Below are 144,179 nucleotides of genomic sequence, written 5' to 3' on the forward strand. Positions count from 1 at the left end.
AAGTACTCATGGAAATGAAACTCCCATGAAATTTAAAAAACACATTACAGGCATACAACAGCAGACTAAAATGATATAAGAAAGAATAAGTGATACTGAAGACAAAACAGATGAAATTGAAGAGAGAAAAGAAGAGACAGAAAATTGGGAATATTTACCAGGAGTTCAGGGAATTGAATGACAACATGAAATGTATCACAGGAGTTCCAGAAGGAGAAGAAAAGGGAAAAGGGTCAGAAAGAGTTTTTGAGGAAATAATAGCTAAAAATGTCCCAACTCTTATGAAAAAAATGAACTTACATGTCCAAGAACACAGATGCCCCAGTCAGAATAAGTCCAAATAGATCTACTGCAAAACAGATACTACTCAGAATGTCAAACGTCAAAGATAAAGAGAAAATTCTGAGAGCAGCAAGGGAGAAGCAAACCATCACAGCCAAGGGTTGCCCAGTAAGACATACTTCAGATTTCTTATCAGAAACCATGGAGGTGAGGACAGAGTATTTGATACAATTAGGATACTATATTAGTCAATTAGGGGTACTGATGCACAATACTAAAAATTGGTTGGTTTTTATAAAGGTTATTTATTCAGGGTAGGAGACTAAAGATAACAGGCCATAAAGCTTAAGTTCCTTCTCTCAGAAAAGTCTATTTTCACTTGGTGGAGCAAGATGACTGCCAAAAGCTGTGAGGGTTCAGGCTTCCTGGATTCCTCCTTCCAGGGTCTTGCTTCTCTTTGTGTTCAAGTTTCCTTTCTTCCTGGAATTTGCTTCTCTTTCCTCTGTGAGCTTACTTCCCAGGGCTCCAGCTTAAGACTTCAGCATCAAAATCCAACATCAAAACTCCAACATCAGAAAATCCTCAACTCTGTTCTTTGCCATGCCTTTTATCTGTGAGTCCCCCAACCACCAAGGGATGGGATTCAACTCCACAATCATAACTAAATCATGTCCAGGTACAAATCAGATTATAAACATAATCCAGTATCGGTTTTTGGAATTCATAACTATGTCAAACTGCTACAGATACTGCAAGAGAAAAACTTCCAGTGAAGAATTCTTTATCCAGCAAACTAATCCTTCAAATATGAAGGTGAGTATAAAATATTCACAAAAAGACAGAAACTAAGAGAGTTTGTAAAAAAGAATCCACCTTTGCAGGAAATATTAAAGAAAGCCTTAGAGTTTGAAAGAAAAAGACAGGAGAGACTTGGAGGAGAGTATAGGAGAAAGAATAGCCAAAAGAGTAAAAAGACAGATGAAAATAAGATATGACATATGAAAATCAAAGAATAAAATGGTAGAAGTAAATAATGCATTTATAGTAATGTCATTGAATGTATATGGAAACTCCCCAATCAAAACATAACAGGCTGATAGAATGGATAAAAAAAAATATGAGCCATCCATATGCCATTTACAAGAGACTCAGCTTAGACCCAGGAATACAAACCACCTGAAAGTGAAAGCCTGGAAAAAGAAACTCCACTCAAATAGTAGCCAAAAAGAGCAGGGGTAGCTATACTAATATTGGACAAAACAGACTTTAAATGCAAAATAGTTATAAGAGGTACTGAAGGCCTTTATGTATTAATAAAAGGGACAAACTCCAGGAAAATGTAACAATAGTAAATTTCTAGGAACCTAACCAGGGTGCTCCAAAGTACAAGACAAGAAAGAGGTAAATTCACAAATGTATACAGGCTGTACAATACAGTCCTAAATAAACATTGGGTCAAAGAAGAAATTGCTAGTGAAATCAGTAAATATATTGAGATAAAGGAAAATGAGAACATAACATACTAAAGCATATGGGATACAGTGAAGGCAGTCTTGAGAGAAAAATTTATGACCCTAAACACCTATATTTAAAAATAAGAAAGAGCTAAAATCAAAGATCTAAATGAATCAAAGATCTAACTGGAAGAAACAATAATAAGAACAGCAAACTACTCCCAAAGCAAGCAGAAGGAAAGAAATAATAAAGATGAGAGCAAAAAGAAATGAAATTGAGAACAACAATAACAGAGAAAATCAACAAAACCAAAAGCTTCCTTTTTGAGGTTAATATAAAATTGATAAACTCATAGCTAGTCTAATAAAAGAAAAAAAGACAGAAGAAGCAAATAAATACAAATCAGATGAAAGGGGGGAGTGAAGTCTGAACCACAGAAGTTAAAAGGATCATAAGAGGATATTATGAGAAACTATATGCTAACTAACAGTCGACCTAGATGAAATGGACAAATTCCTAGAAATACACAATCAACCTATACTGTTGCTATGGAAATACAAGAACTTAAGAAACCAATCACATTTAAAGAGATTGAATACATCATCAAAAATCTCCCAACAAAGAAAAGTCCAGAATCAGATGGTTTCACAAGTGAATTCTACCAGGCATTTCAAAAAGAACTAATGCCATTCCTGTTTAAACTCTTCCAAAAAATTGAAGAGGAGAGAAAATTATCCAACAAATTTTATGAAGCCAATATCACCCTAATAACAAAGCCAGATAAAGTACAAGAAAAGAAAACTACAGAACAATCTCTCTAGTGAACATGAAGCAAAAATTCTCAACAAAATACCTTTATTTTGAATCCAACAGCATATCAAAAGACTTATACATCATTACCAAGTGGGATTTATTCCAGATATGCAAGGCTGGTACAACATAAAAAAATCAATCAATGTAATTGCCACATTAACAAATTGAAGGGGGAAAAAATCACATGATCCCCTAATCCACGCAGAAAAAGCATTTGACAAATTCAGCATCCTTTCTTGATAAAAACACTTTGAAAGATAGGAATAGAAGGACAATTCCTCAATATGATAAAAGGATTTTATGGAAAACCACAGCCAACATCATACTTAATGGGGAAAGTTTGAAAATTTTCCCTCTAAGATTGGAAACAAGACAAGGATGCCCGTTGTCACCATTGGTATTCAACATTGTACTAGAGGTCTAGCTGGAATAATTATACAAGAAAAAAATTAAAGGCATCCAAATAGGAAAAGAGAAAGTAAGACTCTCACTATTTGGAGATAACATGATCCTTTATTTAGAAAATCCTAAAGTGTCTTCAACAAATCTCTTGAGCAAATAAATGAATTCCACAATGTGGCAGAATCCAAGCTCAACATGCAAAAATTAGTAATGTTTTGTAAACTAGTATTGAACAATATATGGAGGAAATTGGGGGGAAATTCCATTTATAATAGCAACAAAAAGACTCAAATACCTAGAATTCAATTTAACCTAATAACTACAGGACCTATAGGCAGAAAACTACAAAACAATGCTAAAAGAAATCAATGAAGATCTATACAAATGGAAAGACATTCTGTGTTCATGGATTGGAAGACTAAATATCATGAAGATGTCAATCCTGCCTGTAGCAGTTTGATATTATTGACGAATTCCAAAATGAAACATTGGATGATATTTATAAAGTGATTTTATCCTCTGGGCATATTAGATTATATTGGATTCATAGGTTTACTTGATTAAGTAATTATGTAAACCTCTTATGCAGTACTGCATTGAGTCCCCACTCTTTGGTGGGTGGGGGCTCACAGATAAAAGGCATGGCAAAGGACAGAGTTGAGGGTTTTTGATGTTGGAGTTTTGATGTTGGAGTTTAATGCTGAAGCCTTAAGCTGGACCCCTGGGATATAAGCTCACAGAAGAAAGAGAAGTAAAACCCAGGAAAGAGGAACACTGAGCCCAGGAAGAAGCAAGCCCTGGGAAGAGAGGAACCCTCAACCCAGATAGAAGCAAGACACTGGAAGGGAAGAATCATGAACCCAGAGAGAAGCAAAACCCTGGAAGGGAGGAATCCAGGAAGTCTGAATCCTCTCAGACGTCAGCAGCCATCTTGCTCCAACACATGAAAGTAGACTCTGGTGAGGGAAGTAACTTATGCTTTATGGCTTGGTATCTGTAAGTTTGTACCCCAAATAAATACACTTTATAAAAACCAACCAATTTCTGGTATTTTGCAGCAGCACCCTTTTGGCTGACTAATACACTACCCAAACTGATCTACAGTTTCAATGCAATACCAATCAAAATTCCAAAAGCCTATTGTACAGAAATAGAATAGGCAATTATCAGATTCATTTAGAATGAATTGCCAAAAGCATTCTAAAAAAGAACAACAATATTGGAGGAATCAGGGCCTGACCTTGAAACATAATACAAAGCTACAGTAGTCAAAACAGCATGGTACTGGTATAAAGATAGATGCATTGATCACTAGGATAGAATTGAGAGTCCAGAAATAAACCCTTACCTCTATAGCTAACTGGTTTTTGACAAACCTATGAAGTCCATGTTAATGGAACAAAACAGTTTTTTCAACAAGTTATGCTGGGAGAGCTGGATATCTATAACCAAAAGAATGAAAGAGGATCCCTATCTTGTATCCCTATACAAGAATCAACTCAAAATGTATCAAAGACCTAAATATAAAATCCAGGATCATAAAACTACTAGAAGAAAATGTAGGGAAACATCTTAAAGACCTTGTGGTAGGTGGTAGTTTATTAGACCTTACACCCAAAGCAGAGCAAAAAAGAAAAAATAGATAAATGGGACTCCTCAAAATTAAACCCCTTTGCAACTCACAGGTGTTTGTCAAAAGGATGAAAAGTCAGCCAACTCAACAGGAGAAAATATTTGGAAATCACTATCTGATAAGATTTTAATACCCATGATACATAAAGAGATGTTACAACTCAACCATAAAAAGACAAATGACCCAATTAAAAATGGGCAAAAGACTTCAATACGCATTTGTCTAATAAGAAATACAAATGGCAAAACAACATATGAAAAAATGTTCAATATCACTAATGGCTAGGGAAGTGCAAATCAAAACTATGATGAGATATTATTTCACACCTATCAGAATGGCCACTATTAAAAAGACAGAGAACTACAAGTACTTGAGAGGATGTGGAGAGATAGGAACACTTATTCACTGTTGGTGAGAATGCAGAATGGTACAGCCACTGTGAAGGCTGGTATGGCAGTTCCTAAAGAAGTTGAATGTAGATTTGCCATGTGAACCTGCAATACCACTATTGGGTATAAACCCAGAAGAACTTGAGAGCTGTGACACAAACAGACATTTGCACACTGATGTTCATAGTGGCATTACTCTCAATTGCCAAAAGTTGGAAACCACACAGGGGCCATCAACCAATGAATAGATAACCACCTGTGGTGTATTCACACAATGAATTATTATTCAGCTGTTTAAGAAAATGAAGTCATAAAGCATATGACAACCTGGATGAACCTGCAGGACAGTATGATGAATGAAGTAAGCCAGACACAAAAGAACAAATACTGTATAATTGTACTACTATGAACGAAAAATATTGAGTAACATGTTGTATGATTCCATTTATATAAAATGCAAATTAAATCAATTTAAAAAGTGTAATTAGATTAGTAGTTATGTAGGGCTGGGGAAGCATCCTAAGGAGTGTCAAGTTTTATTTTTGGAGTAATGAAATGGTTCTAAAATCTTTTGTGGTGATGAATGCACAATATTTTGATTATACACATTTCCATATATTATACATTTTGGATATATTGTATGGTATGTTAATACATCTCAATAAAACTGTTTAGTAAGTAATTAATTGTGAAAGAATAGCCAGAAGTAGCCGCTATGTACAGCAGGGGAAAAATAGAAAGATTGAGGGGTGAAGAAGTTTCTTGTTTTTTTTTTAATTATTATGAAATAATGATAATACTGTAATAATGATTGAAGTGATGAATGCAGATCTATGTGATAATGTAAGATACGCTTGATGGTTCACTTTGGATGAATTGTATGCTTTATTAATATGTACCAATAAAATGGATTTGTTTAAAAAAAAAAAAGAAGCTCAGAACTCAGAGAAGCTAGAAAAAGTGTGATAACCACCAAGAGCCCTTCATGCAGCAGGAAGGGCTTTTTAACCTGCTCTCTTGTTGACTGAAAGCTGCAACTTTTAACACTATATCCCATATCCCATACTCTCCCCTGCCAAAGCTTCTCGAGGGGAGGGTGAGTTTGTATTGAGGGGGTTTGGCCATGGGAGAGAGTAGAGACTTGGGTGGTGCTGGAGTTACCCAAGAAGATGGCTTTACCTTGTAAAGGTCAAATAAAGTCACCACCTCACTTGCTTGCTCTTAAAGTTCATTGATGAGACAGAATACAGCATATTGTGGGGGTGAAGATCAAGGGCTCTGGATCAAACTACATCAGTAATCTAGGTACTATCTTTATTAGATGAGTAGCCTTGTGCTATTTACTTAACCATCCATTGAGTTTGTTACTTCATTTTAAAAATGGTGATGATAATGAGAGGACATTGAATGTAATCATGTTGGGGAGAAGTGCATATGAAGTTGGTACAGGTTACACAACTAGACAAAACCACAGTCATAATTTCAGTACTCGATAGAACAAGTAGTTGAAAAATTCACAAAGATATACAAGACCTGAATAACACTATCAACCAAAATGACCTGACGGCTTTCATACACACTGCCCTACAGCAGCCACTACACAACTAGACTCTCCACCAGCTGATTCGAAGGCGAAGTTATCAGAAGTGTATTTTGTTTCTAATCTCTAATTTGATAAAAAGTAAAATTTATAAACTTGCAGATAACAAGAGTGACTGGTTTCCTGATATATATATCACTCATCTCACATTTTCCCCCTTTTGATTGATCCATCCTACTTACATCAAAGACAGGTGAATTTTCAAAAGTATTTCTATTTGTGTTCTTCTTTGATGGTAATTTTGTGGTGATGAAGGTGGGACTTCTTGCCTGGCATTTTACTTAACTCTCACTCAACTGCTTTGTCCTCAGGAACCATCCATCCCCTGTTTCTTATATCAGTGTAGCGTTGTTGGATGTGACAACAGTAAAGGACATAGAGGATTGTTTCCCCTATATACACCAATAGGCCTTTTAGCATGAAATGAGAATAATGGGACAAAGCAGATCCTGTTCACATGGATATTCCAAATAAAAAGTCAGGGAGGGTAGCTTGAGTCAGTGCAACAAAATGAAGAAATTATAGTGGGATGGGTGAATCATTTCCTGACTCACCTGGGTTTATACTTGCTAATGCCCTCCTCCTGAGAGATGTGTATGTGCAAGGCAAATAGGAGGTAAGTTGGTGTTTTTTTTTTTTTATCATCAAAGCACTCCCCATGTCAGTTCAAGAAATTGTAAATGAAGAAATGTCCTGGGAGTTTTTGGAATTAGGGTCCTATTATTTTCGATTTAAAAGAATCAGAGCACGGACAGCACTAATTACTTCTCAGGTGAAACAGAGAGGGCCTGAAAGAGATCATTTCGCACATTAGGAAAAGAAGCCCAGGACCCTGGCTGTCAGGACACTTTTCCCAAGTATTATTAATTATAATGCATTATTAGGTAACTGAGGCAGCAGACATCCTCTGCATGTTAACTAAAGTGCAATACCAGTAGAGTTTTGACAAGATGGCATTGGCTTAGGTGGTCACTCCCAAGCTCTTTCACAAAAAACTGCTGAGAAGGGGCAAAATCCTACCCCAGTGAGCTGTTTTGTGAACCCACAGTGCAGGAGGCTTCAGGGCATCATCTGGAGGGAACTGGACAAAGAGCCCAAGGGAAAACTGTGAGTTTCTCACCCCTGTGGTGACAGGTGGCTAAGCCCCACCCTCAAGGCAAAAAGCCTCCAAGAACGCCTGACTCCCACTAGCCACTGAGTGGGAAAGAGTGGTCTCTGGGAGAAATAGGGTTCTGGTGGTGGGTGGTGAAGGGTTTTCTTTCTGTGGGTTTGGATACCTGGTACCCCTCAGAATTTCAGGGACCAGACCAGTTGATACCAAGTTGGCCCAGGAAGTGGAGAGAGGGGAATCTGCTCAGGCAGTCTGATGCACCCAACCACCCTCAGGGAGAGGAACTTGGGCAGGGAGAGGGCAAAGATAGACAACAGAAGAGTCTAGTGCTGAAAATGGTCAAAATTCCAATTCCCCTAAAGGAGGCAGGTGGTAGGAAGCCTCAATAAGCTTTCAAGGGTCTATTTAGTATCCCCTTGGAGAAGGAGGGGTCTGGAAGATGGTCAAGAGTGGTTGCTTTATGGTGTGTTCAGTCACCAGGGTCCCCTTTTAATCCGAGAAGGGATCTCACCCTGACCAGGGAGGGGAGGCGGGATCTGTTCACACAGGCTGTCAAGCCCAGCTGCCCTGGGAGAGAGAAAGCAATTCGAATAAAAAGGGGGCAGGGACAGAAAGGCACCTAATCAGCAGGACTTTGGCCAACTGCAAAGATTCTATCCTGCCCAAGGGAAAGTGGGCAGATAGCTTTCTTAAAGGCTAACTGACCCAAGAAGAAAGTTTAGCTCAGTGGAGGAATTCCTGCCATGAATATATGAGGTCCCTGGTTCAGTTGCCAATTCCTCTTAGAGAAGTGATCCACCGGGGTATGAGCCATCCAGCTGATACTTCAGGATAAGAAACATATAGACATTCTTTTTGTATTAGCCTTTCTTGGATCTCTTACTTTTCTTTAAAAAACTCCCTTTTTTCAATTTAACTTCGTTTGCTTGCTAAAACTTGGTGAATGGTGAATACCGGCAACAGGAGAAACTCCTTAGGGACCCAAGAAGAAAGGCTGGTTTTTTGTTTATTTTTTTCTTGTTTGTTTGCTTGATTTTTTCATTCTTTTTTTACTCTTTTTGTCCCATTTCTCCTCCTCCCTTTTGTTGTTATTTGCTGCTCTCTTGTTTTTCCTTTGTTGTGCTTCCCCTTCCTTTGTTTCCCTTTTTCTTTGTTTACCAGTTTTGTCTAACTATGCTATTTCTTTTCCTTCCATCATCTTTTTATCTTCTGCTTTCTATTGTTGTTCTTTCATTCCACCTTTTTTTTGTTTGGTCTTCAATTTTTCTTGTTCTTATTTCTCTTTACTTTTTTCTGTTTACTTTCCTTTTTTTAACTTTTTTTTTCTTTGTCATTTCTTTTCTACTTTCCTCTTTCCTCACCATTCTGGCCTTTTAATTCATTCTGTATACTTTTCTCTGTTTGGTTTCTCATTTCATTGTTTGTACTCCGTCATTTTATTCTTATTTCTCTGTATTTCTTACTCAGTTAATTACTCATTTTCTTAGGTCTCTTCTACATTTTACTATTATTATTACTATTACCCTTTCTCTCTTCATAGTTCTTTCCATTTCTCTGGCTGAAAAAAATTTTAAGAGCACATAGACAACAGCAAGGAAATAGAATAAGAGGAACAAAGTGTCAAAGTGAAAATTGGCCACACACACAAAAGCAAAAACAAAACATCAGATTAGACAGAGAAGCTAATCAAGTGAACAAACCCATCCAAATAACTGGATGCCTAGACACCAACAAAAAATTACAACCCATAGTAAGAAACTATGAGCCCAGTCCAATGAATCAATTAAAAAACAGGAAAATATGAAGAACATGAAACAACTAATCAAAGATGTCCACATAAATATCATGAATCAATGTAATGAAATGAAGGAAGCAATTAAAGATATTAAGAAGATACTGGGAGAACAAACTGAAGAAATTATAAACATACATAAAAAAAAAATGGATATGTGAAGCGGCTGTGGCTCAATCAGTTGGGCTCCCATCTACAATATGGGAGGCCCTGGGTTCATGTCCTAGGACAGGCTTGCCTACATGCTGCAGAGAGCTGCCGGCCAGGGCACCACGGAGTGCCGCTGGTCCACAAGCACCACAGAGAGCCAACTCAGCAAGGTGACACAACAAAAATGGGAGACAAGAAAAACAAAACAAGACAAAATACAGAAGAGCGTGCAGCAAATGGACACAGAAAAGAGCAGACAGCAAGCAAGCCGCAAGCGGGGGAGGGGGGGACAAATAAAAAAAATACACAGAAGAATGCACACCTTATGGACACAAAGAGCAGACAGCACACAAAAAGTCACAAGGGTTGGGGGGATAAAAAAAGATAATGGATATAATGGTAATTAATGATGCAATACAAGAAATCAAAAATAAAATGGAAGCATATAACAATAGATTTGAATGTGCAGAAGGAAGAATCAGTGATGTGTAGGACAGTACAGCTAAAGTCAAAGAGATAGTAGAACAGATAGATAAGATAGAAAAAAATCTAGCAGGGATTTGAATGACAATATGAAATGCACAAAAATGTGCATTATATGCATCCCAGAGGGAGAAGAGAAGGGAAAGAGGACAGTAGGTATGTTAGAGGAAATATTGGCTGAAAACTTCCCAACCCTATTCAAGGACATGGGTATACATGTTCATGAAGTACAGCACACCCCAAACTGTATAAAAGCTAACAGGCCTACTTGAAGACATATACTTGTCAAATTGACCAATGCTCAAGACAAAGACAGAATACTAAAAGCAGCAAGAAATAAAAACCATCACACACAAGGGACGCTCAATAAGATCTAGTGCTAATTTCTCATCTGAAACCATGGAGGCAAGAAGGCAGTGGTATGACAGTTAAGATGCTAAAAGAAAAACTTCCAGCCAAGAATTCTCTATCCAGCAAACCTGGCATTCAAAAATGAGAGAGTTCAAAATATTCACAGATAAACAGATATTAAGAAAATTTGTCAGGGGTAGGGAGTGGGAGGAAGAGATGTGAAGTGGGGGCATTTTCAGGGGTTGGAGTTGCCCTGGGTGGTACTGCAGGGACAGTTACTGGACATTGCATGTCCTCCCATGGCCCACTGGGTGAACGGTGGGAGAGTGTGGGCTATGGTGCGGACCATTGACCATGAGGTGCGGCAGTGCTCAGAGATGTATTCACCGAGTGCAATGAATGTCTCATGATGATGGAAGAGGTTGTTGTTATGGGGGGAGGAGTGGGGTGAGGGGTGGGGGGTATATGGGGACCTCATATTTTTTTAATGCAACATTAAAAAAATAAAGACAAAAAAAGAAAGTTTGTCAGTAAGAAACCTGCATTTCAAGAAATATTGAAGGGAGTTCTGCAGGTTGAAAGGAAAACACAGGAAAGAGTTGTAGGAGAGTGGTAAGAAAAATTTAAAAGATAAGAGAAATTTTTAAAATAATATAGCATATATAAACCAAAAAAAAAAGGCTAATGTAAGTAAATCCTTGACAGCAATAACATTGAATGTTAGTAGATTGAAACACCAGTCAAGAGACACAGATTGGCAAAATAGATAAGGAAATATGAACCATCTATATGCTGTATATAAGAAACCCTCCTTACCCAGGGGTACAAGGAGGCTGAAAGGAAATGGTTGGAAAACAATTTTAAAAGCAATCAATAACTAAAAAGGCACAGGAGTAGCTATACTAATATCAGAAAAAATAGACTTTAATGAAAAACTACTGTGAGAGACAAAGATGGACACTATACAGTAATAAAAGGGGTAATCTATCAAAAAGAAAGAACAATCATAAGCATTTATGCACCTAACCAGGGCACCTCAAAATACATGAGGCAGACACTGGATAAACTAAATGGAGAAATAGACGCATCTACAATTATAGTGGGGGACTTCAATACACAATTACACAAATATCACCGTTAGAACATTTTGAAAGAGAATCAAAAATGAAACAAGACTTTAAATAATACATTAGAGGATCTGGGTCTAATAGACATATACAGAACATTATACCCAAATGCAGCGGGACACACATTCTTCTTGAGCACACATGGATCATTCTCTAAAATAGACGACATACTAGGCCACAGAACAACTCTCAATGCATTCAGAAAGATTGAAATTATACAAAGTAATTTCTCTGACCCCAATGCAATGAAGCTGGAAATCAGTAAGGAGCAGAGAAGCAGATTAGGCATAAAGATATGGAAGCTGAACAACACACTCTTAGACAGTGGGTCAAAGAGGAAATCTCAGAAGAAATTAGTAACTTCCTTGAAACAAATAAAAATGACAATACAACATATCATAACCTATGGGATACAGCAAAAGTTGTACTGAGAGGGAAATCCAAAGCCATAAATGCCTATATTATAAAAGAAGAAAGAGCTAAAATCAAAGGAGGAATTAGAAAAAAGAAAAACAAACTTACCCAAAAGCAAGTAGAAAGAAGGAAACAAAGATTGGGGCAGAACTAAGTGAAATGGAAAAGAAGAAAACACTAGAAAATATTTTAAAAAACCAAAAGCTTGTTCTTTGAGAAGATCAATAAAATTGACATACTCTTAGCTAGAGTAACAAAGAAAAAAAGAGAGAAGATGCATATACATAAAATAAGAAACATGGAAGAAGATATCACCACTGACCCCACAGAAATAAAGAGTAGCATGAGAGGATACTTTGAAAAAGTATATGCCAACAAGATGAATAGTTTAGATGAAATGGATAATTTCATAGAAACACACAAGTAGCCTACATTGACAAGAGAAGAAATTGATGAACTCAACAAATCAATCACAAGTAACGAGAATAAACTAGTCATCAAAAACCTCCTAAGAAGATCCCAATACCAGCTGTCTACAAGGTGAATTCTACCAAACATTCCAGAAAGTACTAACCTCTATCCTGCTTAAAGTCTTCCAAAAAAAATAGAAGTGGAGGGAACATTGCCTACCTCATTCCATGATGCCAACATCACCCTAATACAAAAGTCAAACAAAGATGTTACAAGAAAATAAAATTATGGACCCATCTCTCCAGTGAACTTAGATGCTAAAATCCCCCCCAAAATACTTGCTAATCATATTAAACATCACGTCAAATTAATTGTACACCATTACCAAGTGGGTTTCATTCCTGGTGTGCAAGGATGGTTCAAAATAAGAAAATCAATCATTGTAATACACTACATATACAGAATGAAAGAAAAAATATCAAATGAACATCTTTATAGATGTAGAGAAAGCATAAAACAAAATACAACACCCTATCCTGATAAAAAACACTACAAAAGATGGGAATAGAAGGAAACTTCCTCAACATGATCAAGGATATATATGAAAAACCCACAGCTAACTTCATAATCAATGGAGAAATCCTAATTAACATTGTGTTAGAAGTACTTGCTCATGCACAAGAGAAGAAAAGATATAAAAGGCATCCAAATTGGAAAGGAAGAACTAAAAATTTCACTATTTGCAGATGACATACTCCTATACATAGAAAGTCCTGAGAAATCTACAACAAAGCTTCTAGAGCTTATAAATGAGTTCAGTGAAGTCTCAAGTTACAAGATCAGTGAACAAAAAGCAATAGCATTCCTGTAAACCAATAATAAGCAATCTGAGGAGGAAAAAATAAAGGAAATAAAAAATAAAGTAAATAATAAAAAAGGAAAAAATCACATTTACAATAGCAATGAAAAGAATCAAATACATAGGAATAAATTTAACGAAATACGTAAATGACTAATACAAAAAAAAGCTACACAACACTATTAAATCAAAGAAGGCTTAAAGAATGGAAGATTATTCCCTATTCATGGATAGGAAGACTAAACATCATTAAGATGTTTATCTTATCCAAACTGATCTACAGATTTAATGCAATTCCAATAAAAAAATCACTACAGCATTTTTTTAAACTGAATTGGAAAACTACCTATGAAATTCATCTGGAAAGGAAAGAGGCCCCAAATAGGCAAAGACATATTGAAAAAGGAAAACAAAATTGGAGGAATCACACTACCTGGTTTTTAAACATTACAAAGCTACAGTGGTCTAAACTGCATGGTATTGGCACAAGGATAGCTATATTGACATTTAGAACCGAATTGAAAGTTCTGATATACACCCAACATACACAGTCAACTGATCTTTGACAAGGCCACAAAGCCCATTCAACTGGGAGAGAAAGGCCTCTTCAATAAACGGTGCTTGAAGAACCAGATATCCATATCCAAAAGAAGGAGAGAGGAACACCATCTCACACCTTATACAAAAATTGACTCAAGATGTATCAAAGATCTAAATATAACAGCCAAGACCATAAAGACCATGAAAGATAATGTAGGGAAGTATCTACAGGAGCTTTTAATGGTAATGGTTTCATGAACTTCACACCCAAAGCACAGGCAATGAAAGGAAAAATAGATAAATGGGATCCCTGCAAAATTAAAAACTTTTGCAACTAAAAGGAGTTTGTCAAGAAAGTGAAAGGCAGCCTACCCAATGGGAAAAAAATATTTGGCAACCATATATCTGATAGAGGCCTAATATCCTGCATTTATAAAGTAATCCTGCACCTCCAAATTAAAAAGACAAACAACCCATTTAAAAAATGGTCAAGAGATTTGAACAGCTGCTTCTCAAAAGGGAAATATAAATGACTAAAAAACACATGGAAAGATGCTCAAAATCACTAGTTATTAGGGAAATGCAAATCAAAACCCCAATGAGATATCATCTTACACCCATTAGACTGGTGGCTATTACAAAAACAGAGGACTACATAGTTGGAAAGGCTGTGGAGGAATGGGAACCCTCATCCACTGCTGGTGGGAATGTAGAATGGTGCAGCCATTGTGAAGGACAGTTTGGTGGTTCCTCAGAAAATTAATGATAGAACTGCCTATGACCCAGCAATTCCACTGCTGGTTATATATCCAAAAGAACTGAGAGCAAGGACATGTACAATATATGCACACCAATGTCCATAGCAGCATTATTCACTATTGCCAAAAGTTGGAATCAATCCAAATGCCCTTCAACACATGAATGGATAAACAAATTGTGGTATATACATACAATGGAATATTATCAGCTGTAAGAAGGAATACAGTACTAACACACAGGATAACATGGATGAATCTTGAGGACCTTCTGTTGAGTGAAGCAAGCCATGCACTGAAGGACAACTATTACATTACCTCACTGATATGAATTAAGCAAATTGAGCAGACTCACAGAGCTAGTCTGAAAGATAGGCTTACAGGAAATAGTAAGAGAGAAGATTATGACTCAATGCCCATATGGGCAAAATCTATGATAAGGTGGAAGTGTGTAGTTGTACGGTGGAGGGGCATAACAATGGTATAATGATACTCTTGGGTTGGGATGTGCTGATTTATCAGGGGGTGGGGTGTAGAGTGTGGGTTGGACTGCCCATGGAACTGGGTGGAAGGTTGACGGAGAGAGCAGGTGAACACTGGGAATTGGTAGTTACATGGCTGAAAGTACATTGTTGGGAATGCTCTTGGCAATATGGCAAGTGAAGGTTGCTGGTTTGGGGTGATAGATATCAGGGGCATTTGGGACATGGCGCTCCTAGGATAGGGCACACCTGGGACTGGCTTCTAGGGAATGTGTGAGTGTTCCTCTTGCCATAGTATATTATAGCAGTGAGTGGAGACCCACATAATGAGGAACAAGGTGGTGGACTCCACCTGGGGAGGCCCACTAGGTTCTCAAATAGAGGGGCAAGAGTCTTGAGAGCATGAGCAGTGCCTAATAGGGGAGGACAGACCAGTGTGTCAAGCCCTCAGTGTTGTTGCAAGTAACTGAATCTTGCCTTTCAAGGAGTGAAGCCTAGTGGTTGCCATGGGTCCCAAGGGGAGGGGAGGGGAGGAATAGAATAGATGGAACAGGGGGCATTTTGGGTGTGATGGAAGTGTTCTACATGGTCTTGCTATGATGAATACAGTACATGTTAAATTACATCAAAATTTATAAAGGTGTATGGTCCAAAATTTACCCATAATGGAAACCATTGACCAAGGCTAGTAGCTATGTTTCAATAATTGTACATCAGTTGTAACAAACGTACCATCCACATATAAAATGTTAATAGGGGAAGGGGAAAAGGGGGAAGGTTTGGGGTATACTGAAGTCCCCTGTATTTGGTACATGACTTTTTTGTAACCTAAAACTTCTTTGAATAAAAATGAGAAAAGTAAGACATTGGAGGAATAACTGGAAGAAAATGTCACTGTGCATATAGGAAAACAGAACTTACAGTGATGAACGGCAGAATGTCAAAATTTTTAAAAAATATTTTTTCAGTAGTTTCTATTATCCCAAGTTATTTTTATTTAAAAATGCTTTTTGTGTTTTATTTATTTTTAAAACTATCATTATTTCATTTTCTTATTGTGTTTGGCTATTTTATTGGCTTCATTTTTTAAGAAGTTTTGGACCACAGAGGATTACAACAGTGGCAGGGGATGATCACTGGTGTGGAGCATCAGTGATGGGGGATACATGAGAGGAAACTCACCTGGGCATACATATAAGGCATACAAGTGTGTTCAAATGTTCATGGAACATTGTCACAGTGGGTGTAGATTCACACAATAACTGAAGGAATATCAAATTCCCATCCTGGGGAGCTCTGCCACATTCTGTAAAGAATCAGCAAGAATTCCCCGAGTACAGGGGCAATAACTAGTGAAGGAGGATGGTCCATTGAAGAGTGCTTGATATTGATGACTGTACTTATGAACCTTACTCTTGAAATGGAAACTTAGCCTAGCATTATAGGGTGCCTAAAAGTTACCTCCTGAGAGCCTCCTTGTTGCTCAAATGTGGCCTCTCTTTAAGCCAAACTCAGCATATAAATACATTGTGAAAGGTAATGTATTATACCTGGGATGAGGCTCCCTGGCACCGAGGGATTATTACCAAGCACCAGCTAGCAGTGCAACTAGAAAAAGACCTTGATCAAAAGGGGGAAAAGGTAAAGACAAATGAGTTTATCTGGCCAAGAGACTTCAAAGTGACTCAGGAGTTCATTCCAGAGTTCACACTTATGCACATCTCAGCAGGATCTCAAAGACTGTTGAAGTAGGGACTACCCCAAATATAGAGGCTCCTGAGGGTTGTGGAGACATCCAGACATTAGTCAGGACAGATAGCTCAGGAGTTTGGTGCCTTTCCAGTGGGTCCTTTTGGAATTTATGCTTCCTGGGGTGACAGAGTTGGTCTCAGTTGTGGTTTCCCTACAAGTGGCTGTTCTATTCTTCTATTTGAACCTTAATCAATACTAGAGTTGGTAGGTGTACATGAAGAGACTTAAATGTTTGGACTGTCCATGTGCCAGCTGGGCCCCTAATCTCAATGGAGTTGCAAAACCTACTCTTCAGTTCATTGGTTTCACCCAGGACAACAAACAAGGAGGTGACGATGGACAACTACCATACCAAGGAACTGAGAGTTAATAACTGTCAGCAAGAGAGTCCCATCCATTGGCCCTAACGGATCACAGCCCCCTCTCAACTAGAGTTGGAGTGGACATCAGTATCTCAGAATCCTCAGGATTGGGGAATGAACTGTGGACTAAAGTAGATTGACTCATATTCTACTATAGACTTCTTGTGATTTTAACAATGGAAGAAATCACATCATTGATGTGGGGGCAGTGGCCACTAGAGTTTCTGAGGGCAGAGAGAGGGAAAAACAGGTGTAACACCAGGACATTTTCAGGACTTTGGAACTGCCCTGAATGACACTGCAATGACAGATACAGACCATTATATGTCTTGTCATAACCTACAGAATTGGCTGTGAGAGAGTGTAAACTACAATGTAAATTTTAATCCATGCTTAGTGGCAATGCTCCAAAATGTTTTCATCAAATGCAATGAATGTACCACACTAATGAAGAATGTTGTTAATGTGGGAAAGTGTGGGAGGGGTAGGGAGTGGGGTATATGGGAATCCCTTCCATTTTTTATGTAACAGTTATGAAATCTAAGTATCTTTAAAATGAATAAATTAAACATTGTAAAATATAGTGCAACACCCACTTAGCTATTGGGACTTGCTTAATCTTTAAAATTGCCTTAGTCATTAGTGAATTAGTTAAACAATAACATTAGGAGTTAAAAAAACAAAAACAACCTGTGTCCTTGGAAAATGATTCAAAACCAGAATTGGTTGTCAGAGGCTCTGAGTACAGAAGGTCCTGACATTAATTACACTGATGGATGACAATCAATAGAGCTCCAGCTTGTCAGCCTTACCCCAACCCCTTAGAGTTACACGATGTCCTGAACTTGTTATTATGGGTTTGCTTTCTGCTTCAGAGCTGTGGGTAGGTATGTGAGACAGGGAAGGTGGTGACCATGGGGATTAAGTTTAGCTGGCAATAATTCAGAAATTTATGATTCAGTAGCACATTTTTGAGACTTGCGTCCCTTCTAGTGATCTTTTTTTGGGCCTTTCCACTGATTAAAGGTTCTACTAGAGAAGGTTAGAATTAATGCTGAAACTCAATCAAATGTCCTTGGAAGTTCTGGGAAGGTTTTGAGTGTCAGTTCAGAGGCTGGGTGGAGAAACTTTTAGGATTGTGCTTTAAGATTATGTCTGAATTTAATAATTGGCATATTCCTTTTCTGTCCCAAATAACCTAGAGTTAATGGTATATACAATACTTAATTGGTTGTGTTTATTTAAGATTTATTTATTTATTTTTAATAATCTTCACTCTGCCCCTCACCCCCCCCCCCCCATGGTTCTCTTGTCTGTCTGCTCATTGTTTGCTCACCTTCCCCAGGAGGCACCAGGAACCGAACCCAGGACCTCCCACATGGGAGGCAAGTGCCCAAAGCCCTTAGCCACATCCGCTCCCCGCAGCTATGGTGTCTGCTGGCTTGTGGCATCTGCTTGTTTAGGCATCTGTTCCTTGAAGCTGTGGGATCTCGCTCACTGCAGTGGTGCGACTTGAAGCTCATTGCAGTTGGTGAGTCATCTAGGTCGTTGTGGTGCAGTGGTGCAGCATCTGCTTGTCTTCTTAAAGAGGCACTAGGACGCAAACCTGAAACCTCTTACATGGTAGGAGGGTGCTCAATTGGTTGAGCTTTATCTGTTTTCTGTGGTTTGGTGTTGATTCATATATTGGTGACTGATCATAGACATAAAATGTGGAAAAAGTCGCTTCTCAAGTGACCTGAGAAAGGAAGTTCATTGCCTTTCATTTCATCTGAATTCCTAAAAGCTTTTTCATTTAATTTTTAATATTTACATAAAGTCAATTTCACTTTTTTGTGTTTAATTCTGAGTTTAGACAAATATATAATCCAGTAAATCACTCTTACTGTCAACATAAAGAACAGTTCTATTAATCCCAATAATTCCCTAGTGCTACTCCTATATAAACCTAACCCTAAACTCCTTGCAACCACTGGTCTGTTTTCCAGTCCTATAATTTTACCTTTTCCAAATGTCATATCAAAGGATCATAGTTTATGTAATATGGCTTTGTTCACTTCACTTAATATATTTGAGATGCATCCATGATGTTGCATATATCAACATTTTTGCTATTTTTCATTGTGGTGTGCTAGTCTAAGGTTTGCTTATCCATTCCTGAGTATAAGAACATTTGGGTGTTTATAATATTGTTACTGCTTTCTTTTTTTTTCTTCTTCAATCTACTTCTTCTATTGATTAGAGAGAGAGGGATGTTTATGTCTCCAATTATGGTTATAGCTTTATCTATTTTTTCCCTTTAATTTCTTTCATTTGCATCAGTTTTTCTTAATGGAAAAGGATTTTATGACTCTATAGGATTTTAATATTTCATCATATTTTATTTTCAGTCTTTTTTTGCTATTTTACATAACAATGTTACCAACATCCTTACAAATAACTCTATATACTTATTCAGCAGTTTCATAAACCATCCTTCCATAAATAGAATTACTGGGTCGCTAGAAATAGAATGCAGTGAGTTCCTTTTATTGCTCCTATCAGCAGTGTATGAAGACCTTGTTTCCCAGCACTCTTGTCAGCTTTGGTTGTACCATTTATAACAGCTTTACCAATTGGAAAGGAAAAGAAAATGACATCTCATTTTGACACATTAAGATAATGTGCACTTCATATATGTTGTGATTTTTTCCACTTTATTTACTTTTTAATTTTAAAATATACAGAGATGTTTAATGTTTAGATAGTAAAACTATCAGATTTTTTCCTTTGCTGTGTTTTCCTTTGGTCTTATTTAGAAAGATCTTTCATACTCCAAGGGTAGAAAAATATTCATCTAAATTTTCTTTTGACTCTTTGTGTTTAGTTTTTTATTTTTTTAATTTAGCACTTTTCTCTATTTACGGCTAATTTTAGTAAATATATGTTTAGTAACATTTTTTAAGCTGTGTATTTTCCCCTTGTTTGAAATTCCTACTTTGTCAAGTTTCAAATACTTTTACATAGTTGTGTCCTTATCTTCGTTTTTAATTCTGTTATGTCAATTTATCAATATTGTAACATATGACACTTTTTAAATCATAGTTTTACTGAGTCTGCCATATTTAGCAAATGAAAATACCAGATGTCTGGTTAAATTTGAGTTTCATAATCTCATGAGATATTTGGAACACATACTAAAAAAGTTACATTTGTTCATATGAAATTCAAATTTAACTGGGCACTTGTATTTTATCTGACAACCCTCTATTAAAATCTGGCCATATAATTTGCACTTAATCTTCTTTTTATTTAGAAAAGGTCTCACTGAGGTTCCAGGATGTTGGCATCAGACTAGGTCAGGCAAGGCGAAGGGCAGAAGTTGTGCAAGAGACCTGCTTTGGGGATATGCAGACCAGGAGAGTGCCTCATGAATTGTTCAACAGGAATTGGGGAGAGACCAAAGAATTAGTGAATTGGAGGATAGAGCTTTTGAACTTGAAAAGACAGAAGAACAGAAAGAGAAAAGAATGGAAAAATTTTTGAACAGGGTCTCAGGGAATTGAATGACAACGTGAAATGCAGAAACATACATGTTATAAGTGTCCCAGAAAGAGAAGAAAATGGAAAGGGGCAGAAAGAATAATTGAGGAAATGATGACAGAAATTTTCCTAACCCTTATGAAGTACTTGAATATCAATATTCAAGGAGGATAACACATCCCAAACAGAATAAGTATAATAGACCCACTCCAAGATGCCTACTATTTTGAATAACAAATTTCAGAGATAAAGAACTGATTATAAAAGCAACAAGAGAATTGCAATGTGTCTGTAACAATTGCTGACCTCTCTTCAGAAGCCGTGGAGGCGAGAAGACAGTGGTGTGATATATTTGAGGTACTGAAAGAGAAAAACTGCCAGCCAAGAATTCTTTATCTTGCAAAACTGTCTTTCAGAAATGAAGGTGAATTTTGTCTTCACAGACAAAGAAAAATTGAGTTTGTCACCAGAAGACCAGATTTACAAGAGATACTAAAGGTAACGCATGCTTAGTGGCAATGCTCCAAAATGTGTTTATCAATTGCAATGTATGTACTTCACTAATAAAGGATGTTATTAATGTGGGATCATTTGAGAAGTATGGGGGGATGGGGCACAGGGAGTCCCCTATATTTTTTATGTGACATTTGTATAATCTAAGTATCTTTAAAAAAATTTTTTTAATTAAAAAAAAGTTTTTAAGGAGATATTAAATGGTTTGCTGCAGCATGAAAGGAAAAGACAATGGCAAGAAGTTTGGAGAGGAGTGTAGAAATTAAGATTATATGTAATGGTAACTAAAAGGGTTACAAAATAGACAATGGTAAGATATGACAACAGAAAGCCAAGGGATAAATTGATGAACAAAGTAATGTCTCTCAGTAAGAAAATTCAATGTTAACAGGCTGAGCTTCTCAATCAAAAGATGCAGACTGAGAGAATGGATTAAAAAATTATGAGGGATCTATCTGCTGTCTACAAGAGACCCAGCTAAGACACAAGGACACAATCAGGCTGATATTTAAAGGTTGAAAAAAAACATATTCCATACAAACAGTAACCAAAAAAGATCTGGAGTAGTGATACTAATATCAGAGAAAATAGTTTTGGTGTTTTTAGAAAGTACCAGGGCTTGAACCTGAGACCTTGTACATGGGCAGCAGGCACTCAACCACTGAACCATATCCACTCCCGGACAAAATAGATTTTAATACAAAACTGTTATAAGAGATGAAGAAGGTCACTATACATTAATAAAAGTGACAATTCACCAAGAAGAAAAAACAATAATAAATATTTACACACCTAATATAGGTGCCCCAAAATACATGAGGCACACAAAAGTAAAATTGCAGGCAGAAAGAGATGTCTCTTCTATAATAGCTAGAGACTTCAACACACCACCCTCAGCTCTGGATAGAACATTTGGATAGAGAATACATAAGGAAACTGAGGGCTTGAACAATATGACAAATGAACTAGACCTAACAGACATTTATAGAATGTTATATCCAAAACAGCAGGATATACATTCGTTTAAAGTGATCATGGATATTTCTCCAGGATAGACCGTATGGTGGTTTATAAGTCAGATCTCAAAGAATTTAAAAAGACTTCCATTGCTAGAGTCACAATAATTCTATAGTAGAATACCAGTAAGTCCACACTAGTCCATATTTTATTCTACAATCCTGAGGACCCTGAGTGGCCTCTGGAGTTGCTGAAGGCAGAGAGAGGGAAAAGGAGGTGTGTTAAGGGGCCACTTTCAGGACTTGGTGCTGTTCTGAATGATATTGCAGGAACAGATGCAGGACATTATATATCCTGCCATAACCCAGTGAATGGACTGGCGGAGAGTGTAAACTCTCAACCCCCCGCCCCCTGTTGTCTGCTCCCTGTGTCCATTCGCTGCGTGCTCTTCTTTGTCTGCTTCTGTTGTTGTCAGCAGCACAGGAATCTGTATTTCTTTTTGTTGCGTCATCTTGTTGTGTCAGCTCTCCATGTGTGCAGCGCCATTCCTCGGCAGGCTGCACTTTCTTTCCCGCTGGGCGCCTCTCCTTACGGGACGCACTCCTTGTGCATGGGGCTCCCCTACACGGCAGACACGCCTGCATGGCAGGGCACTCCTTGGACGTATCAGCACTGTGCATGGGCCACCTCCACACAGGTCAAGGAGGCCTGGGGTTTGAACCGTGGACCTCCCATGTGGTAGACAGATGCTCTATCCATTGGGCCAAGTCTGCTTCCCCTCCTATATTTTTTAATGTAACATTTTGTGTGCTCTATGTATCTTTTAAAAATAAATAAAAATACATTCAAAATATATAAAGATAATGAGTTTTCAATACAATAAAATAAAAAGACTGAAATTTTATTAAGCACTTTTTCTGATCATAATGGGATGAACTGAAAATCAATAACAGGTGGAAAAAGAGAAAATTCTAAACTATATGGAAGTTATTTAATACATTCTAAATAATCAGTGGGTCAAAGAAGAAATTGCAAGAAAATCAGTAAATATCTTGAGACAAATGAAAATGAGAACACAACATATCAAATCTTATGGTTTACAGTAAAGGGAGTGCTGAAAGGGAAATTTATAGCCCTCAATGCTTACATTAAAGAAGAAAAAAGAGCTAAAATCAAAGACCTTAATGCACAACTGAAGGAATTAGAAAAACAACAGCAAACTAATCCCAAAGCAAGCAGAAGGATTGAAATAAAGATTAGAGTATAATTATATGAAATTGAGAACAACAAAAAAAAGAATCAACAAAACAAAATTTGGTTCTTTGAGAAGCTAAACAAAAGTGACAAATCCTTAGCTAGACTAACAAAAGAAGAGAGAAGATGCAAATAAATAAAATCAGAAATGAGAGAGGGCCAACTGAACCCATAAAAATAAGAAAGATCATAAGAGGATCCTATGAACAACTCTACACCAACAAATTGGACAACACAGATAAATGGAAAAATTCCTAGAACCACATGAACACTCCATACTGACCCTGATAGAAATAGAAGACCTTAGCAAACTGGCTAAAACGAAAGAGATTGAAATGTGCTGTGGGGGCACTTTGGGGATTTTGAGTTGTCCTAAATGATATTGCAGGGACAGATGCTGGACTTTATATATCCTGCCGTAACCCACTGAATGTACTGGGGGAGCATGCAAACTACAGGGTAAATTAAACTATTATCTATGTAGTGTAGCAGTACTCCAAAATGTATTCACCGAGTGTGATGAGTGTGCCACAATGATGGGGGAGGTTGTTGGTGTGGGAGGAGTGGGGTGGGGGCTGGGGGGTATACAGGAACCTTGTATATATATATTTTTAAACTTTATTTTATCGAAGTATATCACTCATACATAAACATACATAAACAATAAATGTATAATAGTTGTGAACTTACAAAACAAATATATAACATCAAACAAAGATATGTAACATCTCACCCTACCACCAATAATTTGCATTGTTTTTAAACCTTTTTAACTGATTAAAGAGTATTGTCAAAATATTACTACTAAACAAAGTGGTTTTCCCCTAACCAATACGATTATTATTATTTTTATATCATTTATAAATGATACATATATGTATGTATATATACATACATAAACAAGTGTATAGTAAAAGTTGTGAACTCACAAAGCAAACATGCATAACATCACATAGGGGTTCCCTACATCAACCCTCCACCAACACCTAGCATTGTCATGAGATGTTCGTTAACAAACTATGAAAGAACACTGTCAAAATCTTACTACTAATTATAGTTCTTATCTTATATTTGGTGTGTTTTCCCCCAATCCACCCTATTATTATTTTTTAAATATATTTTTTTATGACAGAAGTCATAAACTTATAAAACAATCATGCGCATGTGCAGAATTCCCAAACAACACCTCTCCATCAACACACCACAATGTGGTGTGTCATTTGCTACACAGAAAATAATATCAAAATCTGATTATTGCCATGTCCATAGCGTAGACTTGCCTCACTTTTTCCATATTGCCTCAGTATCAACACAGTACATCTTTTGCACAGATGCAAGAATATTATATTATTACCACTAACCACAGTCCATGGGTCACTCCAGCTGTATTTTTCCCATGCTTCTTCACATTCCCAACACCTTGCAGTAGTGATATACATTTGTTCTAGCTCACAAAGGACACACTTGCATCTGTTCCATCAACCACAATTCTCACCCACCTCTTGGTTTACTGTCAATTCACATTTACAAAACTAGACTACCATTTTCAGCCACATCCCCATTTATAAACTAGCTGTTATTCACTATATGTTACCATCCACTCTACACATTTCCACAATTTTACAGTAAAGCTAATTAAAACTTCTACATACATTAAACATTAGTAGTCCACTCTGTCCTTCTCTTATCTCCATTAAGAATCCACCACCTACCACCAGGTCTTGAAGATATTTTCCAAAAATTTCATCTAGAAGTTTTATGGTTCTTGCTTTTAGTTTTAGTTTTTTAATCCATTATGAGTTAATTTTTGGATAAGGTGTGAGATAGGGGTCCTCTTTCCTTCTTTCAGCTATAGATGTCCAATTTTTTCAGCATCATTTGTTGAATGGATTGTTCTGCCTGAGCTGTGTGAGTTTGTAGGCTAGTCAAAACTCACTTGACCATACCTGTGAGGGTCTGTTTCTGAACCATAAATTTGGTTCCACTGGTCTATTGTGTCTGTCTTTAGGCCAGTACCATGTTCTTTTTACCACTATAGGTAGGTATTATGATTTAAAGTTTGGAGATGAGGGTTCACTTTTCCTTTTTATGATGTTTCTGGCTATTCAGTTCTCCTTACCCTTCCAAATAAATTTAATGATCATGTTTTCATTTTTTTCTTTAATGCTGGTGGAATTTTTATCGAGATTACATTAAATCTGTATATCAATTTGAGTAGAACTGACATCTTAATGATATTTAGTCTTCCAATCCATGAGCATGGAATGTTCCTCCAGTTATTTAGGGCTTTTTTGATTTGCTTTAACATTGAGTTGCGGTTTCCTGAATATAAGTGCTTTACATCATTGGTTAAGTTTATTTCTATTTAAGTTTCATCTGTCATATTTTATTTTCACCACTCTTTTGACACTTTTAGTTACTTTTATTGATATAATCTTCATTTCTAGATTCTCTTCCAGGCCTCTCTCTCCTGTCTATTATTTTCAGGCTCTAGCATACCCTTTAGTATTTCCTGAAATTCTGGTCTCTTGCTTGGAAATTCTCTCAGTTTCCGTTTATCTGTGAATATTGTAGTTTCACACTCGTTTTTGAAAGACAGTCTTGCTGGATATAAGATTCTTGGCTGGAAGTTTTTCTCTTGTAGTATCTTAAATATATCAGACCACTGTCTTCTTGCTTCCATGGTTTCTGGTGAGAAATCAGCACTTAATCTTATTGGGTATCCCTTTTATGTTATGCATTGCTTTTCTCTTGCTGCTCTCAGAATTCTCTCTTTGTCTTTGGCCTTTGACATTCCGATGAGTATGTCTATCATCATAGAGTTGGTCTACTTGGATTTTTTTGGATGGGAGTATGTTGTGCTTCTTGGACAGGGATATCTATGTCCTTAAATAGTGTTAGGAAATTCTCTACCATTATTTCTTTAAATATTCCTTCTGCCCCTTCTCCCTTCTTTTCTCCTTCTGGGACACCCATGATACATATGTTTGCATGCTTTTGCTGTCGTGTAGTTCCCTGTTACCTTGTTCAATTTTTTCCATTCTTTTCTTCATCTCTTCTTTTGTATGTTCACTTTCAGAGGCCATTTCTTCAAGCTCAGCAATTCTTTCTTCTGCCTCCTCAAATCTGCTCTTATATGATTCCAATGTTTTTTAATTTCATTTATTGCACCTTTCATTCCCATAAGATCTGCTACTTTTCTATGTATGCTTTCAAATTCTTCTTTGTGCTCATCTAATGTCTTCTTAATATCCTTAATCTCCTTAGCCATCTCATTGAATTTATTAAGGAGATTTGTTTGAACAGCTATATTTAGTTGTCTCAACTCCTTTATGTCATCTGGAGGCTGTTCTTTTAACTGGGTCATAGCTTCCTGCTTCTTGGTGTGGATTGTAATCTTTGGTTGGTGCCTTGGCATCTGGCTTACTAGAGTATTTTTTCTAGGTGCAGTTTTTTTCTTTATTTTATGGCTTCTTATCATTTCTCCCTTGCTGGTTATGTAGTAGGAGCTAAGCATGTAGTTGTTGCTGCAAGCTGTGGAGACTCAAGCTGCCCTCATTGCACCAGGGACCAATGAAGCCTCTTCCAATGTTCTCCTTTGCCAGGGGTAGAGACAGAGTCACAGCTGTGTGGAATAATCCACGTGCCGGCCTAGACTGTAGTTGCTTAGAAAGACTGAAGAACCTTCACATCCCTTTCTCCCCTGCCTGAGGCAGAGATGGAGCTGCAGTGTGGGTCCAAGATGATTGCAATTGCCTTGGTAGACTTCTGATTTTCAGTCTATGCCAACCAAAGTTACCTGCAGTTACTGGTGCAGGCTCCTCTGCATTCTCCCTGCCAGAGGTGGGGCTGAAGCCTAGGCTAGGGCCACAGGCAGATATATGTGAAAGAAACTGGTTTCTGCTAACACTGAGAGTTTCAGTTGGTCGACTTCCCCTCAGGCTGGGGGCAGAGTCAGAATGGTGGCCACTGGCCTCTTTTTGACTTGGGCTGGTTCACACCCCAGCTGTTCCCAGGGTTATCTCAGTCAACCAAGTCTTCCAATCGGTAGCTGAAATTGGCAGCCAACCGTCTCCTCCTCCCCTGTTTCTGGGAAATGGAGCTTCCAATTCCTGTCACAGAACAGCTCCTGGGCTGGCTCGTGCCACCAGAGTAGGATAATCACTGACCTCCGCGGCTTGACCAGTAATTTCCTGGAGAGGCCGGCACACGTCTCTGCAGCTACCTCCCTGCTAGAGGTGGCACTGGGGCCTAGGCTTGATTTGCAATATGATCTGGATGGGAAGAAGTTGGTCCCCACCATCATTGGGATTTTCAGTCCACTCCACTTCCCCTTGTGCCAGGTGTGGAATTAAGATGGTGGCTACTGGCCTCTCTCTGACTTGGGCAGGCTCAAACTTTAGCTGTTCTCAGGATTATACTGTAGCCCACTGAATTTACTCATCAGTAGCTGCAATTGGTGCCCAACCATCTCTTCCTTCCCTATTTTGGGGAAGTGGAGCTTTCAATTCAAGCCACAGAACAGTACCTGAGGAGGCTTGTGCCTCCAGTGGAGGACCAGCACAGGCCTCCAGGGCATGGAGCACTCTACTTACAAGTTTTCTCTGTAGATGGGCAGTCCCCTTCTTCCACTCCAAGGATGCTGCAGGATGCTCTTCTGGTCTCCTGGAGCCCCCAAACTGGTGCTTCAGCTAGCTCCAGAGAGCTCTGGGTGTTCGCTAACTGCTCTGTAGGAGGAGCTGATTCTAGTAGCTCCTTACTCTGCCACCATCTTGCTCAATCTGCTATATTTTTTAATGTAACATTTTGTGTACTCTATGTATCTTTTAAAAATAAATTAAAAATATAAAAAATATATTTTTCAAAAAGAATAAAATATAAAATAAAATAAAGAATAAAATAAAATGAAAAGACTGAGATTTTACTAAGCACTTTCTCTGATCATAATGGGATGAATTGAAAATCAATAATAGGTGGAAAAGAGAAAATTCACAACTATATTGAGGTTATTTAATACATGCTAAATAAGCGGTGTGTCCAAGAAGAAACTGCAAGAAAATCGGTAAATATCTTGAGACAAATGAAAATTAGAATACAACATTGCAAAACTTATGGGGTACCTTAAAGGCAGGACTGAAAGGGAAATTTATAGCCCTCTATGCTTACATTAAAAAAAGAGAGAGAGAGAAAATCAAAGACCTAACTGCACAACTGAAGGGATTAGAAAAAGAACAGCAAACTAATCCCAAAGCAAGCAGAAGGATTGAAATACAGATTAGAGCATAAATAAATGTAACTGAGAACAAAAAGCAAAGAGAGAATCAACAAATCAAAATTTTTGTTCTTTGAGAAGATAAACAAAAATGACAAATCCTTAACTAGACAAAGATAAGAAGAGAGAAGATGCAAATAAATAAAATCAGAAATGAAAGAAGGTCAACTGAACCCATACCAATAAGAGAGATCATAGGAGGATACTGTGAACTGTATGCCAACAAGCTAGACAACATAGATGAAATGGAAAAATTCCTAGAAGCACATGAACACTCCATACTGATCCTAGAAGAAATAGAAGACCATAGCAAACCAGTCACAAGGAAAGAGACTGAAACAGTCATCAAAAACCTCCTAAAAATGAGAAGCCTGGGACCAGATGGCTTCACAGGTGAATTCTATTGGTCATTTAAAGAAGATACAATTCGAATCTTGCTCAAACTCTTCCAAAAAATTGAACAGGAAGGAACACTATCAAACTTATTTTATGAAGCCAGTGTTACCCTAAATACCAAGCCAAATATATATATTATGAAAAAAAATTACAGACCACTTTCTCAATTCTATTTCCCAAAATAATCTAGGGAATGTATAGCATAGTGAACGCAGTGGTGGATGAGGATTGTGGTTAACAGTACAATACAAGAATGTTCTTCTGTGAACTAGAACAAATGTACATCACTATTGCAAGATGCTAAGAATATAGAGAAGCATAGAGAAAATTCAATTAATGTAACTTTTACACTATAATTATCAGCAATACTGTAATATTCTTACATCAATGCTAAAAATGTACTATGTTAATAATAGGGAGGTATGGAAAAGTATACCAAATGTATGCTATAGACCATGGTTAGAATTAATAGTTTGATGATATTATGTCATAATCTGTAACAAAGTTTCCACAACAATCTAGTGTATTGGTGAAGGGATGTTGTTGGGAATTTCATACATGTACATAACTGTTTTGTAAGTTGTCAACTTCTCCAATAAAAAATATATATTTTTAAAAAGATCTAAATAAATGGAAGAGCATTCCGTTCTCATGGATTAGAATATTAAATATTATTAACATGTCAATTCTACCCAAATTGATTCAATGCAATCCCAATAAAAATTCCACTAGCATTTTTCAAAGAAATGGAAAACACAATTATCAAATTTATTTGAAAGGGTGAGAGGTCCTGAATAGCCAGAAACATCTTAAAAATGAAGAGCGAAGATGGACAACTTTCACTTCTGGACTTTAAATCATATTGCCTAACTACAGTGGTAAAAATGGCATGATACTAGCATAAAGACAGACACATAGACTAATGGAACCAAACTGGTTGTTCAGAAACAAACCCTCACATATGACTTATGACAAAGCTGTCAAACTATCTAGCGGGGGAAGAACAGCTTATTCAACAAACGGTGCTGGGAGAACCAGATAGCTATATCTAAACGAAAGAAAGAGAACCGCTATCTTACACACTTGATACAAAATTTAAATTTAGGTAAGCGGACTTGGCCCAGTGGATCAAGCATCTGCCTACCACATGAGAGGTTTGCGGTTCATACCCCGGGCCTCCTTGACCCGTGTGCAGCTGGCCCATGCGCAATGCTGTTGTGCAAGGAGTGCCCTGCCACCCAGGGGTGTCCCCTGCGTAGGGGAGCCCCAAACGCAAGGAATGCGCCCTGTAAGGAGAGCCACCCAGCGCGAAAGAAAGCGCAGCCTGCCCATGAATGGTGCCACACACACGGAGAGCTGACACAACAAGATGACAAAACAAAAAGCAACACAGATTCCCGTGCCGCTGACAACAACAGAAGCGGACAAAGAAGAACATGCAGCAAATAGACACAGAGAACAGACAACTGGGGTGGGAGGGGGAAAGGGGAGAGAAATAAATAAAATAAATCTTAAAAAAATAAAATAAAATAAATTGATTCTAAGCTAGTGATAGTTGAAAAAAAAATTTAACTCTAAAACGGATCAAGGACCTAAATATAAACCCAACAGCATAAAACTCCTAGAAGAAAATGTAGAGAAACATCTTCAATATCTTGTGCTTAGTGGTGGTTTATTGGACCTTACACACAAAACACAAGCACCAAGAAAAAAAATAGATATATTGGACCTCCTCAAAACATGAAACACTTTCATGTTTTAAATGACTTGTTAAGGTGAACAGAGAGCCTATTCAATGGGAGAAATTTTTCAGAAGCCATATATCTGATAAGAGTTGATCTTCATGTTATATAAAAGAAACCACAGGACTCAACCATAAAAAGGCAAACAACCCAATTTAAGAATGGGCAAATGGGCAAAAGACTTGAATAGAAGTTTTTCCAAAGAAGAAATACAATTGACTAAAAAAACACATGAATAATAGATACTAAACATCACTAGTACTTAGGGAATTGCAGGCCAAAACTACAATGAGATATCCCATAACACTTTACAGAATGGTTATTATTTAAAAAATAGAAAACTACAAGTGCTGGAGAGGATGCAGAGAAATATGGAACACTCCTTCACTGTTGACGGGATAATAAAATGGTGCAGCTTCTGTGGAAGACAGTTTGGTGGTGCCTCAGGAAGTTGAATATAGAACTGCTGTGTGATCCATCAATCCCATTACTAGGAATATATCCAGTGGAACTGAAAGCAAGGATGGGAACAGGAATCTGTACGCTTATGTTCATAGCAGTATTATTCACAATTGCTAAAAGATGGAAACAACTTAAATGCCCGTCAACCAATGAATGGATAAACAAAACATGGTATATACATATGATGGAATACTATTCAGCTGGAAGAAGAAATAAACTTGGGACGCATATGACTACATGGATGAACCTTGAAGGTATTAGGTCAAGTGAAATAAGCCAGACCCAAAGGGACAAATATTGTATGGTCTCAAGATATAAACTAAATATGAATAATAAATACACAGAATTAAAATCTTGAATATAGGTTACTAGGAGATAGGATGTGGGCTGAGAAGTAGTACTGGTGTTTAATTTATGTAGAACTTTTAATTGGCTTGACTGTAAAAGTATGGAAATCAATAGAGGTAATGTTACTACATTATAGTGAGTATAACTGAAAGGGCTTGTTTATAAATGTGATTGTGGCTGAAAGGGATAGTTTAGGGATGTAAATGTCAAGTGAAAGAAATCTAGAGAATAATCTAGGGACTAAATAACAGTGAATCTGGTGGTGGATGAGGATTGTGATGAAGAGTACAAACACTAGAATGTTCTATGAAGCAGAACAAATGTATGTCACTATTACAAGGTGGTAAGAAGATGCTGATGTACAGGAAAATACCATTAATATAACTTATGGACTACAGTTAAGAGCACTCTTGTAATATTCTTGCATCCATGTGAGAAGGTACTATATCAGTGTTAAGGGTCATTAATAGCAGGTATGGGATTTTTTCTTTTGGAATAAGAAAAACATTCAAAAATTTAATGAGGCAGTGACTGCACAACTCTGTGATGAAAGTAAGAGCCACTGAGTGTACACTTTGGATGGATTGTACAATGTATGAGACTGTACAACATAGTGAACCATGTAGTAGAAGTTGGACTGTGGATAGCAGCATAAATATGAGAGTGTTCTCTCATGACTATAACAAATATACAAAACTAATACATGGTGTTAAAGATAGGGGTGTATGAAAATGTATACCAAATGTAAGCTATAGACCATAGTTAGTAATCTTTTATATTTTTATTTTTATTTTTTTAAGATATATTTTTAATTTTTATTTATTTATTCCCTCCCCCTTCCCCCAGTTGTCTGCTCTCTGTGTCCATTCGCTGTGTGTTCTTCTGTGACTGCTTCTATCCTTATCAGCGGCACCAGGAATCTGTGTTTCTTTTTGTTGCATCATCTGGTTGTGTCAGCTCTCCGTGTGTGTGGCACCATTCTCTGGCAGTCTGCACTTTCTTTCTCACTGGGCGGCTCTCCTTATGGGGAGTACTCCTTGTGCATGGGGCTCCCCTATGTGGGGGACACCCCTGCGTGGCAAGGCACTCCTTGTGCGCATCAGCACTGTGCATGGGTCAGCTCCACACGGTGCAAGGAGGCCCGGGGTTTGAACTGCGGACATCCCGTGTGATAGACAGATGCCCTATCCATTGGGCCAAGTCCATTTCCCAGTAATCTTTTATGATGTCCTTTCATAATCTGTAACAAATGTTCCACAATAATACAAGGTGTTGATGGAGAGGTGACGTATGGGAATTCTGTACATCATGCATGATTATTTTGTAAATTCACAACTTCTCTTGTAAAAAATATATTGAGAGTAGATGTGGCTCACTGTTGAGCTCCTATGTCCCACATGGGAAGACCTGGGTTCAGTTCCTGGGGCCTCCTGAATAAATAAAAATGAACAACAAGCAAAACAAACAGAAAAGTCACCTCAGGGGGGCGATTTGGCTCAGTGGTTGAGCACTGGCTCCCCACATATGAGGTCCCAGTTTCAATCCCTGGTCCTAGGTACCTCAAAGAAAAAAAAAAGTATATATGAAATGGTAAAATAATATTTCAAGATGTAGAAATAAAATTCTCTAGGACTCATTGTTTTAAAAACATATGGTCTTTCCTATTTCTGTTTATGTCAAAAAGCAGGTAGCCTTTACACAGTCTCTGTAGCTCCAAAGAATTTCATTTCTACGTCAGTGTTTGGCCGTTGGGAAGAGTTCCCATTCTTTTGGAATACTGCTGCAATTTCTTCGAAGAACTTTCCTTTGATTTCTGGAACTTTAAAGAATGTAAACAAGGCAAAGAGCAGCACCATTCCAGCAAAGATGAAAAATAGATAAGGTCCACAGAAGTCCTGGACAGAAGAAAACACAGAGTTCCAATTAGCAGCTGCTTGACCCTATCTATGTTCAGTAAATTTGTACAATATAAGGCTACTTACTGCGATGTATGGCAAAGACAGGGCTACGATGAAATTGCAGGTCCAGTTGCTGAATGCAGCTACTGCTAAAGCAGCAGGACGTGCTCCTTGACTGAAAATCTCAGCCACTATGAACCAGGGGATGGGGCCTGGCCCAATTTCAAAGAAACTGACAAAGAGGAAGATGGCCGTCATGGTCACATAGCTCATCCATGCAAACTTATCCTGAAGAGAAAAAAAGAAAGTTGGAACTTCGATAATTGGCTGGGTCTTCCTTTAGTTGAGTAGCCTCCCACTGAGTTTAGAGATGACCAGCTCTCTTCCTGATGTGCGTATGTACAATTGAGTATACTTATTCTAGTCTGAGCCATGCTTATATCTTTTGAGCATCATTAGAGCAAATCCCCTGGATGGAGACTTTATATGATGCTTAACCATTTTGCTGTGAAAAAGGTGAGGCAAGAGTCCACTGGCCTTTGCTCTTGCCCATACCAGGTTTCTGGGCTCGGTGCATGATCATCCTGTGAAATAGCAGAGGAAGGCGCTGGGCTCAGGAGAGGTTCAGGTACTTGCCTGAGGTGAAGCAGGCAGCCACGTGGAAGACCTAGGGTTAGAATACATTGGGGCTGACCCCAGAGCTGGGCTCTCACCATGCTGTACACTGTCTCTCTGGGCAAAAAGCACAATTTACGTGCTGATGTCCAGTCTTCAAACCTGAGAAACTAGTTGTCTCCCTTTTCTTTACATAGCTCCTTTGTGTGATATGTCAGTTCTCAGGCTTCATTTCATAAGTCAATTTCAAATACTTTTGACATACCGAGTACTTTAACCTTGACAGAGGTGCTGTCATCTGGTCACCAAAAAGCTCAGTGCAAACACCAAACTTACCCGTAGCACAAGTCCCAGTGACATGAAGATAGCACAGAAAAACATCCCACTCATTCCAATTAGAAACAGAGAGCGTTTCCCTGCCTTCTCCAAAAGGAATACCTAGGAAAATTAAAAAAATATTTTCTTAGATTTATAAGTCAACAGATACTGACTTTAGACTTAAATAGTTCTTTTCTTCCAAAGAGCCTGGAAGAAAGCAGTTCTATGATTTCTTTTCACAGAGAGAGATCTAAGGAAGGTTAGTGACTCTTTCCCAGAGTCTCCGTAAACAGAGGTAATCAACAAATGCCTGCTTAACTGAGCCACATTGATTGGATTAGGCCTTTCTAGAGGTAGAATTGTAGCTGTACTGCTACTCTAGGATTATTACCTTGGTTACAAAGTTCAGATGCTATACATCTTGGGTCACTCCCAATAGATTTCCTGTACATTTAAAATGTGAAGGTTCAGCATAAAAATGTCATAAATTTCTCTTCTGATAATTATCCTGTTATAATTAACTACAGAAACCTGAAACAATACAATCAATTAGTTATTAGCTGTTTCCATCCAATATTCTGACTACTAATAAAAGTCAATTCATGACCATTCCCCTGCCATCATGCTTAATTTAATCCTTTTACCACAATCCTCAGGTTTGTGCTTTTATGGTGTAGATAAATGTACCTGTTGTTGGATGTAAACTATTAGTTTGAATAGAAAGCCTTTAGCAAAGGATTAAAGTCTTTCTTATCCTATTTCAGTGGCTATGTCATTGATTCCTTTGGGTCTCTGGACCTTTACATTTATGGATAAAGTTTACACTTAGCTGAGACCAGAGTTTGTTGACAGACCTCTTGCTTGCTCAAGGTTGGTGAGTCACAAAAAGGATTACCTGTGACAGTTTCTCACTTTGCAGAGTAAATTGACTAATTGCATCCATCTATCAGTATAGCAATGATACCCATAGTATTTCGAGCTTTGGCTCTGAAAAATATCTGGGAAACATTTATTTTCACCAACATTGAAAGTGCCTTTCATCTCAGAGGTACATTCATACGTCAGAATGCATGAGAAGCAAATACCAACATTTCATTGTTGAGAAAGAAGTGGGAAAAAACTAATTGTACATTAAAATATCTCTGTACATTGTGACTTTCAATGTTGACTTGATGACTCTGTCAAGCTGTCAAGAAAATAGAAACATTTCTTCAGGATCAAGAGCTTTTAATATATATCAGATTCTTTCGTTTCTGAAAAATTACTTGCTATTCATTGTTCATTGGGAAGAGTTTTATTTCCATAATAAACTCTAAAACTACATGCCTTGAAAATTGAGTTGGAGTCTCTCCTTCAAGCAGGCGAGATCAGCATTGTAGGGTGGAGGTGAGATTTGTTGCTTGTCAGTGTCTAGAGTTGTCTGCCCAACCATAATCCTAATCTTTGCCCCAGACAGTGTATGTCATCTGAATTCTGGGTGACAAGAAAGAGTTTGGTGGCCACTGCTTCTCCTCCAGGTCTATCTTCCATCGAGTTTTCTTCATATTTCTTTCCATGTTTTTTCTCTGAAGATTACAGAATCTCTTCTACAGATCCATTAATTGGAAAACAATATAGAATGGAGACCATATTTCAGCAAGGAATTAGGCAAGTCTTTCTCTTTTCCTGAATTTTCATTTAGTTTGTTCCTTCCAGATTGGTGAAATATCAATATATTATCAACATTTATTTCTATTTGCATGCATTTATTTGAAGGATATTCAGAATTTCTTAATATTGTTTAACTTGAAAAAGGTGACTGGGTAAATGAAGGACTGTCCTTGCATGTTTTTAACTTAAAGCAACTTTTCAAAATCAAATGTAATTATATGTTAACAGAATAAAAATTTTTAAAACCACAGAACTGTAAAACACAAAGAATATACAATACTAATGTAAACTATGGGCTATATTTGCTAGTATAATTAAAATAACATTTTTTCATTTATTTTAACAAAGGTAATACACTAAAGCAAAATCCTAGTAATAGGGAAAGTTGTGTATGTGAGGGAAGGATATGGGGAGGGGACTCTATACATTCTGCATGATTTTTATGTAAAACAACTTCTCTAATAAAAAAGAAAGAGAAAAACCACAAGTGTTATTTGTAGTCCTGAAAAGTTAGAGAAGTGATTAAGGCTGATTTTTTTGAAAGTTACTTCACTCTCCTGCTTGAAAGTTGTCATAGGAAAAAAAAGGATGTACTCTTAAAACACATATTTAAAATAATCAAAACACTGTTTTAAATAAAATAACTCCTCCTCCATACACAGGTAGAGTTGGGGGAGGGAGGCAAAAAGAAAATTCTGCAGGTGTCCCCTGCAGTTGTTTTCAAATATTGGGTTTTCCAATCTTGATGCTTTATATATCAAATCCTATTACAAAGAAAGTACTGTAATTACAATCTGCCTATCAGAAAAATATGTTGCATAGATGGCAGAATTTGTAAAAAATATTATCCCAGGAGGCAAAAGGATACAAATAGTCCCTTGAATTGTATCCCAAATAACAAGCCTTCATGCATTTAGAGTAGCATTTGGCTTGAATAGGAATTGTCTCTAAAGGAATATCTGCAGAACCACTGGGGTTCTGTTGTTATCTGTTTATCCTCCTCTTTCTAAGGTCCAGCTTTGTTTAATTTGACTGGACAAACCTGCTTTTTGACTAGGAAACCAGGATGTAATTTATTGGCCACCCTAAAGGTGGTTAAAAGTCTGTGCAGAGAGGAGATGATGTAGCTCAAGTAGTTGAGTGCCCACTTCCCTTGTATGAGGTCTCAGGTTCATTCTCCAGTACCTTCTAAAAACAAACAAACAAATGAAAAAACCAATTCTCATTGGGGAACAATTGTAGCAAAGTGGTTGAATGCTTGCTTAGGCCTTGAGCCTCAAGAGACTTGCAACTCCTACCCTCTGGTTTATTGGACTTACCCTGGCCAGCTAACAGAGAGGTGAAGAGGGTCAACCATCACACGAGGGAGTGCCTACAACTGCAAGGAGGAGAATTGCATCCATCATCCATGTGGAATCTCAGCCCCCTCTTGATATAGAGGTGGAGTGGACATAACCATCCCAGGGTTCACAGAATGGAAGAATAGAGTATGGATTAGAGCGGTTTTACTGATATTCTATTCTGGAACTAGTGTGATTAGTAATGGAAGAAAATGTAGCATTGATGTAAAGAAAGTGGCCATGGTAGCCGCTGAGGGTAGGAAGAGTGAAAAAATGATATGATGTGAGGGTATTTTCAGGACTTGGAGTTGTCCTGGGTTGTACTGCAGGGACAGTTGCTGGACATTGTTAAGTCCTGCCATGGCCCACTGGGTGGACTGGGGGAAAGTGTAAACTATAATGTAAACCACTATCCATGTGGAGCAGCAGTGCTCAAAAATGTATTCACCAAATGCAATGAATGCCCCATGATGATGAAAGAGTTTGTTGCTATGGGAGGAGTGGGGTGAAGAGAGTGGTGGGTTTATGGGGACCTCTTATTTTTTTAATGTAACATTAAAAAAAATAATAAAGACAAAAAAAATTTCTGTGCAGAGAAGGAAAAACAAGCAACTACATTTTGTTTGTCCATTCACCTGTTGATAAACAGTAGGGTTGCTTCCACTTCTCGGCTATTGTGAATAATGCTGAAATAAACATTGGTGTTTGATATCTTTCCAAGTCTTTCTCTTTTCCTGAATTTCCAAGTCTTGCTTCAATTCTTTTGGGTAGTACCTAGGAGTGGGATTGCAGGTCACATGGAACTTCTGTATTTAATTTTCTGAGGAACCACCAAACTGTTTTCCATAGTGGCTACCATTTTACATTGAGATTAACATGTTTGAGGGTTCCTATATCTCTGAACCCTCAACGAAACTTATTTTAAATTTTATAAAAAAATAATAGCCATATTAGTTAGCGTGAAAGTTATCTCATTGTAGTTTTATAATGTGTATTTCTTTTTTTTTATTGGTTTATTTTTTGGTTTTGGCTTTATTTTGTACACTTATTAATTGAAAATATAAGCAATAATTAAAAATAAGAAAAAAACAGTTGAATGAAAGCATACGTTTCTCAACTAAATGTACTGGATTTGTATAAATATTTTGAATCATACATATGTTACACAAATTATTTGCTTCATAATAATGAAATAATACACTATTTGTCCTTTTCTGTCACGCATGCTTCCCTCAACCTAATGTCTTCCAGGTTCATGCATGTTTTCATATGATTTATGATTTACAGTTGCATAATATTCCATTGTGTGAATATATCAGAGTTTGTTTCTCCATTCTTCAATTGATGGGCACCTGAATTGTTTTCAACTTTGGGTAATCATGAATAATACTGCTGTGAACATTGGAGTGCAGATATCTGTTCACATTACTACTCTCAGTTCTTCTGATAAAACACCCAGTAGCAGTATTGCAAGGTCATGTGGCTTGTCTATATTCAACTATTTTAGGAACTGCCAAACCATCATCCACAGTGACTGTACCATTCTGCATTCCCATCAATGTTAATAAGGGTTCCTATCTCTTCACATTCTTTCCAACACTTGTAGTTCTCTATCTTTTTATTAAAGGTCATTCTGATAGGTGTTTTCTTTAATGGCTAATGATGTTGAGCATATTTTCATATACTTATTGGCCATTTTAACATCTTTTTTGGAGAAACGTCTATCTAAATCTTTAATCTTTTCAAAAATTGAATTGTCTTTTTGTTGTTGAGTTGTAGTTCTTTATATATTCTGGATATTAAACCTTAATCAGATATAAGGTTTCCAAATATTTTCACCCATTCTGTAGGTTGTCTGTTTACTTTCTTGATAATGTCCTTGATGCACAAAAGTTTTTAATTTTGATGAAGTCTATTTTATCTAATTTTTGTTTGTTCCCTATGTTTTTGGCATAAAATCAAAATATTTATTGCCTACTATAAGGTCCTGAAGGTATTTCCCTATGTTTTTCTGTAAGAGATTTATAGTATTAGCTCTTATATTTAGGTTGTTGATACACTTAGAATTAATTTTTGTATGTGTTGAGACATATGGGTCCACGGGTCCACATTCTTTTTTTTTTTTTTTTTTTTGCCTCTGGATTTTCAGTTGTCTAGCACCATTTATTGTAGAGACTATTCTTTTGCTCATTGAATGGATTTGGCACCCTGTTGAAAGTCAACTGGCCATAGATGTGTGGATTTATTTCTGGAGTCTCGATTCTATTTCATCAGTCTAATATCTATTTTATCACAGAACTACACTATTTTACTTACTGTAGCTTTGTAGTAAGTTTTGAAATCACAAGTCCTTCCATTTGTTCTTTTTCAAGTTTCTTTTAGCTATGCAGAGCCTTTTGCAATTCCACCAGATTTTCCATTTCTACAAAAAAAAGGGGGGGTGGGTGGAGAAGCTGTTGGAATTTTGATAGGGATTGCATTGGGTTAGTAGATTGCAGATTGCTTTAGGTAGTATTGGCATCTTAACCATATTAGATCTTCCAATGCATGAACGTGGGATGACTTTCCATTTATTCAGGTCTTCTTCAGTTTCTTTCAAGAATGGTTTATAGGCATCAGTGTATAAGTCATTTACTTCCTCGGTTAAATTTATTCCGGGATATTCTCTTATGTTGTAAATGAAATTGTTTTCTTACCTCCTTTTCAGATTGTTCATTACTGGTGTATAGAAATTGAACTGACATCTGTGAGTTTATTTTGTATCCTGCAACTGAGCTGAAATCATTTATTAGTTCTAGGAACTTCCTTATGGATTCTTTTTTTAAATATTTTTTATTTACTTTTAAAACATATTTAGATTACTTAAAAAAATATAAAGGATTCCCATATGCCCCACTCCTCACACCTCCTATTTTTCCCCACATTAACAACTTCTTTCATTAGTGTGGTACATTCATTGCAATCGATGAACATATTTTGGAGCACTGACACACAGCATGGATTACAGTTTATATTGCAGTTTATACTGTCTCCCACTCTATTTTGTAGGTTATGGCAGGATATATAATGTCCTGTTTCTGTCTTTACAATGTCATTCGGGACAATTCCAAGTCCCGAGAATGCCCCCATATTACACCCCTTTTTCCCTCTCCATGCCTTCAGCAACTCCAATGGCCACTGTCTCCACATCAATGATATAATTTCTTCCATTGCCAAAATCACAATAAGTTTATAGTTGGATACCAGTGAGTCTAGGATTTTATTCCCCAGTCCTGAGGATTCTGGGATGGTGATGTCCACTCCACCTCTAAGGAGAGGGGGCTTTAATCCCATGTGGCTGATGGATGGGACTCTCTGGCTTGCAGTTGTAAACTCTCTCAGTTTCTTGGTGTGGTAGTTATCTGACTTCACCTCCTTGCTAGTTGTCATGGGTGAGTCCATTGAACTGTATAGTAGGTATTGCACCTCTGCTGAGGCTCAGGGCCCAGCTGGAACACAGATAGCCCAGAGATTCAAGTTTCTTGGCTACCAACTCCAACACCAATGATAGGTTCAATAAAAGGGACAAAAGGGGCATATGTAGATAAGTCACATCTGAGTCCAACTCTGTCACATTCAGGAGCACAAACTCAAAAGTAGGTCCCACTGGTAAGCACCAAACTCCAGAGCTATCTGCCATAAATGTAGGACCTGGGTGTTTTTGGAAACCTCAGTAGACCCACCATTTGGAATAGTAACTACTTTGGCTATCTATGAGATCCTGCTGAGATATGCATAAGCATTACCTCACTCATGACTTCCCAACTCATTTTGAAGTCTTTTAGTCAGATGAACTCATTTGTCTTTACCATTTCCCCCTTTTACTCAAGGTCTTTTCCCAGTCGCATCACCAGCCAATGCTTGGTAGTAATCCCTCAGTGTCAGGGAGGTTCATCTCCAGGAATCATGTCCTACACTGGGAAGATGGTAATGCACTTACATGCTGAATTTGACTTAGAGAGTGGCCACAGTTGAGCAACAAGAGGGCTCTCAGGAGGTAACTCGTAGGCACCATACAACACTAGGCAAAGTTGCAATTTCAAGAGCAAAAGGCTCATAAGCATAGTTGTCAATATCAAGGGCCCATCAATCCTTCTTCGCTGGTCCTTGCCCCTATACTTGGGGGATTCTTATGGATTCTTTGAGATTTTCAATATAGAAAATCAAGTCATCTGTGAACGGATAACTAGACTTCATAGACAGGGCCTTGTTTATTTTCCTCTAGCTATTTCAGCAAAAAACACATTAAATTTGGAGAAAAAAAAAGATTTCTCCAAGAATCATCAGGATAGAATATCATTGGAATCATGGAATGAGAGGAACCTAGGTAGAAGAGCCAATATTGATAGGGATGAATCAGCCATGGGCTGATTCCCAGGGACTTAAATATAGAGTGGAGGAGAAGAAACCCAGGGATTTACACAATGTATTCCACAGTGAGTTGTTAATTTACACTGTGTTCCACAGTGAGTTGTTAATTCAGAAGACAGTTACTAAATGGGATCCCAACAGATGGAGAGAAAGAGTGTCCATCTTCTTAGTTATGCCTAATCATACATATAGTGGTAATAACAAATAGGATCTCTTCCCATGACCCTCTTGGCTATATAAACCCACTGCACATGGACAAGTCATTGATCCCTTTTGAGATCACAAGTTTACACCTCACCCCCCACACACACACCCCTTTCTGGACTGGGGGAAAATTAAAGTATTTACTTACAAAGAGAACAGTGAAAACTGTGTTGAAAATACCAACTCCAACTGTTGCATAATCAGGTGGGCTAATTCCAGCCATCCGAAAAAGTCTGGTTGAATAGTAAAAGATCTGAAAAGTAAAAACAATTCAGCCTTAATCAAAGACGCTAATGCACAGGGCTTTAAATCAAAAAATATTTTAGTACCTATAACATCAGAGAGATTTTGTATACCCTCTCCTTCCAGGAAAGGAGAATCCAGTCTTCCTTTTATGTTCAACACTTTCTGATTACTTAAAATCTCTCCATACATTTAGCAGAAAACTCTACTACTGCATTTTCTTTCTTTTTAATTTTTCAATTTTTAAACATTTTTGTTAAAGTCTAATATATATGTAAAAGAGCAAATATCAGAAGTGTAAATCTCAATTAATTTTCTTAAACTAAACACAACTGTGTAATCAGCACCAAGTGAAGAAATAATTTCCATCCCTCCAGAAAGCCCTTACATGTCTTCTGACCCAGTTGGTGGCACAAACTACACTCCTACTTCTAACCTCATAGATAAATTTTGCTTAGTCTTAAACTTTATACTGGTGGAACCCCATATGTTCTATTTTGTGTCTGGCTTCTTTTGTGGAACATTACTTTTGTGAGAGTCATCTATATCATTGTATTTGTAGTTTGTTCAATATCATTGCTATACAGTCTTGTATGGTACTGATATAGCATAATTTATTGACCAATTCTACTATTTATGCACATTAGGGTAACTGCCATTGAGAGTGATTAAGAATAGTGTTGCTATTGGCATTTAGAACAATTCTTTTGGTGAGTAAAACATATATATATCTAGGAATAGAATTGATGGGCCAAGTGTATATATGTGTTCATCTTTGGTAGATACTCTCAAACAATTTTCCCAAGAAGTCATGTCAACTTTATGTTCTCACTAACATATATAAGAGTTCTCGTGCTATCACATTTAATCCAGAGTTTTCCACTAGTCTCAATGGAGATAGAGAAACCCGGTTCACATGGTGCCTACTTGCCTGTTATTATTTTGTTATTTTGGAATAGAATTTTAGGTCATTCTGCCATTCTCTCATCCTCTGTCTTCCTTTCCCATATAACATGTCCTGTTGCTGGCACCTTTTCCAGCAGACAGGGCTGGTACAGGAGGACTACAAAGACTATGTGTTCAGTGAGTAGTCGTTGACAGCACACAGTGAACTGTCTCACCATTTTTAGGCTGTCCATCAACCTCAGAGTGAACATTTCCTGGATGCCTTTCTAAGTCAGGCACTGTGCTGGAACAGGTAGAGAGTTTCAGAGGGACTAAATGTCATGCCATTAGATATATAGGCAGAGTGGAGACAGAAGACACCATTTTGGGCTCTGCATCCCAAAGTTATAGAGAGTATTAGACAAAAATGAACATTATCCCATTTAGGGGACAGAGATCATGGCAGAGTGTATCTGGATTGTAGAGTTTTGTGTCTCTTTTTTCTTCAAGTGATGGGACTTACTTCCTTTACCTCCCCCAAATCTTGGCCCATCTATCATTCTCTCTCAGCGTGACCCTTGTGGATCTACTTTTGGCCTGATACACTATGGCAGAAGCCCAGTCATATTTTTAACGTCAATGTAAAGGTATAAGTGTTATTCTTTATCTAGTTTCCTAACAATGTTTATGGTTTTTCCTGTTCCTAATAGTAGATACATTCTAGTCTATATAATATAGGGGTTTCAATTCAAAATCTGAAAGCTAGCTACTTTATTTTTTAGTATGTTTTTCAGTCATGCCTTAGCTACCCTTGCTCACCATCAGTTCACTCCGTTGTATATTCTATGTGCTGCCTCTTCAAATGGTATGAAAATCTGTAGGATGGCAGAGACTGAATTTGCACCTGCCTAACTGGTAAATTGCCTTTAGGGTATAGGGAGGCATAGAATTCTTTTTGCCCTGGTTATCAGAAGTCCTAACTTTGATACTCAAGTTTAGAAGCCCTTATAATTACAGATTTTGGTATAGTTATTCTCCTTTTCCCTCTTTTTATTTAAATACCATGAATTTAGACAATTTTTAAAAGTTGAAGTCAGTTTTAAAAAGTAGTTAAAGTAAATCAAAGAAAATTAATGCACACTCAAGACATATTTGTTTTAGTAAGACATGTGATTTCAACATTTTAAAATGTTAACTATTTAAACTTATACCCCTTACCCTGTCTACCTAATTTTACTTTGCTCTGAAGAGTTGGAGGGAGTTCTTAAACCTACTACATTGATTCCAGAGAATTGCTGAGCCATGTGGAGCATCAGTGCTACTAGAATGGGCTTTCGGTAGCTGGACTTTCTGAAGAGTTTAATTATGGAGACTTCCTGCTCACGTGATGCTTCTTCCTTTTCTTCTCTCATCTCAGTGATGTCTTTGGTGATATCATCAGATCCTCTGAGTCTTCTCAAGCCTGTCCACCAAAATGATCACAGTCAATCTAATATAGCCTGTGCATAAATTCAAACTTATTTTATATCCAAATATGCCTAGAAAGCCAATTGAGAAGTATAAACTCCATGGGCTTTGGATATTCAGGGAGGATGCAAGCCAAATGTGTCAAGCTTACCTGGAATGTGGGGGGTTCATGCTAAAAGCTTACCTGGAATGTAGGGGATATATGTTAACTCAAGCTTACCTGGAATGTGGGGGAATATATGTTAAGTCGAGCTTACCTGGAGGAAACAACCTATCTAATACTCAGATAAAACACTTGAAGAACAAAAAGTCCTTTTCAATACAAGCACCATTTAACTCCCCATCCTTGTTTCCTCTGTATAAAAAGAACCCAAAAATTCTATTCGGACTTGGTTTTTATCAGGACAAGAGTCCGCTGAGTCCAGCTGGTTGAAAGAAATCATCTTCCTTCTCAGAATTCTCACGTCCTGACCTTTGATACTCCATGCACCCAACTTCTCTCTGCTACTACAAATCAACTCAGATTAAAACAAAAGTAAATTTAGTTTTGTTAATAAAAGAGCTAGAGTTCCCTTGTCCCTTTTGATTACTTAATAATACGGGTGTTGGAAATTATTTTTTGTTCAATTTAACTCTGCTCTTCGATTAACATTTGTAAACAGAATATATGGTTTCATTTCATGACAAAGAACACTATGATTCTTAGTTCCTTAGAAGCATAAAGCTGGAAGTTCTTCTAGAAAGCTCTGTTTGAGTCCAAAATCTTCCATGGGGCTTCTGGTTTGGGCTGGAGTGAATGCTTATGAGTGTGAAATGACAAGGAGCAACCACACTGAAGTGATTTTTGCCTGCTCTTCCTCACTGAAAGGCTTTGCTGGAAGAGCAGCAGCAGCCAGCAGCCAGGCCTCGTGAGGGACCTCAGCGCCCCTTTTGCCACAGCAAGGCCTGGATGCCCCAGAGGAAGAGGAAGGTAAGCTCCGCCAGAGCAGCGGGAAGGAGGCGCCCAAAGGGAGGTCTGCGAGGCTAAACGCGCTCCTGTGAATGTGAAAGCGAAGACAAAGAAGGCGCGGGAAGGGACAAGCCCTCAGACAAAAAAGTGCAATGAAAAGGGAAAAGGGGAGCAAAGTGAAAACTAGCTGAAGTGACCAATGAAGAAACTAAAGATTTACATACAGAACACAGAGAAACTGAAGATGGCAGAATAGCAACACCAAGGGGTTAGTACCGGGTCTCCGTCCGACTTCAGCTCCTGCCTCTGCAGCAGCAGCAGCGATCTCTGAGCAGAGTTCCCAGGATACCAGGCCAAGACGCTGAATATCAAAATCTTCAGCTGCAGCTCCCACCAGGACTTAGAAAATTGCCGACCGCCTGGGCCTGGAGCTAGGTAAGGTGGTGACTAAAAATTTCAACCAGGAGACCTGTGTGGAAACTGGAGGGAGTGTACTTGGAAAGGATGTCTAGAGTGGTTGTGGTGAAATCAACAACAGTCATGAAGCTTTGGATTATGATTAATGCCTGCAAGATCTCTTCAGCCAGTGGTTACTGGAGTCATCCCATGCTTCCCTTATGCGCGGCAGGATAAAAAGGATAAGAGCCAGCTCCATCTCAGCCAAGCTTGTCGCAAATAAGTTTCTGTAGCAGGCGAAGATCATATCATCACCATGGACCTACATGCTTCTCCAATTCAGGGCTTTATTGATATCCCAGTGGACAATCTGCATGCAGAGCCAGCTGTCCTGAAGTGGAGAATATCTCTGAATGGAGGAACTGCACCATTGTCTCACCAGATGCTGGTGGAGCCAAGAGAGTGGCCCCCATTGCAGACCAGTTGAATGTGGACTTTGCCTCGATTCACAAAGAAGGGAAGAAGGTCGATGAAGGGGATCGCGTGGTGCTGCTGGGAGATGTGAAGGATCGAGGGGCTAATCTTGTGGATGATATGGCTGACACATGTGGCACAATCTGTCATGCAGCTGACAAACTTCTGTCAGCTGGAGCCACCAGAGCTTTTGGTATCTTCACACATGGAAAATTTTATGGCCCATCAGTTTCTCAAATCTCAGTGCATGTTTTGAAGCAGTAGTAGTCACCAATACCATACCTCAGCAGGATACGATGAAGCATTGCTCCAAAATCCAGGTGATCGACATCTCCATGATCCTTGCAAAAACCATCAGGAGAACTCACAATGGGGAATCTGTGTCCTACCTGTTCAGTCATGTCCCTTTATAATAGAATAACTTCTGAGGCTTTCTAAAAATAAAATCAATCCCACCCCTTGTTTTCCCTTGCTTTTGATTTAAAAGTTATGCAGAACATCTAGCTTGCTCCAGTGTTGCTTTCTACATCCCAGTTTAGGTATATTAGAGCTTTTCCTAAATTGAGGAAACACTGCCTGAGCTTAATTGTTGGAATTTCCTACCCACATTGGCTCATTCTGACTGCTTTAATTTTGTGAGCCTTGCAGCTTTAACTACAGCTCAGCTGTAGCAAGATTTCATATTTTTTAGGGTGTCCTATAGGGGTGTTTGAATGTGCCTAGGGAAACTTAGATGACTTTGCATGTAAATGCTTCAGGGTTTTCTTTGGTCAGAGCAATTAGCGACCTTGCCAGCCCCGTTCCCCTCTTCCCAAAGTGTCACAAGTTCTCCAAGGTGTCTGCTAAATTACTGCTAGAGCCCTAGGGAACCCCAAACCTAGTTCTGGTTGCTGAGCTTCCCATAAGGTAGAGGCAGGCAGCTGTCAGTTTGAGTAGCCACTGGGTGGAGTCCTGAGGGGAAGCTCCATGAAGAAGCAAACGCTTCTTGGAAGGAAGACGACTGATCGCCATCACCTTGGGGTCGATGTATCCTGGATTCTCCTTTGTTCCTCTTCCTTTTGATTTGGTTTTACCTTCAGCCATCTTGACCTTGTCCCAGCCAAATATCCTCTTGGGGCCAAATGATCGGCATACCATAGTCTTATGGAAAGATGTGTAATCTAACTAGATGATCTTGCTGTAGCTTAATCTTAGCCTGCTGCCACCATGGTAGTAGATCTTGGGTGGTGGTGTGGTTAATGCCTTTCAATTAATTTAATATATTTCATTTTCTTCTTCCTTCCTTTGATCTGTTCAGCCTCTCAAATGACCTGAGATTTTTGTTAAAAAGCATGGTGTTATTGTCTCTTGTAAAGGAAACTGATAAAGTGCATTTATGTAAAAAGAAAGAAAATAGAGAAACTGAAAACAAGGAGAGTCCAGCCTCTGATGTAGGAGGAGAGAAAGAAGACTGGTCTGGTTAGTACATATACGATGTCTTATCAGTGGTCCCTGTTTCTCCCTTCTTGTACAATCCAAGGAATATTTTTATCAGCTATTTTGTAAATGCAAGATTTTTAGTACCTTTAGAAGAAACATTTTTAAAAGGAGATTGGAATCCCACCTCATCCCTTTTTTTAAGTGTAAATTTTTTCTAAAGAGGAAAATCATTTGCTGGTTGTTTATTTTGGGATAAAACCAGAAAATAGTGGGGTATTGCATTATGGGAGGCTTTGACTATCTAGGTTGTCAATTTAACATTCCACTGGGGGCTGGCAGTTTTTACGCCCTATAACACAACACACACTAAATGGTGATTTGGAATCACAGTCATGCATTCAATGTGTTGAACATTTTGAATTTCTTCTATTCCCATGTTTTTTAGTATATGTCTCTCTTAAAACCACTCCCTGATCTTGGTTCTCCCTGTTAGAACTCTATAACATTTTTGGTCATGTTAGTCCAGTTTTTCTAATAATTTTATGTGCTGTAAAAGATTGGAAATGTGACTCTATAGTATGCATGGTATTTGTGTGTGTGTATGGTATTGTAAATTGGTGGGAGGTAAAGATGTAACAGCTTACAAACATTTGAAGATAATGGTACTTGATAGCCTCTTAAGGAAAACTTGCCTCCAAATTTTAAGCTCGAAAGTCATCAGAACAACCTTAGAAAAACAATTACTTAACAGTTAAACCATGGGGATTTGTTTAAAAAAAAAAAAAAGAAAAGAAAAACAATTACATGGCTTTTTAGGTTTTGGGTACAAACATTAAGAATGTGAACAAACTGTTAATAATGTCTGGCTGATCTTCAAAACAACCCATAAAACCTCAATTATAAAGAAAAAAAGAAAGGCACTGCTACCAATTTCATGAACAACTATTCAGGCACACTGTTTTGCATGCGCTGATAATTCCAAAGCAACAGGAAAAAGAAAAACAACCCTCATACTTACTATCCTTTGCTTTGACTTCCTGATCCACCTTGATATAAAGGTATCTGGGGCTTTCTGGACAGAAGAAGAGCAGAAGAGACTGTAGGACAGTTGGCACAGCAGACAGGCCAAGCAGGACGTGCCACAGATCGTGATTGCCGAGGATAAAGTGGAGGCTAAAAATCTGAAACAGGAGGTAAGAAGCATATCAACTGCAAAACATTTTGGGCTTGCCTTTTGCAATAACTTGTTGAAGAAGCACTTAGGCTATTTAATTATATTTCCTAACAAGTTTGGTTCAGTTACACACAAGGTGAAAACTATATTAACTAAATTAGATTTCTGTGTTATACAAACAATTCACTAATTAATGAAAACAATTTTACCAATTCCAACTGGGAAATTTAAGATGGGACTCAACCAAACGTTTAAAAACATATTTGATATTGAAAGACACCTATTTATATCAAAAGAAACACACAGCTCTGTTCTCCAGGCAATGAGATGGAATAATGCTATATTAAAATCATGAATAACTTTAGACCTTTGTTTAAGAATTCTCTCTGAGAACTTAGAATGGGATTCACTCAAAGGACGATTACTCTGCTGAGAACCAGCCTTGTGGTCCCTACTCCGTGACTCAGAGACTGTCCCCTGAAGAGCCCAGGGTTGAGTTCCATGGAGTCCCTGTGAGACCAGGGGCTAGGAGGGTGCAGGCCCCCAGCAGCTGAAGAGCTGCTCTGGCCGTATGTATATATTAGATTTCCATTATGATTCTTAAAACAAAGGATATCCTGGCTGCCAAATATTTGAAATTTCCTATTCCCTGAAATCGGACTAGAATAATTTAATTCTAGAATAAATAGCTCCAGAACTTCAAGACTGGCTGGAGGCTCATCAGGTCACCTCCAGCGCCCAATCCACAACTCCAAGGAGAAAAGTGGGGAGTGGTAATAACGTGGCTTTGAGATCAAAGGCCTGTGTCTCCACATCACTTTCACCACCACTGTGGACTTGGTTTTTTTTTGTGCTGATCTACAGTGAGAGCAGACAGAGAGGGAGAGGATGATGAAGTAGGGGATGGGGTGTTTTTACCTGACTAGTAAGAATGCCTGTGACGATGCCCAGCTCATGGCAGGTGCCAAGAGTGCCCCTGAGAGAGGTGGGAGTAATTTCACTAATGTACATTGGAACCAGGCCTGAAATGAGCCCTGCATGAAACAAGAACATGAGTTAAAGCACTGCCAGCATCATCGCAGTAATAATGATTTGTTATAAGTACAGTCAGTATCCTGGCTGCATATCCCCCTTGAGAACATTGGAAGGAGGGTCTTTTGTCCCCTGTCATAGAAACAATTTATGGAAAGAGTATCTTTTTTCCCTCTTGCCCTTTTTCTTTTTTTAGGGAAGTTGAGAGTTTACAGAATAATCAAGCATAAAATACAGGATTCCCATATTCTACCTGCTTAATATCTTGCATTGGTGTGGAGAATTTGTTACAATTAATGACAACACATTTTATAATTGTACTATTAATTATAGTGCATGGTTTAACTTAGAGTTCACTTTGTAGTACAAAACCATGGATTCTTTTATAAATTTTTCTTCTGTTACCTTACATACAATTTAGCATATCTTATTATAACACATTCAGATAAGTATATTTTGCTGCTGTTAATTGCATTCACAGAGTTTGTGCTAACATCACTACTATCCATTTCCAAAATATTTCCGTCATTCAAATAGAAACCCTGTACGTTTTATTCCTAACTTTCCATTCCCTAACCTCGCCCTCTCCCCTGGTAAACTATATTTTAGATTCTGACTCTATGAGCTTGCTTATTCTAATTATTTCATATCAATGATGGTACAATATTTATCCTTTCGTTTCAGGCTTATTTCACTCAATGTGATATCTTCAAGGTTCACCCATTTTATCACATGTATATGGATGTCATTCTTTTTTATGGCTCAATAATATTCCCCTGTGTGTATATACCACATCTTAGTTGACCTTTCATCAGTTAACAGACACTTCAGTTGCTTCCATCTTTTGACAATTTTGAATACTACTACTATAAACATCACTGTACATATATCTTTTCAATCCCCTGCTTTCAATTCTTTGGGGGCATACACCTAGTAGTGGGATTGCTGGGTCATACAGTAGTTACATATTTGTTTAATTTATTGAAGTATATCACTCATACATAAACATACACAAACAATAAGTATATAGTAATAATTGTGAACTTACAAAACAAACCAGCATAACATCATACAGGGTTCTCATACCTCACCTACCTCCAATACCTTGCATTACTGTGAAACATTTTTAAGTAATGATGAAAAAACATCCTCAAAATTTTACTACTAACCAAAATATCTTAAATTTGGTGTGTGTTCCCCCCAAACCACCCTATTATTATTATTATATTATTTATACTTGAGCCTATAGAAACAAAAGCATGTAATAAAAGTTGTGAACTTACAAAGCAAGCAAGCATAACATCGTAAAGGGGTCACATACATCAACCCACCACAAACACAGTGCATTGTTGTGAGACATTTGTTACAAATTATGAAAGAATATCATCAAAATCTTACTACTAACTCTAGTCCACATCTTACATTTGGTGTATTTTTAACACAACCAACCCTATTGTTTATTATTTTAAATTTTTTATTATAGAAGTTATGAACTTACAAAACAATTATGCACATGTGCAGAATTCCCATACAACACTCCTCCATCGGCACACACACTGTGGTGGAATATTTATTACAGATTATGATAATATCATCAGATGATTATCACTAACCATGGTCCATAGCATATATTTGGCACTTTTTCCACACTCCCCCATTATCAACACAGTACATTTTTGGCATAGATGCATGAACATTATAGAATTGCTGTTAACCACAGTCCATAGGTCACTCCAGTTGTATTTTTCCCGTGCTTATTCACACTCCCACCACCCTGTAATAGTGACGTACATCAGCTCTAGCTCACAAAGGACACTCTTGCATCTGTACCATCAAGCACAATTCTCATCCACCTCTTGGTTTACTGTGTTATTCATTCCTTAGATTATTTTCTAGCTTTCTTTCAACTGACATTTACATCTCTGGACTACCCTCTCCAGACACATTTCCATTTATAAACTAGCTGTTTCTCACTATAATGTGTTACCATCAATCCTATACATTTCTATACTTTTACAGTAAAGTTAATTAAAACTTCTACATACATTAGACATTAGTAGTCCATCTCAATCCTCTTCTTATCTCCTTTAAGAATCCATCACCTCCCACCAAGTCTTGAAGATGTTTTCCTACATTTTCTTCCAGCAACTTTATGGTTCTTGTTTTATATTTAGGTTTCTGATCCATTTTGAGTTGATTCTTGTATAGGGAGGAAGATAGGGGTCCTCTTTGTTTCTTTTGGCTATGGATATCCAATTCTCCCAGCACCATTTATTGAATATAGTGTTCTGCCCGAGGTGGGTGGGTTTGACCGACTTGTCAAAAATCATTTGACCATAGATATGAGGGTCTGTTTCTGAACCATCAGTTCAGTTCCATTGGTCTAGGTTTCTATCTTTATGCCAGTACCACACTGTTTTTACCATTGTAGCTATGTAATATGATTTAAAGTCCTGAAGTGATAGTCCTCCAAATTCACTTTTCCTTTCTAAGTTGTTTCTGGCTATTCTGGACAACTTACCTTTCCAAATAAATTTGCTAATAGTGTTTTCCATTTATTTTTAAAATGCCAGTGGAAGTTTTATTGGGGTTGCATTGATTTTGTATAGCAATTTGGGTAGAATTGACATCTTAATGATATTCACTCTTTCAATCTATGAGCATGGAATTTTCCTCCAATTATTTAGGTATTTTTTCCAATTATTTAGGTCCTTTTTAAAATTTCTTGTAACAATGCCTTGTGGTTTTCTGAATACAAGTGCTTCACATCCTTGGTTATATTTATTCCTAAATATTTGATTCTTTTAGTTGCTATTGCAAATAGAATCTTTTTCTAGACATCCTCTCTAGATTGCACATTACTAATGTCTTTTAAAGAATATTTCATCTGATATAAGTATGTTACTCCAGCTTTTTGGTTGTTGTTGTTACCGCATGCATGGGATATCTTTTCTGGCTTTCACTTTCAGTCTTTTGGTATCCATGTGTTTAATATGAGTCTCTTGCAAACCACATATAGATGGCTCATATTTTCTTATCCATTCTGCCAGTCTGTGTCTTTTGATTGGGGAGTTTAACCCATTAACATTCAATGATATTACTGTAAAGGCAGTCCTTATTTCACCCATTTTGACCTTTGGGTTTTATCTGTCTTATTTTATTTTCACCACTCTTTTAAGACTTTTAGTTACTTTTACTTATATAATCTTCATTTCTAGACTCTCTTCCAAGCCCCTCTCTCATGTCTTTTCTTTTCAGATTATAGCACACCCTAGACATTGCCTGCAAGGCTGGTCTCTTTGTTATAAACTCTCTCGGATTCTGCTTACCTGTGAATGTTCTAAACTCACCCTCATTTTTTAAAGACAATCTTGCTGGATATAAGATTCTTGGTTGGAAGTTTTTCTCTTGCAATATCTTAAATATATCATACCATTCTCTTCTTGCCTCCATGTTTTCTGATGAAAAATCAGCACTTAATATATATCCCTTATGTACTATGCATTTCTTTTCTCTTGCTGGCTTCAGAATTCTCTTTTTGTCTTTGGCATTTGACATTTTGATTAGTATGTGTCTCAGAGTTGTTTATTCAGATTTTTTTGGATGGGAGTACATTGTGCTTCTTGGACATGGATATCTATATCCTTCAACAAAATTGGAAAATTTTCAATCATTATTTCTTCAAATATTCCTTCTGCCCCTTTTTCAATCTCTTCTCCCTCTGGGACACCCATGACATGTATGTTTGCACAACTCTTGCTGTCATTTAGTTCCTTGAGACCTGTTCAATTTTTTCCATTTTTTTCTTCATCTGTTATTTTGTATGTTCACTTTCCATTTATTTTAAAAATGCTGTTGGAAGTTTTATTGAGATTGCATTCTATCCGTATATCAATTTGGGTAGCATTGACATCTTAATCATATTTAGTTTTCTAATACATGAGCCATGTCTTCAAACTCACCAATCCTTTCTTCTGCCTCCTCAAACCTGCTGTTATATGATTCCAGTGTATTTTTTATTTCATTTAATGTGCCATTCATTCCCATAATATCTGCTCTTTTTCTATGTATGCTTTCAAATTCTTCTTTGTGCTCCACCAATATCTTCTTAATATCCTTAATCTCTTTAGCCATCTCATTGAATTTATAAAGGAAATTTGTTTGAACATCTATGATTAGTTGTCTCAGTTCCTTTATGTCATCTGGAGGTTTATCTTGTTCCCTTAACTGGGCGATAACTTTCCTGTAATTTTTGTTGGTGTCTCGGCATCTGGATTACTAGATTATGTATTTTGAGCACAGTTTCTCTCTTTAGGGCTTTATTACCCTTGCTGGTTGTGTAGTAGGAGAGAAGGATATAGTTAGTACTTTAAGCTGTGGAGGCTTAAGCTGCCACATTTCCCCAGGGTCCAATGAAGCTTTTCCAACTTTTTCCTTTGTCAAGGGTAGGGACAGAGCCACAGCTCTGTGTAATAATCTAAGTCATGCAGGCCTAGAGTGTAGCTGCCTAGAAAGACTGATGAAGCTTCACACCCTTTCCTACCCTGCTTGGGGCAGAGATGAAACTGCAGTCATGGGCAGCAATCTATGCCATGCAGGACCAAAATGACCACAGTTGCCCTGGTAGATTTCCAACTCTTCACTCTATGCCCGCTGATGCACCTGCAGTTACCAAGAGAGGCCGCTGCAGGTCCTTCCAGCTTCCTCCACACCAGAGGTGGGGCTGAAGCCTAGGATAGGAGGCTAGGGCTGCAGTCCAATCTGTGTGGAAGGAAGCAGGTCCCACTGTCACTGTGATTTTTAATTTACCCTGCTTTCCCTCATGCCAGGGACAGAATATAAAATGGCAGCTATTGGCCTTTTTCCAACTTGGACAGGTTCAAACTTGAGATGGTCTTAGTTACACTTTAGTTCACCGAATTTACTAATTAGTAACTGAAGTCGGTGGACAACAGTCTCTTCCTCCTCTGTTTTTGGAAGTGGGGCTTCCAAATCCAGGCACAGAATAGCTCCCAAGGGAGCTTGTGCCACCAGTGGAGAATAGGCACTGGCCTCAAGCATGTGGAGTGCTCCACTTATGAATCTTCCCTTGAGACGTGCAGTCTCATCCTCCCATTCATTCAAGGATGTTTCTGGATGCTCTTCTGGTCTCCTGGACCCCCAAACAGGCACTTTAGATTGCTCTGGGTGATTACTAACTGCCCTTAGAACGAGCTGACCCTAGTAGCTCCTTACTCTGCCACCATCTTGCTGGTTGTCCCACAAAGAATATTTTTTATAAGACCCCAATTGAAGTTGTATTTAGAAATATGAATAGAAACAAAATCACCAGGCAAGTATTTGGCAATTCTTCATAGCATTGTCTTAATTAGTTAAAAGTCTCTGTTATTTAATTTAGTTCATAGTACCTTAGATCATCTTCAGAAAATACATCAAAAAATGCTTTGATAATATTCTTAATCTAGACTATTGAGATTAAAGGGAATTAGAACATAGGTAGATTAACATTTTTACCTGATAGAAGTGGGAAATGATTTATCCAAGGTCACAGGAAATAAAGCCTTGGCATGAGAACTACAGGTTCTATTTGAGTTTACACAATGTGGTGGTGCCTCAAGACCAGGGGGCAGTGGGGGTGTGGATAGATGGGGAGAGGTTAAGGAACTCAGAGAGTCTGGAGATCCCTTTCCATCTCACTCCACCCAGAGCAACCCAGCTTCTTATTCTTTCCATATATTAGGCTTCAGAATAGGTTTTATTTGAAGAAGGTCTTTTGCTGTTTAAAGGAATATTTTTTAAAAAGCAGTAGGCATTTCTGCCTTTTGTAGCTTTCTTAAATGCAGATGTAATCAGTCATGATGGAAACGGTGGAGTGCTCAGCCATTGACTGATTGCATAGAAAGATCAGAGACTATCCATAAGTCCTGGGTAAATTCAAAATTTGGCATTTTTTAAAAAAATTTAAAATAAGTTAATTGGAGTCTTCCTCTTAGAGAGACTGCCTATCAAATGAAGTTGATGGTCTTTGCATAAAAGATTCTTTTGAGAAATGTTTTCAATATTTTAAAAATCCTCAAATTGTTCTTAATAACTCACATGAACCTTTATACTCATGCCTTGGCATCTGTATTTCTGATGAATTTCACATGGACTCTAACACATGGCCTATTGAAATTAAACATGGAAAAAAAAACAACAGCCTACATTATTTGGTCCTCTTCTAGCATCTACTATCTTTGTGTACTACCCACTAATATACTTTAAGAACAATAGCATGGAAAAACTCACAGATCTGAAGTTGCATGGGCCTGAAGTCAAATTCTGTTTTGTATAATTTTTAGCAACTTGAATGCTCAAAACCAAATATAATTTTAAAAGGTTGTACAAGAATACAAGTAACTTGGATATGCTAGTGATAGCCTGCTCCACAATATTTTTATTGTATTTAATTTAAAATTTGCCCCCAAAATTGCATGACTTTTTACATCATCCTTTTTTCAAATGGAAAAAAAAGAAAGAAGAATCATGATTTAGGCCTTTGTAATAGGTTTATTATCTGCATTTTACAGGACATAAAACTGAGTTTAATTAATTAATTAATATATCAAAGGCAAGACAAAAAGAGACAGTGCTAGATTGATTCACTCTGAATTCAAAAGTCCTTTCTATTGTGTGTACTGATTTTTCACCTATTAAAGCTTCCTGACCTTCAATTATTTGTATTAACTATTAAAATAATCAGAAGAGACATTCAATTAAGTTATTAACTTAAGGGTATTTTGGACTTGTGCTTCAACTGATCACTTATAGCACTTTTCTCTTCTATAAATAAGTGTTATAATTTTTACAAAATTTTGTGATCTCACCTCTACCCCTGCCCCCTAAAAAGCCATACACACATGCGTGTGAAACCAGACATCACATCTATTTGTAAATAAGACTGCAGAAAATTGTGTGTGTGTGTTGAGTGTGTGTGTGCTTGTTGGGGGAGATTGGGCACTGAACGTGACCCATGGATATTAGTACTTTGAAAGGCCACTACAATTTAGGACAATGGGTTAAAACCTCAATCCACAGGTGATCGTTGCCTTGGGAAGTTTGAAAACCTGTTTCTACAAATGAATGATTCCTGCTATTCCAATGTGAAATTCACAGAGAAGTCATCTTCCTCCACTCTGAGCTCCTGGACAGTAATTGTCTATCTCCTTCTACCTGATTCTCTCTCCCTACAGTCACCACGACTTTACCACTTCACCTAGCCACGTGTGAAATCAGACAGGGCTAGGGAAGATGGACTGACAGATGGGTCTGTGGTGTCAAGAAAAAGAAGCTCAAGTAGTCTGGTTGTCCTGAAATTCAGAGTTCTGGATGTACCAGTCTTCTACCATCTACCACCAAACACAAGTCATGCCAGGGACAAGAACATAGCATCACAGTTCCCATGTACTGGTCCCTATACGCCCTGACTCAGACTTTGACTTTGTTCTCTTACCTTTCGTGTTTGTGACGCCACCTTAGCTCAGAAAAAAAACTTGCATGTTACCACATCTGCCTTTAGAATAATTTTAGACAAAAGTGTGTGTGTGAGAGAGAGAGAGACTTACCACAATAGAGTCCAGATATGCCTCTTCCTGAAATGATAAGAATGTCAGATGGTCCAAATTTCAAAAGCCCCATCAAGAGTAGTTCAAGTAGCACAAGACAGTTAGTTACCCACAAAGCTTTGATTCTGAAATTTTAAAAAGCAAGGTTTATAAATTCAGCACCAAAATCTTGATAAATGGATTTTCTTTCAGAGCATGCTAAGATATTTAGCTAAGAGTGGTTATTTTAATTTTGCTATAAAAGCTAGTTAAGGAACCTTAAACCAAGAGTCCTACTTTGGCTTAATTATGGGCAAAACATTAACAATAAGTAATATTGATGATGGGAGACTCTTGGTTGCACATGCCTGCTTTTCAGCATTCCATAGAGACAATTCAATTGTGGCGATGACTAGAGTAACACTTCATACACTATTTCAAACAGTTACCTAATTAAATTTCTCACAAGTTGATTGTTTTAGATAATATTTAGTGATAGCTAAATTAAATTCTGTAGTTATAATCTGTGATTCCTCACGTCTTTGTTTTTTTAATGATACAGGTTTTTAGTAGTATAGATAATGAAAGGCACTTTCAATGTTAATTTTCTTTTTGTATGAATTATTTGGTAGTAAATTAAAACATACTTTTACTCTCAGCCTTACCATAGAGAATTATTATTATTGTTATGTTGTATGCCAGCATTTTTCCAGGATCTATGGATTAATGTCAACCAATGTGAGCTATATATTAAAGCAGACATTAGCAAGAAAAACATTCCCCAAGGATTATGGCTGTTAGGTCAGCACCCCACAGGCCTGAATGATGTGGAACTGTCCCCCAAAGGTTAGGGAAGGCCAGCTGGTCAACCCATTGCTCTGAGAGAGTTGAGCCTGATGCCAAATGTTAGGGAGAATGTTGTCTTCACATCTCTGTACTAGGCGGTTAAGACAATAACCCAAAGATTGGGTGAGGTGTGGCAATCACCCCAACACATTGGAGGGAAATGTCTGGAGCTTCGTGGACACCCAGATGCTTGATAAGGACGGAACCAAAAAAAATGGCTGTTGGGCAAGCCAATGGAAAGGGTGGGGCCCATATGGCCCCAAGGAGAAGAAACCATCTTCTTAAGAATGACTCTCTCTCACGGGAAGCAGACTTGGCCCAGTGGTTAGGGCTTCCGATTACCACATGGGAAGTCCACGGTTCAAACCCTGGGCCTTCTCGAACCGTGTGGAGCTGGCCCATACACAGTGCTGATGCATGCAAGGAGTACCCTGCCATGCAGGGGTGTCTCCACATAGGGGAGCCCCACACACAAGGAGTGTGCCCCATAAGGAGAGCTGCCCAGTGCAAAAGAAAGTTCATCCTGCCCAGGAATGGTGCCACACAAATGGAGAGCTGACACAACAAGATGATGCAACAAAAAGAAATACAGATTCCTGTGCCGCTGACAACAACAGAAGCGGACAAAGAAAAACACACAGCAAATAGACACAGAGAACAGAACATGGGGGGGGGAGGGGGAGGAATTAATAAATAAATCTTTGAAAAAAAAAGGAATGACTCTCAGACTTTGAAATCAAATGGAGGATGCTCTGCAGGTTTACTGAACTGTAGAGGACCCATGACTTATGTTTCCCTCCCAAATTCTCCTTATTGTAATGAAAATGTTTATCCTCTGTTTGTCCATTTGTGTATTGGTAACAGATAAATTGTTTTGTACGTTTCAGAGGTCTATAGGAGACAGGACTTTGCTCCAAGACAAAATGTATTTCTATAAATTGATTGTAATATGATTTATTACTTGCATCATTACTGATTTAATGGTTTTTTTTAATATTATAATGTCTATTTGGAATTCAGATGGTAGAGTGTAGCAGTTTGATATAGTTATGAATTCCAAAAATAGATATTGGATTATGCTTGTAATCTGATCTGTACCAGGGCATGATTGAGTTATGATTAGGGTGTTGGCAAAGGCATGGCAAAGAACAGAGTTGAGGGTTTCTGATGTTGGAGTTTTGATATTGGAGTCTGAAGCTGAAGACTTAAGCTGGAGTCCTGGGAAGTAAGCATACAGAGGAAAGAGAAGCCAGCCCCAGAAAGAAAGGAACCTACCTTGAACCCAGAGAAAAGCAAGCCCCAGGAACTTAGGAATTCAGGAAACCTGAACCCTCACAGACGTTGGCAGCCATCTTGCTCCAAATAGACTTTGGTGAGGGAAGTAAGCTCCTACCCCAAATAAATACCCTTTATAAAAAAACAGCCAATTTCTGGCATTTTGCATCAGTACCCCTTTGGCTGACTAATACAAAAGGTGTGAAATGCTTATTTCATGAAGAAATGTAAACACCTTGCTATGTTCTTGTTGGGATTGAATCATGTCCCCCAAAAGGTGAGTTCAGTTCACAAACTCTGGTTTGTGTATATGAACCCATTTGTAAATAGGACCATTGAAGATGTTATTAGTTACTACATAATAGTAACACGAATTGGTATTCAGTTTGTGCCCAGACTGGATGAGAGTGGACAAAGCAATTGGAGACAGATTAGGAGCCACAGGGAGCAGCCAGAAGCTAAAGTTAATAAAACCCAGAGAAGAAAGGAGAAGACTCCAAAATGAGCATTGCCATGTGGTGGAAAAGCCAAAGAGCCCCAAAGATTGTCACCCAGCCAGCAGATGCAAACCCAGGAGGATGAAAGCCACCTAGCATCTGAAACCACAGGACAATAAATTCCTGTTGTTATTCTAGCCCATTGTGTGGTATTTGTTTTAGCAGCTTGAAAACAAATGCAGTTCTATTTCAATGTTTCAACTTTGATGGGTGGACTTTTTCTAAGCAAGTGTATTTCATACCAGATTTTTTTTATGGAGAATAAAATTATATAATCTTATACCACAATGATTGCCCAAAAACCATGAGGTAGGCTGAATAACACCCTTCTAAGATTTCATGCCCCAATTCACAGACTCTGTGAATATATTACTCATGTGGCAAAAGGGATTTTGCTGATATGATTAAGTTAAGGATAGTAGATAAAGAGACTAGCCTAGATTGTTCAAGTCAACCCAATGGTATAAGCACAAGTGTCCTTTTAGGAGGGGGGCAGAGGGAGATACTACTGCACAAGAGGAGAAGGTGACATGATGACAGAAGCAGAGATTGGAGTGATGCATTTAGAAGATGGAAGGGACCACGAAACAAGCACAGGTGCCCACAAGAAACTAGAAAAAGGCAAGGAATGATGACAGGCATTCTCCTCTCAGAGTCTCCAGAAGGGTCCAACCTTACTGACACCATAACGGTAGCCTGATTTTAACTTCTGACCTCCAGAACTATAAGACATTAACTTGTGATGTTCTGAGCCATTGAATTGTGGTCATTTGTTAAAGCAGCAATAAGAAACCAATATAAACCATTTGATGAAAATGAACTGTAAACAATTATCAGCTACCTTAAGGCAGGAGAAATAGACTGCTTTAGAAGCTGGCCAGACCCAGATTAGATTAGAAAAGAGAGTTAAGGGATGTTTCTCCCTTTTGACTTCTGTAAAGTTCTTTTTCTGTATACAAGAATAGAAGGCAGGGAAATTCAATAATTTATCCTAAGAAGTTGTTAGCAGCTAGCTAATAGTCTGTTCTAATCGGGAGAGAGGGTTAAAAAGTCTAAAAGTCTTCAAAGAAAGAAATAACCTGAAAAGGTTTTTGATGCCAGATAGTTCTGAAGTCCATGATCTTTACCCACAAAACTGGATGCTGGAGCACTTTATACGAATTAAGGGACTTTTCACTTCTGTTCAAACATGAGAAATGGCCAAGATAAGTAATCTAAAAGTCTATGCAAGTAGTTGAATCAGGGAGCAAGAACCTTACTTCTACCTAAACATATTTCTTTAAATGTTGCTCATGATACTCATATTAGCATAAGCTTCCTCGTCATCATTACCGTCATCATCAGCATCCAAAAAAGCCCACATTTGTTGCTTGCTTGCTGTGTTCCAGGCATTGTGTTAAATACTTTGTTTGTTCTCATTTAATCCTCACAATAATGCCATGTGTAGGTATTATTTTTTTCTCACATTGCAGATGGGGAAAATGTTTTAGAGACTCCAAGCAACTTGTTCATTTTCACGGAGTAAGTGACAGCACTACTATGTGTTCTGTGTCAAACCAATACTTAATGCCTTATTTTAATGAGTTCTATTAAATTTCTCCCATTTTTGATAGAAAAGGGTGCAACATGCATTCAAAGGCAAGCTACATGTGCCTTCCTTGACTCATGGTAGTGTGGGTTGCCCAGACCATGGTCTGCCCCCAGCATACGTGGTTATTAAATGTTAAGTGCACAGCCCCTGTTAAAATTGACCTTGCAAATCCAAAATTATTAAATAGTGGCTATAGACATCTATCTACTATTGCGTAATTGCAAGCAAAACTTCCTTCAGCAATAATGGAAAGAATACATTTTTACCTATTTTTTAAAAATTTATTTCACAAACTTTATAATTCATACATTTTAATTGTACAATTCAATGTTTTTTACAATTTTTACTCATTGTCTCAGCATTTTTCTTTATGAGGTCCAGAAACCAAACCCAGGATGTCCCATGTGGGACGTGGGCACTCAACTGCTTCAGCCACATCTGTTCCCTGCTCATTTGTTTTTGCTCCTTGTCTGCTCATGGTCTTTAGGAGGCACTGGGCACTGAACCCAGGACTGCCCATGTGGGAGGTGGGCACTCAACTGCTTGAGCCACATCCACTCCCCTCTACTTACTTATTTTTGGCTAGTAGAGAAATTACCCTTGGCAATATGGAAAAATCACATTATCTTCCAGTGATTCTCCCCAGAAAAAAAATAATTTAATGAGAGAGATTGAACTCTGTCTTAAATTTGAAGTTGAAATTATGAATTTTATGGCTGTTTTTCAAGGAGGATCATTTTTCTACTGACAACTGGAAGAAGCCAGTTGTTTTTTAGTTTACCATAAACCACTTGAGAAATGGTCATTTAGCATTATTTTGATTATTATTGATACTAAATCTTAAGGCTTAAGAGGACCTGCATCCTGGTTCCAAAACTAGGACACTAAGGAAATATTCTAGTGTAAATTACTGCACCTGTCAATATTTCACCTCTAAGCGAGGGAAAACAATATTTCAGCTTTTTCTTCAGGAATGGGAAGAAGTATTAAGCATCAATAACTACTAAAAGAATTGATTTGTACATATTTTTAAATTTAATTTCATTTTGCTTAATTTAGATATCTTTAGTAATAATCTAGAAAATTACCAGTTCACTGCTTATGCCTAATTAGTACTAATTGAAATGATGTTCATGATCTCTGTATTTTTGGAATTCTGATTTAAATTTGACTGACCACCAGTAAGTTGGTAAAAATGTAAGAAATTGACCATTTTCATTTACACTAGAGGACAGTCCTTTCAAATAAGGATAAGAATAAAGTTTGGGTTATCATGCTGTCTTAATTAAGAAAACTTCTTATAATCTTATATAAAAGCACTGGTAAGAAAGGAAGAAATTATCACAATTTTAATCAGTAGAGAGATAAAAATTATAATTTGTATGTTGAATTGGTAAGTGATTGTAATCCAGAATTATTAAACTAGTTTCCAAGATAATTATTTATATCTTTAAAGGTTTTCTGTTTTTCTAAAATTTCCATATTTGGTCCACACTATTTTTATAATTGAAAAAAATGATAATGCACAAAAGTTGAGCTCAATGACTAGAAAATAAATGTAAAGAAATAAATCATCATTTTATATTCTGACTTTATTTCTTCTCTATATAGGGGGAAATCAGAAAAGCAGTATGTCACATGATTAAACTGAATTTGAGGATAAAAAAGTTCCACTGATGCTTTTAATTCAAAACATCTAATAGACCAGACTTGAGAAATGGAAACACAGCTTGTTTCATCTGTCCTAGCAGCAACAGCTAGAAGCTCCATGCTAAGTACACTGGGCAATTGAGAGTTTGAGATATTGACATGACCATAGGACTTGCTGATCCAGACGCTAAATTCTAAATTGAAAATGACTACTGTATAGCTAAATGGATATTTTGGTAAAGCAAATAGCAGAGTCCCAAGTTAAAAATTCCAATTTTGTGTCTTCTGTAGAGTTCCTGACTTAACCATTTGTGCAGTAGTTCCTAACATGTTTTACAAGATACAAAGTCAGAGAATTAAAGCACTTATCTAGAAATACACACTAACCCACTTTTGGTATACTCCCACTCCCGCCTCATAACTATTAAAAGATTGTTGCAACAGTTTTCTCCATTGACTTGGTCTAACATGGACCTGCATTACTGGTCCTGTTTTGGATAAAACTCTAAAAATATTCCACAAAAGGAAAGATCATTCTAAACAAAGCCTGACAAAACCAATATACCAAAGTTTCTATGTTTGATGCTTATTTGTAAAATTTGCTTACCTTCCGATCTTGTCCCCAAGCCACCCACCAAAGAATGAGGTGATGATTCCTCCCATTGTAAAGGTGCATGCAGCCAGGGTCCAGCGCATGGTGATCAGGAGAACAGATGCCATACTCTCTTCCTCGTCCCAAAGCTTTGGGATTGGGTTAATTTGGTCTGGAATTGTGGGCAGGGTCTCTGTGCTGTTGACAGTAATGCTGTGGGTGGCCTTTTGTTCATCCAGTGGAACATCCAACACATATCCATAATGAGATTCTATTATCTGAGGATATAAAATAAAGAAAAATAATTCTAATATTTCAAACCTGCTAGCTGTTTTTTGTTTGTCTTTTCTTTAAAAAATGTATTTTTGAGGTGTTTCAACAGGATCAAACTAATTATGTGTATTATAGACATACAAACATGGGAAGATTTATTTACAACTGGCCATATCTTATAAAACAGTGGTCACAATTTCAGTGCCATGAGAACCAGGCCAGAACAAGCAAGTGAAGGAGGCAAGGAGGACCTCGATGGCTGGAGGGAAGAACTGGGGATTAAGAGGGAGTGACCAGGATTGTGGAGCAGAAGAGCGTTAATGCCATCTGAAAACAGAAGATGCAAATACGAGGCTCGTGTTGCATGATCTTTAATTTTTTAACAGTAGCCAGAAACTGGATTTTTATGTAAAATTCTCCAATTTTTACATGTTGGCAACTATTCAAATTGATAATATTCTGCAGGTTAAAAAAGACACATGTTCACACAACTTCTGCACAGTTTGACTTAAATTGGCTATGTAAATATTTTAGCAAAAGTACAAAAATGAAAAGAACAAAAAGATTGGGAAATTTAAGATGAGAACAAGAATAAAGTTGGCATACAAAATTCAGTTGTGCCTTATTCTTGCTCAAAGCAAGCCACAAAATTTAGTACTGAATTTCCTAGCAATCAGTGCAAAGAGGGGAAAAAATCAGTGACATGAGTGATAAATTCCAAAGATTTAAATAGCTTAGTGGTCCTCCAGTTCTGAAGGAATTTCCTCCTTCAGGTCCTCAGAAAATCCAGTGTGTAAAAGGAAGAACAATTTTGAAAACTAAATTTCATGGAGCCTTATTTTACAATGTGCTCATAGAGGCTCATATCATACCAAAGTATAATTGAGAGAAAGCATGTCCTTCAGGCCATCGTCCTCCTGTGCCATTCCTGTCGGGGATGATTTGGTCACTACTCAGTGGCAGCGACCTGAACTGGTACTGTCCCAAAGTATCTCTAGGCTGTGCAAAGTCATATGTGCTAAGGTCAGCTGAATGAGGGGGAGACTTGACATCCTCTTATGATAAAAGAAGTCTGATGAAGACGTTCACCTCATTAGAGGGATGCCCTACGGGATAATTATGCATAAAATAAACAAGGGCTAGAAGAAATTCTCCTAAGTGTTCTCAGCAGTTTTTCTTTGTGCTAGAATTATGGTTGATTTTTTCTTATAATTTATGCAATAGGCTTTTTTTTTTTTTTTTTTTTTGGTAATCGTAAAAAAGTGTTGGGGGAGATCAGGGAAAGATGGTGATATGGGGAGAGACAGCGCATTTCTCCTCAAGAAAACAGCTTCTGGACAGGCAAAACCTGTCTGAATTAATGGCCCTGGGCTTCAGGGGCCGGGACTTTGAAGCACTGAGGAAGAGCAGGATGGTGAGTCTGAGAAGCTGCTGCAGGGACAGTGAGTGAATCGCCACCACGGCAGGGACTGGTGCTGTTTCCCCACACTCAAGGGTTGCTTCGGGAACAGCCTTCTCTCCTGGAACAGAAGGGGGACATGTTGAGTGTGTTTTCTGGTTGGCGAGTTTGGACTGCTGGATCCTTCTCTGAGTCATAGTTCGGACCTGTTGGGAAGAGGAATTCCACAGGCCATTGTCTCACTACTGCGCGGAAGCGGTTAAAAAATATATTCCCTCACTTCAGGGAAAGGCTTGCCGAAGAGCACCACCTGCCGGGAAGGCCATAGAACTGCACCAAGAAAGAGAGGCTAGTTGAGTTTGCTGTCTCTCCTAAGACCATTTGGAGCTGGTCTGTCTGTACCTCATCCAAGGGTCCCTGGCCCTGTTTTGATCAGTTAAAAGGTGCACCTCTAATGACCTAGGATAACTTGAATCAAGAATCAAAGAAGTGTTGTAGCACAAATCTAATCTGCCATAACACCCTAGGCAAGAGAGAGAAACTGAATATCAGATTAAACACATCAAGATAATCAGATGCCTAGATTCAGCAAAAAATAACAAGCCATATTAAAAACAAGGAGATATGATCCATCAAGGAACAAATTAAACTTCAGATGAGACTCAGAATTTTAAACAAATATTCAAAGATGTTCAAACAAATCTCTTAATTCAAGGAGATTAAGAAAATAAGGCTAAAGAGACTGAAGATATTAAAACACTGAGTGAGCATAAAAAAGAATTGAAAGCATGCAAAAATAATAACAGAACACAATTATGAGACTGAAAGACATAGTAGATGTGATTAAAATACTTTAGAGGCAAGACAACCCGCAAGATGGCAGCAGAGTAAGGAGCTCCTAGAGTCATCTCCCACTACAGGGCAGTTAGCAAACACCCAGAGCTCTCTGGAGCTAGTGAAGCACTTGTTTGGGGGCTCCAGGAGACCAGAAGAGCATCCTGCCACATCCTTGAAGGAATGGAAGGAGGAGACAGTCTGTTGGCAGAAAACTTTAGTAATTAGTGCACTCCAAGCCACAGAGGCCAGGGCCCATCCTCCCCTGGAGCTGTTCTGTGGCTGGAATTGGAAGCTCCACTTCCCAAAAATTGGGGAGGAAGTCTACCAGGACAACTGCACTCATCTTGGACTCAACTGCATAAATTGCTGCCCAAACCTGCAGCTCCATCCCCGCCCTGGGCGGGGATGTAAAGCTTCATCACTCTCTCTGGACAACTATATTCTAGGCCTGCACGACTTGAATTATTCCACATAGCTGTGACTCTGTCCCTACTCCTGGCAAAGGAGAATGTTGGGAGAAGCTTCATCAGTCCCTGGGGCAATGAAGACAGCTTGAGCCTCCACAACTTACAGCACCAGCTACAACCTTGGCTCCTACTGCACAACCAGCAAGGGAGAAAGGGCAAGAAGCCCTAAACTAAAGAGAAAAACTATACCCACAGTAAGTACTCTAGTAAGCCAGATGTCAAGACACCAACAAACAATTATAATCCATACCAAGAAACAGGAAGCTATGGTCCAGTTAGAGGAACAAGATAAGCCTCTGGAGACATGAAGGAGTTGAGGTAGGACCAGGCGCGGCAAGATGGTGTCTGAGTGAGTGCACCTTATAGTCTCTCCTGCAAAGAATCGACTGGGCAGCATTGGAAATTCTTCAGGACCAGGCTGTTTCAGGATTTTGCAGGGCAGGAGGTGTCTGGACATCAATTTGGTGGGACGGTGACAGAGAAGACTCATGTAAAAGATAGAAATCAAGCTCTCTTTTACGGAGATAGGGGCTGCGCGCAGGACACTCCTCCCTGGGGCGGGCGGTGCAGCAGCGGCGATTCCTGGAGGCTCTGCGGTGCTGGGGAATTCATAAGCCCCGAGCGGGCTATTCAGGGGCTTGCAGGGCAGGAGGCCTGTGGAAACCAATTTGGTGAGACAGAGACAGAGATTTTTGCGAGCGTGGAATTTGGTGAGACAGAGACAGAGATTTTTGCGAGGCGTGGAATTTTTGTTTTCTGACATGGATATCAGTGCTTCCGGCTAGAGCCCCGCCCCCCTAGGCCTGGCTGCGGATCTGCAGCATCCTTAAAATGGCTGCAATACAGAGGCGCCCTCAGCAGGCTGTTTTGGGTGCTTGCAGGGCGGGAGGTGTCCTGAAGTCGAATTGGTGATACAGTAGAGACTATGTGAGAGGGGGAATTTTGGGTTTCTAACACAAAGGGCAGAGTTTGCGGATGTGACCCCCCCCCCCATAGGGCTGGGCACCCAGCTGCGGGAATCCCTGAAGGCTGTGTTGTACTGCAGTGCTCCCAGGCTCCCTTGTAACCAGATTTGAGGTTGCCAGGTCTGTGTCCCCTAAACCCTGGTGGCCCACACCCCAGAGACTCACACCTCTTGAGTCTGCAATATCACAGACTTCCCATTCCTGAATCCACCACACCCTGAGGTCCATTTGAGGTCCTTGATTGTCCTAGCCCTAGATGTTTGTGTTTTTTTTCCCCTCTTTCCTTTTTCTCTTTTTTCTTTTTCCTTTATTTCCTTTTTTTATTTTTTATTGTCCTGGTTGCTAATATTACATTATATCCTAGTCTTTTCTCCCATTGTATCCCCCAAGGTCTTTTTTTCATTTATTTAGTTTTTTTTTCCCTCTTCTTTTCTTTTTCTTACTTGTTTCCCTCCCTTTTCTTTACCACCCCTCCTTTTTTTCTCTCTTTATTCTCTTTTTTTTCTTCTTTCTTTTCCCTCTTTTTCTTCTTATTTTATTTTATCTTAATTATACATTAGGTGCTGCAGGGAACACCTCACATTTGCTGGGTTTCCTCATCCTCCGTGGCCTCATTTCTGTGTGAACTGATTTTGGCCACCTACACTATCCCTTTTCCCCCAATTCTTGATATCCTCTATCATCTACTCTCTCTCCTATATTCCACCTTCCTTTCTTTGGTCCCCAAATTGTCTAACTTTTAATTTCTAATGCCTTTGTTTTGTTTTCTGTCTTTTATCTACTCTTGATACTATTGTCTTTCTTTTCTCTTTCCCTCTCTCATGAAAACACTGGCTTTTTAATTCACACTATATTCCTCCCATATTCAGTCGACTACCTAATTATAGGTACTCTACTTACTGCTGTAACTCTATACTCATATTGTTGTTCTGTTAACATTTATTACCAATACTACTTTACACATTTTCCTTTCTTACACAATTGCCTTTCCCTGGCCCTAATATTTTCCTTCAAAGTGAACTGAGCCAGCAACAAGAAATTAGAATAAGAAGAACAAAGTGACAAAGAGAAGATGTAGCACTTATGCAAGAACAACAGCTAATTAATCCCCAAGACTAGAAAAAGAAGCTAAGGAACTGATTAAACCCATCAAGATAAAATGATGACCAGACAGCAACAAAAAACTACAAACCAAACCAGTAATGAGGAAAACATGGCTGAATCCAATGAACAAACTAAAAACCAGGAAGGGGAGCAGAACTTCGCAAAAGTAATTAAAGAACTCAGAACTTATATCAGAGACCAATTTAATGAAGTAAAGGAAGAGGTTAACAATATGAAGACAACACTTGGACGGGAAATTGCAGACATACGCAAAAAGATAACAGATATGATGGGAATGAACACTGCAGTTCAAGAAATCAAAAATACACTCACAGCAAATAGCAGCAGATTAGAAGAGGCAGAGCAGAGAATTAGCAATGTGGAAGACAGTACATCAGAAATCAAACAGATAGTAGAATTGATCGATAAAAAGATAGAAAAAATCCAGCTAAGACTTAGGGACTTGAATGACAATGCAAAACGCACAAACATACATATTATAGGCATCCCAGAAGGAGAAGAGAAGGGAAAGGGGTCAGAAGGAGTGCTGCAGGAAATAATGGCTAAAAACTTCCCAAATATACTGAAAGAGACAAATGTACATATCCAAGAAGCACAATACACCCAAAAACATCATAAACCCCAACAGGCCCACCCCAAGACATATACTTGTCAAATTATCCAATGCTCAAGACAAAGAGAAAATTCTAAAAGCAGCAAGAGAAAAGAAAACCATCACATACAAGGAAGGTTCCATAAGATTAAGTGCTGATTTCTCATCTGAAACCACAGAGGCAAGAAGGCAGTGGTATGGTACAGTCAAGGTACTAAAAGAAAAAAATTTCCAACCAAGAATACTCTATCCAGCTAAACTAGCATTCAAAAATGATGGAAAGTTCAAAATATTCACAGATAAAAAGAAATTGAAAGAGTATGCCAACAAGAAACCTCCCCTTCAAGAAATACTAAAGGGAATTCTGCAGGAAGAAAGGAAAAAACAGGACAGGCAGAGTTGGAGGAGACTTGTTGTTAAGAACAACAAAAATGACAAAAAGAGAAGAAAAAAAATATCACAAACACAAGTCCAATCAAAATATGGCTAACATAAATAATTCCTTGAAAATAATAACACTAAATGTCAATGGATTAAACTCACCTATCAAAAGATTCAGACTGGGACATTGGATAAGGAAATATGACCCATCTGTATGCTGTCTACAAGAGACACATCTTAGACCCAGAGATTCATGGAGACTGAAAATGAATGGTTGGAAAACAATTTTACAAGCAAACAATAAACAAAAAAAGGCAGGAGTACCTATATTAATATCAGACAAAATAGACTTTAAATGCAAAACAATTGTGAGAGACAAACAAGGATACTACATATTAGAGAAAGGGACAATCTCTCAAGAAGAATGAACAATCATAAATATTTATGCTCCTAACAAGGGCACCTCTAAATACATGAGGAAACACTGGGAAAACTACGTGAAAGAAGAGATGCATCTACAATTATAGTGGGAGATTTTAATACACCGCTATCAACTCTGGACAGAATATCTCAAAAGAGAATCACTAAAGAAACAAAACATTTGAACAGTATATTAGAGGAGTTGGATCTAATAGACATATACAGATCATTACACCCAAATACAGTAGGATATACATTTTTCTCAAGTGCACATGGATCATTCTCCAAGATAGACCATATGCTAGGCCACAAAGAAAGGCTTAATGAATTCTGAAAGATTGAAATCATACAAAATAATATCTCTGACCACAGTGGAGTGAAGCTGGAAATTTGCAAGGGCCAGAAGTCCAGATTTCACACCAAGATATGGAAATTAAACAGCACACTCAGAAAAACAGTGGGTCAAAAAGGAAATCTCAAAAGAAATCAATAACTACCTTGAAACAAATGATAATGATAACACAACATACCAAAACTTATGGGATACAGCAAAAGCAGTACTGAGAGGGAAATTTATAGCCATAAATTCATACTTCAAAAAAGAAGAAACAGTAAAAATTGAAGAACTAACTGCATATTTGGAGGAATTAGTAAAAAAAACAGCAAAGTAATCCCAAAGGAAGAAGAAGGAAAGAAATAACAAAGATAAGAGCAGAACTAAATGAAATAGAAAATAAGAAAGTACTTGAAAAGATAAACAGGACGAAGAGCTGGTTTTTTGAGAAGATCAATAAAATTGACAAACCTTTAGCGAGACTAACAAAGAAAAAAAGAGAGAAGATGCAAATACACAAAATAAGAAACAAGAAAGGAGATATCACCACTGACCCCACAGAAATAAAGACTATCATAAGAGGATACTTTGAAAAACTATATTCCAACAAAAATGACAATTCAGAGGAAATGGACAAATTCCTAGAAACACAAAAGAAGCCTATATTGACAAAAGAAGAAATTGAAGATCTCAACAAACCAATCACAAGTAAAGAGATAGAATCAGTCATTAAAAACCTCCCAACTAAGAAGAGCCCAGGGCCAGACGGCTTCACAGGTGAATTCTACAAAACATTCCAGAAAGAACTAACACCAATCCTGCTGAAACTATTCCAAAAAATCAAAACAGAAGGAACATTGTCTAACTCATTCTATGATGCTAGCATTACCCTAGTACCAAAGCCAAACAAAGACACCACAAAAAAGGAAAATTACAGACCAATTTCTCTACTGAGCCTAGATGCAAAAATACTTAACAAAATAATTGCTAATCATATTCAACAACACATTAAACAAATTATACACCACGACCAAGTGGGATTAATTCCAGGTATGCAAGGATGGTTCAACATAAGAAAATCAATCAATGTAATACACCATATAAACAGACTGAAGGGAAAAAAATCACATGATTATATCTACAGATGCAGAAAAAGCATTTGACAAAATACAGCACCCTTTCTTGATAAAAACACTCCAAAATATCGGAATACAAAGAAATTTTTTGAACATGATAAAGAGTATATATGAAAAACCTACAGCCAACATTGTTTACAGTGGAGAAATCCTAAAATCCTTCCCTCTAAAGTCAGGAACAAGACAAGGATGCCCACCCTCTCCCCTTCTATTTAAAATTGTCTTAGAAGTACTTGCTTGAGCACTGAGGCAAGAACCAGATATAGAAGGCATTCAAATTGGAAAGAAAGAAGTAAAAATTTCATTATTTGCAGATGACATGATACTATACATAGAAAACCTTGAGAGGTCTACAACAAAGCTTCTAAAACTCATAAATGAGTTTAGAAAAGTCACAGGTTATAAGATCAATGCACAAAAATCAGTAGCATTTCTGTACACCAATAATAAGCAAGCTCAGGAGGAAATCAAGAAACAAATACCATTTACAATAGTCAATAAAAAAATCAAATATTTTGGAATAAATTTAACTAAAAATGCAAAAAACTTATACACTGAAAACTACATGAGACTGTTCAAGGAAATCAAAGAAGACCTAAATAAATGGAAGAATATTCCCTGTTCATGGATAGGAAGACTAAATATTATTAAGATGTCTATCCTACCAAAACTGATCTACACACTCAATGCAATCCCAATAAAAATCAACATAGCCTTCTTTAAGGAACTAGAAAAACTAAGTATGAAATTTATTTGGAAAGGAAAGAGGACCCGATAGCCAAAGACATATTGAAAAAGAAAAATGAAATTGGAGGAATCACACTACTTAACTTCAAAACATACTACAAAGCTACAGTAGTGAAAACAGCATGGTATTGGCATAAGGAGAGACACACAGACCAATGGAATCGAATTGAAAGTTCTGATATAGAACCTCATATATATAGCCATATAATATTCGATAAAGCCACTAAATCATCTCAACTGGGAGAAAATGTCCTATTCAACAAATAGTGCCTGGAGAACTGGATATCCATATGCAGAAGAATGAAAGAGGATTACCATCTCACACCTTATAGAAAGATCAACTCAAGATGGATCAAAGACATAAATATAAGAGCCAAGACCATAAAGATTTTGGAAAGCAGTGTAGGGAAACATCACAAGACCTTGTAATAGGAAATGACTTCATGAACATCACACCAAAAGCACGAGCAGCAAAAGAACAAATAGATAAATGGGACTTCCTCAAAATTAAAGCCTTCTGCACCTCAAAGGAGTTTGACAAGAAAGTAAAAATTGAGCCTGCACAATGGGAGAAAATATTTGGCAAACATATATCTGATAAGAGACTTATAACTTGCATATATAAAGAACTCATATATATTGAAAATAAAAAGATAAACAACCCATTTAAAAAATGGAAAAAAGATCTAAACAGACACTTCTCCAAAGAAGAAATACAAATGGCTAAAAAGCACATGAAAAAATGCTCCAAATCTCTAGCTATCAGGGAAATGTAAATCAAAACTACAATGAGATACCATCTTACTCCCATAAGCTTGGCAACTATGAAAAAAACAGAAGAATACAAATGCTGGAGAGGATGTGAAGAAATGGGAACACTCATCCACTGCTGGTGGGATGCAGAAGGATCCAAACATTCTGGAGGACAGTTTGGTGGTTTCTCAAAAAACTAACCATAGATTTGCCATATGACCCAGCAATTCCACTGCTGGGTATATACCCAGCAGAACTGAAAATAAGGACACAAACTGATATATGCACACCAATGATCATAGCAGCATTGTTCACTATCGCCAAAAGTTGGAATCAACCCAAATACCCATCAACAGATGAGTGGATCAATAAAATGTAGTATATACGTACAATGGAATACTACTCAGCTTTAAGAACAAATACACTACAAACACACGTGATAACATGGATGAATCTTGAGAACCTTATGTTGAGTGAAGCAACCCAGGCATTGAAAGACAAATACTACATGACCTCAATGATATGAAATAAGTAAACCAAGCTGCCTCAGAGAGCTAGAGACTGGAAGATAGGCTTACAGGAAATCGGGGGGTAGAGGAAGGATAAAAGATGACATCTACATGGGGGAAATCTATGATAAGCTGGAGGTAATTATGTGTACAAGGAAGGGATAAAAATGGGGGCATAGTTTTACCTTTGGGTGGGGATTTGTGGGCTTGAGGGGGGCTAGGGATGGGTGGATGGATAATATTGCCCAAGAAATTGGGGGGAGGATGGGGCAACATATGAACATAGGAGAATATCAGATGTTGGTTGAGAGTATAATGCTGAGTTAACCTTTTCAAAATATAATTAGGAAAGTTACCTGTTTAAGATACTTAAAGGGGATAATCTGATGTAAGACAGACTCCTAGGGAATATGTGAATGCTCATTTTGCCAGAGTGGGTTATACCACTGAGTAGAGACCCGTATAATGAGAGTGAAGGTATACCCACATCCTGGGGCGGACGAATGCCATCAAATAGAGGGAACTGTATCTCTCAAGAGAAATCGTGGCTCCCAGGGCATTAGGACAGTTGAGCAAGTCAAGCCCTCAACACTGTTGCAAGTATCTCTGAACATGGCTCCTCAAGAAATGAAGATTGACTGTCATTGTGGGCCCCAAGCAGAGGGGGAAATAGATATTGAATAGATGGAAACAATGTAACTGTGAGGGCAATAGAAGTGTTTCACAAGAGTACACGAGGATGGATATAAAACATGTAATATTATTCCAAAAACATATAGGGACTGACAGACTAATAATGTAAATCATAATGTAAAACATAGGATAACTAAAAATTTAGAAAATTGTATAGCCTAAAGTATAAACCGCAATGTAAACAGAATGTTACCTTGTTTGAAAACTATTGTCTCAATATCCGTACATCAGTTTCAGTAAATATGGTATGAATATGTTAAAAGACTATTGCTGTGGAAGGGAAAAGATTTTATATTGGATATGTGGGAGTACTGTGTATTGTATATATGAATTACTGTGTTCTATGGCTCTTGTGAAGAGAAGCTCAATAATTAGGAAAAAAGAAAAGAAAAAGATAGGATGTAGAATTTTTCCAAATTAATATGTTTCCTATATCTAACCTTTAAACTCATCGCTATATTCCATTTTACTATTAAGGGTACCTGGCATTATATTGGGCTTCACTTTTCACGAAGTTTTGGATCACAGAGTGGTTCAACAATGGCAGTGGAGGAATACGTGTATGGGATGTTATTGATAGGGGACATAGGGTTGACAGGGAGGTATACAGGGCATGTGTCTGGGGTGCATGGAAATGTTCAGATATACTCATAGTGGAAACAATTAAAAACAACACCTGGGGGGGTGCTGGATTCCTGGCTGGGGGGGGCTCTGTCGTGGTCCCTAAGGGAGCAGCGGCAGTACCCCAGGTGCAACAGCAAAGACCAGGAAGGAATGAGGGTCCAACAGTGAGTCCCTGATAATAATGACTATGCTTGTAAGCCTATACACCTGAAATAAGAACAAGGCCTACAGCAGCACTGTGCCTAAGGGTTCCCTCCTGACAGCCTCCGTGTTACTCAGATGTGGCCAGTCTCAAAGCCAAACTCAGCATGTAAATGCACTGCCTTCCCCCCAGTGTGGGACATGACACCCAGGTATGAGCCTCCCTGGCACCAGGGGTCACTACAAAGTACCAGTTGATGACGTAACTAGAAAATGACCTTAAGTAAAAGGTTCAGTGCAGATTAGCAAAATATCCCTGTTTACATATAATAACAGGAGTTAAAAATGCTTTTTGACCTAAATTAAGGGGGAAATGGAAAGGACAAATGAGTTTATATGGCTATGAGTCTCTAAAAAAGATTCTGGAGGTTGTCAGAAGGATTGCACTTATGCACACCTGAGCAGAGTCTCAGACACAGATAAAGTAGATACAACCCCAGGTATTGGTTCTTCTGAGGGCTAAAGAGACCCACAGGTTTTATGGTCATGGCAGATGGAGTTCACTGCCATGTCAGTTGGCCCTTCTTTGGAGTTGGTGTTTCTGCATGATGGAGCTGGACTCAGATGTGATCTCTTTTCACAAGCCTTCCCTGTTACTTTACTGGAATTGTAGTTGATGCTGGGGTTTAAGATATATCTAGGGGATCTGAATCCCTGGACTGACAATATGATAGCCAGGCCCTGAGCCTCAACAGACTTCAGCTCCTACAATCTGGTTTATTGGACTTACCCCACTCAGCTAACATGGAGTTGAAGAATGTCAACCACCACAACATGGAGCCAAGAATGCCAACAACTGAAAGCAGGAGGATTGCATACAGTATCCATGAGGAAACTAAGCCCCCTCTGGACATAGATTGGAATGGACACAACCAATCCAAGGTCCACAGGAAGGAGGAATACAGTAAGGATTAGAGTGGACTTACTGATATTCTATTCATGAACTATTGTGGTTAGTAATCGAGAAAATGAGCCATTGATGTGGAAAAAGTGGCCATGGTGGCTGCTGGGTGCAGGGAATGGGAGGAAGAGATGAGATGTGGAGGCATTTTTGGGACTTGAAGTTGTCCTGGGTGGTGCTGCATGGACAATTACTGGACATTATAGATCCTCCCATGGCCCACTGGATGGAACATGGGAAACTATGGGCTATGATGTGGACCATTGATCATGAGGTGCAGCGATGCCCAGAGATGTATTCACCAACTGCAATGGATGTGTCATGATGATGGGGGAGAGTGTGACTGTGGGGGAAGTGGTAGGGTGGGGGCAGCGGGGGTGAATGGGGACCTCATGTTTTTTTAATGTAATTTTTTTAAAAATGAATAAAAATAAATTTTAAAAAAGGATTTGTGGCAAATAATCATAGATGTTCAAACAAATCTTCTCAATAAATTCAATAAAATAGCTAAAGATATTAAGGATGGATGCACACAAAGAATTTGAAAGCATACATAGAAAGTTAGTGGATCATATAGGAATGAACAGCACAATAAATGAAATGAAAAATACACTGGAATCATATAAAACCAGAATTGAGGGGGCAGTAAGGATTGGTGAGCTCGAAGAAATGGCCTCTGAAAGTGAACATACAAAAAAACAGATGAAGAGAAGAATGGGAAAAAATTGAACAACTCTCAGGGAACTAAATGATAGCAAAAGATGTGCAAACATATATGTCATGGGTGTCCCAGAAGAAGAGAAGGGAAAAGGGGCAGAAGGAATATTTGAAGAAATAATGATTGAAAATGTCCCATGTCCAAGAAGCATAAAGTGCTCCCATCTGAAAAAAATCCAAATAGATCAACACTGAGACACAAACCAATCAGAATGTCAATTGCCAAACACAAAAAGAGAAATCTGAAAACAGCAAGAGAAAAGCAGTGCATAACATATAAGGGATACCCAGTAAGATTAAATGCTGATTTCTCACAAGAAACCATGGAGGCAAGAAGATAGTGGTATGATATTTTTAAGATACTACAAGAGAAAAACTTCCAGCCAAGAATCTTATATCCAGCAATATTTTCTTTCAAAAATGAGGGCAAGATTAAAATATTCACAGATAAACAGAAACTGAGAAAACTTCTAACCAAGAGACAGGAGTTTCAGGAAATACTAAAGGGTGTGCTAGAGTCTGAAAGAAAGACAGGAGAGAGAGGCCTGGAAGAGAGTTGGGAAATGAAGAGTATATCAATAAAAGTAACTAAAAGTGTCAAAAGAGTGGTGAAAATAAAATATGGCAGATAAAACTCAAATAGTCAGGAATAAACTTAACCAATGATAAAATGCACTTGTATTCAGAAAACGGCAACTCAATGTTAAAAGAAACCAAAAAAGTCCTAAATAACTGGAAGAACATTCCATGCTCATGGATTGGATGGCTAAATATCATTAAGATGTCATTGTTACTCAAATCGATATTCACTTTCAAAACAATCTCAATAGAAATTCCATCAGCATTTTTTATTTAATTTGAAGACATGAGTATCAAATTCATTTGGAAGGCATGGGGTCCCAAATAGCCAGAAACCTCTTAAAAAGGAAAGCAAAACCTCATCTCCAAAATTTAAATCTTATTACTTAGTTATAGTGATAAAAAAAACAAAAACAATATGGTTCTGGCATAAAGACAGACATATAAACCAGTGAAACCTAACCAATGGATCAGAAACAGACTCTCACATGTATGGTCAAGTGATTTTTTACTAGCCTGTCAAAGCCAACCAGCTCAGGCAGAACAGTCCATTCAACAAATGGTGCTGAGAGAACTGGATAACCACAGCCTAAAGAAGGAAAGAGGACCCCTCTCTCACACCTTATCCAAATTAACTCAAAATGGATCAAAATCCTATAAGTAAAGGCAAGAACCATAAAGCTTCCAGAAGAAACTGTGGGAAAATATGTTCAAGACCTGGTGATAGGTGGTGGATTCTTAAAGGAGGTAAGAGGAGGACTGAGATAGAGTACTGATGTTTAATATATGTAGAAGTTTTAATTAGCTTTACTGTAAAAGTGTGGAAATGTGTAGAGTGGATGGTAACACATAGTGAGTAACAGCTAGTTTATAAATGGGGATGTGGCTGAAAATGGTAGTTTAGGTATGTGAATGCCAATTGACAGAATGCTAAAGAATAATCTAGGAACTGAATAGCACAGTAAACCAAGAGGTGGATGAGAACTGCGGTTGATTGTACAGATGCAAGTGTGTCCCTGGTGAGCTAGAGCAAATATACATCATTACTGCAGGGTGGGATTGTGGAAATTGTACTATGTCGAAAATGGGGCAGTTGGAAAATGTGCACCAAATGTACACTAGGGATCTGGTAACAATCAGATGATGATATCTTATCTGTAACAAATGTTCCACCACAGTGTTGTGTGTTGATAGAGGAGTGTTTTTTGGGAATTCTGTAAATGTGCATGATTGTTCTATAAGTTTACAACTTCTGTCATAAAAAAATACTTAAAAAATAATTATGGGTTGGGAGAAAAATACACCAAATGTAAGATAAGAACTATAATTAGTAGTAAGATTTTGACAATATTCTTTCATAATTTGTAAAAATATCTCACAGGAATGCAAGGTGTTTGTGGAGGGTTGATGTACGGGACCCTTGAATGATATTATGCATGTTTCCTTTGTAAGTTCACAACTTAACTATACACTTACTGCTTATGAATGTTCATATACAAATGATATAAGGAAAATAATAATAGCTGCTTTGGGGGAAAATACTTTGGTTCTTAATAATATTTTGACAATGTTTTTTAATCATTAGTTAAAAATGTTTAACAACAATGCAGGGTATTGGTGGAAGGGTGAGTTATGAGAGTCCTGTATGATGTTATATATGTTTGTTTTGTAAGTTCACAATTATTACTATATACCTATTGTTTACGTATGTTTGTATGAGTGATATGCATATATAAATTTTTAAAAATACAGTAGAGGTATATGACAGCACACTTGAACAGGCAAAAGAAAGGATCAGTGACTTAGAAGTCAGGGCATATGAAACTGAACAAGCAGAAGAACAGATAGACAAAGAATGGGAAAAACAAAAAACAGCAGAATTTCAGGGAATTGAATGCTGGCATGAAGCACATAAACATATGCATCACAAGTGTACCAGAAGGAGAAGAGAAGGGAAAAGGCACATAAAAAATATTTGAGGAAATAATGTCCAACAATTTCCTAATCCTTCTGAAAGATATAGATATCTGTGTTCAAGAACTGCAGCATAATAAAACGAGAATAAACCCAAATAGACCTACTCCAAGGCTCCAAGAAACTTACTATTCAGAATGTCAAATGCTAAGAATAGAGAATCTGGAAGGCCGAAAGAGAAAAGCAATTTGTGTTATACAAGTGGGCAGAAATAAAACTAAGTGCCAATTTCTCAGCAGAAATCATGGAGGCAAGAAGACAGAGGTATGAGATATTTAAGGTACTGAAAGACAAAATGTGCCAGCCTCAAATTCTCTGGCAAAACTGTCCTTCAAAAATGAGGGAGAGTTTAAAATATTCATAGATAAACAGAAACTGAGAGAGTTCTTTAATAATAGTCCTGCCCTATAAGAAATACTAAAGGGAGTTCTATAGACTGAAAGGAAAAGACAGGAGAGAGAGGCTTGGAGGAGAGTATAGAAGTGAAGATTACCAGTAAGGGTAATTAAAAGGGTAAAAAAGGAGACAAATGTAAGATATGATATATGAAAGCAAAAGGACAAAATGGTTAAAGTAAATACTGCATTTACAGTAATAACATTGATAGCTAGTGGATTAATCTCCCCAATCAAGAGATACAGACTAGCAGAATGGATTTAAAAAACCTAAACCACTTAAATGCTCTTTACCAGAGATTTACCTTAAACCCAAGAATACAAATTGGCTGAAATTGAAAGGTTGGAAAAAGATATTGCATGCAAACAGGAACCACAAAAGAGCTGGGGTAGTTGTAGTAATATAGGATAGAACAGATTTTATGAAAAACTGTTACAGGAGAAAAAAATGACATTATATATAAATAAAAGGGGCACTCCACCAAGAAAGAATAACAATCATAAATATTTATCAACCAAACTAGGGTGCCCCAGTATATGAGGCAAGCACTGGCAAAGTTGAAGGGAGAAATACAGATCTCTACAATAATAACTGGAGGCTTCAATACCTCACTCTCATTAATATAAAGAACATTTAGACAGAGGATCAATTAGGAAGCAGAGAACTTTAAAAATATGATAATTGATCTAGACCTAACAGACATACACAGAACATTGCATACAAAGCAGAAGGATATGCATTCTTCTCAAGTGCTGATGGATCATTCTCCAGGATAGACCACAGATTGGGTCACAAAACAAGACTCAATAAATTTAAAGAGATTGAAACCATACAACGTTCTTTCTCTGATCATAATGTAGTGAAGTTGGAAATCAATAACAGGCAGAGAACTAGAAATTTCACAAAATATGTAGAGATTTTTAAAAGCACACTTTTAAACAATCAGTGTGTCAAGGAAGAAATTGCAAAAGAAATCAATAAATATCTTGAAACAAATGAAAACAAGAATGCAGCCTATCAAAACATGCAGCAAAGCCAGGGCTGAGAAAAAATTTATAGCCCTAAATGCCTACCTTGAAAAGGAAGAAAGAGGGAAGTGGCTCAAGGAGTTGAGTACCTCCCTCCCACATGGGAGGTCCCAGTTTCAGTTCCTGGTGCCCCCTAAAAAGAAGATGAGCAGACAAAGAGAGCAGAAAGTGAGCACAAACAATGGGGGGAAGGGGGATAAATAAATAAAATCTTAAGGAAAAAATAAAAAGAAGTACAAGCTCAAATCAAAGACCTAACTCCCACCCTAACTGCACATGGAGAAAATAGAAAAAAGGACAGCAAACTAATCCCGAAGCAAGCAGAAGGAAAGAAATTTTAAAATGTTATAGAGAAATAAATGAAATTGAGAAGAAAAAAAAAAACTATAAGGCGAATGAACAAAACCAAGAGATGGTTCTTTGAGAAGATCAATAAAATTTACAAACCTTAGCAAAATTAACAAAGGAAAAAAGAGAGAAGAGGCATATAAGTAAAATCAGATATGAAAGGCGGATATGGCTATTAACCCCACAAAAATGAAAAAGGATCATAAGATAATACTATGAAGAAATGTATGCCAGCAAACTAGACAACTTAGATGAAATGGACAGTTTCCTAGAAACACACAAACAACCTCCATTTAGTCTAGAAGGATTAGAAGACCTCAATAAACCAATTACAAGTAAAGAGATTGAAACATTCATCAAGAAACTTTCCAAAAAAGAAAATGCAAGACCAGTTGGCTTCACAGGTGAATTCTATAAATCATTCTTAGAAGAATTAATACCAAGCTTGCTCAGACTCCTCCAAAAATTGAAGAGGAGGACACACTACCTCATTCTATGAAGCCAACACCACCCTAATACCAAAGTCAGATAAAGTTACTAGTAGAAAAGAAAATTCCAGACAAATCTCTCTAATGAATATAAATGCAAAAATCCTCCAAAAATACTTGCAAAGTGATCCAACAGAACATTAAAGTAAATATACACAAAGATCAAGAAGATGTTATCCTAGGTATGCAAGGGTATTTAAACACAAGAAAATCAATTAATGTAATACACCCCCTTAACAACCTAAAGGGGAAAAAGTGCATGATCATCTTGATTGACACATAACAGACATTTGATAAAACCCAGCAGTCTTTCTTGATAAAAATGCTTTGAAGGATAGGTATGGAAGGAGACTTCCTCAAAATGATAAAAAGTGTATATAAAAAACCAACAGCTAACATTGTACTCGATGTTGAAAGGCTCAAAGCTTTCCCTCTAAGATCAAGAGCAAGACAATAATGCTGTGCCAGTTTGAAGTTCTTTTATGAATTCCCATAAGGAAAAGATTATGTTTTAACTAATCCATTCTTTTGGATGAGAGGCCCATTTGATTGGACTACATCAGTGAGGCTCTCGTGCGGTCACCCCTCGGGCTGAAGTGTGGTTTGCTGGCCTGGCGAGGGGAGTGGCCGCGGTAGGCCTAATTCCGCTGCCCCCATAATAGGGTGGTTGGTCGGGCCCACCGCCACCCCTGAAGGAAGCTCGGCATGGGCGCAGAGTGCCCTCGGGTCTCCCCTTCTCGGCAGCCATGCTTCCGCGGCCGCCCCTCCTCCCGGATGGCGCCACACGATTCCTTGTGGGGTGGCACCCTTCTTCTTTCTCCCTGCGCAGGCGCAGGGTGGAAAATTCCAGTCTGCCCTTTTCCCCTCCCCCGACAGCAGCAACAGCCAGGCGTGGGCGGAAAAATCCAGTCTGCCCTTTTCCCTCCCCACCAACAGCAGCAACAGCCAGGCGTGGGCGGGAAACTCAAGTCTGCCCTCCACCCCAGCAACAGCAGCCACCAATCCCTAAACCCTGCCCCTTCCCCCAGCAACAGCGATAGCCAATCCCTAACCACCACCCCTCCCCCGTCCAGTACCGCCCACTGACCTTTCGCCGGCAACCAATCAGAACAGGGCGTGGCTTTGACCAATCAGCCTTCCCCAGCCCCTATAAAACTGTTGCCTCTCCCTCAATAAAGTGGACTTGCGTGTTTACCTTGTCTCCGCGGTAGTTCTTCTGCCGTGTGCCCTCCAGTCCTGAGAGCCCCCGACAAGGGCCTGGCCTCCCTTGTCCCCAGTTCGTCGCCTGCTTCTCCGGGCGACCCCTTCGTCGCCTGCTTCCCTGGGCGACCCCTTCGTCGCCAGCTTTGCTGGGCGACCCCGTCAGCCGAACCACGCAACCCCTGTGAGACCGATCCCTCATCTGCTGCCGGACCGACCCCTCGCCCCAAGCGGGACCGACCCCTCATCCAGAGCTGGACCGACCCCTCGTCCACAGCCAGACCCCACCTCTACTGACCGAGCAAGCTGCCGCACTCTCGGGTTGAGTCTCTAACCTCTTGTTGGGTCTGATATAAACAGAAGCACAAGTGAAAATGAAGCCATCATATTAAATCATGTAATGTGAGAGAAAGGACTCCAGGTTTGCCCATAACTGAGCTCAAGGAGAGAAGCCCATGAGAGACTCAAAGAGCTGAGGCTCAGGAAGAAATGAGCCATATCCATGACAGCTTTCAGCTGAACTCAGGAATAAAGCAGAGCAGCCAAAGCTGATAGAGGAGGTCCTGAAAGAGATTGGCCTTATTCTTGATTGACCACATCTGAACTCTGGAAGATGGTAGATTTTGGAGAGGAAAACAGAGATCAGTGACTATTTTGCTTTGCCCCATGGCCAGAAAACAGGATCAATAGCAGCTGACTTTGGTGTAAAAGCAACTCTTATGGTGCCTTGATTTGGATATTTCATGGCCTTGGGAATGTAAACATTTACCCCAAATAAATTCCCTTTGTAAAAGCCAACCAATTTCTAGTACTTTGTTTTGGCAGCCCTTTGGCAAACTAATACTGTTACCAGTGTTATTCAACTAAGTCCTTTGGTAAATTAATAACTGTTACCACTGTTATTCAACATTGTGCTAGAAATTCTAGGTAGAGCATTTAAACAAGAAAAAGAAATAAAAGGCAACCAAATTGGAAAGGAAGAAGAAAAACTTTCAGTATTTGTAGATGACATTATTCTACATTTAGATAGTGCCTAAAAATCAATGGCAAAGCTTCAAAAGCTAATAAATGAATTGAACAAAGAGGCAGGATATAAGATCAACACACAAATTTCAGTAGTGTTCCTATACACTGGCAATGAACAACCTAAGGAGAAATAAAGAAAATAATTCCACCTGAAATAGCAACTAAAAGAATTAATTACTTAGGAATAAATTTAACCAAGGATGTAAAGGACCTGTACTCAGAGAACTACAAAATATTGCTAAAAGAAATCAAGACCTAAATAAATAGAAGGACATTTTATGTTCATGAATTGGGAGATCAAATATCATTAAGATGTCAATTTTACCTAAATTGATTTAAGGATTCAATGTTATCCCAGTCAAAATTCCAGAAGCCTAATTTGTAAAAATAGAAAAGACAATTATCAAATTTATTTGGAAGGGTAATGGACCCTGAAGAGCCAAAAATATCTTTTATTTTTTAAAAAGATTTATTTTTTAAAATTTCTCTCCCCTTCCTACCCCCCACCCCACCTGACCCCACCCCAGTTGTCTGTTCTCTGTGTCTATTTTGCTGTGTATTCTTCTTTGTCCACTTCTGTTGTTGTCAGCGGCACGGGACTCTGTGCTTCTTTTTGTTGCATCATCTTGTGCCAGCTCTCCGTGTGTGCAGCACCGTTCTTGGGCAGGCTGCACTTTCTCTTGCACTGGGCGGCTGGCCTTATGGGGTGCACTCCTTGCACGTGAGGCTCCCCTATGTGGGGGACACCTCTGCGTGGCAGGGCACTCCTTGCGTGCATCAGCACTGCGCATGGGCCAGCTCCACATGGGTTAAGGAAGCCCGGGGTTTGAATCGCAGACCTCCCATATGGTAGACGGACGGCCTAACCACTGGACCAAGTCCACTTTCCTCAAAAACCTCTTGAAAAAGAAGAAAGTTGGAGTTCTCATGCTACCTAAATTTTAAACTGCTATAGTGGTCATCATATTGGCATAATATTGGCATAAAGACAGACAAATGATCAATTGAATGAAATCGAGATTCCAGAAATAGATCTTCACATCTATGGTCAATTGATTTTTTTTTTTAGGAGGTACTGGGGATTGAACCTGAGATCTCATACATGAGATCTCATAGACACAGAGAACAGACAACCGGGGTGGGGGGGAAGGGGAGATAAATAAATAAATAAAATCTTTTAAAAAATATATAGAAAAATAGGAATTTCTTAAAACTGAATATTTTTGTGCTTCAAAGGACTTTGTCAAGAAGATGAAAAGGCAACCTATACAATGGGAAAAATATTTGATAGCCACATACCTGCTAACGGCTTAATATCCTGAATATATAATGAAATCCTATAACTCAATAAAAGACAATCAAATTAAAACATGGGCAAAAGACTTCAATAGACATTTCTCCAAAGAAAAAATACAAATTGCTAAAAAGCACATGAAAAGATGCTCAACAACACTAGGGAAAGGCAAATTAAAACCACAGTGAGATATGATTTTTTACCTACTAGAATTGCCACTATTAAAAAAAAAAACAGAAATCTAATTGTGTTGGAGAAATAAGAACACTAATTCACTACTGGAAATGATAATGGTACAGTTCCTCAGGAAGCTAAGTATAGAACTGCCACATGATCTGGCAATCCCACTGCTAGGTATATACTCGGAAGAACTGAAAGCAGGGATGTGAACAGACATTTGCATACTGATGTTCACAGCAGTAGTGTTCACAATTGCCAAAAGATGGAAACAACCTCGGTGTCCATCAAGAGATGAATGGATAAACAAAATGTAGTATAGACAATTGATGGAATATTATTCATCTGTAAGAAGAAATGAAATCCTGACACATGTGACAACATGAATGAACCTTGAGGACATTATATTGAGTGAAATAAGTCAGACACAAGAGGACAAATGTTGTATGATTTGACTAATATGAACTAAGTATAATGAGCAAACTCATGGAATTAATATCTGAAATATAGTTTACCTTGAGGTAGAATGATGACAGAGAATTAGGAGCTGATGCTTAATTTCTGTAGAATTTTCGATAAGGTTGATTGTAAATTTTTCAAACTGGATAGAGGTAGTGGTAGTACATTATCATGAATGTAATTAACAAAGCTGAATTGTGCATGTGATTATGGTTGAAGGTGAAGTTTGGGGTCATGTATGTACCTAGAATGAAAGCTAGAGGATGGAATATGAGACTTCATAACACGTGAACAGTGTTGTGAAAAACGAATGTGGTTAATAGAACAAAGATAAGAATTTCTTACATGAACTAGAACAGTTGTACATCGAAGTTTACAAGATGTTATTAAGACAGTGGTATATAGGAAATGCAAATTATGGAATACAGTTATCAGTAATATGTTAAAATTCTGTCATCAATTGAAACAAATTGCGAAGTGGTGATATTTATAGATTATAAGGAGGATGGATTTTTTTTTTTTGAGCAGTGAAATGTTCTAAAATTGATTGTGTTGATGAATTCACAGCTCTGTGATTATACTGAGAGCCATGGATTGTAAACTTTGGATGGATTGTATGGTATGTAGGGAAAAAAACTTATTTTAAATACCTTAAAATGATTCCAAATGTCATTCAACTTATCAAATATAAAGGGTCTGAATGACCACGCTTACATAATCATATTTAAGCAGCTCTTGAAACATGTAAAAGGAAGGGACCTAAGAAAGCACTGATCTGATGCGAGTGGGGGCATCCCTGTTTTCAACTGTGGCTCTGGGCTTTGGATGGAAGGAACAGGAAGCCCTTAGCCTAGTTTTCCCTCTGGGACAGGAGAGGATAGTTTAGCTAAGGATGCGAAAACAACTTCCACCAAAAGAGAAGGGACTCTACCAATTCCAGTTCATGGTGAAGTTGAACCAAACTTCAGGTAGCCTACACCATCAGCAAATATTCATCATCACCCACAGAAAAAAAGCACACAGTCCAGATCTCCTGATCTTCCATCTCTATTCCCCTCTCTTCTCAGCCATGGTAAGTTCTGCTGCACTCATGATGAAAACAGAGGCAGAGGTTTTGGCCCAAAGAGCAACCCTTTTCAGGTGAGGAACAGCACACATTTCACACATTCACATGCTGCAGGATTTTACATCTTCCTTGGAGTCTAATGGTGTAAGAGAAGTAGGTGGGGCAATGATAGATTCATAAGAATGCACCCAAGTGCTCCTACCCTTATCCTTCCCTAACCACTTTATGAAGTCCCTTCTACTTGCCAGTCATTGTGTGTGGCACTGGTGATAGGGAAAGAAACAAGATACCAGTCCCACCCTCAAGGATCTGATTGAGTTAGAGCAGAGGGCAATGAAATCCTGGTTCCCCTTGCTTGTGGATGTAGGAGCTGGGAAAAATCACATCCCTCTCCTTTCTATCCACTGGACATTGGAGGAGGGGGACAGAAAATAAAAATGAGAACAATTTTATAAATTATTTGATATATTTAAAAATAATAACTGCGGTCACCCCTCGGGCTGAAGTGTGGTTTGCTGGCCTGGCGGGGGAGCGGCCACGGTAGGCCTAATTCCGCTGCCCCCATAATAGGGTGGTTGGTCGGGCCCACCGCCACCCCTGAAGGAAGCTCGGCATGGGCGCAGAGTGCCCTCGGGTCTCCCCTTCTCGGCAGCCATGCTTCCGCGGCCGCCCCTCCTCCCAGATGGCGCCACCCGATGCCTTGTGGGGCGGCACCCTTCTTCTTTCTCCCTGCGCAGGCGCAGGGCAGAAAGTTCCAGTCTGCCCTTTTCCCCTCCCCCAACAGCAGCAACAGCCAGGTGTGGGCGGAAAAATCCAGCCCGCCCTTTTCCCTTCCCCCAACAGCAGCAACAGCCAGGCGTGGGCGGAAAAATCCAGCCCGCCCTTTTCCCTTCCCCCAACAGCAGCAACAGCCAGGCGTGGGCGGAAAAATCCAGTCTGCCCTCCACCCCAGCAGCAGCAGCCACCAATCCCTAAACCCTGCCCCTTCCCCCAGCAACAGCGACAGCCAATCCCTAACCACCACCCCTCCCCCGTCCAGTACCGCCCACTGACCTTTCGCCGGCAACCAATCAGAACAGGGCATGGCTTCGACCAATCAGCCTTCCCCAGCCCCTATAAAACTGTTGCCTCTCCCTCAGTAAAGTGGACTTGCGTGTTTACCTTGTCTCCGCGGTAGTTCTTCTGCCGTGCGCCCTCCAGTCCTGAGAGCCCCCGACAAGGGCCTGGCCTCCCTTGTCCCCAGTTCGTCGCCGGCTTCGCCGGGCGACCCCTTCGTCGCCGGCTTCGCCGAGCAACCCCGTCAGCCGAACCGCGCAACCCCTTGTGAGACCGATCCCTCGTCTGCTGCCGGACCGACCCCTCGTCCCGAGCGGGACCGACCCCTCGTCCAGAGCTGGACCGACCCCTCGTCCGCAGCCAGACCCCACCTCTACCGACCGAGCAAGCCGCCGCAGCTGGCGCCCAACGTGGGGCAAGGCAACCCCACCACAGCACAACGTGGGGCAAGGCAACCCCACCACAGCCTCACTCCATAACCTGGCGGCCCCCCCCTCCTCTCTTCTCACCGTGGGACTTCTCTCGTGCAACATTGCTGCTACCTGAGCCTTGGCTACCTCATATGATCCACGGCGGTCTGGGAGAATCGCTGGATGGCTTTCTCCTTCCATGTCGGGGGCTTATACCGACCCGCTATGATTAAGAGGAGCCTTGGATTTCTCGGGAGCGCGCGCTTGCACGTCTGAAGTAATCCCACCACAGCCCTACGCCCTCTTCTCTTCTCACCTTGGGACTTCTCTCGTGCAACATTGCTGCTACCTGAGCCTTGGCTACCTCATACGATCCACGGCGGTCTGGGAGAATCGCTGGATGGCTTTCTCCTTCCATGTCGGGGGCTTATACCGACCCGCTATGATTAAGAGGAGCCTTGGATTTCTCGGGAGCACGCGCTTGCATGTCTGAAGTAACCCTACCATAGCCCTACGCTCTCCTCTCTTCTCACCCCTATCTTTTCGCTCTGCATTGCTGCTCCTGAACCTTGGTGACCTCATATGATCCACGGCGGTCTGGGAGAATCGCTGGATGGCTTTCTCCTTCCATGTCGGGGGCTTATACCGACCCGCTATGATTAAGAGGCGCCAATAAAACTCTCAGGAGCGCGTGCCTGAGCACCTCCACCCCTGCCTTCACCTCTGCCTCCTCCCCTCCGCGCTTGCTCCCCTTTGCCTTGCTCCACTGCTCGTCGTCCCGCCCTCCCCTCGTCGGGGCCTTCTCTTGGCCCGCGACCACCGTCGGAGCCCCACCGGCTCCGACCCCTCGTCTCACCGCGCACCTCGGCTCCCATCGCCGCGCTCTCAAGGTAAGGGCCCCTTTTCTTATCGGCTCCAAAAGGCCATTAGCAATGGGTAACATCCTATCTGCTAAGCAAGCCCCACAAGTTCGGGCTCTTGCCGGTCTCCTAGACACTTACCAGTGTAAGATCTCTTTGAAACAGCTTCAAGTGTACTGGGACCTTCTTCTCCCCTTTAATCCGTGGCTAACCACGTGTCAGCTTTGGGACCCGGACACCTATACTCGCCTTATAGATAGGGTCACTTCTGCTGTGGAGCAGGAAGGTAAAAGATTCCCTCCTGGCTTATTACCGGTGCTTTTTACCATCCGCTCCTGCCTTCAAGGCGCCCCTACCATCGACTCCCCCCGGCCGAGCCACCGCCGCTGCCGTGATTGTCAGGACGGCGACTTTAACAGGGACCCTAATTGGAATTCTGATACCGACTCCGATTCCGACTCTGAGTCGCTTGTTGAGCGCCTTAATAACGCGCTCAAAAATTGTCCCCCTAAACAATGTAATCTAGCAGTGCCGAGCGCCGGTGAAGATGGCGAACTTCCGCCTTCTTCCTCGCTCGAAAAGGGGAGGTCTCTTTGCCCCTCCCTCCCCCCAACGACTTCCTGCCTGGGTGGGCCGGAAGCTCCCTCCCCGCCATTTTGTAGCACCGCTGGGGACGGCCCGCAGCCATTTTGTAACACCGCATGGGCAACGGCTCCTCTCGCGCCCTCCGCGCCAGCGGCCCCCCCCGGCTCCGCCTCCCCCTGGCAGCCCCCTCCATCCGATCCGTGGCAAGCTGCCGCATGCGCGGCCCCCTCTAGCCTATTTTTGGACCCGTATTCCTCCCCCGTCGGGGCACCTCCGCCTACCTCCCTGCCGCCTCCTACCACCTGCTTTCCCCTTAACGTAACTCCCACCCCTCAGCGCCCCTTTCCATGGTACCCACATGATGCGGAAAGTGTTAAACAGCTCCGCAAGGCCGTTAAGGAGGACGGGTTAGGCAGCCCTTATGCTCAGCATTTGTTAGAGGAGATGTCCACCCTTCTGTGCATCCCCCTCGATTGGCTCCAACTGGCCCGTGCCATCCTCACGCCTGGCCAGTTTATAAATTGGCGCACCCATTTTCATGCCGAGGCTGAAAAGCAGGTTGCGGCCAACGTCGCAAGGGGTGTTAATCACCCACCAGAAGCCTTCACCGGCACCGGTCAGTTTAGCCAGGCTGCGGCCTACTACCGTGCTCCGGCTGGCTTCTGGCTTCAGATTCGCGAGGTCGCCCTACGGGCCTTTCGCGCCTGCACTGCCAGTAGTGCTGACAAGTTCACTAAGCTCACACAGACCAAGGATGAGGACTTTTCTACCTATGTTTCCAGAGTCCTCCGGGCATGTGAGCGCAGGGTCCACGATGAACAGGCTCAGTGCGCCCTCGCCCGTGAAATTATCCTTGAAGGGGCCAGCCCCATTTGTCGACAGGCGATCGCTCCCGTGAGAGAAAAGTCGATAGACGATTGGGTAATTGCCTGTAACGGCCTTGACCAACAGGCTGCTTCTTTCGCCAAGGCTGTCACGACAGCCATGGCACTTAACTCCTCTTGTTTTAGATGTGGTGAGCCAGGACATTTCGCCCGTGAATGCCCGGCAGTCTCTGCACCGCCGGGCCCTCCTGTTCCTCCTCCCCCACCGCCCCGACGGGGCCCCTCTACCCCCTGCCCCCGCTGCGGCCGGGGGTACCATTGGGCTCGCGACTGCCATATGCAGCCTCCCCTGCAGCGGCAACAGCCATCTTTAAACTCCAAGAGGGGCAGGCCTCAGCCCCACCCCAAAGAGGCTCCCCGTCCCAACCTTCCAAAGCCCTGATGTGGACAGTCCCCATCACGTCCACCAGGCCTACCATGAGGTTTAAGATTCACCACCGCTGGTACTCTGGGACCCTCGACTCGGGTGCAGAGGTCTCTTGTTTCCCTGCTCATTTCGCCGCCCAGTGGTCTGTTCAAGAAGGCCCTTCCGTCCAAGGGGCCACTGGCTCCTCTACCTCCCTTCGCGCCAGTCACCCTATTGCCTGGGAAGACAGTGAGGGACGTGTGGGCACATTCCGGCCCCTCTTCCTTAGCACCCTTGATACTATACTTTGGGGGCGAGATGTCCTGGAGGAGTGCGGTGTTCAGTTAACCACTCAGCCCCCCCAATAGTTTGTGCCACTGCTCAATTAACACCTCCCACACCCACTCCTCTGCGGTGGGATACAGAGGAGCCTATTTGGGTGGAGCAGTGGCCCTTGCCATCCCACAAACTCCAAGCTCTTCGTGAGTTGGTTCGAGAGCAGCTTGAAGCTGGACATATAGAACCGTCCACAAGTCCCTACAATTCGCCCGTTTTTATTATTAAAAAGAAGGCCACTGGCAAATACCGCCTCCTACATGATTTGAGGGAGATTAATAAGCATATCCTCCCCATGGGAACTCCCCAACCGGGACTCCCTCACCCAGTGGCCATTCCTAAACACTTTTTTGTGGCTACTCTAGATATTAAGGACTGCTTTTTTTCCATTCCGCTTCACCAAAAGGACCGCCCGCGCTTTGCCTTTACTGTTCCTGTCCCCAACCACCGAGGGGCAGCCGATAGGTATCAGTGGAAAGTCCTTCCACAAGGCATGCGCAATAGCCCGGCCATCTGCCAGCTGTATGTGAATGCGGCAGTCGCCCCCTTGCGAGATCTGGGCTACCTCATTCACTATATGGATGATGTCCTGGTCGCATGTGAGACCCATGAGAAGCTGCAGTATGTCCTCTCTCAACTTCGGCATAATCTGTCCGCCATTGGCTTAACAATCCAGAATGACAAGGTCAAATTTGAACCCCCCTTAACCTTCCTGGGGTTCCATATCTCCCAGCATGTAACCCCAATGGCTGTGCGACTAAATGTGCCAGACCGAGTCACCCTCACAGAGCTCCAGCAGCTCTGTGGGAATATCAATTGGGTCCGTCCGGCTCTGTCTGTTACCACGGCACAGCTCCAGCCATTATTTGCTCTCTTACAAACCAGTCATAAACCCCCCTCTGCCGTGTCCGCAAAGATAGCCATCACACCCGAAGCTCGAGCCGCCATTACCGCTGTAGATAAGGCCCTTAATAACTGCTGCCTCCAGCGGTTCGATCCCCAGCAGCCTCTCCAGGCGTTGGTCCTCCCCACCAAGGGAACGCCCACTGGAGTTCTTTGGCAGGACGGGCCCCTCCTCTGGCTCCATCCTTCTAAAAGCAAGATGCAAAAGATCTGCCCCGCAGTAAGACTATGGATCGCTCTCGCAGCCGATTTAGTGCAGCTGTCCGTCCATACGTTTGAAACTCAGCCTGCCGTAATTGTTTGGCCGCTTAATGCGAAAGAAACCACCTCCCTCATTAGGGATAATGAGCAAATGCAGGTGCTGTGTGAGGGATTTGCAGGCGATTTCAATTGCCATTTCCCTAGTCACCGCCTACTCCAAGGCGTGTCCAAATTTCCCTTCCGAAGTCCTTTTTTCCCCTTCCCGTCTTCCTCCCCCTTTCCGAGGTCCGTCACTATTTTCACGGATGCGTCTAGAACTAAGTACTCCATGGTTGTGTACCTGGATGGAGTCGCAGAGCCGAAAGTCTTTACACATCTTAACCTACACTCCGTCCAGACGGGAGAGCTTTTGGCTATTGTAGAAGCGCTTCGCGCCTTCCCCTGTGAACCCGTTAACATCTTTACAGATAGCCTCTATTCTCTGCAAGTCTGCAGGGTCTTGGCATTAGCTACATTCTTCCCGACCTCCTCTCCTATTGATGAGGCACTGGATGCCCTTAAGACCCTTCTTGAAAAACGCATGGCACCCTGGTATATTGCTCATATCCGGAGCCACTCCGGGTTGCCTGGCCCCCTAGCGGCAGGCAACGACACCGCGGATCAGACGGTCTCTGCCCTTGCCCTTGATTCGGTCGGAGATGCTATCAATCAGGCTAAGTCCTTACATTCGAGGTTTCACTTTTCTGCCGCCTCACTCCACCACCTTTTGCCTGAGTTGCCAATTGAGACTTGTAAGCACCTAGTGCGGACATGCAAAACCTGTGCCCCCTTCCTGCCTCTGGGGCCTCTGCAACCGCAGGGGGTGAATCCCCGCGGCCTTAGGCCTAATTCCAGGTGGCAGATGGATGTCACGCATGTCCCGTCCTTTGGACGCCTTAAGTTCTTGCACGTTATAATTGACACCTTCTCCCACATGTGCTATGCAGTCCCCTTGCCTGGGGAGACTGCTAAGCACTGCATTAAGGCCCTTCGGCAAGGGATTCTCTTCATGGGGGTCCCCTGGGACCTAAAGACGGATAACGGCCCTGCTTATCGCAGTGAGTCCTTTGCGAGGTTCCTTCAGCTCTACCAAATCGCCCACCATTTTGGTATCCCATATAACCCACAAGGACAGGCCATTGTGGAGAGCTCCCATCGCCGTCTGAAACAAGAAATTGAAAAACAGAGGGAAATCCTCCCTCACGCTCCTCCCGGAGACATCATCACCGCTGTCCTAATCCATCTAAATCTCTTGACCTTTGATAAGGATGGTCTCTCGGCAGTCCATAGGCATTGGGGCCCCTCGTATCGCCCCACACAGGCCCCCCTGGTCCTTTGGAAGGACCCTCAAACAGGTCAGTGGCGTGGCCCGTGCCCCCTTCTTACCCAGGGCCGAGGTTTCGCTTGTGTCTTCCCGCAGGATGCCGCTCAGCCAATCTGGGTCCCCGGGAGATACGTCAAACCCGCCACCTCAGCAGCGGATGTCCCGCAGGGCGCGGCGCCAGATGCGAGTGATCCAGCACCAACTGAGCCAGCTCACCCTCCACCCCGAGAGGCAACCATCCAACCCTGAAGTCCGTTCACTGCTCGCACTCTACCGTCAGTGCAGACGCCGCAACCCTCGCCATGCTGCCGAGCCAATTAACATAGTCTCTCTCCTTCTCCTTATGCTCTCCCTTGCCACCTCTGGCCAAGCTAACCCCTCTCACCAGCCCCGCTAAACGGCCCACAACCCGCTTTCCCCGGCCCGCAGCTTGCGGAGCTTCCTCCTGTCTCGACCTCACTCCTCTTCTCAGCCGTCCAAAGCGTCCTTTCTCGTCCCCCGCCCCCCTCCTTTTTTCGCTTGAACCCCTACTGCGTTGCAGATTGGGCCGCCCCATGTCGGCCCGCCCCATTAACATCGGCCTCTCTCGCGCCCGTGAAGACTTTGGCCTTCTTATTGTCCTCGCCGACGTCTCCACCACTCCCGACGCTGCCGCCACCACCGTCGCTGGTGCCCTGACGCGACTTGTCCTTACCGCTGCGATCCTCCAGACCATCACACAGTCTGCCTCTACCGCTCTTCGCCGCCAAGAAGAGATCAACTCCCTGTAACGCGCTGTCATCCTGGACTTTTAACAAGCAGATGGACCTTATAGCCACCGAGATCAACAAGAATTGGACATTGGCCACCCTTGCTTGCACCGGCAAGATACTGCCCCCCAAATTGTACATTTGTATCCCCGTCATACTCACCTCCCTCTTCAGCCCCGCTTCCCTCATTGCTTACTGCCTCTTGGGCCTCGGCTACTTGTTGCTGCTGCCATCCTGGCCCTTATTTGAAAAGAAGGGGGAAATGCGGTCACCCCTCGGGCTGAAGTGTGGTTTGCTGGCCTGGCGGGGGAGCGGCCACGGTAGGCCTAATTCCGCTGCCCCCATAATAGGGTGGTTGGTCGGGCCCACCGCCACCCCTGAAGGAAGCTCGGCATGGGCGCAGAGTGCCCTCGGGTCTCCCCTTCTCGGCAGCCATGCTTCCGCGGCCGCCCCTCCTCCCAGATGGCGCCACCCGATGCCTTGTGGGGCGGCACCCTTCTTCTTTCTCCCTGCGCAGGCGCAGGGCAGAAAGTTCCAGTCTGCCCTTTTCCCCTCCCCCAACAGCAGCAACAGCCAGGTGTGGGCGGAAAAATCCAGCCCGCCCTTTTCCCTTCCCCCAACAGCAGCAACAGCCAGGCGTGGGCGGAAAAATCCAGCCCGCCCTTTTCCCTTCCCCCAACAGCAGCAACAGCCAGGCGTGGGCGGAAAAATCCAGTCTGCCCTCCACCCCAGCAGCAGCAGCCACCAATCCCTAAACCCTGCCCCTTCCCCCAGCAACAGCGACAGCCAATCCCTAACCACCACCCCTCCCCCGTCCAGTACCGCCCACTGACCTTTCGCCGGCAACCAATCAGAACAGGGCATGGCTTCGACCAATCAGCCTTCCCCAGCCCCTATAAAACTGTTGCCTCTCCCTCAGTAAAGTGGACTTGCGTGTTTACCTTGTCTCCGCGGTAGTTCTTCTGCCGTGCGCCCTCCAGTCCTGAGAGCCCCCGACAAGGGCCTGGCCTCCCTTGTCCCCAGTTCGTCGCCGGCTTCGCCGGGCGACCCCTTCGTCGCCGGCTTCGCCGAGCAACCCCGTCAGCCGAACCGCGCAACCCCTTGTGAGACCGATCCCTCGTCTGCTGCCGGACCGACCCCTCGTCCCGAGCGGGACCGACCCCTCGTCCAGAGCTGGACCGACCCCTCGTCCGCAGCCAGACCCCACCTCTACCGACCGAGCAAGCCGCCGCAAATAACCATCCAAATAGTTATCATGAAGAAAACCTAAACTTTGTTGGGTTTCCTGAATGTTATTCTTAAGTTTTGTATTATGTTGCTTTGAATTTCCTGTAGGAGACAGAAAAGAACACGGATCTTTTCAGTGCTTAGTGCTCCCAAAGGTTTTCATCTGGCCTGGAAACAGGAATCATAACATTGTGGAAAGGATAGAACTGGAACCAGTGTATGTTAGAGCACTGGTGCATAGTAGGTAGGGGTCTAATAAATGTTTATGCACTGAAGGAAATACATCTTTCTCTCACTTCCCCTTATTTCCTGGAGTTTTTCATCCATATGTGCTTGGAATCATTGAATATTTTGAATGCTGTAATGAACTCTTCTTTAAACATCCCGGATGTGTGGTATATTGTGACTGGAGTTTCCTGCGAGCTCAACAGATAGCAGAATCAGCTCAAGAATAACAATTAATTCCCTTCTCCTCCTGTGAGAATTGTTGACTAAGAAGTCAAGGCCAAGTTATCAGCTCTGGAAACATGCACCTCGATACCTAACAGAAGGCCAAGATTACCTGGTGTCCCCCACATAAACTTTTACCCCTTCTCCAAAAAACAGGATGATATCTTTTTGTCACTGACAGCAGTTGCCAGAAAGAATTTCTGTGTTTCACTTGCCTGTTGAGATGTATTGATCACACCAATGTCATATCCACACTTGAAGGAACTCAGCACTGCGGTGAAAATAGTGAAAGCCAACGTCCTGGTTATCTGTTGGGACTGAAACACAGGGCAGAGAATCACCCAGGCAATTTCAGTTGCCCATTATGTTTTGATCTGCACTTTGCACTTTTCACAGGTTTCACAAGCTGGTTCTGTATCCTCACTACTCATTTACAGCATGCCCTGTGCTTCCAGCAGGTGAGAGCCATCATACCCATACTTGAAAGCCATCCATCATTTACCCTACATTACTAATGCTGAAAAAAAATTGTAGTCAGCTTGTTCCAGACATGTTCATAAACCATACAATTTATGATTTAAATATAAGCACTCAAAATCAGGCCTGAGAACTAGAATTGATGCTGAACAACGGAAACTTCCAATATAAAAACAGTCAGTTATATCACTTTGAGAGGTCAACTGTGATTTCAGTTAACAAACAGGCAGGGAACTATCCCATGGGCAATGCTATGTTAAAAAATGCTTCAGTAGTTGGACAATATGCAACAGTCACCATTTATACAATCTACGACACCTAGGGAAGGATGTGTTTCAGGATTTGAAACTTAAATTTTAGCAGGTTGAACCTACTTTTCTGGGTTTAGGGATATTACACCTGCCCAATCCCAGTTCCAAGTAGCTACAGTAAAGCCATGTAGAAAAGGGCAGAACACTCATTCCCTTCAACTCAGCAAAGACCCTTCTAACCAACCTAGAGAAATCTTATCATGCCTTCAGAGAGGCATATAAAAGGATATTAAGTGTAGCATATTCTTTTTCATTTAAAAAATTTTTATGGAATTTTATCTTTCATACATGAACATACATAAAAAATAAGTGTATAGTAAAAGTTGTGAAATTACAAAACAAACATGCAAAAAAGACTCCCATACCTCACCCAACCAATACCATGCATTTTCTGAAACATTTGTTAGAAATTATAAAGGAGCGTCATCAAAGTAGTACTACTAACTATAGCCCATATCTTGTATTTGGTAAGTTTTACCCCAACCCACTCTATTTTGTTGTTGTTGTTCATAAACCATACAGTTTATCTGAAGTGTACAATCAAAGACATTTGGTATTATCACAGAGTTGTTCATTCATTGCTTTAATCATTATTAGAGCATTTTCATTACTCAGAAAAAAAATAAAATAAAAAAGAAAAGAAACCATTATCATACCCACTTTGTAGTAGTGCGACTAACTACAAATCACATGATGTGTTTTCATATTTTCTTTCCATTTCCAAACATTTATAAACAAGATTTTTCCAATTCTGCACAGATTAAACCTCAGCTTTCCATTCTCTAATCACATTCTTTTTCTGGTGACTTATATTCTAGCTATTAACTCCATGAATTGCACATTATTAATAGAGAAATCTTACAATATTTGTCCTTTTGTGCCTTGCTTGCTTCACTCAACATAATGTCCTCCAGGTTCACCCATGTTGTCATCTGCTTCACGACTTCGTTTCTTCTTACAGTTGAATAATATTCCATCAGTTTATATTCTCCAGTTTGTTTATCCATTCACCATTTGATGGGCACCTGGGTTGGTTCCATCTTTTGACAATTGTAAATAATGTCCCTACTGAACACTGATGAACATTGCCTGTTCATGTACCAGCTCTCATATCTTCTGTGTATATACCTAGTAGGGGTATTACTGGGTCACCGAGAGATCTGTATCTGACTTCTTTAGGAATTGTCAAACAAAATTCCACAGTGACTATACCATTCTACATTCCCACTAACAGTAAATAAGCATTCTTATCTCTCTCCATGCCCTCCAACACTTGTAGTTTTCTGTTTTATTAATAGTGGCCACTCTAATAGGGTGAAATGTTATCTTATTGTAGGTTTAATTTGCATTTCCTAATAGCCAGTGATGTTGAACATTTTTTCATGTGTTTTTTCACCATTTGTATTTCTACTTTAGAAAAGTGTCTATTCAGGTCTTTGGACCATTTTTAAATTGGGTCATTTGTCTTTTTATTGCTGACTAGTGGGAACTCTTTATATATCATGAACATTAGGATCTTGATGCATGCACAATTTCCAAATATTTTATCCCATTGAATAGGCTGACCTTTTTAACCCTATTCACAAAGTCCTTTGAGGTGCCAAAGTGTTTAAATTTGAGGAGGCCCCAGTTATCTATTTTTGCTTTTGTTGCTCATGCTTTGGTAAAAGATGTAAGAGACCTCCAACTACTACGAGATCTTGAAGATGTTTCCCTATATTATCTTCTAGGAGTTTTATGGTCCTGGCTTTTATATTTAGGTCTTTGATTCATTTTGAGTTGATTCTTGTATAGGGAGGAGATAGGGGCCCTCTTTCATTCTTTTGGATATTGATATTAAGTTCTCCCAGCACTATTTGTTGAAGACTTTTTTGTACCAGTTGAGTGGACTTGATGGGCTTATCAAAAATCAATTGATCTGAGAGGTATGGGTCTATTTCTGAACTCTGAATTTTGATCCATTGATTAATGTGTCTATCTTTATGCCACTACCATGCTGTTTTGACCAGTGAAACTTTATAATATACTTCAAGTTCAGGAAGCAAGAGTCCTACAAGTTTGCTCTTCTTTTTAGGACATTTTTGGCTATTCAGTACCACATTCCCTTCCAAATAAGTTTGGTAATTGACTTTTCTATTTCTGTAAAACAGGCTGTGGGAATTTTTAAAAATATATATGTTTATGACAGAAGATGTAAACTTACAAAGCAATCATGTACATGTGCAGAATATCCAAACAACACCTTCTATCAAGACACCATACTGTGGTAGAACATTTGTTACAGATTGTGAGATAATATCATCTGATTATTACCATGTCCATAGTGTACATTTGGCACACATTTTCCATACTGACCTGTTATCAACTCAGTACATCTTTGGCTTAGGTGCAACAATATTACATTACTCCTGCTAACCACAGTCCATAGGTCAACTGTTAGAATTTTGATTGGAGTTGCTTTGAATCTATAGGTCAGTTTGGACAGAATTGACATCTTCATGATGTTTAGTCTTCCAATCCATAAAAACAGAATGTCCTTCCATTTGTTTAGGTTGTATTTTATTTCTTTAGCAGTGTTTCATAGTTTTCTGAATTCAGATCCTTTATATTCTGGTTAAATTAATTTCTAGATATTTGAGTTTTTTTGTCGCTACTGTAAAGGGAATTTTTTTCTTGATTTCCTCCTCAGCTTGCTCATTACTAATGTATAGGAACACTACTGATTTTTGCATGTTGATCTTGTATTCTGTCACTTTGTTAAACTAATTTATTAGCTCTATTAGCTTTGTTGTAGATATTTCAGAATTTCTAAATATAGGATGATGTTATAATGAGAATTTTACTTCCCCTTTTCCAATTTGGAGGATTTTTATTTCGTTTACTTGCCTAAATGCTCTAGCTAGGACTTCTAGCAAAATGTTGAATAAAAGTGGTGACAGTGGGCATATTTGTCTTGTTCCTGATCTTAGAGGGAATGCTTTCAACTTCTCCCCATTGAGTACAATTTTGGCTGTGGCATTTTCATATAAGCCCTTTATTATGTTGAGGAACTTTCCTTCTCTACCTATCTTTTGAAGTTCTTCTTTTTTCTCTCTCTTTTTTTTTAATCAAGAAAGGATCCACAACCAGCAAGATGGCAGCAGAGTAAGGAGCTCCTAGAATCACCTTCTGCTATGGGGTAGTTAGTAATCACCCAGAGCTATCTAAAATACTTGTTTGAGGCTCCAGGAGACCAGAAATGCATCATACAACATCCTTGAAAGAATGGAAGGAGGACACTGCCCATCTGCACTGAAAATTCATAAGTAGAGCACTCCATGCCACAGAAGCCAGTGCCCATCCTTCCCAGGAGGCACAGGAGGACCTGGGAGCTATTCTGAGGCTGAAATTGGAAGCTCCACTTCCCCAAAAAGGGGGAGGAAGAGACTGTTGGACACCAAATTCAACTACTGATTAGTAAATTTGGTGGACTGAAGTATAATCCTAAGAACAGCTAAAGTTTGAACCTGTCTAAGTCAGAAAGAGGTTGGTAGCCACCATCTGAAACCCATACCTGGCATGAGGGGAGGTGGGGTAGACTGAAAATCCCAGTGCTAGTAGGGACTGGCCTCTTTCCACATAGATCAATTTGCAGTTCTAGCATAAGCCCCAGATCAGCCTCTGGGAGGAAGGAAACTTGGGGACTTGCACCAGCTTCTCCAGCAAACTACAGGCCATGCCATGGAGGCCAGCAATCATCCTACTTTGACAGCACAGGTCACCCCAGGAGCTACTCTGTGGCAGGAATTAGAAGCTCCATTTTCCAAGAAGGGGAAGTAAGAGATGGTTGGCCACTGATTTCGGCTACTGATTAGTAAATTCAGCTGGCTAAAGTTTAACCCAAAGAACAGTTAAAGTTTGAAATTGTCCAAGTTGGAAAGAGGCCAGTAGCTGCCATTTTGACTCCTCACCCAGCATGAGGGGAAGCCTGGCTGACTGAAAATCCCAGTGAGAGTAGAGACCAGTTACTTTCACCCAGACTGGTTGCATCCCTTGCCTAGGTTTCAGCCCCACCTCTAGCAAGGAGAAAGCTGGTGGGCCTGCACCAACCTATCCAGGTAACTGCAAGTACATTTGACTGGCACAGACTGAATACTCAGAAGCCTACTGGGCCAACTGTGGTCATCTTGGACCCACACTGCATAGATTGCTGCCCACACCTGTAGCTCCATCCCTCCCCTCTGCCCCCATTCAGGGAGAAAGAGGCATGAAGCTTCATCCATCTCTCTGGGTAACTATAGTCTAGGCCTGCATGACTTGGATTATTCCACACAGCTTTGACTCTGTCCCTAACTCTGGCAAAGGAGAAAGTTGGGAGATGCTTTTTTGGTCCCTGGGGCAATGAAGGCAGCTTGAGCCTCCACACCTTATAGCACCAACTACATCCTTGGCTCCTACTACACAACTAGCAAGGGAGAAAGGGCAGGAAGCCCTAAACTGAGGAGAAAAACTTTACCCAGAATAAATACTCTACTAAGCCAGATGCCAAGATACCAACAAAAAAATTACAATCCACACCAAGAACCAGGAAGCTATGGCCCAGTTAAAAGAACAAGGTAAGACACTGGATGACATAAAGGAGTTGAGATAACTAATCATAGGTGCTCAAACAATACTCCTTAATAAATTCAATGAGATGGCTAAAGAGATTAAAGATATTAAGAAGACATTGGGGGAAGTGGATGTGGCTCAAGTGGTAGAACCTCCACCTACTATATGGGAGGAACCAGTTCAATCTGTGGCATCTCCTGGTTAAAAAAAAAGAAAAAGAGACAGCATTCCCATGCGATGAGACAGTGCCCACGTGAGTGCCTGTGTAGTGAGCCAGTGCCTGTGCAAGTGAGTCACATAGCAAGATGACGACACATCAAGAGAGACAAGGGGAGAATCAAGGTGAAGCACAGCAGAACCAGGAACTAAGGTGTCACAATTGACAGGGAAGCTCTCTCCACATCAGAGGTCTCCAGGATTGAATACCAGTGAATCCTAGATGAGAGAAAATGAGAAGAGAAGAGAACACAGACAGCAAAAACAGCAGGGTGGGAGAAGGCAAGGGGGGGAAATAATTCAGTGTGTTTTTTTTAAAAAGAAGACATTGAGCACAAAGAAGAATTTGACAGCATAAGTAGAAAAATAACAGATCTTATGGGAATAAAATGTGCCATAAATTACTTTAAAAGTACAATGGAATCATAATAGCAGATTTGAGGGGTCAGAAGAAAGATTGGTGAACTTGAAGAAATGGCCTCTGAAAGTCAACATACAAAAAACAAATGAAGAAAAAAATTGAACAAGGTTTCAGGGTACTAAAGGACAGCAATAGAAGTGCAAACATACATGTCATGAGTGTCCCAGAAGGAGAAGCAAGGGATAGGGGCAGAAGGAATATTTGAAGAAATAATGGTAGAAAATTTCCCAATCCTATTGAAGGACATAAGATATCCATATCCAAGAAGTATGTTGTACTCCCATCTGAAAAAATCCAAATAGACCAAATCCAAGGCACATATTAATCAGAATATCAAATGCTAAATGCAAAGAGAGAATTCTGAGAGCAGTAAGAGAAAAGCAATTCATAACAAATAAGGGATACCCAATAAAATTAAGTAATTTCTCACCAGAAACCATGGAGGCAAGAAGACAATTGTATGATTTATTTAAGATACTGCAAGAGAAACACTTCCAGCCAAGAATCTTATATCCAGCATGACTGTCTTTCAAAAATGAGGGTAAGTTTAGAATATTCAAAGAAAAACAAATCTGAGAGAGTTTGTAACCAAAAGACGTGCCTTAAAGAAAACAGTAAAGGGTGCACTACAGCCTGAAAAGAAAAGATAAGAGAGAGGCCTGGATGAGAGCCTAGAAATGAAGATTATATCAATAAAAGTAACTAAAAGTGTCAAAAAAGTGATGAAAATAAAATATAACAGGTAAAATGCAAATATTCAGGAATAAACTTAGCCAACAATGTAAAGCACTTGTATTCAGAGAACTACAACTCAATGTCAAAAGAAATCAAAAAAGGCCTAAAAATTTGGATGAATATTCCATGCTCATGGATTGGAAGATTAAATATCATTAAGATGTTGATTCTACTCAGATTGATATACAGATTTAATGCAATCCCAATAAACATTCCACCAGCAATTTTTACATAAGTGGAAAATATGATTTTCAAATTTGTTTGGAAAGGTAAGATGTCCTAAATAGTGAGAAACATCTTAAAAAGGAAAAGCAAAGTTGGAGGATTCTCATTTCCAGACTTTAAATCTTATTACTTAGCTACAGAGGTAAAAACAGCATGGTCAGCGGTGGACTTGGCCCAGTGGTTAGTGCATCCATCTACCACATGGGAGGTCTGCAGTTCAAACCCCGGGCCTCCTTGACCCATTTGAAGCTGGCCCATGTGCAGTGCTGATGTGTGCAAGGAGTGCCGTGCCATGAATGGGTGTCCAGTAAGGGGTGCCCAGTAAGGGGAGCCACCCAGCACGAAAGAAAGTGCAGCCTGCCCAGGAATGATGCCGCACACACGGAGAGCTGACACAACAAGATGACACAACAAAAAGAAACACAGAGTCCCATGCCACTGACAACAACAGAAGCGGACAAAGAAGATGCAGCAAATAGACACAGAAAACAGACAATCAGGGTGGGGTAAGAGGGGAGATAAATAAATTAATTAATTTTTTTAAATCTTAAAAAAAAACAGCATGGTACTGGCATACAGACACATAGACCAATGGGACTGAATTGAGGTTCAAAAACAGACACTCACATGTATGGTCAAGTGATTTTGACAAGGCTGTCAAACCCACCCAGCTGGGGCAGAACGGACCATTTAAAAAATGGTTCTGAGAAAATTGGATATCCATAGCCCAAAGAAGGAAAGAGGATCCCTATCTCATACCTTATACAAAAAATTAACTCAAAATGAATCAAAAACCGAAATATAAAAGCAAGAATCATAAAGCCTTTGGTAGAAAATGTAGGATAATATTTTCAAGACCTGGTGCTAGTGGTGGATTCTTGAAGGAGATTAGAGGAGGACTGAGATGGACCTACTGATATTTAATGCATGTAGAAGTTGTAGTTTTACTATGAAATTGTGGAAATGTACAGAGTTGATGGTAAAACTATATAGTGAGTAACAGCTGGTTTATAAATGGGGATATGGCTGAAAATTGTAGTCTAGGGATGTAAATGCCAATTGCCAGAAAGCTAGAGAATAATCTAGGGACTGAATAACACAGTAAACCAAGAGGTGGATGAGGACTGTGGTTGATGGTACTGATGCAAGAATGCCCTTTGTGAGCTAGAGCAGATGTTTGTCACTATTGCAAAGCGGTAGGGGTATGGAGAAGCATGGGAAAAATATAACTGGTGTGACCTGTGGACTGTGGTTAACAGCAGATCTATAATACTCGTGCATCTATGCCAAAGATGTACTGTGTTGATAATGAGGGAGTATGGAAAAATTGTGCCAAATTTTCACTATGGGCCTGGTAATAATCAGATGATATTATCTCATAATCTGTAACAAATGTTGCACGATGGTGTGGTGTTTTGATAGAAGGGTATTGTTCGGGAATTCTGCACATGTGCATGAGTGCTTTGTAAGTTTACAACTTCTGACATAAAAATATATTTAAAAAATGATCAGTGGGGTGGGTTGGGGGAAAATACACAATATGTAAGATAAGGACTATAATTAGTAGTAAGATTTTAACAATATTCTTTCATAATTTGTAACGAATGTCTCATGACAATGCAAGGTGTTGGTGAAGGGTTGATGTATGGGACTCCTGTATGATGTTAGGCAATTTGCTTTGTAAATTCAAAATTTTACTATACACTTATTGTTTATACATGTTCATGTATGAGTGATATACTCAATAATTTTTTTTAAAAAAAAGAAAGGATTCTGGATTTTATCAAACATCTTTTCTTAATCAATTAAGATGACCATGTAGGCATTTCCCTAGACAAACCACTGGATTGGAATCTCTACAATAGGGATTAAGGATCTGTAGGTTACAAAGTCCCTTTCTATCCACTAATTTACAATTAATTACAGGTATCACTTACGTAGACTTCTCCTCTCAACAACTTCCTCCCCACAAAGAAAGGACATCAGAACTGACTCCAAAAACATATGATACATATTATCCTAAAGCGTATATAAAATACAAATATCTCTAAATACATACATGTAATATATAATATATATACCATACAAACACATCTCTCTATATATATATTTCATACATAAAATATACACATACACTATGTGGTATGTAGAATATGTGATCACCAGAGATCTTTGAATTATCCTATAAATTATAAGTAGATATCTAAAACTCAGTGGCTCAGACATCCAAAGCCAGGATAGGGTTCTATCCACTTGGTTGGCCATTTGTCCTCAAATCCTTCTCTTCAAGATATTTCCAAGTATAGAGAATTTCAATCTATTCCTGGCTAGTAACCCTTTTCAGTAGGGAGGGAACCCATGGGATCTTTGTCAGGGCTTTAACCCACCTCTCTCATTATCTCGATCTGATACACCTCCTCAATTCTTTGATATGGATAATTTGATGTTCAGTGCAGTGCAAATACAGCTAGAGCCTAACACTGATTATCTAACTTTACTGCAAGCCAGGCATCCTGCTTGGTGCTTTAGGTGGGTTATCTTAATTACTCTCTGTATTCGTGTCCTATTCCTATTGTAAGTAACTACCATAAATCCAGTGGCTTAAACAACACAATTTATTATCTTATATTTTTGAAGGTCTGAAGTCTGGTATGGGTCTCACTGGACTAAAATCAAGATGTCAGCAGGCTGTGCTCTTTCTGGAGCCTCTAGGGGAGAATTTGGGTTGATGGTAGAATTCAGTCCCTTGTGATTGTATGACCAAGGTCCCCATTTATTAATACTTCTTGGCTGTAAACTGAGGGCCATTCTCAGTCTAGAGGCCACTGCATTTCTTGACTAATGGCATCTTTCTCATTTTCATAGCAGCAATGGAGGTCAAGTCCTTCTCCCCTCTCATCTCTGATCCTGACTACAGCAGGCAAAGGTCCTCTGCTTTTGAGGACTTGTGTGAGTAGATCGGGCATCCTTGATAATCCAGGATAACCTCCCCATGTCAAGGCTCCCAGCCTTAATCACATGTGCAAAGTCTCCTTTGCCACGTAGGGTGACTTATTCCTGGGTTTTGAGGACCAGGGTGTGGACATCTTTGGAGGGTCATTATTCAGCACCTACACTCTCATGACAGCACCAGCTGTATCCCCATTTTATGGATGAATAGTCTAAGTTAAGGTCTCACTGCTAGTAAATTGTAGAATAATGACTTGAATGCAGAGCCTATACTTTTAATTACTTGGCCCTTCTGCAACCTTGATTGGTGAGAAGCAGAATTCAAAATTCTAGAACATTTAAAAATTTAGGAACTTAGTCTTTCCAAATTAGGGGAAAAAAATCTTACTGCCTATAGATTTTGTCCATTCTGATGCTGAAACCCAACAATCCCAAGCGGTTTTTCCCACCACCCACCTCACAAATTTTATTCCTCCTTCCTACCCATAGGAATCTTTTGGATGTCTGAGAGAAAACCTGAAAGTATAAGGTCAATTCAACTGTTTATCTGTGCCTGAGCCCTCCCACTACTAAACCCAGGGCCATGATACACTTGCCTTATCTCTTCCCTCTATCTCCTCTTCTTCCTTGTGGCAGAGTCACTTTTTTGTATTTTGTCACTTAGTGCCTGCTACTGCCTAGTCCATCCCTGGTTGTCTTTTTTTTTTTTTTTTTTTTTTTTTTTTTTTGCTCGCTCTCTGCCCCTCTCATCAAATAATCATATAGTTCCTTTTCTCTCATTTTAAGAATCCCACCAGTGACCATACCAAGTGGTGGACTATGGAAATAGGAATTGGTGGTGAAGGTGGTAGCTTCAGTAGATTTGCTTCCCAATAATCACCATCAGCCTCCTGCTTTATGCATCAAATGGACAGTCTAAGTCACAAGAGTATTAGCTGTCCCTACATTACTTTGATAAAAGTAAAAGTTAATTTTCAAAGACAGAAGCTCTCTGGAACTCCCACCCCATTCTCTTCCAACCAGATTGTTCCTTTTAAATCTTTCCTGTAGAAATTCTGGAGCTTCCTCTATGATCAATTCTTACGTTTAAGCAGGGTCTCCTAACCTTTTTTGTTCCAGAGACCCCTTTGCCAGTCAGGTGAAAACCAGGACCCCTTACTAAGTCCACACTTTATTGTGCATTACTTAAAAATATATACTACATCTGCACCAACATATCCTCACAAGAATAATGTATTTTTGCATTCAAGCTCATGGATCCCTTGTTAAGAACCCCTGTGTTATAGGGATAACAAAAATAATAACTGTGAAGAACTAGGAAAGTTTTGAAATGTGTAGAGACTCCAGAGTGTCTTAGAGTCACTTTTCTGGTTTTTTTCTCCTGGCTTCTTTTTCAGAGTTAGCACTGGGGCTGTCCACCAGAACCTGCAGGTCCCCCATTTTAATCCCCTGGAGAGATAGTTCAGTCAGTTGGCCAGGTAACTAGCAATAGAAGGTCTCATCAATTCTAAGCAGGTCTCCTGAATTTCTCAGAACTTTCAAGTAATATGATCATCCCAATTATCTAAGTCTTGGAACTGATTGCATTTCCTTTTTGCTTTTTTTTTTTAACCTCTTCTTTTCAGGTTTAATTTTCCTCTCTGAACTCCATGTAAACAGTCTCCTGCTCTGCATCTTTTCTTTCTCCAATATTGTGAAATGAAAAGCAGCAATATAGTCAACCTCCTGTGTTCCTTTGGCATTAGATTTGTTCAGAGGAAAGTTTTGTTTATAAGAGGGCATGTTTCTGAAAATGACTAACTGTAAATAAACTCCATTGACCCTTACATTCAATCTAATTAATGTCCAAGTGTTTGATACAAGGATAGCACATAATAGCTAATGATAAGTGTGAGGACTTAGAGGATCTTACCCTCTCCAGGGTTAGGTTCTAAGTGGTTTGCTTGTATTAACTCACTCAATTCTCTCCATAGCCATCAACATAAGGATTATAACCTTCATTTAACTTGTGGGGAACTGATATGGAAAGGTTAAGTAACTTGTCCAAAGGCCACACAGCTAGTAAGTGGCAGAAGATCTTCAAACCTTTTCTCTTAATCATTTCACAAACTATGAAGTATGTACTTTTAAAAGACCAGCATGATTTAGAGCTTAATAATTTTAAGTTAGAGAAACTAGATTTCATATCCAATTAGAATATATGCTGCTGGTTAAATGTGGGAGAGTAGATTAGGCAAATGGCTGAACCTTAAAATAAAACAAAATGTGGTATTTAATTTGTGGCTTGGAAGTCAGATAGAGTTTGTTTGGGGAAAAAAAGAAAGAAAGCCTAGGTGAGTTACAGATAGGCCCCTAACTTCCCTGAGCCTCAGTTTCTTGGCCTATAAATTCTGTATTATAATAGTTAACAAACGGAGTTAATGTAAAACCTAAAGAAAATAAAATATGTAATACAACAATAAACAATAAAAGGACTATGAAACAAATACATCTTTAGTCACATCATTATCATCTCGTTATTGCTGGTGCCAAATAATGGTTACTGCAGCTATTGATGTCTACCACTTCAACCTTTCACACATCACCAATAATCTTCACAATAACACTGTGAAGTACATGAAATTATCTCCATTTTTACAGGTAAGGAAACCAGGGCTCAGAAAGGATTAAGTGGTGTTCCCAACACCATACAGCTAGTAAATTGCAGATACTCTAGTGAAGCAGGCCAGTAAGACAAGGAATTAACAGATGGATCTGGAACCTGGCAGGGAGTCCATGTGGACATCAGTAACCCCCAAGATGGCTGCTGGAAGACCCCCACCCCCAAGATTCTGCTATCCAGAACAAAGACTTCTTCTGGAAGCAAGGAAAAGCCCCAGATATTCCCCAGGTACTTTATTACTGGATCCTCACTGGGGAATTGATGGGTGGGGTAATCAATCAAAACAGCAAACAGCACGAACCTTTCCCCTGTCATTAGCAAAGGGGGAGAATAATTAATAGTTTATAAAGCAGACTGCAAGGCCTGAATAATATCTGATGCATTCTCTTGCCTGTGGACCCATCCTGTCCTCAGCACACCGCTCTCAACATTTTTTCTCTGCCATGTGGTCACACAAATAAACCTGCGCATTTATAACTTATAATGGGGAATTGTAGCCCATAAATCAGTCCTTTTTATCCCTTTTTAGCGCCTTCCTCTCTACCTGGGGCCCGTGCTCTGTTATTTTCTGTTATTTTCTCCCATTTCTCTTCCCTTCCTACCTGAATAAATTACTGGCCTAACTCACCCAGCATGCTCTTGAAATTCATTTCCACAGCATAGCCAAGAAGCTAAATAAAACCCAGTAACACTAGTACTGAAGCCCAGAGTGGATGATCTTAAACCCCTACTGCTAAATAAAAGAGCAGATTTTCAGCAGCCACTGGTTAACCAGGTAGGGGAAGCTTATACCCTTCTTCTTTAAACCTGTGCCCCGAAAAACCAAACCAAAGATGATCTTGCAGCCAACTTTGGAAAAGACCAGTGGCCCCTCAAATCACATAGTTTTCAAGCATAAAGGGATCTTACAGAGGTGATCTTAGTACAATCCCTTCAATTTTCAGTTGAAGAAACTGAGGTTCCCACAGGCAAGTTGCCTCTCTCCATCACAAAGATATTATTTGACATGTCCAGAATGAGAACCCAGGTCCTGCCCCTCAGTCCTGTGCTTAGCCCACTCCTTTCACAGTCTGGGTAGTCTTCACAAAGCTGAGAAGAACTGCACTTTCCACCATTTCTCATTCTTTGTGGGTTCCACTATTAGACAATTCCTTGTTTCTCCAGAAAAGTCCTACCACACAACCACACAATTTCTAAAGCAGCATAAGGGACTTTCATGATATTTGTAGATGAATATAACACTGATACAATAGCATTATCTAATAAAGAGCCCATATTCAAAATTTCCCAACTCTCCCAACGCTGTCCCTTCCAGCTGTTTACTTCCTCCTTCCATGTTCCAGTTCAAGATCATTCATTGCATTTAGTTGTCATGTCTTCTTAGTCTCCTTGAATCTAGAACAGTCCTTCCACCTCTTTTGTCTTTCATATATTGACATCTTTGAAGAATATAGATCATTGTCATAAGTTAGATTCAGGCTTATCTGTTTGTTTGTTTTATATATATATATATATATATATATATATACACACCTTCAGTAGTATGGTCACCCAGAATCACTTAAGAAAAAGTTGTGGATTCTAGTCAGAAAACAGAGCAAATATCCTCAAAACCCAAACTGTTATCAGCCAAGTGACTATCAATTAGCTAGGCAAAGAAAAGTAGCTTGGGTTTTTGGTAGCTACACCCAATACCCCAAGAATTGTCTACTATATTCATTAGCGTAAAGAATTTCCATATTCATTTTTTCAAAGCCAGTTTCAAACTTAACACAATGCTGCTTTACCTTATCTCCCATCGTTTAATGAGCTGGGGGTCCTCCTTTCATTCCAGGTCCTACAGAGTGTGGCACATGCAGCTGCCCAGCCCTAGCTTGCCTGAATCCAGCACTGCAGAAACTAGTTAGTTACACATTAGAAAAGGAGGAGCAAGGTGAGAGAGGTGTGGGGCCAACCACACTCCTTAAAGTCAAAGTCTAATCTTTTTAGCAGAGAAGCTAAATATGGATGAGAATCTAACTAATACGCACTTCGCCTCAGCAACCAATGGCTTCAATGCCTTTGTTCTATCAGGAAAGAGAATGGGACCAGGTCCCTTAGGTGTCAGTTACAAACCAGAGGCTGCTACATTTGAAGGCATGAGTCAAATGTGGCAGCAAGGGAGCCAGGTGAACATTGTTATGCAAATATCTGTTCAAGTCTCTGCTCCCAATTCTTTTGAGTATATATTTGGTAGTGGGATTGCTGGGTCATATGATAGTTTTACTTTACTTTCTGAGTGTTGAGGGAATCCCCTGCCCGCTATGTAATGCTGGTACAGGCTGCCTTCTGATAATGCAGCCCTTGGGTGTGTGCGTGGGCTGTGAGCTGCAGGGTGTGTGCCTGTAAGAGCTGGATTGTGTGAGCCAGCAGGCTAATCTTGGCTAGCAGCTGTTGCCTCAGCCCATGTCCACTTATCTCAAGATAACCAGCAAAATTTGCTTCTGTACTCCCGCCAGCTTCCCGCCAGCTTCCTGCCAGCCTCCCTATACAAGCCTCTGAAAACCACAGCAGGGGGTCCAGAATTTGGAGACTGAACTCTCCTCTGGATCTGCCCACATAATAAAACTTTGTTCCTCCATCTCTCGAAGTGTCGCTTGCGTTTCTCGGCTAGACCTAGACTTCTCCTGCAACATTTGCTTCCCTGACTGGGAAAACCTACCAAACAGACCCATTGTGCCTCCAGCTTGGGAGACAGTGGGTGCGGCGGGCGGTGAGCTCCATCCAAACGAGGTAGGTGCCACCTGTCCGCTTGACAGGACCTCCTTCCATGGAGTTTCTCGCAGGGACGCATCCCCGCGACTTGGCCCGACTCAGTGGAGAGAGGGACCCAACAATACGGGAAGACTAAGGGAAAGGCAAGGCCCCGGGTGCCGAGTCCAGTCCCAGTCAGGTCCCTCTCCGGATGGAAGAGGAGACTGATCACCTCCTAATTTCTAAGTTAACGAGAACACAGAACAGGGTGGACCCAGGCAAGGTCATGTTTAAGCTCTGAGTTAAAGTGTGAGGAATGAGGACAGCAGGGGCTTACGCCTGTCATACAAATCTGTGGCTCCACAGCTTGCCCTACGGAGTCCGACTGGGCCCCAACCTGCATTCCGCAGCTTGTCATACAGCATAATGGTGAATCCGGACTCTGCCTGGACATCTTAGTCAAGACAAGCTTAAGTTCTTGCAAGAGATGTGGATAGGCAGGCATCTGAGAGGTCTTGAGAGGGGCACCCCTATCCTTTGTCTGTCTTGCACCACCAACACGGGGATGGGTCATCACAGTCAAAACCCACCATTTTGACCTGCATCCTTAGGAATTTAAAAAGGGCTTTTCTGGAGATTATGGCACCAAGATGAATCCAAAAAAACTCCAAACACTCTGTAAATTGGAGTGGCCAACTTTCAGTGTTGACTGGCCTTCAGAGGACCCTGAACGTACCCAGGGTTCATGTGGTATGGTTAGTGGTCACCAGAGATCTGGGGCACCCTGATCAGTTCCCCTACATTGACTCCTGGTTAGAGATTGCCCAAACACTGACCCATGGGTCGATTATGCACTGGGAAAAAGAGACAGAGTAGGATTTTAGTAACTCAGGAGATGAGGCTACAGAAGCTGGTCGGTCATTCAACAAGGACCGGAAGAAGAGGACTCCCTGCCTCCACCACCACCATACACCCCTACTGCACCGGCCCTTTGCCCAAACCCCGGTGCATTACCAGGCCTCCCAGAGAACCTCCCTTCCCGGCCTGGAACCATGGGCAGACCCTCCTGCTATGCCACCTCCACCAGCAACCACCTCGGACCACATGTCCACTTCGTGGGGAGACCCAGGGACTCCGTTGGTCAGGAGGCTCTGGTCAGCACAGCCAGCCTTTCAGATGTCACTCTGGGAGACACAGGGCCCACCCACAGGAACGAGAATGGGACCCTCCAGCCCGACCAGCCCATCCTCTACTTCCCTACCACGACGATGGTTGGCACAGCAGGCGGAGCTCTGGGCTCTGGTCCGAGTGCTGTGGTTGGCCAAGGGCAAATGTCAACCACTACACTGATTCCAAGTACACGTTTGTGCCCATCCATATCCATGGGGCCATTTATAAAGAGAGGGGCCTCTTAACTGCCGGGGGAAACGGAATCAAGAACAAGGAGGAAATTCTTCAGCTGCTAGAGGCAATCTGGGAATCAACCAAAGTTGCTGTCATCCTGCCAGCCTATCTATATAAACCTTTGAAAACCACAGCGGGGGGCCAAGAATTTGGGACTGAACTCTCCTCTGGGTCTGCACACATAATAAAACTTCATTCCTCCCTCTCTCCGAGGGTTGCTTGGGTTTCTCGGCTAGACCTAGACTTCTCCTGCAACAGAAGGAATTGCTAAACTGTCTTCCACAGTAGCTGCACCATTTGCATTGCCACCAGCAGTGAATGAGTGTCCCTATTTCTCCGCATCTTCCATCTCCTCCAATACTTGTTATTTTCCCTTTTTTTTTTTTTAATAGCAGCCTTTCTAATGGGTGTGAAACAGTATCTAATTGTAGCTCTGATTTGCATTTTGGGTAATTGTTTTTTTAAGGTTCACAGGCTATCCTAATGTGCAGCTGTGGTTGAGAACCACTGTCTTATATGAATGGCCTATTAGTACCGTTTTCTCTAACTAAGGCAAGTAGGCCTGCTAACCAAAATAAAAGATGCAGGTGTCTATCCCTAAGTGGTACTTTGGCTATACAGTCATAGCTTGGTACTTCATTGCTTTGAAACTCATCTAATTTGCTGCTCAGTGCATTTTGGCATGAAAATTTTGTCCCAGTACTCATTTGTTTGGTACTCAGCAAGTCAGTGAGAACTTGTTGGTGTCAGTTGCTTGCTACCCCTTCCAGTCGAAACAAAGGGTCACACGTTAGTCACATGGTAGCTCTTGACCTGTGCACAACCCGTTGCAGTCTTATCTTAGCTTCTGTGGTCATTTTGTGTATTTTTGCATTTTTTTCTCATCATGTGTTCCCAAGAAAATGAGCAGTGATAATGCTGAGCAGAAAAGAAAATTACTTCCCACCACCACTGAAGAAAAATTAAATAATAGGTGAATATGATGGCAGTATTTGCATTACTGATCTTGCTAGGTAATATGATACATCTAGAAGAAAGGTGTCCACCATCATTAAGAATAAACAATTAAAAAAACTGGTGTTGTGAAAGGAGTTAAAGCACTAACAAGACAGTGTTCCCAACACTCGAGGAAGTTGAAAAGCTATTAATAATTTGGGTAAATGAGAAGCAGTTAATGGGCAACAGTGTATCTGAAGCCATGGTATGTGAAAAAGCAAAAGTGTTTCATGCTGATCTTTTGAAAAATAAACCAGAACCAAGTGATGAGAGTATTGACGTTTTTAAGTCCAGCCACGGCTGGTTTGATCATTTGAAAAAGGGGAACAGCAGGAATTTTGCATGGAAGAATTTGTGGCCACAGGTGGTGCCTCAGAGAGTCTTCAAAGGGTTTGAGGCCTACCCCAAGTCTGAAAGTACAAAGGGTACAGTTGTACAGGAGATTGGATCTTTGGGCCAATTGGTGGGTCTGGAGGTCGATGCTGCTGATGTTGAGGAGTTAGTGGAGGGACATCGTGACGAGCTTAGCACCGAGGAGCTGCAGGAACTACAGAAGGAGCAGCAACAAGAGGTGGCTAAAGAGAGATATCTTTAGGTAAGGAGGAGGTAGGGGAGGATGTCCCCAGTTCCTTGCTAAAAGAAATGGCAGAAGTTCAAAAATTTGCATAGAAGTATCATCCAGACAAAGTGCGGACAAGCAGAAATGCAAATTTTTTGAATGACCAAACAACTTCATGCTTTCAAAGAATTCTGAAAAGAAGACAGAAGCAGTCCGCATTGGATAAATTTTTAGTGAAGGTGATAAAGAGTGTGTCAGAGCTTGTGAAGCAAATTGAAAAAAGGCAGAAAAAAGAAAGAGCACCTGAAGTGCAAATGTCTGATATTCTATTGGAGGGGGACTCCCCTTCCAAGCAATACTCCAGGTAACCTCTCCTCCTCACCACTCTCCTCCCACCATCCCATTAGGCCATGGAATCTTCTCAGTACAGGTAAAGTGAAGTTTAATTTTATTTAATGCAAGTATTTATTAATTTTTAAGTTTATTTCTGATGTAAAGTAATGATACACCACCATGTCTTATTACATATTGCCTTAAAAATGTGCATTGTCTTTGGTTTGGGAATGTATTATATTTATTTACATTTATTACTTATGGGGAATATTTTTGGTACTCAGTGCACCTCCATGAACTAATTAATGATGAGGACTGAGGTACCAGGGTAGGTGACTGGGAAATGAGAGTGGTAGGGAGGTCACCTGGCATGTGCCAGTCCCCAGTGTCCTTTCTATTCTGTAGAAAACAGTATTTAGTATATTGCTCTGGCTTGTATGCTTTAATCACTTCATGGGAGTTATGCATTAGTTACAACGAGTGAAGAAGGCAAAATCATGTAGCAATTCGGTTGAGCACATTAGCTTCTGATCACATGTCAATCAAGTTTAGATGGCAATGGTCTTCTGTGCTTTTGATTTTACCTTGAAAATATTTGTCAAATGCCCCCACCCCTTACACATGCATATATTATTTAAAATAAATTATTAGGAAGGAGAGGTATTTGAGCATGTGAATAGAAGTTGCATCCATTCCTTTCTAAAGATTTTATACAAATAAGTCTTTTGTGTTTAGCAAAATAAAACCTATTTCCCCCTTTACAAATGTAATACATATTCATTGCAGAAATATTAGAAAATAGAGATAAATGAAGAGGAAAAGAATTTTTATTAAAGTTAATAGATCACAAGGAACGTTACATTAAAAAACATAAAAAAACAAAAAACATAAGTTCCCATATAACCCACTCCCCACCCTGCTGAGGTGTGCAGAAGCGTGACCCTACTGATGACCTTCCAACTCTTTTTGCAAGATTCCTAGCCAGATAAACTCATTTGTCTTTGCCATTTCCCCCTTTTATTCAAGGTCAAAAAGCAGTTTTTAACACTTGATCCAACAGTTAGGCTGAGCTATTCTGCTGGTTTGAGTTGACCCTTTTATTCAAGGTCTCTTTCTAGTTGCTTCACCAGGTTGGTAGTTATCCCTTGACACCAGGGAGGCTCATCCCCAGGAGTCATGTCCCATGCTGGAAGGTAATGCATTACATGCTGAGTTTGCCTTAGAGAGTGGCCACATTTGAGCAACGTGGAGGCTCTCAGGAGGTAACTCTTAGGCACCCTGCAGCTCTAGGCCTAGTTCATATTTCAGGCACACAGACTCCTCAGCATAGTCATCAGTATCAAGGACGCATTATATGACCTTCCTTCCTTGTTGATCTTTGCCGTTGCACTTGGGGGATTATTGTTTTTCCATTGGGGAATGTGACAGAGCTCCCCAGGGTAGGAACTCAGCACTCCCTCAGTTGACGTTTATAACTGTAACTACTATAAAGATACTCAGCATATATCATAACATATTTATGTCCCCTATATACATGCCCTGGAGAACTCCCCCACACCCCATCAATAGCACCCCACACCAGAGTTCCTCCCCTGCCATAGTAGAAACTCTCTGTGGTCCAAAACTTCTTCAAGAATGAATCCTAATATATTGCCAAATTCAATTATTAGGAAATTGAAATATAGCGATGGGTTTAAAGTTTAGAAATAGAATACATAGTAATTTAGAAATACTAAAATAAAGTAAAAATAAATCAGTGTATTAATAAAATGAAAAATATTATAAAACTTTGTTTCTAATGTTTTGCCTTTCATCACTGTAATAGTGTTGTCCTGTAAGTACAGTGGCAAGGCACTTTCATTTCTTCCCCAGTGTCTACATCCTTTCTTTTTTTTTCCTAATTTTTAATTTTTTCTTCAAAAAAGTTTTAGATCACAGTAATTCACATACACAATATAGGGAACTCCCAGATACCCAACATCAAACCCTTTTCTCCTTTCCCCAGCAATGATCTTTTTACATGTTCCTGTTATATTTGCTGTAGCTGATGTACAGATTTTGAAACATAGCTCTCAAACATGGTTCCATTTTGGTTTACATTATTGTTTGTATTTTAGACTGTACAAATTTCTAGATTTTTAGTTTCCTTATGTTTTATATTATGGTTTACATTTTAGTTTATAGGCTTTTATACATTTTAGTTGTAAGTTAACATGCCCTATATCCATCACTGCATGATCTTGGTGTATAATTCATTTAATGTGTTGTTGAATATGGTTTGCAAATATTTTGTTGAGGATTTTTGCATCTAGGTTCATTAGAGAAATTGGTCTGTAATTTTCCTTTCTTGTGGTGTCTTTGTTTGCCTTTGGTATTAGGGTAATGTTGGCATCATAAAATGAATTAGGCAATGTTCCTTCTATTTCAAAATTTTGGAAAAGTTTAAGCAAGATTGGTGTTATTTCTTTCCAGAATGTTTGGTAGAATTCACCTGTGAAACCATCTGGCACAGGACTTTTCTTAGTTGGGAAGTTTTTAATGACTGATTCTATCTCTTTACTTGTGATTGGTTTCTTGAGATCGTCAATTTCTTCTTTCATCAATATAGGCTGCTTATGTGTTTCTAGGAATTTGTCCATTTTCTCTGAATTGTCTTTCTTATTGGAACACAGTTTTTCAAAGAATCCTCTTATGGTAGTCTTTATTTCAGTGGGGTCAGTGGTGATATCACCCTTCTCAATTCTTATTTTGTGTATTTGCAACTTCTCTCTCTTTTTCTTTGTTAGTCTAGCTAAGGGTTTGTCAATTTTATTGATCTTCTCAAAGAACCAGCTCTTTGTTTTGTTTATTTTTTTGAATGGTTTCTTATTTTCTATTTCATTTAGTTCTGCTCTGATCTTTGTTATTTCTTTCTTCCTTCTTTCTTTGGGGTTAGTTTGTTGTTTCTTTACTAATTCTTCCAATTGTACAGTTAGTTCTTCAATTTTTGCTCTTTCTTCTTTTTGATGTATGAATTTATAGCTATGAATTTCCCTTCCAGTACAGCTTTTGCTGCATCCCATAAGTTTTGGTATGTTGTGTTATTTTCATTAGTTTCAAGGTAGTTATGGGTCTGTTGAGATCTCCTCCTTGATCCCCTCTTTTTCTAAGAGTGTGTTGTTTAGCTTCCATATCTTGGTGCCAAATCAGGGTCTTCAGCCCTTGCAGATTTCCAACTCCATTCCACTGTGGTCGGAGAAATTATTTTATATGATTTCAATCTTTCTGAATTCGTTGAGACTTTCTCTGTGGCCTAGCATGTGGTCTGTCTTGGAGAATGATCCATGTGCACTTGAGAAAAATGTATCTCCTGCTGAATTTGGGTGCAATGTTCTGTATATGTCTATTATGTCCAGATCCTCTAGTATATTGTTCAAAATATTTGTTTCTTTATTGATTCACTTTTGAGATGTTCTGTCCATTGGTGATAGTGGTGTGTTAATGTCCCCCACTATAATTGTAGAGGAATCTATTCCTTCACTTAATTTCTCCAGTGTTTGCCTCACATATGTGGAGGCACCCTTGTTAGGAGCATAAATTTTGATGATTGTTCTTTCTTCTTTAAAGATTATCCTTTTCACTAATATGTAGTGCCCATCTTTCTCTCTCAGAACAGTTTTGCATTTAAAGTCTATTTTGTATGATATTAAAATGGCTATAGCTGCTTTTTTTTTGGTTATTGTTTGCCTATAAGATTGTTTTCCAGCCATTCACTTTCAATCTCCTTGAATCCCTGGATCTAAGATGTGTTCCTTGTAGACAACATATAGATAGATCATATTTCCTTGTCCAATCTTCCAATATGAATCTCTTAACAGATGAGTTTAATCCATTGACATTCCATGTTATTACTTTCAAGGGATTACTTATATTAGCCATATTTTCTTTGGATTTGTGTTCGTCATATGTTGTTTGATTTTTTCCTCTTTTTGTAGTTTTAGTTGTTCTTACACTCTCCTCCCACTCTGTCTCTCCTGCTTTTTTCTTTCCTCTTGCAGAACTCCCTTTAGTATTTCTTTAAGGGCAAGTTTCTTATTGGCATACTCTCTTGGTTTCTGTTTATCTGTGAATATTTTGAACTCTCCATCACTTTTGAATGTGAGCCTTGCTGGATAGGGTATTCTTGGTTGGAAATTCTTTTCTTTTAGTACCTTGACTATGTCATACCACTGCCTTCTTTCCTCCATGGTTTCAGATGAGAGACCAGCACATAATCTTATATAGCTTCCCTTGTATGTGATGGTTCTCTTTTCTCTTGCTGCTTTTGGTATTTTCTCTTTGTCTTGTGCATTGGATAGTTTCCCAGGTATATATCTTGGGATAGGCCTGTTGGGATTTATGCTGTTTGGCGTGCGTTGTGCTTCTGGGATATGTACATGTATCTCCCACAATAGGTTTGGGAAGTTTTCAGCCATTACTGCCTCCAACATTCCTTCTGTCCCCTTTCCCTACTCTTCTCCTTCTGGGATGTGTACAATGCATATGTTTGTGCATTTTGCATTGTCATTCAGGTCCCTAACACCCTGCTGGATTTTTCCTATCTTTCTATCAATTAATTCTACTATCTGATTAAGGATGTACTGTCTACTACATCACTAATTGCCCCTCTGCCTCTTCTAATCTGCTGTTATTTGCTGAGAGTGTATTTTTTATTTCTTGGATTGTGCTATTGATCCCCATTATATCTGTTATCTTTTTGTGCATGATCACAATTTCTTCTGTATGCTCTCCAAGTGTTTTCTTAATATGCTTATTCTCTTCCTTCACTTCATTGAATTGGTCCATGATACATGTTTTGAGAGCTTTAATTACTTGTTCCACGTTCCACTTCTCTTCCTGGTTTTTTTTTAGTTTATTCATTGGATTGGGCCTTGTTTTCCTGATTATTGGTATGGTCTATAGTCTTTTGTTGCTGTCTCATCATCATTTTATCGTGTTGGGTTTATTCTGTTGATTATATTCTTATTCTAGTCTTGGGGTTTAATTAGTTGTTTTTGTGTGCATGTTAAGTCTTCTCTTTGTCACTTTGTTCTTCTTATTCTATTTCTTTGTTGTTGGCTAAGTTCCCTTGAAGGAAAATACTAGGTCCAGAGAAAGCAAAAGGGGTAAGAAAAGAAAAATATAATAGTAGTATTGATTGTGAATGTTAGCAGAAGAACTATATGAGAAAGTCAGAAATATTGAGGGCTAAACAAAAAGAGGTGGAATGTAACAGAAACAATAAATGAAGGAGGAGAGAATGATATAAAGGAAAGGGGATGGTGTTGGTAGCCAAAATCATACACACAAAAAAGAGGAAATTGAGGATGAGGAAGCACAGCAAATAAGAAATGTTGCCTGCATCGCTTAATATAACAAAGGGAAAAAAATGAAAAAGAAAGAGAGAAGAGAGAAAAAAAAGCAAGCAAGGAAAAGAGAAAGAAAAATAAGTAAATAAAAATAAAAAGGTGGTGGGGATGATAAAGAGGAAGGAAAAACAGGAGAGCAAACCAACAAAAAAGACCAGACAAGGCCTCAGGCAAGGAATCCTCTTTGCAACTGAATAAACTGTTTAGGAGTCTGACCTTTCTCTCTTCCTTAATTCCCTCACTCCCAAGGCAGCAGGAAGGCTGCAGGAGGGTTCCTGCAGGAAATTCAAATGGATCCCTGGTGAACCAGCACACCTCAGAAAACAATGTCTCAATTTCTTGAGAGAGCACCCACCCCTTGCCAGGAACCCTGAATATGCTATTGGAAGCCTGTAAAGCAGGTCCTACTGCCCCTCTCCCTTAGGTGTGCTACAGGAGGGCTCATTAATTTTCTAATTCCACCTTATCCAGACCAAGTTTCCTATCCCAGGGCATTTAGGTAAGTCAGGCTCTCAGCAGATTCACCTCTCTTCTTTTCCTAGGCTCTCCTCAAGTCAGCTGATATGCTCCTCCAAACTCAGTAAAAGGGAGGGACCAGAAAAATGAACCTGCACTCCTGGGCCCCTCTGCACCTCCCACCTAAACCTTCTCACTCCTGGAGTTAGTCCGAGACCAGAGGGGTAGGGCAATGCCAGATTTCTGGGTGTGCTGGGCTCAGGAAAAGTGACCTGGGAGAATGTGGACTTGCGGTATATAGGCCTGTGAAATGTGGGCTGTGGGGGATCAGGGGACATAGGTTTGTGATTCACGCATTTGTGGAACACGGGGCTTGGAAACTCCGCCCCACGACCAGTTCTCAGTGAATGCCCCAGCTCTTAGCCCTAGTGGAAGCGGATTTACTTTCCCACAGCTTCTGAGTTCAGTGTTAGAAACCTGCAGTTCTACCTTGAGCAAATACCAATTCTGTGTCTCATGATGATTGAGGAGGTTGTTGTTATGGGGGCAGGAGTCGGGTGAGGGGCGTGGGGAGTATATAGGGACCTCATTTTTTGAATGTCACATTAAAAAAAATAATAAAGACAAAAAAAATACCAATTCTGCTGCAGTCTCTCCAGATCAACGTTCAGAAACCTCCCGCCCTGCAAGTTCCTGAAACAGCCCATTCTGGCAAGACTCTGTCACCACACAGCCTGGTCCTTTGTAGGAGAGATGACGATGGTGTACTTACTCAGATGCTATCTTGCCCCGCCTCCCAAGGAAAAATTAATTTCACTTATAAAAATTAAAAGTTGTCTCTAATTCTACAACAGAAAAAACACTATTAATGTTCAGGGCTATAACTCATCTTTCTTTATTGTTTATGTGCCTATTTCTTTTGTTTTGCTTGTCCTTTTCACATGAAAAATGTGAATTTATTGATTCATTTTTTTAACTTAAAATATTGAGAATGCATTTCCATATCATTAACAATTATTTTTCAATATCATTTTCTAGTATTTTATTGGGTGAACAGATCATAATTTATTTAAGTAATCTTCCAATACTAAATGTTTGTATTCTTTTTGTTTTATTAACCAGCATACAATAAGCATTAAGGGACATCTTTTTAAAGACACTAAAATTTTAGTATGGGTGTATCTGTTTCCTCCCAGGCTTCATTCTTGATCTAGTTCTGCACTAAGACTTGCCAAAATTTAAACTGCATTAGAATGGGATGTTATCATGGATTCATTATCATTTATCCAACAGATATTTATTGACTGACCACTTCGTATCAGGTACTATATTAGGTAATCAACATACAATGATAAAGAAGATAGAAGTGGTCCTTATTGTGAGGAAGTTTAGTTTTATGTGGGAGAAAGACAGTTCAATAATTATAATAGAGTTGGATAAGTTAAGTAATAGAGAAAGTACGAGCATCCGAGGGAGCACATAAGAGGAAACTCTTCCAGAGTTTGGGGGAGCAGTGATTAAGGGGAAATGTTTTTATTGCATAAGCAGTCCATGTGCAACAGAGTCTCATGGTTGGAAAAGATTTCAAATGTTATTTAATTCAAAACTCCTTTGAGTGTTGGAATTCATCCTTGACTATTCATTCATGGTCAAGTGGTGATCCAGTAGCAATGGTCTTAGCAGTATGGGCACTGGATTTAGACTGCCTGGATTTGAGCTCTGGTTCCACCCATTTACTATTTGTGTGTGTGACTTTGGGCAAGTTACTTAAACTTCCTGTGCCTATTTCCTCTGCAAAATGGGTATAATAATAAAAATGCCCGCCTCGAAGTGACATTGTGATAGAAGATTTAATGTTGGAAGAGCACTTAAAAGAGTGCCTGCTACATATTGTATTCTTAGTTAATGCAATGGTCATGTTGGGAAGTCATGGTTTCCTGAGACAGTTTGGACTGTTAGAAAGTCATTCTTTATGTTAGTCTGAAAGAAGACCCCCATACTCTTGTCTAGAAGGTGTTTCCACCTGGACGAAATTTCAGGGAGGCAGATTTCTGTTCAATTTAATGAAGTAGTTTTCAGCATTCAGAGTTGTCTTAAAGAAATGGACTGCCTCAGGAATGGTGATTTTCACAACTCAAAATAATCACACAACTTAGGTTCAGAGTTCTCTGGATAAAATCCAAAATTGCATGATTCAGAGTTTATCTGTTCTACAACTAGACTCTGAAATGCGTTTGCAAAGCACGAAAAGAAAGCACAGAAAATTTATTTCTAATTACTATGGAACTGTTATTGCAAACTCAACTTCAAAGTACAGATTTGCATCAGAACACAAGCATATAAGCTTGCACTGAATTACACAAAAGAGTTAATATTCCCATGACCCTCGAATTAAACTTTAAGCTATGACAGAAGATTGAGGACCACTCTTCATTATCACTCTTGAAATGATCAATATTTGTGGCAAAGTTTAGGTTTGACACTGGCTGTCAAAGCCAGCCTTCTACCAAAGACCCCTCTGCAATGAACACATTGAAAACAAGAAAAAAGGAGGTATTCTGCATTTTGTCAAGCTTGTTTACAATGCTTAAGTGAAAGAAATATGATTGCTACTGAGAGACTCTCACTAAGGGCTTCCTTGTGTGAACAATTTATGAAAGATTTTAGACTGATGGAAAGTTAGACTATGGAACAGAGTTTAAATGGGAGTTGATGTGTGCTGATCAGTTTTGAACTGATTCACAATTCATAAAGACTTTAGATGGCAGAAAAGAATGACTATTGATTGAGGCACTTAGGTGAAGGCCACAAAGCAAATAAAGAGAAGTTATCAGTGCTCCTGGGCAGGGAGTAGTGCCTGTGAGGAGTGCACTGGTGCTGGGACAGTGGCCATTTGGTAATGGGGAACAGCTGATCCTGTGGTGAGTGTCTTATCGCTTCCTGCACAGGATTTTTACATCCTTCAAGATATAATCTGTTATATGACTGAGCAGTTCATTCTCAGAGATATTACTTGAGTTTGATCATTTCTAGGGTCAAACTTCTATAATACCTTGGAACTCTAGAAATTTACATTGGAAAATTGTGAGTAGTATAGTGTAGAATTTATAATACATTGTTGTTTTTTTTCCTTGAAAAAGTGTTTGCGTTTTCAACTTTTAGATGAGTTTAACAACGTTGAAGTGCTTGTTTCTTTAGCTCATTTGAACTCAGAACTTCCTCATGTTCCTCATGGAACCACTTCTGTGTTTTCAGTGAAGGTCGGCATCATGTGTTCAAGCCAGCCAGGCTCAAACTCAGGCCTCAGGACCACACCCTCCTATCATGTGTGAGTTTCCAAGTATAGTGAGCACCTACTCTACACCAGGCTCTGTGGTTGTTCTACTAAATAATTATTTCTGCCAGATAATGAGCACCTTGGAGAAGGAAGGAAGTTTTAGTTTTAGCACTGTCTCTGCCCCAGAGGGGGAGACAGCTGAGAACATTTTAGTATAGGGCAGTGAGTGCATCGTCCAGTAATGCAGAGGTTATGGGGAATAGAGGAAGTTGCTTGGCCCAAAGGAGGTTCCAGAGAGGTGAGTTGGAGTCTGCTTTCCGAGGAGGGAACACTAGAGCCAGATCTTGAAGGGTGAAGAGGAATGATCCAGGTGACCGGCAAATGTGTGTTTCAGACAAGGAAACTGTCTGGGGAAAATCCCAGAGGGAATGTATATCTCTCCCTTAACCTGAGCTTCCTCACCTGTAATAGTGCTTATAAGCATCTTGTGAGGAATAAATGAGAATATTCATTTTTATTATGGACACAGTAAGTTTTCACCAAATTGTGATGTTATCATTATTACCACTATTATTATTAAGCTGCTTCAATGGATTTCTCCAGAGATAAGCAAAATAGCCACATACAGAGCAGATAATTTCCCAGGTCACAATTTTTGCCTGATAAATACATGAAACATATCTAGAATAGGAACATTCCAATCCAAAACGATATGTATTTAATGCTACTAGGCACTTAAATCGTAACAACTTCCTTTGCTTGCTGATATTATATATTCACGTAGAACCCTGTTAATTTGGGTCTCCCTGGGGCAAAATCATGTCAACATGTGGTTCCCATTTACTTGACAATTCTATTTCCTCTTTGTAAAATAATTTACCACTCTGGTAGTAAGACCAGTCTTTCATCAGATTTGTAATAACACTCACACAGCAGAAACCATGGCTAGATACTAATTCTGATCACTATTCAAGTATTAACTCATTTAATCCTCAAAACAACCCTAGAATATAGTTTCTACTATATTATAGTCATCACCATTTTTAAAAAGAGAAAACTGAGGGATTGAGGGGTTAAGTCACTTACAGCTTGTAAAGGAAAGTTTGACACTGAGGCCCCGTTTTTTTAAAGACTTATTTTATTTTTTCCCCCCTCTGCCACCTGCATTCGCTGTCTGCTCTCTTTGTCCATTCACTGTGCAGTCTTCTGTGTCTGCTTGTCTTCTCATCTTCTCTTTAGGAGGCACCTGGAACCGATCCCAGGACCTCCAATACAATATATAGGCGCCCAATCACTGAGCCATCTCAGCTCCCTGGTTTGTTCTATCTCTCGTTGTCTTTCCTCTGTGTGTTTTTTGTTGTGTCATCTTGTTACGGCAGTTCACAGCACAGGCCACACATCCACAGTGCGGCCAAACTTTGCCTTCACCAGGAGTCCCCAGGAACTGAACCCAGGATCCCATGTGTTGTAGACAGAAGCTCAATCACTTGAGCCATACCTGTATCCCAGGCTGTGTTTTTCACCTCCATTTACACTGCAACTCTAGGACCCTTTAGATGGACTTTCTGAGCCCACCAGGCCTAGGCAGACCCTGAATGGTGGTAAATGTAGCATGGTGGACACCACCTTGCTGGCTCATCTGCATGCCTTTGGAAGCTGGTTATCAAAGTGCAAGGATATGAGCTTTGCCTTTGGAGTTTAGACCTCACAGTCTTTCCTCAATAAACGAAAGAGAGTGATGGATCTTCTCTTGCTTTCAAGATACCAATAGCACTGACCTTTCCTCAGATTTTAGTTTATCCAGAATTGGTTAGATGTTTGCTGTAATCTAAACAGTTCTGAAAAACAAATCTCTGCAGCCTACCAGTGAACAGTTCTTCAGCAAAGTTCTGCATAAGGATTTACATTTCCATTCCACTAGAGAATCTTATGGCTTGAGTTTATCTATGATGAAAACTGGGGTGGCCAGCAGCCCACCAATGAGTCTCCCTAAGACAGCTATACACAGAGACCATATTCCAGGAAAGTGCATATGGCACTCCCTGTATAATTAATCTCAACTCCTATAAGATATACTGGCCTTGCCAAACTAGGGTGAATGTAGGTGAGCCACGGGGAAGTTTTTGCCTTTCTAGCCTAAGATCAAATCTGAAATTAAGTCCTCATTGCCCCTTCCTCAAAGCACACAGTCTATTCTTGACATTTAGGAGCTTACCACTCTGGTGGCAAAAAGAAGTAGGAATAGGTAAATTGCTAAATTTCAGAGCACTGTTGGCTTATCACTCCACCTACACGCCTCTCCAGGCCAGGGAAGCAATTGCCGAAGGAGTGATTCAGACCTGTCCACCCCAGCATCCTGGATGAGATGGAAGCTAAAGAAGCTAAAAACTAAGATCACTTCCAGAAAGATGGCTGACTAGAAAGACATAGGACTCTCTTTTCTCCCAGAAAAATAGCTAGAGGACAGAAAGAAAAGGCCTGGAGAAAGATCGTTTAGGATACAAGGGAAAGGCTGGACCACTCAGAAGAGAGACAAATGACAAGGATCACGACAGCAAAACTCTGAGTTAAAAAGGGCAGCTGCAACTGCTAGCATCCTCCTCCACACTAATGACACTTTTGAATACTCAGGCCTCTGGGCTGGCAGCTACAGACAGATATTTGCCAGGGATCCACCTCCCGAGGAAAGGGGAGATAGAGGGACACAGCTTAAGGCTGACTCAGCATTTGACCCACTAATTTGGTCTGTTGTATCCCACCAGCCCTTCCAGACCAGGTGAGGCTGTGTCATTGATTACCTCAGGAGCCAGTTCAGGAATAAAAATGCTGGAACTGAAGAGATCCACCCTCTCAATCTCCCTCTCTCCTAACCAGTACTGATTGTTGAGGAAGCAGAGGGGAGTGGGATTATATTCTACCCAGGAAAAATGAGAAGGCTGCCAGTAAAGTTGGGAGTTCCTTCTTTGAGAAAGTTTGAATTACAAGGCTCTTAGATGTCAGGCAGGAACCTATATCACATTGATTCAGTCTGTTTTGCACCAAAACCACACTGACCAGGCAAGGAATTCCAAGGTTGCAAAAACATGCCATGTGGTGGCAGACCAAGGAAGTGCATGTGAGGAATTTTAATAGTATATAAGTAACAGAGGATTTTGCTGGCCTTTAGAGCCTCCCTCCACAAGGCCATAGGAAGTGGGTTTGCAACCTATTATAGGGTCAGAACCCAGTTTTAAGCAACTAATAGGGCAATCATAAAGACCCAGGTTGAATCAAGAATCAAAGAACAGTAGTAAACCGAGATTCCAGCCACTAAATCCCTAGGAAGGAAAGAGAAATTGACCATGTGAGTAAACTATCTATCCTAATCAGTTGCCTATACATCCTCATCAGATGCCTAGACATCAGAAAAAAATTGAGCCAGACTAAGAAAATGGAAGACATGGCCCAAGAAAAGAAATATATCAAAACTCCAGAATAGACACAGGATTCGAGAGAACTAATTAAAAAGACGAACATATATTTCCAAAATTGATTTAACAAGTTGAAAGGCAATATGGCTAAAGAGATAAATGACGTCAAGACAACAATGCACTAGCACAAAAGGAATTTAAAAACCTGAATAGAAAAGTAACAGTACTCATGGAAATAAAAGAACCATGAGATTAAAAAAACACATTATAGGCATACAACAGCACACTAAAATGATATAAGAAAGAATAGGCAATACTGAAGACAGAACAGCTGAAATTGAAGAGAGAAAAGAAGAGACAGAAAATTGGGAAAATTTACCAGGAGCTCAGGGAATTGAATGACAACATGAAATGTGTCACAGGAGTTCCAGAAGGAGAAGCAAAGGGAAAAGTGTCAGAAAGAGTTTTTGAGGAAATAATAGCTAAAAATGTCCCAACTCTTATGAAAAAAAATGAACTTACATGTCCAAGGAACACAGATGCCCCAATCAGAATAAATCCGAATAAATCTACTGTAAGACAGACATCACTCAGAATGTCAAACATCAAAGATAAAGAGAAAATTCTGAGAGCAGCAAGGGAGAAGCAAACCATCACATCCAAGGGTTGCCCAGTAAGACATATTTCAGATTTCTTATCAGAAACCGTGGAGGTGAGGACAGAGTATTTGATATAATTAGGATACTGTATTAGTCAGCCAAAGGGGTACTGATGCACAATACTAAAAATTGATTGGTTTTTATAAAGGTTATTTATTCAGGGTAGAAGACTAAATATAACAGGCCATAAAACTTAAGTTCCTTCTCTCAGAAAAGTTTATTTTCGTTTGGTGGAGCAAGATGACTGCCAGCAGCTGTGAGGGTTCAGGCTTCCTGGATTCCTTCCTTCCAGGGTCTTGTTTCTCTCTGTGTTCACGGTTCTTTTCTTCCTAGGGTTTGCTTCTCTTTCCTCTGTGAGCTTACTTCCCAGGGCTCCAGCTTAAGACTTCAGCATCAAAATCCAACATCAAAACTCTAACATCAGAAAACCCTCAACTCTGTTCTTTGCCATGCCTTTTATCTGTGAGTCCCTACCCACCAAGGGATGGGGATTTAGTTCCATAATCATAACTCAATCATGTCCAGGTACAAATCAGATTATAAACATAATCCAGTATTGATTTTTGGAATTCATAACTATGTCAAACTGCTACAGATACTGCAAGAGAAAAACTGCTGGTGAAGAATTCTTTATCCAGCAAACTTATCCTTCAAATATGAAGGTGAGTATAAAATATTCACAAAAAGTCAGAAACTAAGAGAGTTTGTAAAAAAGAATCCATCTTTGTAGAAAATATTAAAGAAAGCCTTAGAGTCGGAAAGAAAAAGACAAGAGAGGCTTGGAGGAGAATATAGAAGAAGGAATAGCCAAAAGAGTAAAAAGACAGATGAAAATAAGTTACAGCATATGAAAATCAAAGAACAAAATGGTAGAAGTAAATAATGCATTTACAGTAATGTCATTGAATGTATATGGAAATTCCCCAGTCAAAAGATAACAGGCTGATAGAATGGGGAAAAAAAATATGAGCCATCCATATGCTGTTTACAAGAGACTCAGCTTAGACCCAGGAATACAAACCACCTGAAAGTGAAAGCCTAAAAAAGATGCTCCACTCAAATAGTAGCCAGAAAAGAGCAGGGGTAGCCATACTAATATGGGACTTTAAATGCAAAATAGTTATAAGAGGTACTGAAGACCTTTATGTATTAATAAAAGGGATAAACTCCAGGAAAATGTAACAATAGTGAATTTCTAGGAACCTAACCAGGGTGCTCCAAAATACAAGACAAGAAAGAGGTAAATTCACAAATGTATACAGGCTGTACAATACAGTCCTAAATAAACATTGGGTCAAAGAAGAAATTGCACGTGAAATCAGTAAATATATTGAGATAAAGGAAAATGAGAACATAACATAACAAAATGTATGGGATATAATGAAGGCAGTTTTGAGAGAAAAATTTATGACCCTAAACACCTATATTTAAAAATAAGAAAGAGCTAAAATCAAAGATCTAACTGAATACCTGGAAGAAACAATAATAAGAACAGCAAACTACTCCCAAAGCAAGCAAAAGGAAAGAAATAATAAAGATGAGAGCAAAAAGAAATGAAATTGAGAACAACAATAATAGAGAAAATCAACAAAACCAAAAGCTGGTTTTTTGAGAAGGTTAATATAAAATTGATAAACTGATAGCTAGTCTAATAAAAGAAAAAAAGACAGAAGAAGCAAATAAATACAAATCAGATGAAAGGGGGAAGTGAAGCCTGACCCACAGAAATTAAAAGGATCATAAGAGGATATTATGAGACACTATATGCTAACAGTCAACCTAGATGAAATGGACAAATTTCTAGAAATACACAATCAACCTATACTGTCACTAAGGAAATACAAGAACTTAAGAAAACAATCACATTTAAAGAGATTGAATACATCATCAAAAGTCTCCCAACAAAGAAAAGTCCAGGATCAGATGGCTTCACAAGTAAATTCTACCAGGTATTTCAAAAAGAATGAATGCCAATCCTTTTTAAACTCTTCCAAAAAACTGAGGAAGAGGGGAAATTATCCAACACATTTTATGATGCCAATATCACCCTAATACCAAGGCCAGATAAAGTACAAGAAAAGAAAACTACAAAACCTTCTCTCTAGTGAACATAAATGCAAAAATTCTCAACAAAATACTTGTATTTTGAATCCAACAGCATATCAAAAGACTTTTATGTCATGACCAAATGGAATTTATTCAAGGTATACAAGGCTGGTACAACATAAGAAAATCAATCACTGTAATATGCCACATTAACAAATTGAAGGGGGAAAAAATCACATAATCCATGCAGAAAAAGCATTTGACAAAATTCAGCATCCTTTCTTGATAAAAACTTTGAAAGATAGGAATAGAAGGACAATTCCTCAATATGATAAAAGGAATTTATGGAAAACCACAGCCAATATCATACTCAATGGGGAAAGGTTGAAAGTTTTCCCTCTAAGATTGGAAACAAGACAAGGATGCCCATTGTCACCACTGGTATTCAACGTTGTACTAGAAGTCTAGCTGGAGTAATTGTTCAAGAAAAAAATTAAAGGCATCCAAATAGGAAAAGAAGAAGTAAGACTCTCACTATTTGGAGATAACATGATCCTTTATTTAGAAAATCCTGAAGTGTCTTCAACAAATCTCTTGAGCAAATAAATGAATTCTGCAATGTGGCAGAATACAAGCTCAACATGCAAAAATTAGTAATGTTTTGTAAACTAGTATTGAACAATATATACTGGAAATTAGGGGGAAATTCCATTTACAATAGCAACAAAGAGACTCAAATACCTAGAACTCAATTTACCGTAAGAATTACAGGACCTATAGGCAGAAAACTAAAGAACAATGCTAAAAGAAATCAATGAAGATCTATACGAATGGAAAGACATTCTGTGTTCATGGATTGGAAGACTAAATATCGTGAAGATGTCAATCCTACCTGTAGCAGTTTGATATTATTGATGAATTCCAAAATGAAATATTGGATTATATTTATAAAGTGATCTTATCCTCTGGGCATATTAGATTATATTGGATTCATAGGTTTACTTGATTAAGTAATTATGTAAACCTCTTATGCAGTACCACATTGAGTCCCCACCTTTGGTGGGTGGGGGCTCACAGATAAAAGGCATGGCAAAGGACAGAGTTAACGGTTTTTGATGTTGGAGTTTTGATGATGGAGTTTAATGCTGAAGCCTTAAGCTGGACCCCTGGGATATAAACTCACAGAAGAAAGAGAAGTAAGTCCCAGGAAAAGAAGAACACTGAGCTCAGGAAGAAGCAAGCCCTGGGAAGAGAGGAACCCTCAACCCAGATAGAAGCAAGACACTGGAAGGGAGGATCCGTGAACCCAGAGAGAAGCAAGACCCTGGAAGGGAGGAATCCAGGAAGCCTGAACCCTCACAGACGTCAGCAGCCATCTTGCTCCAACACATGAAAGTAGACTTGGTGAGGGAAGTAACTTACACTTTATAGCCTGGTATCTGTAAGCTCCTACCCCAAATAAATACACTTTATAAAAACGAATCAATTTCTGGTATTTTGCAGCAGCACCACTTTGGCTGACTAATACACTACCCAAACTGACCTACAGATTCAATGCAATACCAACCAAAATTCCAAAAGCCTACTGTACAGAAATAGAATAGGCAATTATCAGATTCATTTAGAATGGTACATGCAACCAAATTGCCAAAGGCATTCTAAAAAAGAACAACAATATTGGAGGAATCAGGGCCTGACCTTGAAACATATTAAAAAGCCACAGTAGGGAAAACAGCATGGTACTGGTAAAAAGATAGGTGCATTGATCAGTGGGATAGAATTGAGAGTCCAGAAATAAACCCTTACTTCTATAGCCAACTGTTTTTTGACAAACCTATAAAGTCCATGTTAATGGAACAAAACAGTTTTTTCAACAAGTTATGCTGGGAGAGCTGGATATCTATAACCAAAAGAATGAAAGAGGATCCCTATCTTGTATCCCTATATAAGAATCAACTCAAAATGTATCAAAGGCCTAAATATAAAATCCAGGATCATAAAACTACTAGAAGAAAATGTAGGGAAACATCTTAAAGACCATGTGGTAGGTGGTAGTTTATTAGACCTTACACCCAAAGCAGAGCAAAAAAGAAAAAATAGATAAATGGACTCCTCAAAATTAAACCCCTTTGCAACTCACAGGTGTTTGTCAAAAGGATGAAAAGGCAGCCAACTCAACAGGAGAAAATATTTGGAAATCACTATCTGATAAAGTTTTAATACCCATGATACATAAAGAGATGTTACAACTCAACCATAAAAAGACAAATGACCCAATTAAAAATAAACAAAAGACTTCAATAGGCATTTGTCTAAAAAGAAATACAAATGGAAAAACAACATATGAAAAAATGTTCAATATCACTAATGGCTAGGGAAGTGCAAATCAAAACTACGATGAGATATTATTTCACACCTATCAGAATGGCCACTATTAAAAAGACAGAGAACTACAAATACTTGAGAGGATGTGGAGAGATAGGAACACTTATTCACTGTCGGTGAGAATGCAGAATGGTACAGTCACGATGGAGGCTGGTATAGCAGTTCCTAAAGAATTTGAATGTAGATTTGCCATGTGAACCTGCAATACAACTATTGGGTATAAACCCAGAAGAACTTGAGAGTTATGACACAAACAGACATTTGCACACTGATGTTCATAGTGGCATTACTCTCAATTGCCAAAAGTTGAAAACCTCCCAGGGGCCATCAACCAATGAATGGATAACCACCTGTGGTGTATTCACACAATGAATTATTATTCAGCTGTTTAAGAAAATGAAGTCGTAAAGCATATGACAACCTGGATGAACCTGCAGGATAGTATGATGAATGAAGCAAGCCAGACACAAAAGGACAAATACAGTATAATTGTACTACCATGAACTAAATATATTGAGTAACATATTGTATAATTCCATTTATATAAAATGAAAATTAAATCAATTTAAAAGGTGTAATTAGATTAGTGGTTATGTAGGGCTGGAGAAGCATCCTAAGGAGTGTCAAGTTTTATTTTTGTAGTAATGAAATGGTTCTAAAATTTTTTTGTGGTGATGAATGCACAGTATTGTGATTATACAAAATTCCATATATTATACATTTTGGATATATTGTATGGTATGTGAATACATGTCAATAAAACTGTTTAGTAAATAATTAATTGTGGAAGAATAGCCAGAAGTAGCAGCTCTGTACAGTAGGGGAAAATAGAAAGATTGAGGGGTGAAGAAGTTTCTTGGATTTTTCTATTATTATTGAATAATGATAATACTGTAATAATAATTGAAGCAATGAATGCACATCTATGTGATAATATAAAATACCATTGATGGTTCACTTTGGATGAATTGTGTGCTTTATTAATATGTACCAATAAAATTGATTTGTTTAAAAAAAAAAAAAAGCAGCTCAGATCTCAGAGAAGCTAGAAAAAGTGTGATAACCAACAAGAACGCTTCATGCAGCAGGAAGGATTATTTAAACCTGCTCTCTTGTTGACTGAAAACTGCAACTTTTAACAATATATGCCATACTGTCCCCTGCCAATGCTCCTGGTGGGGAGGATGAATTTTTATTGAGGAAGTTTGGCGGTGGGAGGGAGTGGAGACTTGGGTGGTGCTGGAGTTACTTACCCAAGAAGATGGCTTGGCGGCAGACTTGGCCCAGTGGATAGGGCGTCTGTCTACCACATGGGAGGTCCACGGTTCAAACCCTGGGCCTCCTCGACCCGTGTGGAGCTGGCCCACGCACAGTGCTGATGTGCACAAGGAGTGCCCTGCCACTCAGCGGTGTCCCCCGTGTAGGGGAGCCCCACACGCAAGGAGTGCACCCTGTAAGGAGAGCTGCCCAGCGCAAAAGAAAGTGCAGCCTGCCCAGGAATGGAACCGCACACGTGGAGAGCTGACACAACAATATGACGCAACAAAAAGAAACACAGATTCCCATGCTGCTCACAACAACAGAAGAGGACAAAGAAGACGCAGCAAATAGACACAGAGAACAGACAACCAGGGTGGGGAGAGGGGAGGGGAGATAAATAAATAAATAAATAAATAAATAAATCTTTAAAAAAAAAAGAAGATGGTTTGAGCTAAAGAAACCTTGTAAATGTCAAATAAAGTCACCACCTCACCTTGCTTGCTCTTAAAGTTCATTGATGAGACAGGATACAGCATATTGTGGGGGTGAAGATCAAGGGCTCCGAATCAAACTACATCAGGAATCTAGGTACTATCTTTATTAGATGAGTAACCTTGTGCTATTTACTTAACCATCCATTGAGTTTGTTACTTCATTTTAAAAATGGTGATAATGATAGGGCATTGAATGATAATCATGTTGGGGAGAAGTGGTTATGAGGTTGGTACAGTTTACACAACTAGACAAACCACAGTTATAATTTCAGTAACCGATAGAACAAGTAGACGAAAAAATCCACAAAGATATACAAGACCTGAATGACACTATCAACAAAATTACCTGACGGCATTCCTACACACTGCCCTACAATAGCCACTACACAACTAGACTCTCCACCAGGTGATTTGATGACCAAGTTATCAGAGGTGTACTTTGTTTCTAATCTCTAATTTGATAAAAAGTAAAATTTATAAACTTGCAGATAACAAGAGTGACAGGTTACCTGATATATATATATCGCTTATCTCACATTTTCCCCTTTTGATTGATCCATCATACTTACATCAAAGACAGGTGAATTTTCAAAAGTATTTCTCCTTGTGTTCTTCTTTGATGGTAATTTTGTGGTGACGAAGATGGGACTTCTTGCCTGGCATTTTACTTAACTCTCACTCAACTGCTTTGTCCTCAGGAACCATCCATCACCTGTTTCTTATTCCAGTGCAGCATTGTTAGATGTGGTAACAGTATAGGACATAGAGGACTGTTTTCCCTACATACACAACAGGTCTTTTAGCATGAAACGAGAATAATGGGACAAAGCAGATCCTATTCACATGGATATTCCAAAAAAAAGTCAGGGAGGAAAGCTTGAGTCAGTGAGTCAGTGAAGAAATTATAGTGGGATGGGTGAATCATTTCCTGACTCACCTGGGTTTATACCTGCTGATGCCCTCCTCCTGAGAGATGTGTACGTGCAAGGCTAATAGGAGGTAAGTAAGTTGGTTATTTGTTTTTATCATCAAAGCACTCCCCACGTCCATTCAAGAAATTGTGAATGAAGAAATGTCCTGGGAGTTTTTGGAATTAAGGTCCCAATTACTTTGAGATTTAAAAGAATCAGAGCACGGACAGCACCAATTACTTCTCAGGTGAAACAGAGAGGGCCTGAAGGAGATCATTTCGCACATTAGGAAAAGAAAGGACCCTGGCTGTCAGGACACTTTTCCCAAGTATTATTAACTATAATGCATTATTAGCTAACTGAGACAGCAGACATCCTCTGCCTGTTAATTAAAGTGCAATACCAGTGGAGTTCTGGGAAGATGGCATTGGCTTAGGTGGTCACTCCCAAGCTCTTTCACAAAAAACTGCTGAGAAGGGGCAAAATCCTATCCCAGTGAGCTGCTTTGGGAACCCACAGTGCAGGAGGCTTCAGGGCATCAATCTGGAGGTAACTGGACAAAGAGCCCAAGAGAAAACAGTGAGTTTCTTGCTCCTGTGGTGACAGGCAGCTAAGCTCCACCCTCAAGGCAAAAAGCCTCCAAGAAACCCCTGACTCCCACCAGCCACTGAGTGGGAAGGAGTGGTCTCTGGGAGGAAGAGGGTCCTGGTGATGGGTGGTGAAGGGTTTTTTTCTGTGGGATTGGATACCTGGGCCCCCTCAGAATTTCAGGGACCAGATACCGAGTTGGTCCAGGAAGTAGGGAGAGGGGAATCTGCTCAGGCAGTCTGATGTACCCAACCACCCTCGGAGAGAGGAACTTGGGCAGGGAGAGGGCAGAGATAGACAACAGAAGAGTCTAGTGCTGAAAATGATCAAAATTCCAATTCCCTTAAAGGAGGCAGGTGGTAGGAAGCCTCAATAAGCTTTCAAGGATCTATTTACTGTCCCCTGGGAGGAGGTGGGGTCTGGAAGATGGTCAGGAGTCGTTGCTTTGTGGTGTGTTCGGTCACCAGGGTCCCCTTTGAATCCGAGAAGGGATCTCAACCTGACCAGGAGAGGGAAGGGGGGATCTGTTCACACAAGCTGTCAAGCCCAGCTGCCCTGGGAGAGAGAAAGCAATTAGAATAGAAAGGGGGCAGGGACAGACAGGCACCTAATCAGCAGGACTTTGGCCAACTGCAAAGATTCTATCCTGCTCAAGGCAGATAGCTTTCTTAAAGGCTAACTGACCCAAGAAGAAAGTTTAGCTCAGTGGAGGAGTTCTTGCCGTGAAAATGTGAGGTCCCTGGTTCAGTTGCCAACTCCTCTTAGAAAAGTGATGCACCGGGGTATGAGCCATCCAGCTGATACTTTAGGACAGGAAACATACAGACATTCTTTTTTGTATTAACCTTCCTTGGATCTCTTACTTTTCTTTTAAAAACTCCCTTTTTTCAATTTAACTGTGTTTACTTGCTGAAACTTGGTCAATGGTGAACACTGGCAACCTGAGAAACTCCTTAGGGACCCAAGAAGGAAGACTGTTTTTTTTTTTTTTTGGGGGGGGGGGGTTTTGTTTGTTTGTTTGTTTATTTGCTTGTTTTTTTCTTTTTTTCCCCCATTTTTGCCCTATTTCTCCTCCCCCCTTTTGTTGGTAATTATTTGCTGCTCTCTTGTTTTTTCTCTGTTGTGCTTCCCCTTCCTTTGTTTCCCTTTTTCTTTGTTTACCAGTTTTGTCTAACTCTGCTATTTCTTTTCCTTCCATCATCTTTTTATCTTCTGCTTTCTGTTGTTGCTCTTTCATTCCACCTTTTTTTGTTTGGTCTTCAATTTTTCTTGTTCTTTTTCTCTTTACTTTTTTCTGTTTACTTTCCTTTTTTAACTGTTTTTTTTTCTTTGTCATTTCTTTTCTAGTTCCCTCTCTCCTCACCATTCTGGCCTTTTAATTCATTCTGTATAATTTTCTCTATTCAGTTTCTCATTTCATTGTTTGTACTCGTATTTCTTATTTCTCTCTATTTCTCTGTATTTCTTACTCAGTTAATTACTCATTTTCTTAGGTCTTATATGGTTCCTCTTCTACATTTTACTATTATTATTACTATTACCCTTTCTCTCTTCATAGTACTTTCCATTTCTCTGGCTGAAAAAATTTTTAAGGGCACATAGACAACAGCAAGAAAATAGAATAAGAGGAAAAAAGTGTCAAAGTGATAACTGGCCACACACACAAAAGCAAAAACAAAACACTAGATTAGAAAGAGAAGCTAATCAAGTGAACAAACCCATCCAAATAAGTAGACGCCTAGACACCAACAAAAAATTACAACCCATAGTAAGAAACAGGAAGACTGAGCCCAGTCCAATGAACCAATTAAAAAACAGGAAAATATGCAGAACATGAAACAACTAATCAAAGATGTCCATATAAATATCATGAATCAATGTAATGAAGTGAAGGATGTGATTAAGGATAATAAGAAGACACTGGGAGAACAAACTGAAGAAATTATAAACATACATAAAAAGATAATGGATATGTGAAGCGGCTGTGGCTCAATCAGTTGGGCTCCCATCTACCATATGGGAGGCCCTGGGTTCATGTCCTGGGGCCTCCTTGTAAAGGCAGGCTTGCCTACATGCTCCAGAGAGCTGCCGACCAGGGTACCGCGGAGTGCCACTGGCCCACAAGCACCACAGAGAGCTAACTCAGCGAGGTGACACAACAAAAATGGGAGACAAGAAAAACAAAGCAAGACAAAACACAGAAGAGCATGCAGCAAATGGACACAAAAAAGAGCAGACAGCAAGCAAGCCACAAGGGGGGGGACAAATAAAAAAAAAATACACAGAAGAATGCACACGATATGGACACAGAGAGCAGACACCACACAAAAAGCCACAAGGGTTGGTAATTAATAATGCAATACACAAAATCAAAAATACAATGGAAGCATATAACAATAGATTTGAATGTGCAGAAGGAAGAATCAGTGATGTGGAAGACAATACAGCTGAAGTCAAAGAGATAGTAGAACAGATAGATAAGATAGAAAAAAAATCTAGCAGGGATTCAAGGATTTAAATGACAATATGAAACACACAAAAATGTGCATTATACGCATCCCAGAGGGAGAAGAGAAGGGAAAGAGGACAGTAGATGTATTAGAGGAAATATTGGCTGAAAACTTCCCAACCCTATACAAGGACATGAGTATACATGTTCAGAAGCACCGCACACCCCAAACTGTATAAAAGCTAACAGACCTACTTGAAGACATATACTTGTCAAATTGACCAATGCTCAAGACAAAGAGAGAATACTAAAAGCAGCAAGAAATAAAAACCATCACACACAAGGGAGGCTCAATAAGATCTAGTGCTAATTTCTCATCTGAAACCATGGAGGCAAGAAGGCAGTGGCATGACATAGTTAAGATGCTAAAAGAAAAAACTTCCATCCAAGAATCTCTATCCAGCAAACCTAGCATTCAAAAATGAGAGAATTCAAAATATTCACAGATAAACAGATATTAAGAAAGTTTGTCGGGGGTAGGGAGTGGGAGGAAGATATGTGATGTGGGGGCATTTTTGGGGGTTGGAGTTGTCCTGGGTGGTGCTGCAGGGACAGTTACCAGACATTGTATGTCCTCCCAAGTTCCACTGGGTGGACTGTGGGAGAGCGTGGGCTATGGTGTGGACCATTGACCATGAGGTGCAGCGGTGCTCAGAGATGTATTCACCAACTGCAATGAATGTCTCATGATGATAGAGGAAGTTGTTGTTATGGGGGGAGTAGTGGGGTGAGGGGGGTGGGAGTATATGGGGACCTCATATTTTTTAATGTAACATTAAAAAAAATAAAGACCAAAAAGCAAAAGGAAGTTTGTCAATAAGAAACCTGCATTTCAAGAAATATTGAATGGAGTTCTGCAGGTTGAAAGGAAAACACAGGAAAGAGTTGGAGGAGAGTGGTAAGAAAAATTAAAAAGATAAGAGAAATTTTTTAAAAATATAGCATACATAAACCCAAAAAAAAAAAAAAGGCTAATGTAAGTAAATCCTTGACAGCAATAACATTGAATGTTAGTGGATTAAAACATCAGTCAAGAGATGCAGATTGGCAGAATAGATAAGGAAATATGAACCATCTATATGCTGTATACAAGAAACCCGCCTTAGACCTAGAGGTACAAGGAGGCTGAAAGGAAATGGTTGGAAAACAATTTTAAAAGCAATCAATAACTAAAAAGACACAGGAGTAAATATACTATCAGAAAAAATAGACTTTAAATGAAAAACTACTGTGAGAGACAAAGATGGACACTATACAGTAATAAAAGGGGTAATCTATCAAAAAGAAAGAACAATCATAAGCATTTATGCACCTAACCAGGGCACCTCAAAATACATGAGGCAGACACTGGATAAACTAAATGGAGAAATAGATGCATCTACAATTATAATGGGGGACTTCAATACACAATTACACAAATATCACCGTTAGAGCATCTTGAAAGAGAATCAATAATGAAACAAAGACTTTAAATAATACATTAGAGAATCTGGGTCTAATAGACATATACAGAACATTATACCCAAATGCAGCAGGACACACATTCTTCTTGAACACACATGGATCATTCTCTAGGATAGACCACATGCTGGCCACAGAGCAACTCTCAATGCATTCAGAAAGATTGAAATTATACAAAGTAATTTCTCTGACCCCAATGCAATGAAGCTAGAAATCAGTAAGGAGCAGAGAAGCAGATTAGGCACAAAGATATGGAAGCTGAACAACACACTATTAGACAGTGGGTCAAGGAGGAAATCTCAAAAGAAATTAGTAACTACCTTGAAAAAATTAAAAATGACAATACAACATATCATAACCTACGGGATACAGAAAAAGTTGTACTGAGAGGGAAATTCAAAGCCATAAATGCCTATATTGAAAAAGAAGAAAGAGCTAAAATGAAAGATGTAACTGCACACCTGGAGGAATTAGAAAAAGAAAAACAAACTTACCCAAAAGCAAGTGGGAAGAAGGAAACAAAGATTGGAGCAGAACTAAGTGAAATGGAAAAGAAGAAAACACCAGAAAAAAATTTTAAAAACCAAAAGCTTGTTCTTTGAGAAGATCAATAAAATTGACATACTCTTAGCTAGAATAACAAAGAAAAAAAGAGAGAAGATGCATATACATAAAATAAGAAACATGGAAGGAGATATCACCACTGACCTCACAGAAATAAAGAGTATCATGAGAGGATACTTTGAAAAAGTATATAACAACAAGATGAATAGTTTAGAGGAAATGGATAAATTCCTAGAAACACACAAGCAGCCTACATTGACAAAAGAAGAAATTGATGAACTCAATCAATCACAAGTAACGAGAATGAACTATTCATCAAAAATCTCCTAACTAAGAAGATCCCAGTACCAGCTGTCTACACAAGTGAATTCTACCAAACATTCCAGAAAGTACTAACCCCTATCCTGCTTAAAGTCTTCCAAAAAAATAGAAGTGGAAGGAACATTGCCTACCTCATTCTATGATGCCAACGTCACCCTAATACAAAAGCCAAACAAAGATGTTACAAGAAAATAAAATTATGGACCAAACTCTCTAGTGAACTTAGATGCTAAAATCTCCCCCAAAATACTTGCTAATCATATTCAACATCACATCAAATGAATTATACACCATTACCAAGTGGATTTCATTCCTGGTATGCAAGGATGGTTCAGAATAAGAAAAATCAGGCAGGGGACTTGGCCCAGTGGTTAGGGTGTCCATCTACGAAATGGGAGGTGTGCGGTTCAAACCCCGGGCCTCCTTGACCCATGTGCAGCTGGCCCATGCACAGTACTGATGCACACAAGGAGTGCCTGCCACGCAGGGGTGTCCCCTGCATAGGGGAGCCCCACACACAAGGAGTGCACCCCATAAGGAGAGCCGCCCAGCACAAAAGAAAGTGCAGCCTGCCCAGGAGTGGTGGCACACACATGGAGAGCTGACACAACAAGATGACGGAACAAAAAGAACACAGATTCCCATGCCACTGACAACAACAGAAGCAGACAAAGAAGACGCAGCAAATAGACACAAAGAACAGACAACCGGGGTTGGGAGGGAAAGGGGAGAGAAATAAATAAATCTTAAAAAAAAAACAAAAAAAAAGAAAATCATTGTAATAAACTACATATACAGAATGAAAGAAAAAAAATCAAATGATCATCTCTATAATGTAGAGAAAGCATAAAACAAAATACAACAGCCTATCCTGATAAAAACACTACAAAAGATAGGAATAGAAGGAAACTTCCTCAACGTGATCAAGGATATATATGAAAAACCCAGGGTTAACATCATAATCATAATGGAGAAATCCTAATTAACATTGTGTTAGAAGTACTTGCTCAAACACATGAGAAGAAGATATAAAAGGAATCCAAATTGGAAAGGAAGAACTAAAAATTTCACTATTTGCAGTTGACATGCTCCTATACATAGGGATTCCTGAGAAATCTACAACAAATCTTCTAGAGCTTATAAATGAGTTCAGTGAATTCTCAGGTTACAAGATCAATGCACCAAAAAAATAGCATTTCTGTAAACCAATAATGAGCAATCTGAGGAAGAAATAAAGAAAAAAATCACATTTACGATAGCAATGAAAAGAATCAAATACGTAGGAATAAATTTAATTAAATACGTAAATGACTCATTCAAAAAAAGCTACACAACACTATTAAATCAAAGAAGGCTTAAATAAATGGAGGAATAGTCCCTATTCATGGATAGGAAGACTAAACATCATTAAGATATTTATCCTACCCAAACTGATCTACAGATTTAATGCAATTCCAATAAAAAATCACCACAGCATTTTTTAACTGAATTGGAAAAAATACCTATGAAATTCATCTGGAAAGGGAAGAGGCCCCAAATAGGCAAAGACATATTGAAAAAGGAAAACAAAATTGGAGGAATCACACTACCTGCTTTTAAAACATTACAAAGCTACAGTGGTCTAAACTGCATGGTATGGGCACAAGGATAGCTATATTGATATTTGGAACCGAATTGAGAGTTCTGATATACACCCAACATATACAGTCAACTGATCTTTGACAAGGCCACCAAGCCCATTCAACTGGGAGAGAATGGCCTCTTCAGCAAACGGTGCTTGGAGAGCTGGATATTCATATCCAAAAGAATGAGAGAGGAACACCATCTCACACCTTATACAAAAATTGACTCAAGATGTATCAAAGATCTAAATATAACAGCCAAGACCATAAAGACCATGAAAGATAATGTAGGGAAGTATCTATAGGAAGTTTTAATAGGAAATGGTTTCATGAACTTCACACCCAAAACACAGGCAAAGAAAGGAAAAATAGATAAATGGATCCCTGCAAAATTAAAAATTTTGCACCTAAAAAGAGTTTGTCAAGAAAGTGAAAGGCAGCCTACACAATGGGGGAAAATATTTGGCAACCATATATCTGATAGGGGCCTAATATCCTGCATATATAAAGTAATCCTGCACCTCGAAAATAAAAAGACAAACAACCCATTTAAAAAATGGTCAAGAGATTTGAACAGATGCTTCTCAAAAGAGAAATATAAATGACTAAAAAACACATGGAAAGATGCTCAAAATCACTAGTTATTAGGGAAATGCAAATCAAAACCCCAATGAGATATCGTCTTACACCCATTAGACTGGTGGCTGTTAAAAAAAACAGAGAACTACAAACGTTGGAAAGGATGTGGAGGAATGGGAACCCTCATCCACTGCTGGTGGGAATGTAGAATGGTGCAGCCATTGTGGAGGACAGTTTTGTGGTTCCTCAGAAAACTAAATACAGAACTGCCTATGATCCAGCAATTGCACTGCTGGTTATATATCCAGAAGAACTGAAAGCAAGGACATGTACAATATAGGCACACCAATGTCCATAGCAGCATTATTCACTATTGCCAAATGTTGGAATCAATCCAAATGCCCTTCAACACATGAATGGATGAATAAATTGTTATATATACATACAATGGAATATTACTCAGCTGTAAGAAGGAATACAGTACTAACACACGGGATAACATGGATGAATCTTGAAGGCCTTCTGTTGAGTGAAGCAAGCCATGCACTGAAGGACAACTATTACATTACCTCACTGATATGAATTAAGCAAATTGAGCAGACTCACAGAGCTAGACTGGAAGATAGGCTTACAGGAAATAGTAAGAGAGAAGAAGATTATTAGTCAATGCCCATATGGGCAAAATCTATGATAAGGTGGAAGTGTGTAGTTGTACAGTGGAGGGGCATAACAATGGTGTAATGATACTCTTGGGTTGGGATGTGCTGATTTGTCAGGGGGGTGGGGTGTAGAGTGTGGGTTGGACTGCCATGGAAATGGGTGCAAGGTTAAGGGAGAGACCAGGTGAACACCGGGAATTGGTAGTTACATGGCTGAAACTACATTGTTGGGAATGCTCTTCGCAATATGGCAAGTGAAGGTGGCTGGTTTGGGGTATTGGATATCAGGGGCATTTGGGACACGGCGCTCCTAGGATAGGGCACACCTGGGACTGGCTTCTAGGGAATGTGTGAGTGTTCCTCT

At 39.7% G+C, this 144,179-nt stretch overlaps 1 protein-coding gene and 1 pseudogene across 1 annotated transcript; one reads left to right on the top strand and one right to left on the bottom strand.

Annotated features, from left to right (window-relative positions):
• Nucleotides 1-32,427: 32,427 nt before the first annotated feature.
• Nucleotides 32,428-111,154, bottom strand: LOC101441311 (solute carrier family 2, facilitated glucose transporter member 2-like). The gene is made up of 11 exons (XM_058295278.1): nucleotides 110,990-111,154; nucleotides 96,832-96,933; nucleotides 64,153-64,415; nucleotides 57,708-57,832; nucleotides 49,990-50,105; nucleotides 48,916-49,078; nucleotides 44,467-44,654; nucleotides 42,213-42,317; nucleotides 34,479-34,580; nucleotides 33,612-33,815; nucleotides 32,428-33,524 (listed from the first exon to the last, which is right to left on the bottom strand). The coding sequence occupies exons 1-11, from the start codon at nucleotides 110,999-111,001 to the stop codon at nucleotides 33,324-33,326; spliced, it is 1,581 nt and encodes a 526-aa protein (XP_058151261.1). The 5' UTR covers nucleotides 111,002-111,154; the 3' UTR covers nucleotides 32,428-33,323.
• On the top strand, nucleotides 45,609-46,931 carry LOC139438760 (ribose-phosphate pyrophosphokinase 1 pseudogene; annotated as a pseudogene).
• Nucleotides 111,155-144,179: the final 33,025 nt, after the last annotated feature.

Source organism: Dasypus novemcinctus, chromosome 4 (assembly GCF_030445035.2).
Source record: "Dasypus novemcinctus isolate mDasNov1 chromosome 4, mDasNov1.1.hap2, whole genome shotgun sequence".
NCBI classification, from domain to species: Eukaryota; Metazoa; Chordata; class Mammalia; order Cingulata; family Dasypodidae; genus Dasypus; species Dasypus novemcinctus.

What these genes read in the sequence shown, in the direction of transcription:
- LOC101441311 (XM_058295278.1), bottom strand. An exon ending in CATATCTGGACTCTATTGTG is followed by an intron (nt 50,106 to 57,707) that starts GTAAGTCTCTCT and finishes TGTTTCATGCAG; the next exon opens with GGCTCATTTCAGGCCTGGTT. An exon ending in GGAAGTCAAAGCAAAGGATA is followed by an intron (nt 44,655 to 48,915) that starts GTAAGTATGAGG and finishes TTTGGTGGACAG; the next exon opens with GCTTGAGAAGACTCAGAGGA.